The 132,803-nt window shown below is 30.7% G+C and overlaps 15 protein-coding genes, 1 non-coding gene and 1 pseudogene across 22 annotated transcripts; 6 read left to right on the top strand and 11 right to left on the bottom strand.

Annotated features, from left to right (window-relative positions):
* Positions 1-2,112: 2,112 nt before the first annotated feature.
* Positions 2,113-2,219, top strand: LOC115711726 (small nucleolar RNA R71). The gene has a single exon (XR_004010605.2). It is a non-coding gene; the product is annotated as a small nucleolar RNA R71 (small nucleolar RNA).
* Positions 2,220-6,435: 4,216 nt separating this feature from the next.
* On the bottom strand, positions 6,436-11,313 carry LOC115720021 (G-type lectin S-receptor-like serine/threonine-protein kinase At4g27290). 2 transcript variants are annotated; one of them, XM_061109767.1, is made up of 8 exons: positions 10,934-11,313; positions 9,346-10,803; positions 9,075-9,194; positions 8,296-8,441; positions 7,997-8,207; positions 7,641-7,878; positions 7,050-7,200; positions 6,436-6,962 (listed from the first exon to the last, which is right to left on the bottom strand). In XM_061109767.1, the coding sequence occupies exons 2-8, from the start codon at positions 10,685-10,687 to the stop codon at positions 6,657-6,659; spliced, it is 2,514 nt and encodes an 837-aa protein (XP_060965750.1). In that variant the 5' UTR covers positions 10,688-10,803; positions 10,934-11,313; the 3' UTR covers positions 6,436-6,656. The 2 variants fall into 2 exon arrangements, with proteins under 2 accessions (XP_060965750.1, XP_060965751.1); XM_061109768.1 differs by having other exon boundaries at positions 9,346-10,939.
* Positions 11,314-13,913: 2,600 nt separating this feature from the next.
* On the bottom strand, positions 13,914-18,096 carry LOC115718445 (G-type lectin S-receptor-like serine/threonine-protein kinase At4g27290). Its single transcript, XM_061109769.1, is given in 8 exon segments — positions 13,914-14,547; positions 14,638-14,788; positions 14,865-15,102; positions 15,189-15,399; positions 15,483-15,628; positions 16,026-16,163; positions 16,343-17,768; positions 17,959-18,096. Coding segments are annotated over 7 exon segments (2,538 nt in total). The 5' UTR covers positions 17,691-17,768; positions 17,959-18,096; the 3' UTR covers positions 13,914-14,241.
* Positions 18,097-26,320: 8,224 nt separating this feature from the next.
* LOC133034615 (G-type lectin S-receptor-like serine/threonine-protein kinase At4g27290) lies at positions 26,321-31,250 on the bottom strand. 2 transcript variants are annotated; one of them, XM_061109765.1, is made up of 7 exons: positions 29,730-31,240; positions 28,974-29,108; positions 28,448-28,593; positions 28,149-28,359; positions 27,804-28,041; positions 27,574-27,724; positions 26,321-26,757 (listed from the first exon to the last, which is right to left on the bottom strand). In XM_061109765.1, the coding sequence occupies exons 1-7, from the start codon at positions 31,093-31,095 to the stop codon at positions 26,452-26,454; spliced, it is 2,553 nt and encodes an 850-aa protein (XP_060965748.1). In that variant the 5' UTR covers positions 31,096-31,240; the 3' UTR covers positions 26,321-26,451. The 2 variants fall into 2 exon arrangements, with proteins under 2 accessions (XP_060965748.1, XP_060965749.1); XM_061109766.1 differs by lacking the exon at positions 28,974-29,108 and having other exon boundaries at positions 29,730-31,250.
* Positions 31,251-33,645: 2,395 nt separating this feature from the next.
* Positions 33,646-41,805, bottom strand: LOC133033964 (protein ACCELERATED CELL DEATH 6-like). The gene is made up of 4 exons (XM_061109007.1): positions 41,181-41,805; positions 37,546-37,707; positions 36,420-36,958; positions 33,646-34,383 (listed from the first exon to the last, which is right to left on the bottom strand). The coding sequence occupies exons 1-4, from the start codon at positions 41,803-41,805 to the stop codon at positions 33,646-33,648; spliced, it is 2,064 nt and encodes a 687-aa protein (XP_060964990.1).
* Positions 41,806-46,233: 4,428 nt separating this feature from the next.
* On the bottom strand, positions 46,234-55,379 carry LOC115719149 (uncharacterized). Its single transcript, XM_061109006.1, has 14 exons — positions 53,868-55,379; positions 53,638-53,790; positions 53,422-53,549; positions 53,125-53,335; positions 52,790-53,027; positions 52,560-52,710; positions 52,173-52,475; positions 48,358-49,690; positions 48,122-48,256; positions 47,680-47,807; positions 47,378-47,588; positions 47,044-47,281; positions 46,812-46,962; positions 46,234-46,731 (listed from the first exon to the last, which is right to left on the bottom strand). Exons 1-14 carry the CDS (start codon positions 55,243-55,245, stop codon positions 46,426-46,428), a joined length of 5,064 nt encoding a protein of 1,687 aa, XP_060964989.1. The 5' UTR covers positions 55,246-55,379; the 3' UTR covers positions 46,234-46,425.
* A 3,764-nt stretch (positions 55,380-59,143) lies between these two features.
* On the bottom strand, positions 59,144-63,474 carry LOC115720878 (pentatricopeptide repeat-containing protein At1g63330). 5 transcript variants are annotated; one of them, XM_030650078.2, is made up of 3 exons: positions 60,387-63,474; positions 60,067-60,299; positions 59,144-59,749 (listed from the first exon to the last, which is right to left on the bottom strand). In XM_030650078.2, exon 1 carries the CDS (start codon positions 63,324-63,326, stop codon positions 60,747-60,749), a length of 2,580 nt encoding a protein of 859 aa, XP_030505938.2. In that variant the 5' UTR covers positions 63,327-63,474; the 3' UTR covers positions 59,144-59,749; positions 60,067-60,299; positions 60,387-60,746. The 5 variants fall into 5 exon arrangements, with proteins under 5 accessions (XP_030505938.2, XP_060965745.1, XP_030505939.2 ...); XM_061109762.1 differs by having other exon boundaries at positions 59,144-59,653; XM_030650079.2 differs by having other exon boundaries at positions 59,144-59,635.
* A 2,137-nt stretch (positions 63,475-65,611) lies between these two features.
* On the bottom strand, positions 65,612-67,916 carry LOC115721311 (uncharacterized). The gene is made up of 2 exons (XM_030650585.2): positions 67,629-67,916; positions 65,612-66,007 (listed from the first exon to the last, which is right to left on the bottom strand). Exons 1-2 carry the CDS (start codon positions 67,780-67,782, stop codon positions 65,649-65,651), a joined length of 513 nt encoding a protein of 170 aa, XP_030506445.1. The 5' UTR covers positions 67,783-67,916; the 3' UTR covers positions 65,612-65,648.
* Positions 67,917-76,284: 8,368 nt separating this feature from the next.
* LOC115721428 (GTP-binding protein BRASSINAZOLE INSENSITIVE PALE GREEN 2, chloroplastic-like) lies at positions 76,285-84,111 on the top strand (annotated as a pseudogene).
* Positions 83,993-86,731, bottom strand: LOC115719136 (peroxidase 60-like). The gene is made up of 4 exons (XM_030648065.2): positions 86,367-86,731; positions 85,387-85,572; positions 85,091-85,250; positions 83,993-84,629 (listed from the first exon to the last, which is right to left on the bottom strand). The coding sequence occupies exons 1-4, from the start codon at positions 86,661-86,663 to the stop codon at positions 84,211-84,213; spliced, it is 1,062 nt and encodes a 353-aa protein (XP_030503925.2). The 5' UTR covers positions 86,664-86,731; the 3' UTR covers positions 83,993-84,210.
* A 3,438-nt stretch (positions 86,732-90,169) lies between these two features.
* Positions 90,170-94,050, bottom strand: LOC115719144 (peroxidase 60-like). The gene is made up of 4 exons (XM_030648075.2): positions 93,692-94,050; positions 92,918-93,115; positions 91,915-92,074; positions 90,170-90,802 (listed from the first exon to the last, which is right to left on the bottom strand). Exons 1-4 carry the CDS (start codon positions 93,983-93,985, stop codon positions 90,381-90,383), a joined length of 1,074 nt encoding a protein of 357 aa, XP_030503935.2. The 5' UTR covers positions 93,986-94,050; the 3' UTR covers positions 90,170-90,380.
* A 926-nt stretch (positions 94,051-94,976) lies between these two features.
* LOC115721167 (uncharacterized) lies at positions 94,977-98,281 on the bottom strand. The gene is made up of 6 exons (XM_030650420.2): positions 97,898-98,281; positions 97,177-97,294; positions 96,867-97,078; positions 96,747-96,774; positions 96,046-96,154; positions 94,977-95,355 (listed from the first exon to the last, which is right to left on the bottom strand). The coding sequence occupies exons 1-6, from the start codon at positions 98,156-98,158 to the stop codon at positions 95,274-95,276; spliced, it is 810 nt and encodes a 269-aa protein (XP_030506280.2). The 5' UTR covers positions 98,159-98,281; the 3' UTR covers positions 94,977-95,273.
* A 1,176-nt stretch (positions 98,282-99,457) lies between these two features.
* On the top strand, positions 99,458-100,730 carry LOC115718780 (uncharacterized). The gene has a single exon (XM_030647604.2). It carries the CDS (start codon positions 99,537-99,539, stop codon positions 100,587-100,589), a length of 1,053 nt encoding a protein of 350 aa, XP_030503464.2. The 5' UTR covers positions 99,458-99,536; the 3' UTR covers positions 100,590-100,730.
* A 788-nt stretch (positions 100,731-101,518) lies between these two features.
* On the bottom strand, positions 101,519-104,791 carry LOC115720614 (gamma-glutamylcyclotransferase 2-3). The gene is made up of 8 exons (XM_030649775.2): positions 104,587-104,791; positions 104,402-104,481; positions 103,392-103,445; positions 102,676-102,732; positions 102,548-102,588; positions 102,382-102,453; positions 101,904-101,983; positions 101,519-101,820 (listed from the first exon to the last, which is right to left on the bottom strand). The coding sequence occupies exons 1-8, from the start codon at positions 104,693-104,695 to the stop codon at positions 101,735-101,737; spliced, it is 579 nt and encodes a 192-aa protein (XP_030505635.2). The 5' UTR covers positions 104,696-104,791; the 3' UTR covers positions 101,519-101,734.
* Positions 104,792-113,294: 8,503 nt separating this feature from the next.
* LOC115718721 (uncharacterized) lies at positions 113,295-114,436 on the top strand. The gene has a single exon (XM_030647542.2). It carries the CDS (start codon positions 113,800-113,802, stop codon positions 114,346-114,348), a length of 549 nt encoding a protein of 182 aa, XP_030503402.1. The 5' UTR covers positions 113,295-113,799; the 3' UTR covers positions 114,349-114,436.
* A 4,940-nt stretch (positions 114,437-119,376) lies between these two features.
* On the top strand, positions 119,377-123,206 carry LOC115719443 (rho GTPase-activating protein 5). Its single transcript, XM_030648495.2, has 6 exons — positions 119,377-119,716; positions 119,823-120,237; positions 121,332-121,452; positions 121,556-121,675; positions 122,205-122,435; positions 122,528-123,206. The coding sequence occupies exons 2-6, from the start codon at positions 119,831-119,833 to the stop codon at positions 123,029-123,031; spliced, it is 1,383 nt and encodes a 460-aa protein (XP_030504355.2). The 5' UTR covers positions 119,377-119,716; positions 119,823-119,830; the 3' UTR covers positions 123,032-123,206.
* A 6,175-nt stretch (positions 123,207-129,381) lies between these two features.
* Positions 129,382-130,811, top strand: LOC115719444 (protein FAF-like, chloroplastic). Its single transcript, XM_030648496.2, has one exon. It carries the CDS (start codon positions 129,694-129,696, stop codon positions 130,672-130,674), a length of 981 nt encoding a protein of 326 aa, XP_030504356.2. The 5' UTR covers positions 129,382-129,693; the 3' UTR covers positions 130,675-130,811.
* Positions 130,812-132,803: the final 1,992 nt, after the last annotated feature.

The following is a 132,803-nucleotide window of genomic DNA, read 5'->3' as shown; positions in this document are numbered from 1 at the left end:
CTTTACCACCGTCATCCCTCCTTTCTTTGGAACAACTTGGACTGGGCTCACCCATTTCTTGTACGAAATAGGATATGCTACCCCGGCATCTAACCACTTCAAGACTTCTTTTCTGACAACCTCCTTCATTGGTGGATTTAATCTACGTTGTGCATCAATGGTTGGCTTCACTCCTTCCTCCATTAAGATTCTATGCATTACAGTTGAAGGGCTGATCCCTTTAATATCTGCTAAAGTCCATCCAATGGCTTTTGAATGCTTCCTTAGAACCCGTAATAGCTTATCTGTCTCTACAGAAGATAGGGAAGAAGCCACAATAACAGGAAGTGTCTTATTTTCTCCCAAATATTCATACACGAGATGCTGCGGTAGGACTTTTAACTCTAGTTGAGGAGGCTTTTCAGTAGATGGGGTAGGCTTTGTTGGTATGACTCCTAACTCTTCATAATATTTTCTATTCAGCGGTCCATAAGAATCGAGCCACAAAGCATACTCATAAGCTTCCTTACCGTCTTGTTCCACCACCTCTTCTTGTACCAAACTCAGATTAAGAGGATCTTCAGCATGTGTCTTTGTCTCCATTAACTGGTCCACCACATCAATTGCAAAACAGTTGTCACTAGCCGTAGGATAGGTCATTGCTTTGAGCACATTAAATACAACTTCATCTCCTTGTACCCTTAGCTTTAACTCTCCTTTCTGAACATCAATTAGTGCTTTCCACTGTTGCCAAGAAAGGTCTACCCGTGATGATAGGAACATTACTATCTTCTTCCATATCCAGAACAATGAAATCGAGTGGAAAGATGAACTTGTCCACCTTTACTAACACATCCTCAATGACTCCTCTAGGGTGAGCTAGCGATCGATACGCCAATTGAAGAGTTACGGTAGTTGGCTTTGCTTCACCTAGCTGCAATCTTTTAAACACTGACAAAGGCATTAAGTGTATACTGGCTCCCAAATCACATAGTGCATTTATTCCTTCAATTTTACCAATAGTACAAGGAATAGTGAAACTCCTGGATCTACGAGTTTTGGAGGGAGTTTCTTACGTAGAATAGCGCTACACTCTTCGAGTTAGAGCCACCGTCTCATAGTCTTCCATCTTCCTCTTCTTTGACAAAATTTCCTTCATAAACTTCACATAGCTTGGCATCTGCTCTAGAGCTTCAGCAAAAGGAATGTTAATGTGAAGTCTTTTGAAGACTTCTAGAAACTTGGTGAACTGCTTGTCTAAGCTTGACTTTCTAAGCCTCTGAGGATAGGGTATTTTTACATGATGATCAATACTAATTGGTGGAGACTGTGGTGGTGCTGCTGGGCTGTCAGTAGCCTTCTCTGCTGTTGGTGTTGGTGTTTGCACTGGTTGAGCATTTATTTCTTCGTCTTCCTCAATTGGTTGTGGTAACTCGGGCCCATCATACTTCTTACCGCTCCTCGTGGGTAATTGCCTTGCAATTTTCTTTGGGATTAACTTCGGTTGTGCTAGGCAAATTCCGAGGGCGGGTTGCTACCGAGTTGCTACCGGCCCATCCGAGTACGAAGGTCTTTAATTGAAGATCTAGTTTCAGTCATGAATTGGAGCAAGAAATCTGTACGCAAACTAGAACTTCCACCGAGGCTTGTTGCTTTGATTAAGCTTGTTGGTTACGATTTCTTTGTTGATAGAACCCACTATTTCTTCGGTTGTTATTCTGGTTGAACCCATAATTGTTGTTGTTGTTGTTCTGTGAAAAATTCCCAATGGCTTTAGCTTCATCCATTGGCAAATCATCCACATCTGCTTGACACTCCGAAAAGTGATGACTTCCTCCACATAACTCACAAACAATTTGGGCTTGCTTAGCTTGCCCTGCAATGATTTTAGTCAATGCCTCAACCTGAGCTGTTAACTTTGTGATAGCATCAACTTCTAACACACCAGCTACCTTCTTAGATTGACTCCTTTCAGTTGGCCACTGCTGATTGTTTAGAGCCATCTCCTCCAATAGATCATACGCTTCATTAGCACTTTTTCTCATAAAAGCTCCGCCCGCTGCTGCATCTATTAGAGTTCTAGTATTACCAACCAGCCCGTTATAAAAGTTGTGAACCAGCATCCACTTCTCTATACCATGATGAGGACACCTCCTGATCAGATCTTTAAACCTCTCCCAAGCCTCATGGAGAGATTCATTATCTTGTTGGCAGAAATTATTGATCTCTCCTCTTAGCTTTGCAGACTTAGCTGGAGGAAAGAACTTTGACAAGAATTTTGTTGCCAGATCATTCCATGTAGCAATAGAATTAGGTGGCAAAGAATTCAACCAACTCTTGGCTCGTTCTCTGAGCGAGAATGGAAACAACCTCAGTCGAATGGCATCATCGCTAACTCCATTAACCTTAAAAGTTTCACAAAGTTCCATGAAGTTAGAGAGATGCAAATTAGGATCTTCAGAAGGGAGACCACCAACCGAACCGAAGATCGCACCATTTGAAGGATGGCAGGCTTAATCTCGAAATTGTTTGCATCCACTGCCGGTGGCCTGATACATGACTGCACTCCCGTCAGAGTAGGGAGAATGTAATCTCTCAAGCTACGGCCATTAGCTTGATCTTCCACGGCACCTCCATTATTACCGTTATTACCACCATTGTTTCCAGCATTATTGTTCACATTCGCAGCCATGATCTCTGATGTTTCAGCAGTTGCTGAAACTCTTTCTTGCCTCTTGTTCTTTCGATTCCTCCTGCAAGTTTTCTCAATTTCAGGATCAACTGGTAATATGACTGTTTGTCCTTGACGGCGCATGCACTTAGGATTCCTGAAATAAATCAAGAAAAGATTGCAAGAAAAAGGTTAGAAAAATCAGCAAGAGAAAAAATATACCAAATTAGAAGTTAGTATAATTTTATGTAATATTAATCTTTAACAATTCCCCGGCAACGGCGCCAAAAACTTGTTGCTATAATTTTAAACACTACGCAAGTATACGCAATCAAGTAGTAAATCTCACATAGGTGAGGTCGATCCCACAGGGAATTGGATTAAGTACCACTAAATTATACTTATGATTCTATTCGGTAAATCGAAAGCAATTATGATTTAAAAACAGTGAAATATGAAAGAAATTCAGAAAACTTAATAACACAATTTAAAGTTGAGCAAGATGAGACAATAGGGAGGAGAATCCTGTTGTTGTTTACCCAAATCGTTAATGATTAATTACTATCCTATTCTCGCAGTGAATGACAGATTATGAAATAACCTAGCTCCTTTCAGATCTTCTAGATTCTAAATCACATGTTATCTAATTAATTCCTTAACTAAACTAACATGAAATCAGCATTAAGCAATAATCTACTCGTCACATAAGTCATGCAAATACTTTCGTTTCACATAGAACATTGATTATCTTAATTTTAGCATTCTCAATTCTCACTTTTCAGATTTTGAATTGAGATCATAAAGCATGCACAAGGTGATCAATCTTAAACATGAAATTAAACACAAATTAAGATAATTTCACACACAAGAATTGAGGAATGGTAATTAAACATTAACTAGGCAAAACATTAAACAACAATCATCATCCTCCCTAAATGGGAAATTTAGTTCAGAAATAAATCCATAACCATTCCTATAGCAATATTCAACATAAATAAATTAAAGAGGAATAAAGAAAAGAACTGTTGGTGGATGAATTCTGGATCTTCACTTGAATCTCTATGCTCTTCCTGCCGCTCTTAGCTGTGTTTTAGGGTTCCCAATCGCTCTCTCAGACTTCCAATCGCAGTTTTCTATTTATAATTGAAATTTAGGGTTCGATGGACGAAAATGCCCCTGGTCCGTACGGGATCTCGCCGCGGCCAAGCTTCCTCTCGCCGCGGCTAGAAATCGCCAAATTTGGGTGCTCTCTGTATCTCGTAACTCGCCGCGGCTAGCCTCTTCATCGCCGCGGCGACTGACGCCTTGCTAAACTTCGAGATCTAGCCGCGGCCAAGTTGTGTTTAGCCGCGGCCAGATATGCACAATTGCTCAAAAATTGAGTTTTCTTCGGCTCAGCACGTCTTTTAACGAATTTCTGCACCCGAGACCTCTTTTATTCCAAAGAACCTGAAAACATAGAAAACAAGCGTAATTCCGTCCCAACACAGCTAAAAACGCACATAAATTGGATCCAAAACATAGGCTAAAAATAGCCTAACAAATAACAAGAAAAGAAAGGAACTCCATTATTAATTTTCTAGTTCATAATGATGGTGCCAAGAATATGATCAAACTTAGGAATGATATAAGTCAAGAGAGATAGTAATGGAGTTAATGCTATTGGGGTAGCTAGGTAAGTGTTGTGATCAAAGTGTGTGGAAAAAAATACAATTGGGAGTGAACTCTCTTAATCATAACCCCACATTTGACTGACTCAATGATAAATATGCAGACACCATTGACTCAATAATAATTAAATGGTAAGAAAAAATGGTATCAATTATAGCAAAAGTTGTTCTAAATAGAAAAAAATTCTTATGAAAATAAAAGATAAACAAGATATAATTAATACCACATTCATTTTTCTAGTTCATGATGGTACTGGCCAAAATTTGAAGATAGGCGGATTTGATGTTGATTGGCATGTAATAAATGATCCAAAATTATATATACATTTAACATTTTTTTCTAGATGTATTTTTTTTTTTGAATTTATTATTTGTTATTTAGTTTATTTTCATTTTTTGTTGGAGATATAAAACAACAATAATTTGTTTCATTTGTTGTTAGTTATGTGAAAAAATAATATTTTTTAATAAATATTAAATAATTTAATATTAAAAAGTAATTAATTCAAAATTACCGAATATCAAACAGATCACCGAACCAGAGGAAGCATCTCGGGTCTCCTACATCAATAGAAAAAGCCATACAAGTACAACTGCTCAAGCATTTATCCCTACATTCCTCTAAATTCATACTCTCATTCACCCAAGAATATTGAGCAATGCCAGGAAATTTTGAATGAGAAAAGTCAAGGAACACATCATTCTCTTTGTCATCACAGCTCAGAGGACTTTTTCTCACACACCCTTCTGACCTGTTTTCATTATGCTTTGGCTTAAACCCTTTTAAACATTGGCATATTGTACCAACACATTCTGAATTAGCTCCACAAATTCCATAGTAGGCACAATGATCATTGATTTATTTTTCACACTGTATATGTAGTAAACTTCTTCAGCATATAAGTGTCTGTACACAAATTTGACAAGCTCAATCCCATAAGTAAAATCTCCATGACAGGGGTCAAATTGAGGCCATTTGAGACCTCTCCTCAAGTCCCATCTCATCTCTCAAAACCAAGTTACCATTATCCAACAGCTGAACTAGTGGTTCCCGAGCTTGTTTCGACGAGTTTGTAGACCAAACAAGCACTCTCTTATTGTAATCATTCTGTCCTGAAAACAACACAAGATTTCCTGTGTCGTCTATAGTCAAAGATCGAGATAAATCGGTGATAGGTTCACAACGGTTTCCCACCCAAACAACAGTTTGAACTGAGATTTTCTTATACAAAATTCCCAAATAACGATTCTTTGATGAACTACCTGTTGGAGAAAAGAATCCCAGTTCGAAAACTCCTTCTCTAGACACCAAAGTTGTAATGGTGTCAAACACAGCAAAAGTTGTTCCCTTAATTTTCTAGCTCATTATGGTGCCAACAATATGTTCCATTTAATCAAACTAAGCTATGGAGTTAATTATACAAATACTGTTGGTAATGGAAATTTGTTACAACAAAAAGCAATGGAGTAAGCAAATGTGAATGTTGAACAAATCTGCAGAAGCTAAATTTGCAGACCATTGATACAAACAACATCATAATGCTGTTATATATAACTACACAAAGATAAACCAAGCTTATCAAAAATTGGAGTTTACAAACACTATTCCATATGGGAGATATATATCACATAACATTCAGACCACTATTTCTACAATCTTGTACAAAAGTTTCTAAGTTCCCCAATTTATTTGAAGATAATTTGGCCAATTTCATAAGTATATATATGTTCATACTAATTAAAAACTTAGCTCAAAGATACAATACTCCATTTCCACTTACCATTATTAGCAACTGCAGTAATAGGAAACTCATCTAAACATAAGAAAAGATACTAAATTTATGAACCAAAAGCTAAGTGAAAATTAAACCATTCCTAATTTTTAAACATGCAACTTCTAATAGTTGGTCATTAGTTCAATAAATATATATATATATATATATATATATTTATATATAAAGTAAATGGATTAAGCAATTAGACACAAAAACCATTCACAAAGCAATAGATATGAAATCTACAAGGGTGGGTGAATGCCACTAGCTACTGATGAATCCTGAGCTCTGAAAAATAAAAATAAAAATGATGAAAATGTGAAGATTGAAAAGACCAGACTGAGTAGAATGGTGAGTGAATAGATAGTATAAAATACAATACAACTCAACACAATACTATACAACGTATACCAAATGGACCCTTATTGTCATAATTAGCATATTCTAGGGATCCAATAAGGAACCATACTCATCTAGGTTTAAACCAAATACACAACAAATAAAATGATGCTAAAGCTTTCAAAATTTACATGAATATTTATGATTTGTTGTATGAATTCTCTATCGCCCCTCGATAGCTGTCATGCTTACATTACATGATTGGGGCCGATTAGAGGAGGAATAATCTGCATCCGAAGAGTATGTGCTATTGAAATAGGCTGGTGGTTTGGGATGAGGCAACGCTTTCTCACCACTCAACATCAAAACAACAGAAGACATATCAGGTCTATCAGTAGGCATTTGTTGCACACACAAGAGACCAATGTGTATGCAACGCAAAGCTTCTTCCATGTTGTCATTTGGATCTTTTAGTAAACACTTCTCAATAAGCTTAATTTCACTGCCTTCCTTCATCAAAGTCCATGCCTAACAAATATTAAATAGAACATAAATAAATAGATAACATTCGTTATTGATGTAACATTCATTAAGTATTTTTGTATGTGCACTTACATATCCAACGAGATTGAGAGGACTATTTTCTTCATAAAGGGATCTACTTTTTCTCCCACTTACAATTTCTAGGATCAATATGCCAAAACTGAATACATCGGACTTTATTGAGAATATGCCATCAGAGGCATATTCTGGAGCCATATAACCACTACATTTGCATCATAATATTTATTAGTATACAATAAACATATATTAGAAGAAAAAAAGAGTAATTTGGGGCGAAACGCTCTTATGTTTTAATTTTTATATATTTAACCCTCTTATCTTTATTTTTTTGCGGCAAAATCCCCTTAAGTTTATTTTTCTTTGCAAATTTAACACACTAGTTAAATATTACTGTTAAATATCAACTGGATGACCACTGTATACACTATATGTAACAGTAAAACCTCAAAGTTGATACAGTAGTAATCCAGTTAATATTTAACGGTAATATTTAATTGACACCTTAAATTTGCAAAGAAAAATAAACTTAAAGGGGTTTCGCTGCCGAAAAGAGATAAGCGGCTTAAGTGTATAAAAATTAAAACATAAGAGGGTTTCGCTGCAAATTCTTCAAAAGAAAAAGGAGTTTTGAAGATGACTTACTAGGTTCCTACTACTCTGTGTGTGTTTCCTTCTATTTGGTCACCACCAAAAGTTCTAGCCAAGCCAAAGTCCGAAATTTTGGGATTCATGTCATCATCAAGTAACACATTACTAGCTTTGAGATCTCGATGTACAATTCTCAATCTTGAATCATGATGAAGATAGAGAATGCCCTTAGCAATTCCGCATATAATCTGGAAGCGCTTAGGCCATTCTAATAGTATGCTTCGACTTTCATCTGCAAATGTTAGTGTTTACTTTTATTTGAACAAAATTGGCAAATTTTACACAATAGAACATTAAATGTGTTAAAAGAATGGTGAAAGAGTGTTAAAAGAATGGTGAAAGAGTGTTACCAAAAATGAAATAGTCAAGGCTTTTGTTCGACATGTACTCATAAATTAATAGCTTCATTTCTCTATGAGTACAATAACCAAATATCTTTACAAGATTTCGATGTTGAAGCTTAGCAATTAGTTCAATTTCATTTTTGAACTCATTGACTCCTTGTCCAGAATTCATTGATAGACTCTTCACAGCAATTTCTGTACCTCCTTCCAAGGTACCCTATTACATCACAATGACAATATCCATAATTGGTAAAAAAAAAAGAAAAAAGAATGTTCTGAAATAGGTAAATGAGAGAGAATCTTACTTTGTATACAGGTCCAAAACCACCCTGGCCCAACTTATTATCATCTGAAAAATTATTAGTGGCAGTCCTAATTGTATTTATGTAGAATAATGGAAGCTCCATTTCATCATTTTGGCTTTCATTTCTCTCATAGAAAATATTTGGGGCTGTGAAGATTAAAACCTTGAAGTAATAAGAAAACACTCCTTGTACAAACAATGTCAAAATCTATCTCTTTACCATGTTCACAATCAATATGTAGTTTTAGTATTTTCAATACATGAATTAGTTGTAACAATATTCTTATTTAAATGACAGTGTATAATGTAATTACAAGAATCTCCAACTGTATAATATTGAAACAAGTAGGAGTGCAATGCACTATTTTGTATATAAAAAATGCAGAAAAATTTTTATATAAAAGAAGATAGAAAACATGGAAGGAACAATTATAAGCAAACTCATTAATCTGCATTAATCCTATTATTAACTAACATAACCATCCTTAACGACAGGGCCGACCCAATGTATAGACAGGTTAGGTCCGTGCCTAGGGCCCATATTTTTCGGGGGCCCAAAATTAACAATTAAAAATCTCCATTAAGCTTTTATTTAAGTAAAATTAAATGTATTGTAAACAACAAATATTCATAACTTAGTTAGTTAGGGTGTATGACATATTATACAATGTCACGGGTTTGAATCTCATGACCCTTAGGCTTATATATTTCCAGGGCCGACCCTACTTAACAGTCAGTTATCGTTAATGACAAAATGAAGTAAAGGGTTGAGACTGTTACCGTTAATGTATCTCCTTCTGCAAATGTAATAGCCAATCAAAACTAATCCAATGAAGACAATGACAGCTACAATTATCACTGCTATCTTCACCTTGGACACATTATTTGTTCCTTTAAGATCTGAGAAAAGCAAAATAAAGGGAAATAGAAATCCATAATTTACTCAATTCGATCCCAAAATCCTAGGACAAAATTAAGACTTGGTAGCTGTTAAGTGTAATATAAACCCCACAAATAAAATGCAACATTTTAAATCTACACTAGTATGTACCTGATGTCGAAAATGGTATTCGAAGATACACATTTTGTTCTCTTCCATAAATATCTTTGTTATTTCGAGTATCGAACAAATCTCCAAACAAGAGGACACACTCAGTGCCAATACCTAAATCAGAATTATTCCCATCCAAATTGGAATTGTAACCATAAGCAGTACAAGAGCAGTTACTTAAGCATTTAGCATTGCATTCACCAAGGTTCATACTTTTATTAGCCCAAGCATATTTAGTTTCGGGTACTTTCAACTCGGAAGTTAAATGGAACACATCTTTCTCTGGATCTTGACAATTCACAACACTGTTCCTCACACATCCTTCAAACAAATTCTTTCGTTTTTTCGGTTCATAACCTTCTAAACATTGACATACTGGTTTGTTATCAACCATGATACATTTAGCATTAGCTTTACATGTTCCATAATTGTCACATTGGTCAAGTGGAATTTTGTAATAAGATTCCCAAATTTCTTGTGCTTCTGTCCATTTCATGTAATCAATTGCTTGGCTAAGAAAAATTCTTGAGATCAATGACTTAATTTGAGTATTGTAAGTGAAGTAAATTTCATCATCATTTTCCACAAATATGTAATCAGACATTTGCCAAGCAACTTTTACAAAATTAGCTGGTCCACTGAAACTTACACCTCTCCATGGCCCTTCGCGATACAAAATCGAAGAACCATTACGAATAATTAGTTGAGGAAATGTATTGTTTGGTTCACCAAGCTCAATCCCATAAGTGTAATTTCCATGACAAGGATCATCAGAGCTCTTCCACGACGATAATCGCCTATTTAGACCTCTCCTCAAGTCCCATCCCAATTTTATTCCAGGTAACATTGTATCAGTTGGATAATCAAAGCTTTCCCATAAATATTTTGTTGTGTTTGCATCTTTCTCATCTCTCAAAACCAAGTTACCATTATCCAAGAGCTGAACTAGTGGTTCCTTGGCTTGTTTCGACGAGTTTGAAGACCAAACAAGCACTCTGTTATTACTCTGTCCAGAAAAAAGCACAAGATCTCCTTTGTCGTTTATACTCAACGAGCCAGATGAATCCTTGATCGGTTCACATCGGTTTGCAACCCAAACAACAGTTTGGTTACCTGTAATGTTGTTGTACCAAATTCCCAAATAACGATTCTTTGATGAATTAGCTGTTGGAGTAAAGAATCCCAATCCAAACATTCCTTCTTTGGATACCAATAAAGCTGTGTTGTTACTATCTCTCATGATTTCGGGTGGTCTAAGGGTATCAACCACAGCTAAAGTTGTTGTAAATTGAGAAAAAACTCTCAAAACAACTAAGGTAACCAGAAAAGAAAGAAACTCCATAATTATATGATTAATCTTTCTAGTTTATGATGATATGAACCATTTATTTTCTCTGCTTCATTCAAGTGATCATAATGCCTAAAAACATCATACCAGAGAAAGGGAATAACTTCAATCTGAGTAAGAACAAGAACATGAATTTCAATAGCCAAAACAGAAATATAGAAAGATTCAATATATATAGAAAGAAAGTGCAGAAGTGTTATGTTTACAACAACTTATGCAAACACAATATTAAGAATATACCTTGTTAATGCAGGGTGTGTGTGTTGTGGATTTATGTTTGTATGAATGTTGTTAATGATGCTATTAATTAAAGTCAACAAAGAAACAGATCTTTGTTGTGTGAATTCTAAAAGAAAAGGAAATATTAACACTGGAAAAATGCAAGTGGTTGGTACTAAGTAGGTAGTAGACAGTGAAAGCTTATATTTATATGTACAACGGTTGTTAAACATTCAACCATAATTTAAAACAAATAGCCATATACACATAATGCTAATAATGAAATTTCTTAACGTACATGTAGTATAAGAGTATTGCTATGAGCAGGGCCGGCGGCCCAAGACCCCTATATTAAAAGGCCTCATTTTTTATATAATGTAGTGTGGTCGTTTGGTACGCCGTATTGTATTGTGTTAGATTGTGTTGTGTTGTGTTGTATTGTATTAGTATTATTTAATACAATTCCATGTTTGGTATTCACTTGTATTGATTTGATCGTGTAAAGTTATAATATATTTTCAATACACTCGACCTTAACACCAACTACGGGTTCGGGTCCCGAGTCCTGGGTTTGGGTTCGGGTCAGGGTCCCAGGTCAGGGTCGGGGTCGGGGTTGGGGTCTGAGTTCGGGTCGGAGTCCGAGTCTCGGGTCCCAGGTCCGAGTATGGGTCCAGGTCTCGGTCCGGTTCGGGTTCTTGTCCGGGTTCGGGTCCGGGTCCAGGTCTTGGTCTGGGTCCCAATTCCCAAGTCATAGGTCTCAAGTCTAGGTCCCGAGTCCCAAGTCCCAGATTCGGGTCTTGGTCTGGGTCCGGGTTCGGGTCCAGGTCAAGTTCCGAGTTTGGGTTCGGGTCCGAGTTCAGGGTCTAGGTCTGGGGTCCGGGTCCAGGTTCGGGTCCGAGATCTGGGTCTGAGTCTGGGTCTGGGGTCCGGGTCCGAGTCCGGGTTCGGGTCCCTGTCCGAGTTCGGGTCTGGGTCTCGGGTCCCGAATTCGGGTTCGGGTCGGAGATTGGTGTTGACTCCAAATCTTTTATAAATATTATAATATAATCTAATACAGACTATTTGTTATGTATTAAATAATACAACATACATTGTATTAAAAATTTTGATCGTAATAATTAATATAATAAACTACTTTATCTAAACATAATGATAAGGTGGTGTTTTGTGAATGTATAACAATTTTTTTTTTGTAATAATTATTAAATTAAAATATACGTCGATATTTAATAACTTGGGATTCCTAAGTGAGCAGAACACGAACATAAAACAAAAAGAACTCGAATAACAGACAAAAAAAATGTTCAAAACAAATTAAATAGCTCTATATAATCTAAGACTTTCTCAAAGTTGACTTCCTTGCCATTTCCTTTTTTTTATTATTAATTTTTTTTACTAATTAATCTTTGTTTGTGTTAAGTATTTCTAATAGTTTTGAAGTTTATCATCTTTGTCTGATGTTGCCATTATTCATTTCAATAATAAATAAATTAGATAGTCTTTGAAAAAGACTCAATTTTATTCTACTTGTTCCTTATCCTTGGAACTGGTCAACTGGGGCTTCCTTCTTATTAATTAAAAATTTTGTGCTGTTTCATATAAATGATTAAACAATTTAATGCAATGGGAAGCTTTTAATTTTTTACTATGCAAGTGTGAATAGATTTATAACATTAAAATATTACCTCAAAGTAATGAATGGGCAAGAATCCAACCATAAGAAAGGACCAAGAAAGTGTGTCCTTACCCAACAATAAGACATAACTCAACATTATTTCAATATTCACAATGCATATTAATATAATGTTTAGTTTTACTAGTAGTTTGTTAAGTGTAATTTTTTTTCCAAATTTAATTGGTGACCATTAGCAATATTAATTCTTAAATATTCACCACCTCTCTCTATCCTTCCAGATTTATTTTCACTATAGATGTAAAGTCGGTTAATCATGAGATCCAATCTTAGTTCTCAAAGATAATGATAGAGAATAATGGATAGAGTTGAGGTCTAAACACTATTACTTTTTCTTTATTTTATTATATTTAAATTATAAAAATTATTAAAATAATCAATCTTAATTAAAGTAGAGTGATTCGCTTTGTTCTCATTTGCACACGCTTAACTGTGGAGTTCTTTCGTGATGGATTACAGAAAAACAAGATGCACCTCGTTGATATAAGGAGTATCAATCAATCCATTTAAACCATTTTCAATTGTGTAATTCCTTACCTACACAATCTCAGAATCATTTCACTTGACCTTTCTCAGACGATGTGAAATTGTACAACTTACTCGATATTTCTCCTTACGGATCACTACTGACTGTCACAATAATAAATAAAAAGCTCTCAATTTAACTTTTTAACTATTTTAGCTCAAATTTGGCTAAACAAATACCATTGGATATGCTCTAAGAATGTATGTTCGAAAGTGTGTTCAGAAAGTGTCTTAAAGAGTAGTCCAAGTGTGTTCTAAGAGTTCAAATTGTGTTTCAAAGCATGTATGAGCAATGAAGAATTGTAAGTGTGAGTGCTTTGGTGTGTATTGTAATTACATTTGCACGTAGTGTTCGATTCAACAATCTTCTTTACTAAATAGAGCTATTTTAACTATACTGTTTGTTGTTTGTTTTTGTGTTGGTTGTGATTAAACTTTTGTAACCACGGTTTTCCTCTGCCAAAAGTGATGATTCTCGATACATAATGGGGAGGGGCTAGTTTAAGACAAGTGGTCCCTTTCTCTTTTTCAATGTTGACATCAAACCAAAAATAGAGAAGCCATTTATGCATTCACATCTAGCTCTAACAATGGTTACCAAAGTAGACATTCAAAGTTGTAGTATTTCACCTGGCTGATAGGCTTTGGCACTCAATACTTTGCAAGTGTCGATCTCATTCCCTATTAAAACCAAAAGATACAAAGAAAATGGATCAAAAGAGGTTAATCATCACAACACTACCAACAATTGAGCTTAACGAAAAAAAAAACAAAGTATCCTAATTTCCTACAAATAGTTTTCTTTATTCTCATCTCTCAAAACAAAGTTACCATCATCCAACAACTCAACCAACGCTTCTCGGGTTCGTTTCGATGAGTTTGTAGACCAAACAACAAGGAGCCAGATGAGCCCTTGATCAAGTTACATTGGTTTGTGACTCAAACAAGAGTGTGAACTGGAATGTTGTTGTACCAAATTCATAGATAACAATAGTAGGCAATAAATCTAATAATGGATCATTATAATTAAGGAAAGCTCCAACTATACAATTGAAATGATGCTAAAGCCTGAAAATTTACATAAAAATTTGTGATTTGTTGTATGAATTCTCTATCGCGCCTCGACAACTGTCATGCTTACATTGCCTGATTGGGGCCGCTTAGAGGACGAATAATCTGCATCCGAAGAATATGTGCTATTCCAATAGGCTGGCGGTTTGGGTTGAGGCAACAACCTCTCACCACTCAACATTAGAACGACAGAAGACATATCAGGCCTATCAATAGGCATTTGTTGCACACACAAAAGGCCAATGTGGATGCAACGCAACGCTTCTTCCATGTTTTCATTCGGATCTTTTAGTAAGCACTTCTCAATAAGCTTAAATTCATTGCCTTCCCTCATCAAATTCCATGCCTAACAAAATGTTAAATAAAACATAAATATAAATACAAATTTCGCTATTAATGTGACATTAATTAAGTATTTTTCGTATGTAAAACTTACCAATCCAATGAGATTGAGACTACTATATTCATCATAAAAGGATCTACTTTTTCTCCCACTTACAATTTCTAGGATCAACGCGCCAAAACTAAATACATCAGATTTTATTGAGAATAGGCCATTAAAGGCATATTCTGGCGCCATATAACCACTGCATTTACATAATATTTTTTTTTTTAGATTATGAATATTAAAGAAACTGTGTTTGTTTTTTAAAGATGACTTACTAGGTTCCTACTACTATGCGTGTCTTTCCTTCTATTTGGTCTCCACCAAAAGTTCTAGCCAAGCCAAAGTCTGCAATTTTCGGATTCATATCTTTATCAAGTAACACATTACTTGCTTTGAGATCCCGATGTATAATTCTCAATCTTGAATCGTGATGAAGATAGAGAAGCCCCTTAGCAATTCCACATACAATCTGGAAGCGCTTAGGCCAATCTAATAGTATGCTTCGACTTTCATCTGCAAATGTTAATGTTTTTCTTTTATTAGAACAAAATTGACAAATTTTACAAAATTTAACATCACAATTGTTATAAGAGTGTTACCAAAAATAAAATAGTCAAGACTTTTGTTGGACATGTACTCATAAATTAATAGCTTCATTTCTTTATGAGTACAATAACCAAATATCTTGACAAGATTCCGATGTTGAAGCTTAGCAATTAGTTTAATTTCATTTTTGAACTCATTGACTCCTTGTCCAGAGTTCATTGATAGACTCTTCACAGCAAATTCTGTACCTCCTTCCAAGGTACCCTATTACACCACAATGAAAATATCCATAATTTGTAAAAAGAAAAGAGAATGTTATGAAGCAAGTAAATCAGAGATAATCTTACTTTGTATACAGGTCCAAAACCACCCTCTCCAAGCTTATTAGCCTCTGAAAAATTATTAGTGGCAGTACTAATTGTGTTTATGTTGAATAATGGAAGCTCCATATCATCATCTTCACTTTGCTTCCTCTCACAAAAATTATTAGTGGCTGTGAAGATTAAAACGTTGGAAATAATAAAAAAACCCTCTTTATAAAATCTTGTAAAAATAGTGTTCACAATGTTATAAGATACTTTGTACTTATTTGTTACTTTAAACTTAAATTTGATCAATAAAAATCAACACAACCAAACTGTCATCAATTATATAATTGTATGTTGTGTAATAATGTAGTTCATGGGGTGTCCAACAATTTTTCAAGAAATTTTAAATAATTTATGAGTGTCAAAATCAAAATATTAATGTTATCTCAGTAGTGAAAATTTAGTAACTATGCACTTAAACTTTACAAAACCAAATGCTCTGTTCTGTTCAAATCAAAACAATTTCAAGCCAAAAGTGTTGTATGACAAAAATGAAGTAAAGGGTAGAGTAGAAACTCTTACCATTAATGTATCTCCTTCTGTAAATGTAATAGCCAATCAAAACTAATCCAACAAAGAGAATGACAGCTACAATTATCACTACTTTCTTCACCTTGGAATTACCATTACCATTATCACCAACACTTGTTTCTTTTGGAGCTGAGAAAGGCGAAAACAAAACAGAACACATATGTTAACTTAATATGGGTATAGACAGGGCCGACCCTAGGTATAAGCGGGCTAAGCCCGCTTTTAGGGCCCACCCATTTTAGGGGCCCATTTCAACTCAGGGCCGGCCCTGGATATAGATAGCATTTTAAATCTGTACTAATCTGTACCTGTTGTCGAAAATGGTATTCGAAGATAAACATTTTGTTGTCGGCCATAAGTACCCTTGCTATTTCGAGTATCAAATAAATCCCCGAACCATAATACACACTCAGTTCCAATAGCTAATTCGGATTTACTACCATCTAAATTGGAATTATAACCATAAGCTGTACAAGAGCAATTGCTTAAGCATTAAGCATTGCATTCATCATGCTTCATACTTTTACTTGCCCAAGTATACTTAGTTTCAGGCACTTTCAACTCAGAATTTAAGTAAAACATATCTTTTTCTTTATCATTACAGCTCACAAAACTGTTCCTCATACATCCTTGTGACAAATTATTTTTATTCTTTGGCTCGAAACCTTCTAAACATTGGCAAATTGGATGATCATCCACTATGATACATTTAGAATTAGCTCCACAAGTACCATAATTGTCACATATGTCTCCTGGAATTCTGTAATAAGATTCCCATACTTCTTGTTCTTCTACCCATCTCATGTAATCAATTGCTTGGCTCAAAAAAATTCTTGAGATCAACGAGTACTCATTTTCAACATTGTAAGTGAAGTAAATTTCATCCTCATTGTGCTCAAATTCATAATTAGAGCTTTCCCAAGAAACTGATACATGATTCGAAGTTCCCCCAAAACTAACTCCTCTCCATGGCCCTTCGCGATACAAAATCGAAGAACCATTACGAATAAATAGTTGAGGAAATGTATGGTTTGGTTCATCAAGCTCAATCCCATAAGTGAAATCTCCATGACAAGGATCATCAGAGCTCTTCCACGACGATAATCGCCTATTTAAACCTCTTCTCAAGTCCCATCCCAATTTCATTCCTGGTAACATTGTATCAGTAGGATAATCAAAGCTTTCCCATAAAAAATTTGTTGTGTTTGCATCTTTCTCATCTCTCAAAACCAAGTTACCATTATCCAAGAGCTGAACAAGTGGTTCCCGAGCTTGTTTCGACGAGTTTGTAGACCAAACAACCACTCTGTTATTACTCTGTCCAGAAAAAAGCACAAGATCTCCTTTGTCATTTATACTCAACGAGCCAGATGAATCCTTGATCGGTTCACATCGGTTTGCAACCCAAACAACAGTTTGGTTACCAGTAATGTTGTTGTACCAAATTCCCAGGTAACGATTCTTTGATGAACTAGTTGATGGAGTAAAGAATCCCAATCCAAACATTCCTTCTTTGGATACCAATAAAGCTGTGTTGTTATTATCTCTCATAATATCAGATTCTCTAATGGTATCAACCACAGCAAAAGTTGTTCTAGACAGAGAAAAAAGACTCAAAACAACTAATAAGGTAACCATAAAAGAAACCAACTCCATATATATTATTAGTTTTCTCTGCTTCAAGTGATTATAATGGCTAAAATCATCATATAAGAGAAGGGGAATAACTGCAATCTGAATAAGAACAAGAACATGAATTTCAAAATCCAAAATAAAAATATAGAAAGATTTAATAACTAGTGAAAAAAATATATTAATTTTGAGTGAATTTAATGGAAACAGAGCCACAAAATGATCAAGGTCAAACCAGATCAATATATATTATATATATATGTAAATACTCAAGAGAAATTAGTGAACGTACCTTATTAATGCAAGTTTTATATTTACATAACTAGCATTAATAGATCAACTTTGATCTGAAAATTTTTGATATATCATTGTAATAACATTGTTAATGATGATATTTATTAAAGTAAACCTTAGCAACAGATGTTTGACTTGTGAATTCATATTATATATATATATATATATATATATATGTTTGTGTATATACACACTAGCACATGAAAGTGGTAGGTAGGTAGTTAGATAGTGAAAGCTCTTACACGTAAGTATTTGACAATATCCATATACATATATATTTATTAGCGTTTGTGTGTACCTATCTAAATAAAATTTAAGGAAAATATATTATATATTAGGTGTGTTTGAAAAGAAAAATACCACAAGAGGTGTTATATTGATCGCTATTGGTGTAATTTAATATAAAATCCCATATATTTTAATTTAATAAATAATATAAAAAACTGCTAACTATAAATTGGTGTGAAAAGCCTCATTTTTCTTCTACTTCTTCCTTATCCTTTGAGAAGTCAGAGGGTCTTCTTCTTCTTTTCTTCTTTTCTCTCTCAATGTTTGATTAATTTACTTTTTTTTTTTTTTTTTTTATTTTTCATATGTTTAAATGTTTTCTCTCTTTTAATTTTATTGGGTATGTGTGCTATATTGAAATTCATATACTATAACTTTTGTTTTTAATTATTATTATTTATAACACCCTAAAATGAAAGCATGTATTAAAATAATGGTAGACTTATTTTATTTTTAGTAGTTGAAAAAATTAATTAGGCATTTTCTTATATAACAATATATGTTAGTAAATATTAAAGTAATGAATTGCACCTTTGCCTAATCCACCATGATGAAAAAGGGTCAAGAAAGTGACCATTATTAGGAGTTATACATACATCTGAGTATGATAATAACAGAACCATAGAACAGATGTTATGTTAATACCACATTTATAATTTAACATAATCAAAGTTCAAAATTCAAGCACAAACACCAGAGAGTCAAACCAAGGGGTTTCCTTTGGTTATTGAGTCTATTAATTACTATTATATTATAGTGATTAAAGAGGTGAAAATAAAAAGTACTTATTGTTATTAAATTATTTCGTTGCAGGTTTTTATTCAGTTTTTTAGGTAGAAGCAGTTGCTTTACTAGGAGGTTTGCAGTGAGCACGAGATGTGGGACTACGAGTTGAAAGGTTTTTCCAAATTCACTATCTCTGGTCTCAGCTTTGGAGAGTCAGACACTGTAGAATGAATTAGGGGTTATTTTTTCTGATATTAAAATTTTATTGTCCAGCTTTCTTGGAGCATCTCTCTCATGTCAGCCGCAACTTTAATGTTGAGGCTTATAGATTGGCTAAGCATGCTCTTAAGATAAACAATGAATTTTCTTGGATGGAAAAAACCCACCTCTTGTGTAACTTTCGTTACCTTTGTTATATTAACTTTTATCGATTACAAAAAAAAAAATTATACTGCCAAAACCAAGAGAAATTAGCGTACCTAAATTCAGGTTCTACATAGCATAGAAAAAAAATTTATACAGTAAGAGCTCATTTGGTACGTTGTATTAGGTCGTATTGTATTGTATTGTATTATATTAAATTGGATTATATATCATATTTTTATATAATACTATGTTAAACTTTAATTTATACTAAAATATTATATTTTTAGGTACCTCTAAAAGTTAATAACACATATAATTTTAAATAAATATATTGCATGAAATACAATTTGATGTAGTGCTATACGGTATAATACAACATACCAAACGAACTAACAGTTGTTTGATGTGAATTTAAAAATCTTTTATGTGGAAATATCTTAATAAATGGAAAAATGCACATTTGACAATGTTTAACATGAAAAAAATGCATTGATTGATAACCGATCAAGGCTTACTAAGTGTGCTAGCCGTGCAAAGTTGACTCTCCATAATATAAAATGAGAAATGTCAATGTGTGTCGTTTAGTGGTAAGGATTGTCTATACTGACATCTTTCTTGTTTAGGTTAAGGGTTCGAAATCTACCACAGGCCTTGTTGAAGGGATTAAAAAGGCTTAACTCTCTGAAGGGTAGCTGTTGTAGTTGGTGTCATCTGTGTCATGAAAATGTTTGAGGTGATTAATAATGATTCAATTAAGATAGATTGAGGTATAAAACTCTTATAACTGATACATAATCTCTGATATTGTCAAAATGACCGAAAAAGTAGAGAAAGGATCTATCTACGTGATTCCCTTATTGAATTATAAATAAAATGAGAAATGTTAAAAGACAACATACGTAATTAATGCCACAAATATGTAACAAATCCTTATTCATCTAATTCAACATAGGGTCTCACATTAATTTAATAAATAACATATATATATAAATATAGATATGTATATAAAAACCACTAACAAATGTGCTAAAAACACCTAAGGGCTTCTCTGTGGGCGTTGTTCAAGGTTGTAAAAAGAAAGGTGGACCAAGTGTGAAGTGACTAGGAAAGAGAGAAGAGATATGGAAGAATATATTTATGTATATAATGTGTTCATATTGCTCACTAAAACAAAAATATATATATATCTTTATATATTAAAAGTGCCTATCTAACGGCATTTCTTGGTTTAACATTCTTAGTTTAACAGAATATACTTAAAAATAAAAGAATATTCTGTTAAATTTAACGATTAGGTTTGATCTCCCGTTAAAAAATAAACCCAATAATTAAACCAAAAAATTAAACAATCTTTTAAATAAACAATCTTTTAAATATTAATAATCTCTTTTTAAATTAAAAAAATCATGTTAGCCACATATCTCTCTAACAAACCTATCTTGGGAGAATATTAATAACTTTTTTATTTATTTTTTAAAAAAGAAAAATATAGATAAAATATCTAGAAAAGATAATATAAAAGAAGATTGATTGTGTTGGCTTAGAGATTTTTGGGCTTGGGCTTAAAAAAATAATAAAAAAAAAAAAGATGAAATGGGCTGTAATTAGGGGTGTTCACAAAGTATCCGATCCAATCCAATCCGCACGATCCAATCCAATCCAATCCGCAAAATGCGGATATCCGCACGTGTGCGGATTGGATTGGATTGAAAAATCTAAAATCCGCACTTGTGCGGATTGGATGTTGTTTGACATCAAAAAGTAACCGATCCAATCCAATCCGCACTTAATTATATATATTTTAAAAAAAATTATAATATGTAATATATATTAATTAAAAAAAGACACAAACTTCTAATTTCTTAATCTTTTTTAGTAATATATTGAGTTGATGCATTTTATTTATTTTGTAATAAAAAACACAAGAAAAATAATTCTTATTCATATAGACACATACACATAAAGTTTAAATATATATATACTAGCTTATTTATTTTAGTAATTAGATACATATATATTTGAGTGTAAATCTAAAGATAAGTATATATATTGATATATATGTATATTGGTTTAATTTGTATATAAATAGAGATGGAAATAGATTAGTATTGGAGATTAAGAAACAATAGTCTTTTTTTTTAATTTTTTTTTATGAAATATTAAATAATTTATTATTAAAAAAGTAACCGATCCAAAATAACCGATCCAATCCGCACTATTGCGGATTGGATTGGATTGGATTTAAACTCTTATGCGGATCGGATTGGATCCAAAATATGAAATCCGCACTTAGTGCGGATTGGATGTTGTTTGACCAAAAATGTGCGGATTGGATCGGATGAACACCCCTAGCTGTAATTAGTATTTACCTTATATGTTTGTGCTTATTTTTAGTTTTATTTTTAATTTTACCACCAAGAGGAGAAGGTTGAAAAATATTAGAATATGAAAATATTATTGGTGCTTATTAGTAATTTGCAAAGAATGTGTGAAAGTCTATAAATATATAGTTGTGTAGCTATTATTAGATATGAAATGAGATAATAGAACTTTTTTCAATTAGAAGATTAATGTATATTTTACTATTAATAACATATATTATTATAACACAATTATGTTTTACTTACTAAATATACTGACACATATTTTATTTTTATAAAACAAATCGTTCAAATAATTATACTATTTTAATTATTAATTAAAATAAAAAACTAAAATATTAAATAAAACTAATACTACGTGGCTTGGCACGTAACAATCACCTAGTATATATATAAATATATATATATATATATATATATAAGGAACACTTCTTAATGGGTAATACCCATTGACGGGAACTAAAAAAAATTAATAAGGTAATAATCCAATAACCTTTTTATGACAAGTTTCTAAAAATTATTTTTTTAAAAAATAATATATTTATTTTTTATAAAATTGGAAATAATAATTACAACTAATAATTTGAAAAAAAAAAATTATAAATTATTTTATAAAATTAATTAAAATTACTACTTTATTATTTTATGAAATTATGAGTTTATTAATAATTTATTATTGTAAAACTAAAAATCATTTACATGTATATTAATGTGTTTTTTTTATTAGAAGAATAGGAGTTTGATTGTGTAATCCAATTGTCTTAATATTATTCATATTCTTAAAAATAAAACGCTACAATACTTCTTAGTTCTTACTTAGGCTATCATTGTTAGAAAAAAATTATTACCATCCAATGATTTTTTTGATATTACCATGAATCATTCTCCTAGAATAACTAATGAGGTGTTGTTCATTATTTATATTTTTAGGATTGGAATATGATAATCTTGTCTAGGGGTCAAATATAATTTTTTGTGCTGAAATTCTTGTGTTGGCAATTGCCATTATTCAATAATGTTTATGACACTTTTTTCTTCCTTTATTTTTTTTTTTGTTAAAATTTTCTTCATTGGTTTTGTTCTTATAGATTTGGTAAGCTCAAGTATTTAAAAAAAATATATATATATATAAATAATTGTTAATTATTATAAAATTAAAGATTTTAGGTTTAAAAGAAAATCTTACACATTTTATGTGTATTACCGTTTAAAGCTTAAAATTATTATTTTTTTATTTTCAGTAATGTAATTTAGAATTCTAGTATGAAGAAATTTTATAAAAAGATAAATATACACTTTTTTTCTTTTTAATCTTTAAAATGATTTTTAGTAAAAAAAAAAATAGTTTGTTAATTTTTTTAGTGTGTTTTATTTTTTTAAATAACAATTCCATTTATAAACTTTTTTATTTCTATTAATAGTTTTATCTATTTTAGGAATATAGAGAATAACAAAATAGGAAATATTAATTTTTTAATATTTAATTAATGATTATAAATATCAACCATTAGATATTTGATCCAATGGTCAAAAATAAAATACCCATACATGGGTAATACCCATTAAAAGCATACCCATATATATAAATATATATATATATATATATATATATATATATAATTAGTTAAATTTTAGAAGTGCATTAGGTGGGCAACTATTTTTGTTGAACACCACTGCAATGCCCTAAGGAGCACATCTTGGCATAGTTGTAATGGTCAACCAAGTCAAAGGAAATTTTATGCCAATTAGCAACTTTTCATTAATAAATAATAATGGGTATGACTACATTATAGGCAGGTTCCAACCTGGAAAGAATACAACTATAGTCTATTAATAAATAGTGTTTTTTTTTTCTTTTTCTTTTTTTGTCTTCCATTTATCTTTTATGTGCATATACTAAAGTGTTGTTTTGTTTATTTGTGCTGCTACATATATTATTAAATAAAAATTTCATGAAAGTTGATACCTCTATCTATACTATATGCAAGTGTGAATGGATTCATAACATTATAAAATATTACCTTAAAGTAATCTATGGGCAAGAATCCAACCATGAGAAAGGACCATGAAAGTGACCAATGTTTAGAATCCCCACACCACCCAACAATAATGATACAACTCAATATCATTTGAATATTCACAATGGATATCAATATAATGGAATCTGGTTTTTATTAGTACTTTGTTAAGTGTAAATAGGCATGTTGAAAAACTCCATTTAGTTGGATTGAATTGGAATTTCAATCCGATGGATTATATTTTATTTTGAAACATTCGGAGATTTATTAGATCTTGGATCAGATTTGCTCTGTCCCGCTTGATTGTTTTTCAGATCAAATCTAATTCGATCTGGTATCAATATATTAAAAAAAAACTTAACTCAAGACCCGGATCCAGACTTCGACAGGGATCGGGACTCGGACCCGAACTAGAACCAAACCCGAACCTAGGAATAGGGACCTGGGACCCGAAACCCAGACCCAAACTGAGATTGGGACCCAGGACCCAAAATCGGACCCCGAACCCGAACCGGGATCGAGACCCAGAATTTGAATCCGAACCCAGGACTTGAGACCCGGGACCTAAGATCCGAGACCTAGACCTTGACCCGGACCCAGACCTTGACACCAGACCCGAACCCTAACCTAGACCTAGACTCGGGACCTAGACTCGAACTCGGAATCGACCTGTAGTTAGTGTTGGGGTCAAGTTTATTGAAAATATATTATAATTTTACACAATCTATTAATACAAGTCAACACCAAATATAGTATTTCATTAAATAATACTAATACAAAATTAAATAGTGTTTCTTTTTCTTTTTTTGTCTTCCATTTTTCTTTTATGTGCATATACTAAAGTGTTGTTCTGTTTATTTGTGCTGCTACATATATTATTAAATAAAAATTTCATGAAAGTTGATACCTCTATCTATACTATATGCAAGTGTGAATGGATTCATAACATTATAAAATATTACCTTAAAGTAATCTATGGGCAAGAATCCAACCATGAGAAAGGACCATGAAAGTGACCAATGTTTAGAATCCCCACACCACCCAACAATAATGATACAACTCAATATCATTTGAATATTCACAATGGATATCAATATATTGGAATCTGGTTTTTATTAGTACTTTGTTAAGTGTAAATAGGCATGTTGAAAGAATTCATTTAGTTGGATTGAATTGGAACTTCGATCCGATAGATTATTTCTTATTTTGAAACATTCGGAGATTTATTAGATCTTGGATCAGATTCGCTCTGTCCCGCTTGATTGTTTTTTAGATCAGATCTAATTCAATCCGGTATCAATATATTAAAAAAAAAAACTTAACTCAAAACCCGGATCCAGACTTCGACAGGGATCGGGACTCGGACCCAAACTGGAACCCAAACCCGAACCTAGGAATGGGGACCCAAGACCCAAAATCGGACCCCGAACCCGAAGCAGGATCGAGACCCAAAACCTAAATCCGAACCTAGGACTTGAGACCTGGGACCCAAGATCCGGGACCTAGACCTTGACCTGGACCCAGACCTGGATACCGGACCCAAACCCTAACCTAGACTCGGGACCTAGACTCGAACTCGGACTCGACCTGTAATTAGTATTGGGGTCGAGTTTATTGAAAATATATTATAATTTTATACAATCTATTGATACAAGTCAATACCAAATGTAGTATTTTATTAAATAAAACTAACATAAAATTAAAATAGAAATAAAATTATAAATTTAGATATAAAATTAAAATTCTTAAAAATATATATGTGTGGGACTGATATTTAATTAGATGTGATTTAAGAGGTATGCAATATGATGAACAGTATGATTTTGGTGATAAAGTGTTTGGAATTTTATGTCAAATGTGAATATATATCAACTTTTTGTATGTATGGTCAATGAGAAGAGAAATACGAATAAAAATGTGTGTTTTTTTTTCACTATATATGAGATTATTGCCATTTACTTTTAGAATAAGGATAATAAAATGGGTATTTCTTTCAATTTTCCTATTTAATTAATGAGCATCTCATTTTATATGATGAGTTTTGAAGGTGATTAAATCGGTAAGAATTTTGTGTACTTGGTTTTAGGTAATAAATGAAGGGATAATTAAAAAAACACAAAAATAATTTAAAAAAAAATTACAAAAATACGTATACGAAATTTTTAATATTTTTACGATTTTTATATTTTATTTATGTAAAATACAGTATTTATATGTATTTTTATGTGGTACTCTTATTATTTTGTTGTTGATTTTTTGTTATTTGTATATTTTTTTTATGTTATTTTGATGTTATTTTTTATTACTTTTATGTATTTTTTTTTTTTTTGTGTTTTTATAGAATACTGTAAAAATATATATAAAAAAATTGAACCTAAAAATATAAAATTTTTATAAAAATTAGTGTTTTATATAATTATCCAATAAATTAAAAGGATATGCATTATAATTAAAATTAAGGTGAATTTATTTTAATTATAAGAAATCAAAGTATTTAGTAAATCAACAAGTGTAACCAGTACTTATAAAAGCTACTAAAAGTAACACGTAACTAAAAAAAGAACAAACCAACACAAACACAAACTCAAACAACCACAAGCTTTCAAGTTGAAAAATATAAAACACTAGTAACTAACACAAGCAATTAGTTTGATAATTGCTTGTGTTATATTGTATGATCAGTAACAAACTCGGGTATATTGTATGAGTATCCTATCGCCCCTCGACAACTGTTATGCTTGTATTGCATGACGGGGGTATAGTAGAGGAAGAACGATCTCCATCCCACAAATCTGAGATAGTGAAATAGGCTGGTGGTTTGGGGTGAGGCAACACTTTCTCACCACTCAACATTAGAATAACAGAAGACATATTAGGCCTATCAACTGGCTTTTGTTGAACACATAAGAGACCAATATGGATGCAACGCAATGCTTCTTCCATGTTGTCAAATGGATCTTTTAATAAGTATTTGTCGATAAGCTTAAATTCGTTGCCTTCCTTCATCAAAGTCCATGCCTAACAAATAAAAAAATATATATATAAATTAAAGAGTTTGTTTCGGCTAAAATATCTCAACTATATATTATTTCACTTGCATTTAACCCTCTAAGATGTGGTAAAACTCTCTAAATTATTGAACTGTTAGCAAATTTAAGGTGTTATCTATTTTTCACAGTTAACTGTCAACATAAACTGCTTATGTGTACACTCTTGTACATGTGTCACGCAGGACCGGCCTTGAGTTAATTTGGGTCCTAGAAAGAACAATTTTTTGGGCTATTTTTATAACAATAAGTGATATTTTTAAAAATTATTAAAAAGTATGTATATTTATTATAAGTTTTTTTTTTCATCTGGCCCCCTAATAGGAGTAGATCCTAGGTGTTGGCTTAGCCCGCCTTAGCCTAGGGTCGGCCTTGGTGTCACGTTTATATTGGTACATCTAATATTACTATTTAAAAATTATAAAAAATTATTTCAAAATTTATAATGTTTTTTATTTTTTAAATATTTATTTTTTATTTTTATAATTTTATTTAATTTTAAAATAAATTTTAAAATAATAATATTAGATATACTAATATAAACGTGTCACGTGTATAAGAGTGTACACATGACAGTTAATCGAATGACAACTTAAATTTGTTAAAGGCCAAATTTGAAAGGTTTTGTCACCAAAATTTAAGCTAGAGTTAAGTGCAAGTGAAATAATAGTTATGAGGGTTTAGCCGCTAAAAACTCTAATTTAAAACTAAAAAGAAAAAAAAATAGATAGTTTCACTAATAATGTGACTTTAATAAAAAGTTTTTTTTTTTGGTGTGTACACTTACCAATCCAATGAGGTTAAGTCCGTTATTTTCATCATAAAAGCCTCTGCTTCTCTTTCCACTTACAATTTCAAGCATCAATGTTCCAAAGCTAAACACGTCCGATTTTATTGAGAATAGGCCATCAGAGGCATATTCTGGCGCCATATAACCACTACATTTGCATAACATTATTAATAAGTATGTAATAGATTTCTATTAAAGAAACTAAACTGTTTTTTTAGATGACTTACTAAGTTCCAACTACTTTCTTTGTGTTTTCTTCTATTTGGTCACCACCAAAAGTTCTAGCCAAACCAAAGTCCGAAATTTTGGGATTCATGTCTTCATCAAGTAACACATTACTAGCCTTGAGATCTCGATGTATGATTCTCAATCTCGAATCATGATGAAGATAGAGAAGCCCCTTAGCAATTCCACATACAATTTGAAAGCGCTTAGGCCACTCTAACAATCTCCTGTGTATTTCATCTGCAAGTGTAGGCTTCTAATTTTAATATTGGAACAAAATTGAAAAATTATATTTACAAAACATCTCATGTATGTAATACTTTTAAAAGAGGTGAAAAGAGTGTTACCAAAAATGAAATAGTCAAGACTTTTATTGGACATGTATTCATAAATCAATAGTTTCATTTCTCTATGAATACAATAACCAAATATCTTGACAAGATTTCGATGTTGAAGCTTAGCAATTAGTTTAATTTCATTTTTGAACTCATTGGCTCCTTGTCCAGAATACATTGATAGCCTCTTCACAGCAATTTCTTGACCTCCTTCAAGTGTACCCTATTATGTCACAATGAAGATAATTGCTTACTTATGTCAACTTGAAAAAAAAGAAGAAAAAATGCACGTTTTCGAATACGAAGCTTACTTTGTATACAGGTCCAAAACCACCCTCACCGAGCTTATTATTCTCCGAAAAATTATCAGTGGCAATACTCAGTGTATGTTGGTCGAATGATGGAAACTCCAAGTCTTCGTCTTCGCTTTTGTTTCTCTTCGGTAAAGTATCACCGGCTGTCAAGAATCGGAAGATATAATAATAGTTGATGTAATTTTTTTCTATTGAACCGTTTATATATACATTACATTACACAACTTAAGATCGATCTCAGGACCCCACACACATTTACTTGAGCTAACCTCAAGTGGTTATAATAGTTGATGCAATTAGTAAACAAAAAATTTTGTTTTCAAAAGATAACACAACACATATCAAGAATGTTAAGAACACACTTAAATGTTCATCTATATAATTCATAAATTTCTTATTGGCAAAAACAATACTCTGTTCTGTTCTGTTCTATTCAACTATGTAGGGACATTTGTTAGTCAAAATATTACATTAAAAATACAAAAAATTGGAAAGAATGAAGTGAAAGGGTAGAGAGTGTTACCATTAAAATATCTCTTCCTTCTACGAATGTAAAAGCCAATTAAAATAATTCCACAACTTAATCCAATCAAGAGGAAGATAGCTGAAATTATCACTGCTCTCTCCACCTTAAACTTACCATTACCACCACTTCTTGCTTTTTCACAATGAAAGAAAGTCCATTGTAAGAAACATACTAATTATTATTTATTATAACCAAAACATAACAGTTTTTTCAGATGAGTTGTTGTACTATTTTACAAATATATGTAAAAATAGTCAAATATGAAAATTTTATTAGCGAAATAACTTTCCAAAAATTACACTGTACGACCATAAAACGATCATAAATTTACACTGTGTATAGTATATATAACATATAAGAATATAACATTTCATATCACTGTGTGTAATGTTAAAAGTGGTTACTAAATCTAAATATATTTTAGAGTGTTCGAAAATATTTTTAAGAAATTTCTAAAACGTAGAAGACTCTAAAAAGTTTTTAAAAGAACATAGAAAATTATTTAAATGAATAGTAGAAACTAGATTAAGGAGTTAGAAAATTAGAAAATTTTAGTGAAATTAAGATATCAAGTTTGAGAAAAATAGTCCAAAGTGTGTAAGAGTACAAGATTGTGAAAATTTTAGAAAATTAAGACATTAGTACTTCCTCAATAATAATAAAAGTGTTGTAATTTTCTTACTCGACATGTAATTATTATTCGAATATATAACATATAAGAACATAACATTTTCAATCTATGTAAGTATGTACCTATAGTTGGAAAGGGCATTCGAATGTAGATATGTTGTCCGCCGTAATAAGGTTGTCGAATATCAAACAGATCGCCGAACCAGAGGACACAATCAGTGCCATTAGGCCCTTCACTAAGACCTGAGTATGTAAAGCTATAAGCCATACAAGAACAATTGGTCAAGCATTTAGCCTTACATTCCTCAAGATTTACACTCTTACTTGCCCAAGTATATTGACTATCAGGAACTTTCAAGTTAACAAATCCAAGGAACAAATCTTTCTCTTTATTATGATCATCATCATCATCATCATCACAACTCGCGAAACTAGTACTATTTCGCACACACCCTTCTGACCAATTCATTGCGTTCCAATTTTCTTGATTCTTTGGCTTAAAACCTTCCAAACATTTGCAAAACATAGTATGTACTTCATTTAAGAGACATTGTGAATTAGCTCCACATGTACCATAGTAGTCACATTGGTCACCTGGAAGAGTGTAATAAGAATTCCATACTTGTTTTTCTTCTAACCATTCTTTGTATTCAAGTACTCTTTCACCCAACACAATTCTTGATATGTTTGAGTTTTTTTTGACATTGTAAGAGAAGTAAACTTCATCATTGTTGTGCACAAATTGGTAATCAGAATCATGCCAAGAAATTGATTTGTTATTAGAAGTTCCACTGAAACTTATCGCATTCCATGGCCCTTCTCGAAAGAATTTTGTTGTTCCATAACGGATAAATAGTTGAGGATATGTATGGTTTGGTTCATCAAGCTCAATCCCATAAGTGAAATCTCCATGACAAGGATCATCAGAGCTCTTCCACGACGATAATCGCCTATTTAGACCTCTCCTTAAGTCCCATCCTAATTTCATCCCGGGTAGGATTGTCTCAGTGGGATAATCAAAGCTTTCCCATAAATATTTTGTTGTGTTTGCATCTTTCTCATCTCTCAAAACCAAGTTACCATTATCCAAGAGTTGAACAAATGGTTTTTGGGCTTGTTTCGACGAGTTTGTTGACCAAACTAGTTTCCTCCTATTATTCTGTCTTGTAAAAAGTACAAGATTGCCTGTGCTGTCTATAGTCAATGAGCCAGATGAATCTTTGATCGGTTCACATCGGTTTGCAAGCCAAACAACAGTTTGATCGCCTCGAATGTTGTTATACCGAATTCCAAGATAACGATTCTTTGATGAACTGGTTGTTGGAGTAAAGAATCCTAACTCAAACCTTCCTTCTTTTGATACCAATAAAGCTGTGTTGTTATCTCTCATGAATTCGGATGGTCTAATGGTATCAACCACTGCAAAAGTTGTTCTAAATAGAAGAAGGTTTAAAACAACAAAGGTAACTAGAAAAGAAAGAAATTCCATTACTAATTTTCTAGTTCATTATGGTGCCAATATGATCCATTTCCATTTTATGTGATGATATAAGTCAAGAGGCACAACCTTATGGGAGTTAATGCTATTGGTGTAAGTAATTTTCAGACATATTTTGAAAAATCTTAGTCACTTTATGTGGTACTGAATACTCTTTTAATCCCCTCCAATACGCAAATAATGTGATGCACCTTAATTATGACAATTAAGCTTTCGCGGTGCATATAATAAGTACGAGAGAGATGAAGTCTTATGAATGGCTAACAATTTCTTATATTGAATTGTACCAATAGCGATATATATCACTTAATTATGGTGTTGGACAGCTTAACTTAAGTGAGACGAAAAAATGGCGCTTGAATGGTATATGGGTAGTTTTCATACATCTTATTTGTTGAAAAGTCTTAGACAAGAGACAACTTGAATGTTTGTGGAAAAATCCATAGTACATGGAAGGAATGGATGTGGTAGTGAATGCTCTTACCACCACATTTGACTCAATAGTTATCTTCAACATCAACTCAATTCAAAACAATGTACACTATAAGCAGAGCTATTTCAACTAAACTAATTGCATAACCAAATGCATCAAGTAAACAAACAAGTTAAATAGGCATAAAATAAAATATGGATCTGCATACTAAACAGAAATTTTCAGTATTAGAGTAAGAACAAATAAAATATGTTTACCAAGAAAAAATATTCCCAATTCAACTATGAGAGTAAAGTTTCATTCTAATTTTTTTAATAGATTTAATTTTATCCAATTACAAAATTTCTTTTATGGGGTTAAGGCTTGGTAATGGTAGCTATAGGTAATTTCATTGTAATTTGAGTCCTTTAAAATAGGTATAAGCCAATTGCCAAACATTTCCAATTAATCAACAAAACCCCATGAAACTTTAGATTTGAACTTAATGTTTCAAACACACTTCTATCAAAATCAATCAATAATTAAATAAATAGAGATTATATTTGTATTTTAGACATAATACTTGTATATATCTCATATTGTCAAGTCATATTGTTCATTCTAATATATGACAATAATAATAAAAAATAAAAAATTGAGTACATCAAAAATTGATTCTAGAAGGCATCTTTGTGAAGAAACAAACATTCAAAACATGTAAAATTGATTCAAAGCATTCCTCCCCCACTATTTGGGTCTTAGGTTAGTAACAAAATTATTGGATCCCTTTTCAAATGAAAAAGTGGTATTTTCAAAAATCACTTAAAAAAATATGTATTTTTAAAATGAGTTTTTTTTGTTGTTATAGGCGCAAACGTATTGTAGTTTAAGTCTGCCCCTGTATATAAGTATGTTACAAATGAGAGTGTCAAAGAAAGAAAGAAACAGACCCATGAAAAAATTTTCGAGGAAATTACACTCTATACCCTTTTTATATTGTCCTCTTTTATTTTTATCCTCTTTTTTAAAGTCCATCATTTTTATCTCTTTTTTTAAACATTGTACCAATTTTGCCCCTGTCACTTCAAGATTCTCTCCATGTGACTCTCTTATGTCAGGGTATTTTGGGTACAATACATATAAAAAGAGGTATGTTTCAATTAAATATAAAATTAGAAGTAAATTTGATCAATTAATTAATAAAAATGGTATTTTTCAACTTACACTTTCTTGTGATTCAATGAAAATATTAAGAAGCATATAGGGAAACTTACAAAAATACTGGAATTTGGGTTAACTTTTACAAAAATACTGTCACACGGAAAAAATTTCAAAAATACCGTGTTTTTATAAAACACCAGTAAAACACAAAGCAGAACAACTCAAAACAGCAGTAGAACAACTAAAAAACACTAGTAGAACACCAGTGAAAACTTAACACAGTATACTGCAGTATGAAACTTATAAAAAAACACAGTAAAAAAGTAAAAAGTACCACCTGGCAGTATTTTTGTAAAAAAAATAACAAAAGTTAGTATACTATGTAAATTTCTCAGTATTTATAACTACTAAAAGTAACAAAACAGGTTCTATTAACAGAACTAACTACATGTAAGTGTAACCAATACAAAGAGAGAATTAGTTAATTGCCAAACCAACACTACATATCATGTTGAATTAAGGAATATTTCTTTTTTGTATCTATTAATCAAAAATACTCTCATATTATGTTTTATTAAAATGTACTCATTTTTGTGAATAAATTGCCCAATATATTATCACCCTCTACTTAATTTTAGCATATAATTTATATTAACTTAAGAAGTATAATAGAGACATCATTTATAAAAGTGAGTATATTTTAAAGAAAATGAAAATAACAATAAAATTTAAAACCAGTAATATAAAGTGGGTATACAATATAATTTCCTCAACTGAAAAATCATAGTAACTAAAAGACAAAGCTGGCCCTGAGATTAGGTGGGCCTTAGGAAAATAGAAATTATTGACCCCTTGGTTGGATAGGCTCTAGGCACAGACCTAGTTCGCCTTAACTCAGACCCGATCATGCTGAAAGAACATACCAAACTTAGATTTGTTGTATGAATTCTCATCGATCCTCTCATATATTACATATTGATGATTCTTGTTAAGGATGCCTTTATGTAGATTCTTGTGGACATAACATAGTAGTTGTAGCGATAACATCTAAAAATGAAAGAAAGGATGTACATAATGACTGGGAGGATAAAAGAGAAGCCGGCGGCGCAGATAGCAGGACGAGACACAGATGTTATTTCGTCGGTTAGTTCGAGGACTGATGCAATGGCTGTAAGAAATGCCAATACTGTGTAGGCAATGCAAAGATATGTTAATGCCATTATGGTCTTAAAAGGATAGTGTACACTTCTCCCAAAAAACTTTGAAGCTGATACAAGTAAAAAGTGGATAATCATTGAGGCAACTGCTGAACCAAAAGCCACAGAATCAAACAACAAAAAGAATTTGAAACTTGTTTTTTCTCTCAAGTTTGGCATCCCCTTATATTGCTCGTTGTCATCATCGTATCCACCGGGCATTGAAACAACTGCGGCGAATGTGATGCTTGCTATGATTGTGGCCACTAATAAGTTCACTTCCAACATGTTCTTATCCCATGATTTGGAAATCATCTTGTCAATGTTATTATTATGTTTTTCCTCATCTTCTTCACCACTTATTATCTCATCATCATTAATCCTCAATGATTGTAGTTTTGGAGTTTGACACTTACGCAGTATTAAGCTTGTCTTTGTGATTTGAATGTCTAGTATTTTTTCCAGCCTCTGTCTTTCTCCTAATGTTTCTAAATAATGTAACAAAGAATGCTGCACATATACATAGTGACATTAGTTAGATATAAAGTCACATATCACAAATTATATATAAAGTCATTTTCATTAGTGCTATTAAACATAAATAAATAATCATTTGATGGAAATGTTAACGGTTTCTTATATTATTTATTAAATTAAATTAAGTGGCACCTGATATTAATTTGCACTAATAACAGTGCTCATGATTGATTTGATATAGGGGACTAAACCAAAATTAAATTTTGGGCCCTATATAAATAGTTTAATTATTATCAAAATAATATTTCTAGTATTTTGGTATAGTCGTAAATTTTTTTTAAAATTATTAAGAGTTCTAAAGTTTAATCTTTCATAACCACACATTAAATATTTTAAAAAATAATAATAAAAAAGTAGATGTTGAGAATTAGCTCTAAGTTTAAAATAATACTCTATATTACTACACTAAATACTATTTGTTATATTTTTTTATTATTTAATAATTTATATCTAGATTTTGATAATCTTTTTTCCACAATTTTGGGGCCTGAACGTTCGGGGTCCAAGGCGTACGTCTGACTCGCTTACCATCAGATACCATAAGGTACTCCTTAGCATTTCTTATTCTCATGTAACCTTCAATCGTGTTTGGTAAGTTGAAAAGTCAATGTGCGTTTTATGTGTTAATTAAATGGGAATTTAACTTCACATATTGAAATTTTCAACTTTTTTCTTTTTTACTTGAGGTGGAATTTTTTTCAAAAATATTGTGTTTGTTTTTTAAAAAATACTGTGTACTGTGTTAAGTTTCATATGTTGTTCTACTGTTATTTTTAATTGTTATGTTTAGTGTTGTACGGTTGTTTTATAAAAAGAGTATTTTTGTAAAAAAATTCGTGTGACAGTAAAATTATAAACTTTTGCCTAAAATCTAGTATTTTTGTAAAAATCCCTAATTAATTCGTGTAGATTGGTTCCTCATGATGTCAATACAGGACATACTGCTAAGTATGGATAATTAAGATTTTTTTTTTATTCTGGCTTATGCTCAAATCAAGCAACCGAAGCAAGAAAGTGCATTTTTCAGGGGTATCGAGAAGGAGTATTGAGCCAGGGAATCACCAAAAATATTTTGTCAAGTACAGAAGATGCAAGTGCCAAGTCTGACAGTGGCTTGCGATCAAGGCTGACCTTGAAATTTAGTGGGACATAAGAAAAAAATTTATTTTTGGGTTCTTATTTAGAAAAAATGTTATACTTTTTAAAATCAGTAAAAAAAATATGTATAACTTTAAAAGAAAAAAATACTTTATATTGGGCCCTGGGCTCCTAGCCCCCCTATACTACTCAAGGCCGGGCCTACTTACGATTTGAGGTGGAGATGCAAGACGAAGACAAGCAAGTACAAGAACAAGTTGACACAAAAACAATTTTGAATGATGAAGAGAAACAATAGAAGATGGTGTTGAATTCGAAGATGACACTAGTTAGCTCTATATTAAGAGTTATTTCTAGTTTCCCAAGTGTAATTATATATGTGCACAACATTTCAATGAAAATTAACTTAATTTTGTGTGTTTTGTGAAGCTTTAGGTGACATTTGGTATGAGGTCTAGACTTGATAGGAATGAGAATGTCAAACTAAATTAAATTTTAATAACTAAGGAGTCGTAAGTGAATCCTATTTTTTAAATTAAAATTGTGTAATGTTAGTTTCCTTCAACACTTGGATTTTATATTCCCTCCAAGTCTACTCCTTCCAAGTCTACTCTCTTCAACTCAAACTCACATAATAAACACTCCATCAGGTGGCGTTTGGTTGGAAAGAATGAAAACACAGCTAGAATAAAAATAATATTCTAAAACTAAACTGAATAAAAGTTGTTTCTTTTCCATTCTATTCCATTTCATTACCTCAAACCAAACGCCACCTTAAAGTTGTGTTCTTAGGTGTTCTTGAGGATGTTCTCTTGTGTGTTAGATAAACAAGGAAGCTTAGTCAACTCAAAGAGAAAAGTGGTTCCTAAGGTGGAAGTGTAATATTATCTATATTCTTTATTAATGATTACCTTGTCATTGATAGGTAGATGTGTACTTGATCTTATAATGTCTACAACAGTCATCCCCATGCAATTGATAACTTTTTTCTCAACCCTAGGGTCTTTAGCTAGCATCACTAGAATCTCAAGGTGTCCACTAAGAGCAGCTACATGCAATGGAGTATTTCCTTCCTTGTCTTGCTGATTAGGCATAATACCATCAAATTCCCTCTTATGAAGAAAATGCCATACCGAATATGCCCTTCCGCATTTGACGGCCACGTGTAATGCCGTTTGATTGTTATCGTCCAATAACTCGCAAACATCTGGACAATACTTAATCAGTGTGGTAATTACATCATTATGCCCTTCCATTGCACAAATGTGTAGTGCTGACATGCCTCCTTTGTTCTCCTTAATGTAAGCAAGGCTTGTGTTTTTCTCTAAAAAGAGTTGCACAATTTTAGCATTTCCAACATATGCAGCATAGTGAAGAGCTGTCCTTCCAAATATGTCTTTTTCTTCTAACATTTTACCATCAAATTTATCTATTAACTTGCTCGCAAGCTCTGCAATTGTATAACAATTTAAGGTAAATAATGGTATAAGTACTTAATATTTTATGTTTGTAAGTAGCATAAATTTAATGTTTATTTTCAGCGGCATAAGTACTCAATATTTATAAAACTATAATTTTTTTTCCAATTTCGTCAGTACATGTTTTGTTTTGAATTTATTAAAAGAACATTTGGAAGTAACTGATACTACATGTTTTTGTCTATGATCTAAAATTTGGGCTTATATGTATCATATTTAAAACAATAACTGATTCTGTACTGATGAAATTAGAAAAAAAAAAATACAGTTTTACAGACATTGAGTACTTATGCCGCTAAAAATAAGCATTTAGTTTCTACTACTTACAAACTTAAAATTTTAGATATTTATATTGCTATGTACCCAATAAATTAATTAGTGAAATCTGATCTATTTAAGAATACTCTGTATAAAATAATTTCTAATTTATTAAAAAAGAAATTAAGTCCCATAGTAAAAATCACATTTAAATTGTAAGTAATTATACATTTAAAGTGCATATTAACAAAGTTACCTCAATATAAGAATGATTATATCTTAATAAAAATATATATTATACCTTTGGGAGTGATGATATTTTTACGTGTAATTTTAAACTTCAAACTGCGTAATAACCTCCGTATTAAGCTGATTAACATCCTCAATGGTAATAAAATGAGGAAGTGTATAATGATGACGGGAACTTTCATTTCCGGGATGACCCAAAAGTCGATGTCCCAATCTATTAAAAAAAACAAAAAATATTAGATAGAAAAATATATATATATATCTAAGGATATGATTTTGTCCTGTTATTGTACTTTCACGGATTGTAATCTGTGATGTACTACAGTCGTCAGATGAGAGAATTATTTGATCTGACGGCTGAGATTGATCTAGAGGTAATTACGGTTAAAAAGTAGAAACGTACTCTGACACTCATTTAATGTACCATGAGACTCATCTAATGTACCACGGAATACATTCCGTGAAAGTACATCACGGGACAAAATCATATACCTATATATATATACAATGTTATATTTATTTTAGTTGTTAATATTATTGTTAAATAATTGTGATTAATTAAGAAATTAAACAAAAATAATTAATAAATAGATTTTTTTCATAAATATACAATAAAAATAATATAATTATAAAAAATATATAAAAAAAATTATTTTAAAAACATGTTACATTAAATTATATATTTTAATCATCAAATAATATAAAACATTAACAACTAAACAAATAACTATAAATAAATTTTGTGAATAGATATAATATTATCCTTTGTAGTATACCTTTTGTATAATTATAAATAACTTAATAAATGATGAAATTAATATTAAATACGGAAAAGAATTTAAAACGAGCTTACAATGGGTAATTTCCCTATTATAAGATATGTAAATATAATTGTAATCGTAATAAATGAATATTTAAATTGATTTTTTATATAATTATTAATTTTTTAGCTAAATAATATTATTATTGTTTATTATATATTAATATAATTAATGTTTGTAATACTATTTTGTAAATATAGTACATTTGTTGTATCAATGTTTTAAAAATTATTAATAATATAATATGTTTATTAAAACAAAAAATAAATAATTTTATAAAATTAATTAAATAAATAATAAACATTTTTTATAAAAATAAATAATTAAAATACTTTTTAGGGGAATTATCCCATGTACTATTTTTTAATTTTTTTTTTTTTCAAATTTACGGTTTGCGTTTCTAAAGTGGTTGCAGCGCTAGTTGCAATAGGGGTTTCCATACGATTTTTTGTTGCAATTTAGGTTGCAGCGCTAGTTGCAATAGGAGTTTCTATGTAGAATTTTGTAAAAATACAAAAAAAATATTTTGTAGTGTAAAAATGAAAAAACCCCTAATTTTTATTAAAGAGTAAATATTTATTATCTATTTTAATATGAATTATTATAATTTAAGAATTTTTTTTAATAAAATACAATGCCTTAAAATTATAAATATTAATGTATATTAATATTGAATGTGTGTTTATTTAAAATTAAAAATATAAAAATAAATAAAATTCAAATGTGTATTTATTATGTTATTATAATTAATATTTATTTTTAAGGCCCAAATCAACTTAGGGTCAACCCAAATTGCAGTTACTAATAAAAAAATATCTTTTTACTATTATTTTTTTTTAAAAAAAAATAAATAGAAAAAGTGTATAATACTTTTAAAAAATGAAAGTATGTTATAAAATTAAAAGTATATATTAAAGTTAAACTAATCATAATTATCAATTTTTTTTAAAAAAATATTATTATGATTTCGTTAGATATAGCACTTAAATTAAAAATCTTTTAATTAAAACTGATGCTATTTTATTGAATAACAATACAAAAAAAAATTAATTATACAAATGAAAAATATATATAACTAAAATAAAAATTAACAATACAACTAAGAATACATTGAAAACCATTATTAACCTAGCATATATATAAACCAAAAAGTGAAAATCTTCAACCAGACTAGGATTTAAATTAAAAGGAGACCTATTTTATTTTTTAATGATATAACTAACTTATAGATACAATTTTACATTTTTACACTATTAAAAATACTTTAAAAGATGTGTCAAAAAATACTTTAATGAGTATTATTAATTTATTAGGAAAAGTTTTTATCCTTAATTTTTTTTTTTATTATTTTATTAAGATAAATTTATCATTTTTACATATAAGTTGTGGTTGTTTCTTTGACTGATAAAATAAAAATAAAAAAAAAAATCAGTAAAAAAAATTAAAAAAACATTGACTATGACATATTATTTTATTTTTAATAGTGTGAAAAAAATATTTGTTTGTATGTTTTTTAATTAAGTAGTTAAATAAAGAATAAAAACTTAAATTTCTCTTTAATTTATTATTGACTATTTAGAATTTTTGTCCTTGGATTATGACTTATGTATTATTATGCCCATGCTCATCAAAAATTGATATCGATTAATTATTCACAATGTTGTAAAGTGTAGTTCTTCAGTTAGGTTTTGTCACATGTGACAAATAAAATGATAACGTGGATATTTAGACAATTACAATGTCAATACCACGTGTATAATTTAAAATTAAAAAAATGTTAAAAATTTGTATTTTTGAAAGATAATCAAAATAAAAATCAATTAATATTTAAAAGAAATTATATAAAACCAAATTAAAAAAATTTAAATTATATTTTTCAAATTAATTATACACGTGGTGCTGACACGACGCTTACGTGATAATTGTCTAAACAGCTACATCATCATGTTGTTTCCACGTATGACCAATTTGACAGAAGAACTAATTTACAACATAGTGAATGAGTGAGGGACCATTTTAATTGGGCTTAAATATCTAGGAGCACAATAACCCTTAGATCATAGTTTGGAGGGCCAAAGTCCTTAATAGCTTTTATTATTGTTTGCCACTAAATGTTCAATATTTTTGAAATTGATATTTATAGTTAAATTTTTTTTAATAACTGTTAAATGGATAAAAAGTTTTGACTTTAATTATTAAAAAAAAAAGGCTTTTATTAGCTAAATGCTTTGTGAAACTAATTTTTTCATTAGTCTAGACAAGACAAACTTGCGAAATGCTAGTATGGATCTCTCAAATAAATTAAAGTTTTATTTCCTCATTCCATTTACTATTCATTTGTAAAAATGACTTTTACAAATTTATATTAGGCAATATTAACAATTTACTAAGGGTGCGTTTGGAAAGCCACAATGTAATTGAATTTGTGTGTAATTGGAGGTAATTACACAATTTGACATGTTTGTCTGACCATGTAATTACACTGTAACTGTGTATTGGAAGTAATTGAGGGGTTCTAATTACACTCCAATTCTCATGGGGGGCCATGAAAATTGAATGTAATTACACTGTGTAATTACTAAAAATTTTCCATATTAAACATTAACTACTAAAAAATATTATTTTCCCATGTAATTACTAACTATTTTGACCAACAAGATATTAGGAATTCATATGTAATTATCACCTCATATCCAAACATACCTTGCATTTTAAAATATAGTGTAATTACCACACTGTGAAATTATAGTAATTACCCTACCTAGTAATTACACAGTTACTTCTAAACGCACCCTAAGTTGTTTGCATATTCATTAAATTTTCACACGCTATCAATATATAAAAGATCATCTTAAATAAATCTTACATGGATAAGATATAACTTGAAAAGCGGCTGCATGCATGACAGTCATCTGATCCCTCCCCGATCTGCATCGTGGATCGGGGGGTGAAATAGAGATGGACACTAAGATGGAGAGAGCGATTGTGTAAAATCCTTTATCGACAGCTATGAAGAGAGGCGATTCACCTGCATCATTGCAAATATCAATCAAACCTGGATCTTCCATGATGAGTAAATCAACCACGTCGCAGTGGCGATTTTTGACAGCGTCATGCAACGCAGTATCTTTCTTCTCATTCAAAGCCCGAAATAATGAAACATTTCCTCCTCCTCCTCCTCCTCCTCCTCGACGATAATTATTAAGAGCGATAGCAATGAGCTTCACAAGCTCGGAGTGGCCTAACCTTGCAGCCACGTGAAGAGGAGTGTCTCCGCTTTCGTTGATCTCGAGCACTAGCCATGGATACAGATTAAGAATATGTTGAGTTGTTGCTCTATTCCCATATTTGACAGCTACATGAAGAATAGTATCTTTTCGGGCTGTCAATAGTTCTTGATCATCACCATATGGATTCATGTCTTGGAAAGTGATCCCAGAACAAGAATCCTTATTTCCATTCTTGACAGCTTTAAAGATAGTTGGATTCATTATTGGCATAAGAATTATATGAACTTAGAATAATTACTAGATATATATATAAGAGTTTCAAGTAATGAAAGTAAACGCCAAATAGGAAGTGTTGCATTTGTGTACCTTAATTTGTTATTGTTAATGAATATGTCTAACCAATAGTAATAAAGTCTAACTAATACTATATTAATTTAAAATTATACTATTTTATTAGTACAATTAATAAATATATTTATATATTCCATTATTGACAAAGATGCATCAACAGTACAGTACCTTAAAATATATCCAAGTCTCTTAGAGCATCTTTGTTCTCCAAACATATTTTTTTAACTAAAATATACGACGAGCTCCCATGCACTATTAAAAAAAATGATTACCCATAATAAAGAATAAATAAGGACTTTAACTACTATGTTTTTGCTAAATTTTTTTAATATTATTTAATCAAAAATACTATTTTTTTTTTTTTTTTATAAATTTTAATTTATAAATATATATTAGTATTTCACTATATGGTAAAGAGCTTGGACACTACAAAAAACTGTTATTTTTTTTATAACCTTTTAATCACAACATAAATTTTTTGTGACTTTTAGTCACAACAAAAAGTTACTTGTGATTAAAACTTAGTATTTAGCTACAAGTTGTCACTAATTTAGTTTTAGTCACAAAAAATATTGTGACTAAAAACACATTTAGTCACAATTGTAATTTTTGTGACTAATACTTTTAGCCACGGACCTTTTAGTCACAACACAATAATGAAAATTTATAATTAGCTACAATTTTTTTATCTTTAGTCACGAATTTTGTTGTGACTAAAAGTAAAATTTTTTGTAGTGGGAGCTTCTTCAATGGTAGAATAATGAGATTGAGAATTACCCGTCATTAAACTTTGCAAGTCAAGCAATTCTTAACCACTTAAAACTAGTTCAATTGACCATAGTGTTAGGTTGTTTGTAGTATTATTTTTAAATTAATTTTAGTGTGAGTTTAATTTAGTTTTACTCCTGTTTGGAGCAGTTTTACACTTGTTATCTTTTTTTTGTACAACTTTAAAATAGAAAAAAATTTGAAAAATATCAAAGGAAAATAAGATAAAAAAAAAAAGAAGATAAAAGATCGCATAAAAGTTAGCTGTGTAAAATTGAGATCCGGCCTAGAAAAAAAGATTACACGCCTTGAAAATGTGGAAAATTACACACGGCCGCAACCCAGGAAAAGCATGCCGCGACCCGTATCTTGAAAGGCAGGCATACAGGTGTGAAGAATGCACACGGGTCGTGGCCCAGGAAGGAGCATGTCGCGGCCCGCCCCTATTCCGAAGCAGATGAAGACTTTTTGCTCAACATGGGCTTAGTGTGATTACCTAATTTAAGGCTTAATAGAATTTTTAGCATGTGCGATTTTTTCTATCTTTTTAGTCCCTCAATGGCTATATAAGGAGTGGACTTCAGTTGATTTCGGTAAGCAGTTCAAAAGGAAATAAAAGGCAGAAAAAAGAGTACGAATTTCAGAGATTGAATTCAATACTGGAGGCATTCTTCAGAGGGTTTTCAACATTCTCTTCTTCTCTATTTTCTTCTCTTTTCTTAAGTTAATATGTGTAATTTTGCTATAATGAACATGAGTAGCTGTTGCGCTATTTTTGCACACGCAAGTGTACGTATCGTTTAAAGTAGTAGACTCACACAGGTGAGGTCAAACCACAGGGAATTGGATTAAATACCACTAAACTATACTTATAATTCTATTTGGCAAATCAAAAACAATTATGAATGAAGAGAATTAAAGTAATTCAAAAAACGTAAAACACAGTTAAAGTTTAAGCAAGATGAGATGATAGGGAGGAGAATCTTGTTGTTGTTTACCTAAATCGTTAATGCTTAATTACTTATCCTATTCTTGAATGACAGATTATAAAGTAACCTAGCTCTTTTCAGATCTTCTAGATTCTAAATCACATGTTATCTAAAGTGGAAAGAGAAAGAGAAAGAGAGAGAGAGAGAGAGAGAGAGAGAGAGAGAGAGAGAGAGAGAGAGTGGGCAGATTGGGCGTGTTTTGGGTGTTTTTATTTTTTAAAATGGGCCAATCTCGGCGGTTACACACGGAACCGCCGAGATAGTCTAAAGTGGATTTGTCTCTATATTCTGTTTATGCCTTTTTTAGCTTCAAAAGAAACAATTGTTGGTAGTAATGGTAATTCCAAGGTGAAGAGAGCAGTGATAATTGTAGCTATTACATTCACAGAAGGAGATATATACATTAATGGTAATAGTCTCTACTCTACCACATGGGCCAAATGGACTTTGTTTGTATTAAAAACCATAATCCAAAAAATGTCATTTTGGCATAGTGAAAGAGAAAAACAGCAACAATTCAATTATGTTTGATTTCTTTGAGACACAGAGAAGTATTAAAATTCTGAAGAAAATTTATATTTTAAACTTCTTCTAGTAGGTATTTCATATATTATTGATAAATTTATATAAATATCAAGAGAAACAATGAAATCTGTATGACAAGTTAATTTAGTATTTCAGTTCAAACATGTTAATGTTTTGAGGGATTGTCTTGTGTTTCATGTTAATATTTTTGCTCCTGGTGTTTGGGGTAAGAGTTTTATGTGGCTTAAAGTTGAGACGGGATAGAGAAGAGTTTAAGATTACCCGAAAAATAAACTCAAAGATGGGACTCACACAAACATGAACCCTCCACAAAAATCATACTAAACATAGGTGTGGATTTATATTCCTTTTCACATTCCCAAGAATCTAAACCCCCATAACAAACACCCCTTCATAGTTGGTTTGAGGAGCTATTGTTCAGTGGGAGTCTATGGAGAGAGTTGGTTGAGTTGCTATGGTGTGTTGGTCTATTTGGCAGATTATAGAGTTGCTCAGACGAAGTCTGTTTATGATGTCAATAAGATTAAGGTCAATGCAGATGCATCTGTTTTCACAGAGATTGGATTTTTCGGTTTTGGTTGGCTTGCTTGCAAGGGAACATAGACAAACTCTGATTATGCTGCTTCGAAGACTCATACTGGTGTAGAGTGCTGCTGCTTGTTTATGAAGCAATGGGAGTAAGAGAAGCACTTAGTTCGCTCAAACAACAGCGGTACACCTACAAGGTGGTGATGGAGACTGGATTGTAAGGTGTTGGTGCATGCTATGTTCATAGTCCTACTGATATGATCAGCTCGCCTTTTGGTTTGCTTGTTTCTGACTGTAAATGGGTATTGCACGATTTAGATAATGTAAGCAACTAATTTTTGTTAAGCAATCTGCGAATAAGGTGACCAATTTTTTGATTCGTACTGTTTGTTCTAATGCTGATCTTATCTTTAGGGGAAGGGATGTTTCACTGATTTTCTTGCCCTTTTGATGGCAGATAACTTTCAATAAATTCTGCATTTTTGTTCAAAATTAAGATATCTAATTAAACATATATCAGAATGAACTTAATAACTGGACTATATGTGATACCATAAATAATTAGATGAATTAGACAAATTATAAAACCATAAAATTTTGATTGCATTGTATTAGAGCATATTGTATTGTACCAATAGCGATATTACACCTCACAAGGGTGCTAAGCACCATTGGTTCCCTTTAGCATTTCTCATTGTGTTAGGCACTTGTAACTTGGTTTGTTTTTTTTTTTTCTCATTTTAATTTTTTTAGGCCTTTGGTATTGGTGTAAGTAGTTTTCAGACATACTTTGAAAATCTTGGTCAGTCAATGTGGTATTGAATACTCTTTTAATCCCCAGCAATACGCAAATCCAGTGAATAACAATGCTGTACACCATAACTTAAGGGACATGAAAATGGAGTTAATGGTATATGGATGGTTCTTATTGTTTGTGGAAAAATCTTAGTAATTATATGGAAAGACAGAGTGGTAGGTTTCAGAAAAGAGACAACTTAATTATATTTGTGGAAAAACCTTAGTAGGGAAGGGATTGCATGTGGTAGTGAATGCTCTTATCTTATCCCCACATTTGACTCAATACTCATCTTCAACTTCAATATTAAATCAATTCAAAGATGATTGCTTGGGTTAGCCTTGCAATAAGCAGAAGCTAATTCAACTAAACCAATTGCAGAAACAAATACATCAGATAGACAAACAAGCTAAATAGGCAGAAAATAAAACTTGGATATATAATTAAGGCTTTTTCTATGTACACTACTTATTACTAATCCAGTGAGGTTAATAAAATATCACCTAGGCAGTGCTTGCTTTGCCATATGTATTTTTATTTTCGGAGCATGGGGTAGACATTGACACATATTGGTCAAAAAGATAAATAATTCTGTTTGCAGAAAAAATCATAGGCCAAATCTACAGAAGTTATTTCATCTCTAAAGAAGGTGCAGAACCAAATACATCAATAGTTAATTGGTTAACATGTGTCATGACCATCTACACATGATTGGTTAAGAGAGAAAAAAAAGTTGAATATTCACTTTTATCATCAAGATTAGCACAATCTAGGAGAACCATTATGAATTTTCGGCATATAGATCCAATCATCATTGCAATTTAAACAAAATAAACAGAAATTATCATGATCTAAGTTCTCAAAATTCAAATGGGGAAATCCATCATTTTGTTGTATGAATTCTCATCGCCCTTCGACAGTTGTTATGCTTGTATTGCATGATGGGGGCTTAAGAATAGAGGAATGAGCTCCTTCCCACAAATCTGTGTTAGAGAAATAGGCTGGTGGTTTGGGTTGAGGCAATATGCTCTTGTCACTCAACATTTGAACGACGGAAGACATATTAGGCCTATCGTTACGTTTTTGTTGCACACACAAGAGACCAATGTGGATGCAACGCAAGGCTTCTTCGATGTTCATATACGGATTACTTAACAAGCACTTTTCAATAAGCTTAAAAGCATTGCCTTCTTTCATCAAAGTCCATGCCTAATAAACATTATAAAAATATAAATAAAAAAGAAAGAGCCATTGTAACATTTAAGAAAGTTTTTTATATGAACACTTACCAATCCATTGAGGTTAAGAAGGCTATCTTCGTCGTAAAGGCTTCTACTTTTCTTTCCACTTACTATTTCTAACACCAACGTGCCAAAACTGAATACGTCAGATTTTATTGAGAACAGACCATTGGAAACATATTCAGGTGCCATATAACCACTGCATTTGTATAATACTATTTATTAGTATGCAATATATTTATAACAAAGCAACTAAAATATTTTCAAGGTTATGACTTACTAAGTTCCTACAACTTTCTTTGTGGTTCCTTCCATTTGGTCTCCACCAAAAGTTCTAGCCAAACCAAAATCTGAAATCTTCGGGTTCATGTCTTCGTCAAGTAGCACATTACTGGCTTTGAGATCTCGATGTACAATTCTCAATCTCGAATCATGATGAAGATAGAGAAGTCCCTTAGCAATTCCACATACAATTTTGTAACGCTTAGGCCATTCTAGTAGTATGCTTTGCCTTTCATCTGCAAATGTTGGCATCTACTTTTATTAGAACAAAATTGGCAACTTATATATTTATAGAACATCACATGTACTAAAAGAGGTGAAAAGAGTCTTGCCAAAAATGAAATAGTCAAGACTTTTGTTGGACATGTACTCATAAACCAATAGCTTCTTTTCTTTATGAATGCAATAACCAAAAATCTTGACAAGATTCCGATGTTGAAGCTTAGCAATGAGTTTAATTTCATTTTTGAACTCACTGGCTCCTTGTCCAGAACACATTGATAAGCTTTTCACAGCAATTTCTTGACCTCCTTCCAATGTACCCTTTTACATGACAATAACAATAATTATTTACCATATTAAGAAAGAAAAGAAAAAGAGAATTTTCGAAAGCAGATTCAAGAGAAAAGTTTACTTTGTATACAGGTCCAAAACCACCCTCTCCAAGCTTATTATTCTCTGAAAAATTATTAGTGGCAAGACTAATTGTATGTAGATGGAAAAATGGAAGCTCCAATTCATCATCTTTGTTTTCGTTTCTCTCTGGAAAATTACAAGTGGTTTAAGGATTAAAGCCTCAAAACAAATAGAAAACAAAACAACCTTTTGACCATCTAAGATTTCCTAGAGATTATATGATAACTTGATGTTTTTTGTATTTTAGGCCAAGCTAATTGTAATATTAGTTATATACTATAAATGGTAAAGCTTTATAGTAGCTTTAAGAATGTGTTAGTTACACAATTAGCTAGAATTTTTTTGCAAATAAAATAACTAAAAAACCATATCTAAAATGTATTATAAATTAGTATCTTATGTGATATTTAAGTAAAATGCAGAGAAGAAAGTTATGTTACCAAAAATGTGTGTCTTCCTGCAAATGCAAAAGGCAATCAAAAGAATCCCACCACCTAATCCCATCACAATACTTATAATCATAACTACCCTCTTCACTTTCACCTTCTCCTCTCGTTTAGGATCAGTCCTTGATTCTTCAAATACAATAATTTTTTGAAGCAGATAAACAAACAAAAGCAAACATTATTATTAGTCAAACATAACAAACCAAAACAAGAACACATGTAAAACGAACCTATTTTCGAATTTGGTATTCGAATGTGTGTAGTTTGTCCTCCACCACCACCAGAAGGAAGTTGTCTAATATCAAAAAGATCTCCAAACCAGAGGACACAAACAGTGTCTGCTACAAAGACATTAGACTCAGAGTATGTAAAGCTATAAGCCATACAAGAGCAATTGGTCAAGCATTTACTCTCACATTCACTTGCATTGTTACTCTTACTCACCAAACTATTTTTAGTATCAGGCACTCTCATGCCTAAATATTCCCGAAATTCTTCTTTCTCTTCATCATGGCAACTCGCGGGACTGTATAATCTTTCACACCCTTCTGACCATTGTTCTTGATTCTTTTGCTTAAACCCTTTTAAGCAATAACATATTCCATAATCCTGTGTTATATCTGTGACATTACATTGTGAATTAGCTCCACAAAATCCATAGGAATCACATTGGTCTCCTGGCCAGATTAAGCTATACAAGTTTTCTCTCCAATCCTGGTGTTCAATACTTCCATCATCTTTCATGACAATTCTTGAGATCATTGACTTGTTATTTTGTATGTAAAAAACTTCATCATCATTGTAAACAAATTCATAGCCAGAATTTTGGCTTGAACTTATGCTATCCCACATCCCTTGACGATAGAATATTGCAGTTCCATTACGGCCAATTAATTGAGGATATGTATGGAGTTCTTCATCAAACTCAATCCCATAAGTGAAATTTCCATAACAAGGATCATCAGAGCTCTTCCACGACGATAATCGCCTATTGAGACCTCTCCTCAAGTCCCATCCCAATTTCATTCCTGGCAACAATGAATCAGTAGGATAATCAAAACTTTCCCACAAGTAATTTGTTGTGTTATCATCTTTCTCATCTCTCAAAACCAAGTTACCATTATCCAAAAGCTGAACCAATGGTTTCGCGGCTTGTTTAGATGAGTTTGTAGACCAAACAATTTCTCTCTTATTATCATTTTCTTCTGAAGAAAGCACAAGATTTCCTCTGTTGTCTATACTCAACAAACCAGATGTTACAATGATTGGTTCACATCGGTTTGCAACCCAAACTACATCTGAATAGCTTGTAATGTTGTTATACCAAATTCCAAGATAACGGTGGTTGAAGAAACCACCTGTTGGATTAAAGAATCCCAATGCAAACCTTCCTTCTTTGGATACCAATAAAGTTTTGGATACCAATAAAGCATTAATGCTGTTATGATCTCCAAGAACATCTGTAGATCTAATGGTATCATTATGAACCACAGCAAAAGTTGTTGTAGTTACACAGAAAAGTCTCAAAACAACTAATAATAAGGTAACAAGAAAAGAAACCAACTCCATTTATATTAATAATTTTCTAGTTCATCATTGTGCATATTAATATGCTTTAGTAGTTTATTAAGTTATTAGTTTTTTTGGATAGTTTGTGGAAAAGTCTTTGGTCATTGTGGAAAAATGCATATGGGAATGAAAGCTCAGTATATAAACTCACTTGATCTAAGAGAAACTTTATTGTTTGTTGGGTATTATTCATCCATGGGTAAAATTAAGAAGATATTTTTATACTTATTTTTTATCTAATTAGAAAAATTTCTCATTTTTATATCATCATCGGTTCGGTTGAAAAAAAATTATAAAAAAAATTAAATTTGACTTAATTAATTTCAACATTAGTATTTACTACTAAATATCAACATTACATTTACACTAACTTTAAATATAAAATTTTGGAACTATGAATTAATAATTAATGATTTCTTTTGTGAGAAATTTTATATATAAAACAAATTTAAATAATATCGTAATATTTTTTTTAATAATTATATTTATTTTATTATGATCATTTTATGACTGTAAATGAATTAAAGTTTATTTAAGGAGAAATAAAAACAGTCATAGTGTGATAATTATTAATAAAACATGTGAATAAATTAATATAAAAAATAAAAAATTAAATGATAAGAATTTAATTAATTAATGTAATTATTAAATCTTTATAAAATTAATAATTTTGTTCTCTCATACCCAAATACAACAAATAATAATGATATAACACTCTAACTAAAATAATTTAACCATATGACACCTACTTGTGATGTTGGACATTTTAAGTAAAGAAAATGTCTCATTTAATAAAAAAACTACCACACTTGCCTTTTCTTTTTTGAGGCAATAATATATGGAAAGGAATGCATGTGGTAGTGAATGCTTTTATCCCCACATTTGACTCAGTAGTCATCTTCAACATTAAATCACTTCAAACATGACTGATTGCTTCTTCATTGGGTCAGCCTTAGTAAGCTAAATAGAAAGAAAATAATAAATGGATTCAATTAGCAAGGCTTGAATCTTCTTTTTTTAGGAACTTGTAGACTAACAAATACTTTTTTATTATTTTGTCATATATAATAATAATAAAAAAAAGTAATGGGAAATTCTACAATGCATCCCCTTAAAATGGATATATTGATGCACCCGAAATAATTTTTTAGTCAAATCTTTTCTCATGGTCATGTACGTTATAGTTATTTAAGACATCCTACAAAATTTAAGAAATTTGGAAAAGTTTAACACGCCGAAAATTACGTTCAAACAGTGTGTTGCACGCGTGACTATTTTATTTTATACGCGTGTAAAATAGACTGTTCGAACATTGTTTTCTATATTGTAAATTATTCGGAATTGTTCAAAATTTTGTAAGTTATCTTAAATAGCTATAACATACATAAATATGAAAAAAAAAAATAGACTAAAAAATTTTTCTGGATGCCGAAACAAGTCAAGTGTGTATCAGTACATCCCTTTTAAGGGGGTGCATTGTAGAATCACCCAAAAGTAATTTGTGCAAAAAACAAAAATTAGTTTTTATTTTTATGTACTTAATTTATTATTTTATTTTTTTGGCAAAGCCCTTTTAGATTTTGTTAGGGGCTAATTTTTAAAATTAGAATAAAGTCTTCAAAATATTTAAAACGGCATTGGCTAGATATAATTGTCAAATATCAACTAAATAGCTATTGTATATACTTCTGTATATAACTCTAGAACCTCGAAATCAATACAATAATAATTTAATTAATATTTAACAGTAATATTTAACTAGCGTCTCAAATTTATAGAAAAAAAAGGTAAACATTAATAGGTTTTGCCAACAAAAAAATAAATAAAAAAGTTAAATGTATAAAAATTAAAACATAATGAAATTTCGCCAAAAATTACCCTAAAGAAAACACAAGATTTTCTGTGTCATTTATAGTCAATGAGCCAAATGAATGTTTGGGTTTGCAGCCCAAACTACATTTATACCCAATTCCCAGATAACCATTATTTGATGGAATAGTTTTGGAGTAAAGAATCTCAGTGCAAACCTTCCTTCTTCAAATACCAATAAAGCTGTGTTGTCTCATAGAACATTTGAAGGTCTAATGGTATAAACCACGGCAGAAGTTGTTCTAGATTAGTTCATGATGTTGAATTAGTTTTTACACTTGTTTGTGGAAAGGTCTTGGTCCTTGTGGAAAAATACAATGTGGTAGTGAAGTTTCAAACTTGACAAGAGCAACATTATTGTTTTGTCTTATCTTAGCTTGTTTTGTTATATTAGATAGTGTGTCAAATATGACATAGTAATAGCTAAGAAGAAAGGAACAACACATTATCATCATCTCTTTATTGATCACCAACTGGTTTACAAAGAAATTACAAAGAAAGTTCTCTTAGGAACACAAACGAGTTACAAGACTTTAGGAACAAAGCTTCTCTCTAAGTTCTCAAAGTTCTTGTCGGAAACTACATTGATCTTTTGTGTGAATTCTCATCGCCCCTCGACAGTTGTTATGCTTGTATTGCATGATGGGGGCCTAAGAGCGGGGGAATGAGCTCCTTCCCATAAATCTGTGTTAGTGAAATAGGCTGGTGGTTTGGGCTGAGGCAATATGCTCTTATCACCCAACATTAGAACGACAGAAGACATATTAGGCCTATCAAACGGTTTTTGTTGCACGCACAAAAGGCCAATGTGGATGCAACGCAATGCTTCTTCCATGTTGATGTGTGGATCACTTAACAAGAACTTTTCAATAAGCTTAAATGCATTGCCTTCTTTCATTAAAGTCCACGCCTAATAAACATTATAAAAATATAAATGAAAACGAGCTAAGAACCAATGTAAAATTTAATAAAGTTTTTTTCTATGTACACTTACCAATCCAGTGAGGTTAAGAATGTTATCTTCGTCGTAAAGGCCTCTACTTTTCTTTCCACTTACTATTTCTAGCACCAATATGCCAAAACTAAACACATCAGATTTTATTGAGAATCGGCCATGGGAAGCATATTCTGGTGCCATATAACCACTACAGTTGCATAATACTATTTGTTAGGGTGCAATATATTTATATTAAAGAAACTAAAAGAATTTTCAAGATGACTTACTAAGTTCCTACAACTTTGTTTGTGTTTCCTTCAATTTGGTCTCCACCAAAAGTTCTAGCCAAGCCAAAGTCTGAAATTTTGGGATTCATTTCTTCATCAAGTAACACATTACTAGCTTTGAGATCTCGATGTATAATTCTCAATCTTGAATCATGATGAAGATAGAGAAGCCCCTTAGCAATCCCACATACAATTTTGTAACGCTTAGACCAGTTTAGTAGTATGCTTTGCCTTTCATCTGCAAATATTTGTCATCTACTTTTATTAGAACAAAATTGGCAACTTATATATTTATAGAACATCACATGTATTAAAAGAGGTGAAAAGAGTCTTGCCAAAAATGAAATAGTCAAGACTTTTGTTGGACATGTACTCATAAATCAGTAGTTTCATTTCTCTATGAATGCAATAACCAAATATCTTGACAAGATTCCGATGTTGAAGCTTAGCAATCAGTTTAATTTCATTTTTGAACTCATTGGCTCCTTGTCCAGAACACATTGATAGCCTCTTCACAGCAATTTCTTGACCTCCTTCCATTGTACCCTATTATGTCACAATGACAATAATTTTTTACCATATTAAGAAAGAAAAAAAAAAAGAGAATGATATATTGAGTGAGAAAAGCTTACTTTGTATACAGGTCCAAAACCACCCTCTCCAAGCTTATTAGCCTCTGAAAAATTATCAGTGGCAGTACTAATTGTATGTAGTTCGAAAAATGGAAGCTCCAAGTCGTCGTCTTGGCTTTTGTTTCTCTCTGAAAAATTACAAGTTGAAGAATCAAAGACACCGAACGAAGCATGGGATAGTTTCACATCAAAATGTAGAGAAGAGAATCATGTTACCAAAAATGTGTGTCTTCCTGCAAATGTAAAAGGCAATCAAAAGAATCCCACCACCTAATCCCATGATGATACTTATAATCATAACTACCCTCTTCACTTTCACCTTCGCCTTCTCCTTCGCCTTCTCCTCTCGATTAGGATCAGTTCTTGATTCTTCAAATATAAACAAAAGCAAACAATATTAATAGTCAGATTTAACCAACCAAAACAACAACACATGTGAAACCAACCTATTTTCGAACTTGGTATTCGAATGTGTGTATTTTGTCCTCCACCATCACCAGAAGGAAGTTGTCTAATATCAAACAGATCTCCAAACCAGAGGACACAATTAGTGTTTTCTAATACAACACTAACATTAGACTCAGAGTATATAAAGCTATAAGCCATACAAGAGCAATTGCTTGAGCATTTACTCTTGCATTCACTTCCATTATTAGTCTTACTCAACCAACTATTTTTAGTATCTGGCACTCTCAAGCCTACATACTCACGAAATTCTTCTTTCTCTTCCTCATGGCAACTTGCAAGACTGTATAAACTTTCACACCCTTCTGACCAAGACTCGGGGTTCCATTCTTGTGGATTATCGGGGTTCCATTCTTCTTGATTCTTTGGCTTAAAACCTTCCAAACATTGACACATTGGGCCATGCTTTATACTTAAAACACATTGTGAATTAGCTCCACAGAAGCCATAAGAGTCACACTGGTCTACTGGTGTTGTAGCAGAAATAGACCATTGTTCGCGGTCTTCAGTACTCCCTTCCCAACGAGAAACACTTCCATCATCTTGTAAGACAAGTATTGAGACCATGGACTTGTTTTTTAGGCTGTAGTAAACTTCATCATCGTTTTGTACAAATTCATAACTAGAATTTTGGTTGGAACTTATGGCATCCCACATTCCTTGACGATACAATATTGCAGACCCAACACGCACAATTAGTTGAGGATATGTATGGTGTTGTTCATCAAACTCAATCCCATAAGTGATTAGATCACCATCACATGAGTCAAAAGAGTTATTCCATGATGATAAACGCCTATTGAGACCTCTCTTCAAGTCCCATCCCAATTTCATTCCTGGCAACAATGAATCAGTAGGATAATCAAAGCTTTCCCACAAGTAGTTTGTTGTGTTTGCATCTTTCTCATCTCTCAAAACCAAGTTACCATTATCCAAAAGCTGAAACAATGGTTTCGCGGCTTGTTTAGACGAGTTTGTAGACCAAACAACTACTCTCTTATCATCATTGTGTCGAGAATAAAGCACAAGATTTCCTCTCTTGTCTATACTCAAGGACCCAGATGATGAATCTTGTATCGGATTACATCGGTTTGCCACCCAAGCTATAGGTCCATAAGCTGTAAAAATTCCCAGGTAACGATTGTTTGATGATGAATTAGTTGTTCGAGTGAAGAATCCCAGTCCAAATACTTTTTGTTTGGATACCAATAAAACAGTGTAGTCAGTACTGATATTATCTCTCAGAACATCTGAAGGTGTAATGGTATCATTCTGAACCTCAGCAAAAGTTGTTGTAGACACAGAAAAGAGTCTCAAAACAAGTAATAATAAGGTAACAAGAGAAGAAAAGAACTCCATTTGCTATTAGTATTTGGTTTAGTAGTTTGCTCTATATTGCACCATAGTGCACTGCATATTAATATTTGGCTTGTTTGTGGAAAAGTCTTGGTCATTGTGTTGTGGAAAAACAGCATATACACTTGCTCATGTAGTAGGATATACTTTAATGTAAAATTGTTCAGATTCAAATTGAGTAAATAAGTAGTTTCAACTGTACACTAATTAATTTTTGTTTCTTTTAAAAAAAAAAATAAAGGTTTGATCGGGTCATACCCGACCCGCTTATTCCGAGTTGGTTATACCCGACCCGCTAATTCCAGGTTGGGTTATACCCTCCCCGGTATATTAGTGTTAACAGGTCAGGTCAGAACAGGACTAATCCGACCCACTAATTCCAGGTTGGGTTATACCCGCCTGCTAATTCCAGGTTGGGTTATACCCGACCCGCTAATTCCAGGTTGGGTTATACCCGCCCCGGTATATTAGTGTTAACGGGTCAGGTCAGAACAGGACTAATCCGACCCGTTTGCTATTCCTAGTTGATATATGCTTGAAGTCTTGCAAGTTAGGTCCACAATTTCTTGCTTGGCTAAAAAAAAGTTGAATCGGGTCAGACCCGAGTCGCTTATTCCGGGTTGGATGGTATGTTAATGTTAACAGGTCGGGGCGGGCCAAGGCGTTGACGGGTCGGGACGGATCAACCTGTTTGCCATTCCTAGTTGATATATGGCTGAGGTCTTGCAAGTTAGGTCCACAATTTCCTACTTGGTTCAAAACTTAAATAAATATCTTTAGTCTTGATATTTCACATTCTGAATTTCTTGCTAATTGGCTTTTGAGCTGTCCTTTGAAATTTCTAAATCTATCTTTGTATCAATTTGGTGGTCCTATTCCACCTCATAACTCAAAAATCTAATGTAAAGAGGCTTCTAAAAAAAAAGTGGTCGTAAGGAAGGAGGGAAGATGCACCCCCTCAGCGCGCAGGAGGGTCTCGAGGACCAAGAACAATAACCAGCAACCCTAACCAGCAACCCCGACAAGATCGAACGATATACATAATAATCACATAGGGTTTAAAGTGAAAAAACATAGAAGATTAAGATTGCGTTTGGTTGGAGGTAATGAAATGAAATGAAAAGAATCGGAATGTCATTACAATAGAACTACATTTTCACTATTTTAAATAGTGGAATGACTATTCCATTTTGAAACGAAAGAAAATAATCATTCATAGTAAAAGAAATTATTTTCTTTTCATGCATTTTAAATTAAATTTCTGTCATGTACTCATTCTCATTTTTGTGTTTTAACTACCCTAATATCTTAACAAATTTTTAGTAATATCTGTGATAATATTTTATCAGCTCCAAAGAAGTCCATTATCAATTTTGAGTTCATGATGTTGCTAATAAGATTCAAGAGGCACAGCAACGTGAATTAATGGTATTGGTGTAAGTAGTTTTAAGACATACTTTGAAAATCTTGGTCAGTCAATGTGGTATTGAATACACTTTTAATCCCCAACAATACAATGATATACATCTTAATTATAACAATTTAGCTATATGACACCTACTTGTGATGATTAAGACATGAAAATGGAGTTAATAGCATATGGATGGTAGGTTTCAGAAAAGAGACAACTTAATTATATATTTGTGGAAAAACCTTAGTAGGGAAGGGATGCATCATGCATGTGGTAGTGAATGCTCTTATCTTATTATCCCCACATTTGACTCAATACTAATCTTCAACTTCAACTTCAACATTAAATCAATTCAAAGATGACTGAGTCAGCCTTGCAATAAGCAGAAGATAATTCAGTGAGGTTAATATTAGGAAAGTGTTTGGATGTAGCTCACCCTGAAAAAATTGACTTGCATTACCTTATTAATGAAGTGCATTGAGTATATACCAAAGTGAACTGTGCAAACCAAAGTGAGTTGTACAATTATCATTTTTATGACATAATGTAAAACTACATGAGTTGTTGTCAGCTGTAGATTTCAGCGGCTCTCTGCAGTTGTTATTAAGCTCAAGCTAAAGGTTGGCCACATGCCTCACTTCCTCATCGCTTATAATATCGAAAAGAAGCAACTTTTGAACTGAAACCATATTTGGGAGTATCTGGTTTGTTACCCTTTCATGAAGAGCACACCCTTCTGACCAACAGATTGTATTCCAATTTTCTTTAATCTTTGGTTCAAAGCCTAATAAACAATGGCAGATTGGATTAGTTGTTATGTCACATTTTGAATTAGCTCCACTCACAGTAGCCATAGTTGTCTCACACAGCTACTGCAACTGAGAAATGAAAAGCCATAGTTGACTCATGAAAACTCTTTAGATTACAGAGTGATCTTTGAGATTGTACACAAACTTGTACTCATGGATGAATAGTTCAAGTATGGTGTTGTTGTTCATCAAGATCAATCCTTAAAGAAAAATTCTCATTACAAGGGTCATCGAAACTCTTCCATATTGATAAACATCGAAAATATATTAGATTACATTATCAAAATATTTTAATGTATATCAAACCAGAAGAGAAAGCTCTCATCTCATAAATCAAATTTAATGTCATCATCATAAAATATCACCTTGGCAGTGCTTGCTTTGCCATATTTATTTTTATTTTCGGAGCATGTGGTAGACATTTAACACATATTGGTCAAAAAGATAAGCTTCATTAATTTCTTTTCTGTTTGCAGGGAAATTCATAAGCCAAATCTGCAGAAATTATTTCATCTCTAAAGAAGATGCAGAACTGAATGCATGAATAGTTAATTAATTAACACATATCATGATCATCTACACTTCATTGGTTATGCATCTAAATTGAAATGCACAATCCTCAGTTTAATATTGACAAAAACTAAAATTCCAATTCACAACATAAAAAAAAAGACAATAATTGCTAATTATAATCAAGATAATTCAATATTCACTTTTATCATGATCTAAGTTCTCAAAATTTATATGGGAAACTCCATCAGTTTGTTGTATGAATTCTCATCGCCCCTCAACAGTTGTTATGCTTGTATTGCATGATGGGGGCTTAAGAACGGAGGAATGAGCTCCTTCCCACGAATCTGTGTTAGTAAAATAGGCTGGTGGTTTGGGCTGAGGCAACATTTTCTCACCACTCAACATTAGAACAACGGAAGACATATTAGGCCTATCATTAGGATTTTGTTGCACACATAAGAGACCAATGTGGATGCAACGCAATGCTTCTTCCATGTTGATGTATGGATCACTTAACAAGCACTTTTCAACAAGCTTAAATCCATTGCCTTCATTCATCAAAGTCCACGCCTAATAAACATTATAAAAATATAAATAAAAAAGACAGAGCCACGGTAATATTTCGTAAAGTTTTTGGTATGTGCACTTACCAATCCAGTGAGATTAAGAATGCTATCTTCGTCATAAAGGTCTCTACTTTTCTTTTCACTTACTATTTCTAGCACCAATGTGCCGAAACCAAATACGTCAGATTTTATGTTTGGAGAGAAGTAGCCAAGATCATCTAGCTAAAATAGGTGATTTATTAGTTGTTTTTGAAAAATTATTTGAACATTTATCTTTCTTAGACTTAATTAGAGATTGGAGATCCCTGATGTAATTCTTGCTTTTTTTCAATAAGCTGAGTATTTTATTTAAGCACATAATAAACTAAAAGTTGCTTTTTTGACAAGTTTTATCTGACAAAGCCTTAATTAAATGTTGTTTTTCCCTTTTTTTTCTTTTTTTTTTTTTTTTTGGATAGAAAGAACAGTAATTTGTATATGCAACTTAAGAAGTCAAGTGTTATATAGTATAGTATAGCTTACACTACCATCAAAATAACCAAATGCCCATTTCTGACCTTGAGCCAAAGGCCTAAAAAGAAAATTAAAAGGGAAAATAAAAGTTCAAGTTACAAGTGCCTCATACAATGCTATCAAAATTTCATAGTTTGGTAATTTGCCTAATTCATCTAATTATTAAGTTCATGATATCTTAATTTTGAATAAAAATGGAGACATTATCAATGAAAGTTCTGCCATCAAAACGGCAAGAAAATCAGGAGAAACATTCCTTCCCCTAAAGATACGATCAGCACTAGAACAAACAGTAGGAACCAAAAAACTGGTCGCCTTATTCACAAATCGCTTTACACTAAGAATAAAAACATTATCTAAATTGTGCAATACCCGTTTACAGTAACAACAAGCAAACCAAAAGGTGAGCTCATATCAGTAGCACTACGAATAGCAAACCCGTGTACCTGCTGTTGTTTGAGCCAACCGAGTGCTTCCCTTACTCCCGTAGCTTCATCAACAGGTGGCTGCACTCTACAGCAGTATGAGTATTCGAAGCAGCATAATTCAGAGTTCGTCTAGCTAGCAGGTGAAATCAGTCCCTGCAAAAATAGATGCATCTACATTGATCTTAATCTCGTTGACATCAAAAACAGAATTCTTCTGTGCATCTCTATATTGAGTAAGGTATGGTGATGCAGAAAAAACCACATAATCTGCCACACCAGAAGTAAATATACAAAAAGCTGAAATTGATTATAGAAGGCATGTAATGTGTTACACAAACTAATTAGAAGTTTAAAATTGTGTTTTATAAATATGAATGTACATCCTAAATTAAAAGATGATCATCCTCACAAAGTTCACTCAAAAGTAATATATTAATAATGTTAGCAAGTATACATACTGATCAAATCTATGGCCATATATTGTCCATTATTCTTACAAAAGAACAGATGATCAGGTACATTTATGCTGATAATCCATGTTTTCTAATAAACTGAATAACCTTATAACATAACAACAAACTAACCAGTGAACCAGTGTACTACATTTGATGCAGATCGACCTTCTGTGTGCATTGGCCTGGCTAGGGGGCGGAAATTGATCATCTCAAGCTTTTTCTTGTGTACGAGATGCTTCTGTATAATCCAGAATTTGGTTGAATGATGTTCAGCAACAATGGCTATAGAAGAGACATCATATGTTACTGATACAAATTTTTGTACCAGCATGCTTGGCTGCTAAAACTTTAACTTTGCCATCCTGTAAATATCAAATAAGTGGACATAGTAAGGCCACCTAAACCACAAAAATTTCTATTAAGTGAGGAAAAAAGAGATACAGCACTACCTTGAAGGATCAAGATTTCGAAGTCAAGTTTAATGTCTTGAGGGAAATCGTATACTGTTAAGACTCTGTTTTCTAACTTCTTTGCGTTTCTGAGTCACACAAAAGTACACTGTGTGGATCAACTCAGACCAGATCGATCATCTCAATGTGCTTGAGGCTACAAAGATATCCCATCAAAGAAACATATGCAAAACAACTTGCTGAACCATCACATATTTTTCTCATTGCTTTAATTTTCCCACTCCTATCTTCATTTGGTACTTTTTAATTTCTCTGGTGCTCCATAGCTACTGACTGAATGTCATGGACTGAGGATGCTCAAAATTTGAGAATGGAAAGACAAGTCGAAGATGCCAACTTTCAAGACCCCTTAAACCTACATTCAGTTAGTGTAAGAGGATTTGGGCTTACTTCCTCCTGAGAGGGTCTATTTCTACAAAAATAGTCATATGTAATGTACATAAGGGAATCCAAGAAAAACCCTTTTGCAGATGTTTCTCTTACATCGACATTAGCATCTTTTTCTATGCTATGATAGGCTCTTCCCATTATTTTATATGTAATTTCATCAAAATCAAAGGAGATCTCACTCAACTTCTGACCCCACATTAGGGCCCTCTCGGGCATCCCCTGCTTGCAAAAGTGAGTCAGCAATACATTGGTCGTGACAACATTCGGAACGAAAGCCATCTTGAGCAGTTTTCCAGTCAAAATCAGAGCTTTGTCCAATATGTCACCGCATGCACCATTCAACAAGGTGTTATATGTTACTGTATCTGGAACTATACCTGCCAAAACCAATTCATCGAGCATCTTCACTGCTCGATTTATTTTCCTACTGCGACAGAAACCATGGGCGTAGATATTATGTGTTACAATATCCGGGTCAACCCCACTAGCATACATTCTATGCACAAACTCTTCAGCAGAAACTATGTCAAATGCTTTACAATAACCCCCAATTAATGTGTTAAAAGTAACGATATTCGGTCTCAGTCCACTCAGATGCATCTCCATAAATTTTTCCATAGCTAAATCCGTTCTTCGCTGCTTACAAAACCCATTAATAATTATATTGACCATAACGATATCTGGAACGAAACCCTTTTGCCTCATCTCTTTCTCTAGCTTCAATGCTTCATTCAGCATGCCACAGTTCAAAAACCCATGAACTAAAGAACTGTATACAAAATTATTAGGCACCAATCCTATCCTTGACATCTCTAACAATAACTCATAAGCCTCCTCCATCAATCCTGCTTTAGAAAGTCCATTAATAAAGGCTGAAAAGGCAACAGCATCAGGAAATATCCCTCTCTCTTGCATCTCGTTCCACAAGTTTTGGGCGCCATTCAAGTCTGCCACCCTCAAGTAACCATCTAACAGCACTGTGAAGGCCACTTTATTAATAGGAAGTTGTCTTTCTAACATTTTACACAAAAGTTCCCTTGCTTCATTTAGCTTCCCCTTCTTGGACAAGCCCATAATCAAAGAACTACATGTGGAAGATGATGGACTTAAACTATATCTAATCATAATCTTATAAGCATTGTAAGCTTTTTCTTCCAATCCTTCCCAGCTATAAGCTGCAATGATTGAGTTAAAAGCAACCACACTAAGAGGTATTCCTTTCTCAAGCATACTCTCTAACAATGCCATGGCCTCATCCAATTGACCTGCCCAGCACAAAGCACCAATCGAAATATCGTACGATGAACTATCGGAAAACACTCCTGATAAAGCTAATTCCCTTAACAACCTATTTCCTTCCTCTTTCTTTCCATACTTGTAATGCCCTGAAATCAATATATTAAAGGTTATGCCATCAGGAGATATACCTTTGTTCTTCATTTCGTCATACAATATGTTCGCCTCACCAATTTCCCCCGACTTAACATATCCATCGATAATGGTATTGTATATTATGGTATTTGGAGAAACACCAGCCTCATGAATTGCATCAAAAAGCCTCCTTGCTTCCACAAAATTTCCTTCCTTACACAAAGCATTTACAACTGTATTGAACGTCACAATACTCGGTTTACAGCCAGTTTCAATCATGAAACGCATCCATTTAAGAGCAACTTTAGTCTGCCCCCTAACACAATTAGCATTGATCACAATGTTGTAAGTAAAAACATCTGGTTCACATCGAAATTTTCGCATCACATGTAATAAACTCTCTCCAATGTTGAGTAACCCTTTTCGACAAAACCCGAGAATCAACATGTTAAAAGTATAATTACTTGGAAATGGCTCCTTACAAACCATGTCCCGAAAAAGCTTCCAAACACTACCATAATCACCAATTCTAAGCAACAACTTGAACAGAACATTAATCGCCGAAGCGCTAGGCCTCACTTTCACCTCCCACATCTTATTCAAAACCTCTAATGCCTCATTTGCCATTCCTACATTCAAATAACTCCTCATAAGGGTATCAAGAACCGATGAATCTGTCTCGAACTCTCGGTGACCTTTCCACATAAACACTCTAACTTCTCTACTTCTACTGACACCAATTCTAGCAATAACACAAGAAATCACATCTTGGGCATAGAATCTTAGATTCCTTGCAGCTAAATTATGAGCAACAACACAGCAAGATCTCACATTTTTCTCAGAATAGTCTCTAAATGCAAGTTTAAAGAATGCAAATGCAGTTTCTCGACAACCCAAAAGCTCCATTAATCGAACAAGTACCAATGGGGAAAACTCTCTAGAAAAAGCTTTTAATAGATGACTTTTACGGACTTTAACTATCTTAGATAACCCAACAGCTATTTTACGCCGTTCTTTAGCGTTGAGCGAGCTCGAAGAATTGGAATCGGACGATGAGAAAGGTAAAAACTGATCCAAAAAATTGAGGCTTTCAGAGGTTATGATTTGGGGAGAGTGTACCTGGAAATTCTTCTCGATTCGGCGGACATTAGCGGACATTGGATAGCTCCCAGAGACTCGTCGGAGAGAGTTTGATTTCAATGGTTGGAAAGTTCGAATCTTTCTTGGGTTTATCTTAGGGTTTAGAGAAGTGAGTGAACTGAGTTTTTCAGGTTCTCTCACGGAGAAGAAAGTAATATTTTCGTAAATATGGATAAATTAGAGGGGTTTTCAGCAAAATGATTGCAACTTTTATTTAATTAGAGGGGTTTTGACCCCAAACATTCACACATATGTTTCTCAAGTTGTTAAAAAAAATTAAATTATTAAAATTGTTGAATTTAAAAATTTTAATTCAACCTCGTTTTAATTTTACTCTACGAGTAAAGATGCAAATTAGTAATTTATTGCTAAAATATAGTTGATTTTGTAAAAAGTTTATTTGAATAATGTGTCAAAGATTAATATAGACTGAAAATTTTCTGTTGCTTCAACTAGAATGAAAGCCAAACATTAGAACATTGTAATTGAAATTAAGAGGAAATAAATTATGACTAAAAATAGCTTTTGGTAAAGTCAAGCACACCAACTCCATTCCAATTTATAAATAATAAATCATTTTGGTGTTGTCACCTTTATTATTATTATTAAAATGGTGTTAGGTATTTCTTTTGAAAAATCAAACAAATTATTGACAGCTTTCTGAAAAACAAAACTAAAATAGCTTTATTTAATAATTATGAGATGTAAAAAATAAAAAATTCAAACAAAAAGCTAAAACAATAGGAAAATTCAATTTCTTCTTGATAAGTCAAATGTGAGTTTATTATGGCACTTGTCACTTATGCTATGTTTGTTTACTCTATGAACAATATTTTGATGGTCAATTTTTCTGAAAAAAAAAAAAACATGATAGTGGAACCTGCCATTCTCATGCATTTCCCTTGAAACCACTATAGTTTTACACTTGAAAGTAGCTACCAATCTCTTACAAACTTTCTCTTGAGAAAGATCCCCCGTGAGACAGTGTTACTGACACATAAGGCTTTAGCGTGTTTTTTGCTAGTTGCTTTTATTTTCGTTGTTATGATGTTCTATTTTCAAATAGCATGAGCATTGAAAGAGAAATTCTTATAGATTAGAGCGTTTTTTTTTTTTTGTTCACTTCTTCCAAATGTAGTTTTTTTTTAAAAAAAAAAAAGTTATCAATTGTATTTTTATTTTATAGATCTTTAATTTGTGTGAGAAGTGATTAATTTTTCTTGTGTTATTAAGAGTAAAGTGAAATGAAAGTTTAGTAGAATACTTATATTATAAAAATGTTTATATAAAGATTATTGCAAAACTCAATTTGTTTTTTAGTTTTATTATGAGTTAAAGTGGTTAAAGTATAGATGAATGATTTCACAGGGTGTTCCTATAATTTATTTAATCCTTTTTTATTATTATTATTTGAAAAAATTATTTAGCAACAAAAAAATTAAGATATTATGATAAATTCTTCTTAATAGTAATTTTCCTTTGAGGTAAAGTTTTGAGGAGTATAAAAATACAAAAACAAAAGTGTGTCATTTATAAAATTGATAAAAAAGAAAATGGTGTTCTTTTGTTAAAAACAATTGAAAGCAATATTATTACTTTTTAATAAAAGAAAAATACCAAGAAACTATTGAGCACCCACAAACACAATGGCTAATATAAAGTAGGCTAAATACCATTTTAAATGTTGTGTTTTACAAAAATTACCAATTAGATTTTTTATTTCGTTAAATGATAAAATAAATTTTATACTTTTCAAAATGGTAAAAATAAAACTATGAGCTCAGTTTTTGACAATTTTATTTTTTAATAAAGCTAACTTTAAGACAATTTATAACACGAACACGAACAAATACAAAAATGTAATTAATTTTCTTATAACATCTTTAGATCGAATTATTATAAAATTTTATTGTGATAAAAAATCAGTTTAAAATCCTATTTATACAATTTTAAAAAATACAAGATTCATTATGTCATTTAACAAAACAGAAAGTCCAATTAATAATTTTTGCAAACACAGGATTCAAAATAATATTTACTCTATAAATAGATACAACTTCAAATATAAAGAAAAATGATTTTTTTTAAAAAAAAAAAATTACTCATCACCACATTAATCATTAATGTTTGTATGCTTAATCCAAATGAATACAGAACAACATACTAATCTGGTCCCAATAAACAAGTCTAATTTGATCAATAAAAAGTCAAAGTCAAAAATGAACTTCTTAATTAATACCAATAATAATAATAATAATGCCTTAGCCTCAAAATGTTTGTATAAAAAAAATGACACCATCTGAGAAAGATTGCCCAAGCAACAAAAAAAGAGACTTAAAATTAGTTCTTGGGTTGAGTTTGGGTACCGATATGTTTGGTAAGAACATAGCAATCTGGTGGTGTGATGTTGGTATAGTAGTTGTGAATAGTTTCAGTGATTTCGAACCCGAATTTCTTGTAGAAATTTATGGCGTCTTCGTTATTTGTCTGCACATGTAAATAAACTTTAGAAATGTTTTGGTTTGAGCTGAGATCAAGAACATGGTTTAGGAGTTTTGAACCGATTCCTATTCCTCGATACGGTGCTAAAACACCTAAAGTCATTATGTAAACGGCAGCGGCAGGAGCACCGCCACTCTCTTTCTTCTCAATCTCGAGCCGGCAGGCGATAGAACCGGCACATATGTCGCTGTAATATGCTGAAAATAAGAGAAGGCATGTAACTGTGAGCTGAGGGGAAACAACACATTGTTCGAATTGGAAATGGGATTTTGTTGGATTTGAAAAGAGTTATGGCAAAAAGAAAATCGGAGAAAATATTTTTGTAAGAATACAACTCAACCTAATTGAAAATAAATTTGGATATGAGTATGGAAAGCTCAGACAAGCAGAGGAAGATTATTCAAAATGTAAGTATACCAATTTTTGAATGCTTATTCACACTTAAATAAAACTCAAATTAGTATACAAATACTTATTCAAAATATTCAACAGCAAGCATGGATAAGATTTACACTACAAACTACTTACTACGCGGATGAAAGTTAAACAACAAAACTTATTAGCAAAGGCTGATAATTCATGCTATTGTGTTGTGTTCGTATCGATACAAACAATTATTTCATCGTGTTAAAATCTCAAACACAAACATAGCACTATTATTTTGATGAAGCAATGTCTTGATATGATATGGTAGCTTTATAAGAATAAAAATAAATTTGGGCAAGAGTATGGAAAGCTCACAAAAACAGAGGAAGATTATTCAAAATGTTAGTAAGTTTGGTTGGTACATTGTTATAAATACCAATTTTTGAATGCTTAATACGACTAAAATAAAACTCGAACTAAGTATACCAATTTCTCTTTCAGAATGTTCACAGCAAGCATGGATAAGATTTTGACATATACCAAAAGAAGAAAAACATAGCAGTTGTACTACCAATTACCAAACTGATTGTCAAATTTACATAACAAACTACTAACTACCCGGGACTCGATTACTCAAAAGGGAAGCTCAAATGGTAAGGCATGTGGTTTGCCTTGCCTTTACATTACAACTACTAACTACCCGGGACTCAATTACCCAAGAGAGGTAGCTGAAAATGAAATGGTTAGGCACATGGTTTGCTCCCACAAGGTCTGAAGTTCGAGTACTCGAATTTTCCTGGTTCCCAAATATTGTATGATTAGGCGGGGATCCTAGTTTTAAAAAGAAAAAACTACCTGGAACTCAATTAGAACATGAAAATTAAACAAAGCTTATTTGCAAAGGCTGACAATTCATGTTATCATCGTAGTTATCAACACAATTATTCCACTTATTGAAATCTTAACAACAAACACGATACAATTACTAAACATGTTGAAATCTCAAACACTAACACCACACGATTATTTGCATTTTTAGTAGGTTTATACAACACGATTAAACATGTCAAAAAGTGAAACATGAACACTACTCAACTTGATTATTAAACGTGTTACCCAAACTTAATTATTGTCAAAAATTCACATCCCTATCAAATAATCAGATATATTGTGGTAAGAAGAATCTTAAGCCACCTAACTTTCACTGTATGAATAATCAACCAAACATTATAACATAAAGCAAAAGAACAGTAGATTTTGTAAAAACTAGTCAATATTTTAACAAAAATCATCCATAACAACAACGAACAAATGAGCATTAGAATCAAAAAGTCAGATAGTAAAGCAGTAAAGAACAAAAACAAACACAAAGGCCAAATGAAAAACATCAGATCAGATAAGAGATTATATATATGAAACGAAAAGGTCGATGGGAATGAAATGGAATCGAACCTAGCTTGGTGAATTCGCCGGAAGAGAGAGCATCGACGTAGTACTTGTCGTTGTAGCGAACGGGAAAAAGAGCAGTGTTGAGCTTCTTTAGCTGCATAAGATTCTTTTCCCTTAATCCATCCAACGAGATTTGGAGCTCGCGCCCAGCTCCCATGGCCGATTTCTAGAGAGAGAGAGAGAGAAAGAGAAGTAGCAGAGTGTGTCTTTGAGGGTTTTGCAGAAAATGAGAGAGAGAGAGAGAGAGAGAGAGAAAGAGGTCCATTTTTCCTTCCTTTCTTACAAATTTATATTTTCATTTTTTTTAAACACATAAATAAATAAGTTTTAACTTAAACTATAAAATAAATAGTTAATTTTAATTTTTAACCGTAATAATATTCTACTTATATTTTTATAACTTTATAGGTATTTAATATTTAAATGTTAAGTTATTGTACTTACAAAAATTTCAGAATTATAATAAGAATAATTATCTTTTTTACCCCCTGTACTTATGACACTATATTATTATGCCCCTTAATCTATTCAGCTTGTTATAAATAGTCCTTGTATAATTTTATATGCATACATTTAGTCCTTCTGTTTATTTTGTTTAAAAATACTGTTTGTATTGATGATGTGGTATTATAACAAAGGATAGAGTAGTAATTTCATCTAATTTAGAGGGAAAATTGACTATGAGGTGGCATAATAACTGACAATGAAAGATGATTAAAAAATGATTTCATAACCTTTTAAAAAAATTTAATAAAAATAATTTTATTAAAATAATTCCAATCGTTTTTTAGCAGTTCAAATTAGAAAAAGGTGTAAAATTAGGATTCTACAGTATTTGAAGAGATGGATATCACTAGAAAGAACATGGGATTTTTGGAAAATTAATGTAATGATATTCTATTTTTTGGGATGTTATTTTTCATTTTTTTTTTCCTGTGATTGTAATTTTTATGACTTGTAATTTATTTTCCTAATGGTATATAATTTTTCAACTACTATCTATGTATAATGCTACATTATTAATTTAACAGTCAACTTTAGTCAATTTTAACAAAATTAGATAGAAGGATTATACTATTCCAACTGATATATTTTAGGGGGTATTTTTAACTACACTTATAAATTAAGGGGCATCATAGTATAGTGTCATAAGTACAGGGACTAAAAAAGCTAATTATTCTTATAATAATGCTAGAAATTAAACTTAAGTATTTATTTACAACGGGAAGTTAAACTTACGTATTTATGTTGCAATTTTTTTTTTAAATAATAATAATAAATAAAAATAATTTTTTTTAATAATTTGCGACATAAATATTTAAATTTATTTTTTAGTTATAGATAAATATTTAAATTTAATTTTTTATCGTAATTATAATTAAAGTTATATTTTTAAAATTTTAGTAGGTACGTGATTGGTCCAAATCATTAATTTTTTTATTTTTATTTAAAAGAATATATAAAAAAATGACATGTGGATAATAACTTAACTAGAAGTGGAGCGAGGACTAGATGTTTAGGGGCAAATTATATTAAAATTTAAGTGATAAATACATTTAAATTGATAATTAAAATTAAAATATTGAAGATCTCTCTTACATATAACAAAAAACATTTATAAGTGAATCTATGCTAAATTTTTAAGAATTTTTCTTTTAATATATACTAACAAATAATCAGTTAAAAATACATTTTGCATCTTGTTACAAAGTGTAGTCTTCACACTATATTTATAGTTAAAAAAGAATGTTACCTGGTAGCTATATAAACTGAAATTGTAAGAATATAAGTTACCACTTTAAATACAATTGGGAAAATCTTATTTTTAAAGTTTTTACCAACACATAAATACATATATAATTGTCTACCATATACCTTAACATTTTTATTTACATTTGCTCGTTACACTTTAATGTTGGTTGATCTTCAATTTATTTACATAAAATTACTATCACTAATTAATTAATTTCGTAAATTAATTTTTGATTGTAAATAAATATTTAAAATTTTACAAATAAATATTTAAGTTTAATTTTTTACGATAATAATATTTAAATTATATTTTTTTGAAACTTCTGTAGGTACCTAATGCTAAGTCAATATCGTCGTGTTATTTTCTTATTAGTATATTTAAATTAAAATAAAAATTTAATAACCCGAACCAATCAAAAACTAGCATGCGACAATTAACTTGACACTTAATAGCTGGGTACCTATAGTTCTATAATATAACTTAGGTATTATTACTATCAAAAATTAAATTTATGTATTTATCTACAAGTGAGAGCTAAACTTAAGTATTTACACCACAAATTACTCTTAATTTTTGGCATGTTTGAACATTATTTTCGGCATGTTAAATTTTTTCAAAAGTCTCAAAATTTACAAGATATCTTAAATAATTACAATCTACACGATTATATATATATATAAAAAAAAGACTAATTTTTTTTTTCAAATACCGAAATAGATATGAATGCATCGATATATCCTTTTTATTTTAAGAAAGAGTAAATGGTAGAATTTGCCCAAACTTTATATATGTAATGCTCATAAGAATATTAACAAGATAATAATAATAATAAAAAACTATTAAAATTATAATGAACTTTCATATGTTGCTGCCCAGGATCGAACTGGGGACCTTTAGTGTGTAAGACTAACGTGATAACCACTATTTGAACTTTCATATGTACTATTGGATTTGCCCTTGGAACCTTAAACCCTATTTTTATATGAGTAATTTGCGGCAAAACCCCCTCAACTATCAATTTACTTGCAAAAAACCATCTAACCTCATATTTTGGTGGGAAAACCCTCCAAAGTACTGTTTCGTTTACATTTTTAAGGTGTCGTCTATTCAGCCTCCTTAAGTCTTAATTTTGCCCACGTGGCAATGACAGGTCAATAAAAAATTATCCTACGTGGCCATATTTTACAAAATAAAAATTAAAATAAAAACAAAAAATTTAAGAGTAATTTGCGGCAAAACTCCCTCAACTATCAATTTACTTGCAAAAAACCATCCAACCTTAAAGTTTTTTGGATGGTTTTTTGCAAGTAAATTGATAGTTGAGGGAGTTTTGCCGCAAATTACTCTTAAAGTTTTATTTTTATTTTGTAAAATATGGCCACATAGGATAATTTTTTAGTGACTTGTCATTGCCACGTGGGCAAAATTAGGAGCTGGACAGACGGCATCTTAAAATGTAAACAGAATAGTACTTTGGAGGGTTTTCCCACCAAAATATGAGGTTGGATGGTTTTTTGCAAGTAAATTGATAGTTAAGGGGGTTTTACCGCAAATTACTCTTTTTATATTAAAAAAAAAAACCTTAAACCCTATTTTCATATTAAAAAAAAAAAAAAAAACCTTAAACCCTATTTTCAGACATAATTAAGCACATCCTCTTCAATACCTTCTTCCTGCTCCGTTCAAGAACCCCTGAACTGAAACCTTCTCATCCTTCTCTTCACGCTGTCATCTGATTCTGAGAACCATTTAATTGAAGTCAGGTATAGTTTCTTCTTCCAACTCAAAATTCATGCTTTAATGGTATTATGTCTTGTACTCATCACCATATACTGCCTCTGAATCTTTCAGAAAGAAATTGAGACCTAATCTAGCTTCAATGTTGTATACCTTCTTCTCTAGTTCACTGTTTGGAATTGATTAATGAATTGAAACAAGCAACAAATGCCAAGGTCTATAATAGAATCTTTTATAAAAACAAGTGAGAATGTAAATCTCATTTGTTATTGATTCTTAGTTCAAAATGAACTTCTTAGCAATGAATATTCTTTTATATCTTTATGTTTCTCAATGTTGCCTAATGAATATTATTGGTGAAAAAACCTATGCTTAATTAATGTTCTCCACCCCATTAGACAACTTTACTAAAGATAAACTTTATTGCTATTTAAGATATTCATTTCTTCATTCATGGCATATTGTACTACAACTTCAATTCTTTATCATTCTATAATTTAATTTGTGTCTCAAATTAATATTGTAGTTGAACTCTTATTGTACAAAATGTAATCACTAGAAAACATTGATCTTACTGTTCTAATAAGTCATCTTAAGGATGGACCAACAAACTCTTAAAAGAGCAAATGGTTCAATAGCATGTTATTTTAGAAATTGTAAGCAATTACTAAATAACATAACTTATTAGAATTTTACCAATGACTTGTATATTATTAATGATTAGTTATGAATTCTCAATAACCATTAATCTTAAGGGTTGTTGTGAATCATAATTAATCTAACACTTGAGGTGGAAGTTTGAGAAAATATGAATGATCTTTCTCGGAAACTAGGTTCCTAGATTGATCACTCCCACTGATCAAGTCAATTCTTAATTCCACAATTCTAGTGTTGTGAGATGGATAATAAAATATGTAACCCTTAAACCTTATAGCTTTTCAAATGAAATATGCTCATTTATTGTTTAGGGCCCAGATCTTTTCTTTGACAATTGTACTCTAACTGTATATGGCTATTTATAAAAATGTGTACATGTCATCAAGTCGGTTTTCAACCTTATCACAACTCAAAATATGTTTGAGAAACAACTTTGGTTAGAACACGATTCGATATGTACACCCCCATTGAAGAGTATCAATAGACAAAGATTTAGGAAAGATTGGAGTTTGCTATGTAGGCTCCACCCCATGTCTAAAAAATGCTTAGTTTCTTAAATCTGTTACACACTATAATTTGGGTGTACCAAGCATATGTATCGGGCAATAAACCCATGCTTTTAAAGAAACTTTACAAATACACTAGGAGTTTATCCATACTCACGAATTTCGATGTAGTATTCTCCATTTTATATTTGATCTCACTATCTTAATATGCAAAATGCACCATTTCTCTACTTAAGATTTAAATGTCTTTGAAACATATAAATCCATACTTTTGTAGAAAAATTATTTATGTGAGTAATCGTTAAAAAAAATATGCAAAATTTGAGTCCATGTCTTCAAAATTAATTGACTTGTATGATTTCTAATATGATAGAATTCTAGTATGCACCGATTTTGACTTGTTGGAATACATATTCTTAATGAAATTCACACAAGTTCTAAATAAAGTTAGTAAAATCTAGTGTAATGAAGATCCCCACCATTTACTAACATTTATTCTATTTATGGAGATATGTTCCATAATTTTTGGTGCTATAATGTAGAAGAATTCTTATTAATAACACATTTCTTATTGTCAGATTGAACTTGCATATCTTTATGAGTGACATCATTTGTAGTAAAGACCTCTAAATGTGTCTAAATCAAGTTTCAATAGAATCTTGAAACATAAAGGTCTTTGCCAATTTTAAAACAAAGCCACTACTATATTGCTTGTTCCTTAAACTTCTAAATGTGAGAACTTATCTTGTCTGTGGATAAGATTTGCTCACAGTTACTGACTTTCTTAGGTTTATTTGTAAACCTTGCAAGAAATTATGAATGTGGAATAACAATCTAAAATAATCCACTATGTGTTAATAATCACATTAACTATATTAGAATGAATTCATACACAATGAATTAAAATTTATTGGTGATAATAAAGTGTGATTTATTTTTCTTAATTATACGGTAAAAACTGTACATTTTAGATTAAGTTATCAGAATAAATTTTTGGAAATTTCTACTAGTATGGAAGAAATTTATGAATAGCGATGTAATAAAATTACATATATAGTTTTGAGGTTTAAATGAATCATGTTTTTACCAATGAATAAACATGCTTAAATATGAAATCTTATTAAACAAAAATTACCTGTGGGCTAAATTTTTAATTTAATAAGATTAGATTTAGATGTAGATTATGATAGATTTACACAATTTATGAAAAACTTAAAGTTTAATATTTCTATCTTAATGAAAGGTATGAAACACTTAATTATTTATAAATGTTTCAAAATTTTATACTTTATGATAAAATTATTAAATTAAATCTACATAATTTCCTGTGGGATAAATTAAGAGAATTTAATTTAACATATTAATCATGTGAATATAATAAAATCCCTGTAGGGTAAGATTATTATGTTCACATAATTCATGTCCATTATGTGATCTTAATCCACTTAATATATATAATTTTATATAATTAAGGATGCTGTGGCTACTCCCTAATTATTTAAAATTATGTGGTTCACTAGACACCAAAGTATAAACTGAAGATTAAAATTTTACTAAATCCAAAATTGCCTGTGGGCTAAATTTTAAATTTAATAAAATTAGATGAACTTTATGATAGATTTAATTAAACAATTAGTTTTGGAAAATGAAGGTTTATAATATATCTTTAATTAAATTTGTGATAACACTATTAAATTAAATCCCCATAACTCCCTGTGGGGTAAATTAAGAGAATTTAATTTAACATATTATCCTAATTAATTATACAAATATAATAAAATCCCTGTGGGGTAAAATTATTATACCTATATAATTAATTACAAGTTATGTCCATTAAGGTGAATTTTAATTTATATATAATTTTATATAATTAAGGATGCTGTGGCTACTCCCTAATTATTTAAAATTATATTTTCACTTAGACATTAGGTATTGGGCTCTACCTAAAAGTAATTTCGTTATTAACATAATAGACAATCACTGAGATTAGTGCTCCTAGTGTGGTCGTCCGAAGATCATTAAAAACCGTTCTAGATATGAGCATTTGTCCCAAATTCATGTTTTCTTATGTCAAACCACAAAATTACTTACATTTTATTCATATTTTATTCATATTAGGAAGTTTTATGAATATTTTATGAAGTTTTATGAAACTTAATGTGCTATATAAAATATTCAACCTATCTTAATGTTTGAATATTTCTAAATATATCTAGCACTATAAAAGGAATTTATGTATAGCATTTAAATCATACAAATCTAAATTAATTGCATTAAACATAAATTTGCCAAATAAATACAAATTAATACAATTATTGTATGATAATAAATTAAATGCTTAATTCCATAATATATAATTAATTATGCATTTATGACCATATAATATCTTAAATATTTATACTAATAATTAATTTGTATAAATAAGGTAATTATACAAATTAGTACAATTAATTATATGGAATGAATTAAATGCAAAATTAAAGACTATACTTAATGGCAGATTTTTCAAATTTTATTAATTTAAACAATAAATTACATAAATTTGGTAATAAATAATTAAATGCACAATTATACAAATTGCACAATTATTACATGCCTAAATAAATCATGTAATTAATTACCATATTAAAACAAATTTCCATTTTCAGTTTATACTAAATAACATATTAATTCTAAATATATGTATTAAATTAAAAATGGAAATTAATGAATGTAATTTATTGACTAAATTAACAATAGGAGAATAATTTATATTTCCAAATAAATAAAAAATATATATAAAAAAAAATCGAAATTTTTTCCCTTTTTTTTTTTTTTTTTGAAAAATACACTGCCATAAACGACATGATAAAATTTCCTTAAACTTCCAAAAATCATGAAATCAATTCCAAATGAATCTAAATGCAAAAATTAAGACATTCATATAGATTTTATGCATCGAAAATACATAAAACAAAGACTTTAAAAATCACCAAAATTTTCTGAAAAATAATTTTGAGATTTCTTTGTTTTTTCAAAGTGGATTTTCATGCTTAGAACAATCTATATTAATATATGAATGTATTAATACATATACAATATATATATATAAATATATATACATATATATACAGAAAAATAAAAATACTGTATGTATATATATAAACATGAAATGTATATATGTATATATTTGTATATAGCATTTAGATATATAAATAATATATATATATATACAACATATATACGTAATGAAATGAAGAAAAAATATATATATATATGTATATGAATATATATATATATATGAACTGAATGAATAAACAAGTATATATGTATGAAAATATATATGTATATATATAATTGGGATTGAATGAATATGAATATATAAATATATACACAAACGAAAATAAATATATATATCAACACTGAATTAAATATATATATATAAACACTGTATATACGAGTATATATATATATATATGAAACTCAAACTAAAATCAAGGCAGAGATAAAAACCGCTCTGATACCAACTGTTAGACATTTATATATATAAACTGAAATGTATATGTTTAAGTATTAAGTGCGGAATTAATCAAACATATATACACTATGAATAAGGATCGAAATACCTCCAGCCATTGATTCTTGAGCTTCAAACCCACATAAGCTTTGATCTGCAAAGGAAACTGGTTGATGTGGGTAATCGGGCTTCCTCGCTCTCTCAACTCTCTTTAGATGGATTTTGCTGTTATGAACAGAATGAGTGAGGAGCTCGGGGACCGAGACCCTATATTTATAGGTGAGATACTCCATCAGTATCTGTGCCACATTAATTGTCAGAATATTTTGACAATTAATTCAGAAAATCAAATCAGGTAATGAATATAGAAATCTGACCATATATAGAATATTACGTAATTGATTCTGTCCAGATTCAATGAATATAAAATATTCATTTCAATGAATATAAAATATTCATTTATCAGAATCAATAATATTATTTTATTTCCTTAATTAGAAATATTCTAATATGTAGAGCCCCAGAAGCAAAGTCTGAAACTTTGGACAAGAAAAGCTTCAAGTAAGCTTTTTTGTTGCTTGGTTGATTCAATTGGTGTGATGTTGTTTCTGCTTTTTGGTTTTTTTTTGGCCCAATTTGATGTTTTTTAATTCTTGTACAATGCTAAATCTTTGTAATTAGAAAAATAAAGGTGAAAGAAAGAAGTTTGGTTCTAGCTAGAAGTTACTCTCTCATAAAGCTTAGGCGGCATTGTTAAATCTCAGTCTTCATTTTGAATGTTCTAAAAGTTCTTATGGATTACTAATGTGTTCTTTACCTTAAAATATTTATAACTAATCTTAATGGGTATGTCTTGTACTCATTATATGCAGCCTCTAATATTTCAGAAATTGAAACACAAAAGGAATATGAGCAAGAGCTAGCTTGCAAAACTTGGACAAGAAAAGGAGTGATTATGAATGGTTTATGCCAATTAATGAAGACATTACAAGCATAAAAGTAAGCTTTCTTGCTAATATTTTTGTTGCTTGATTCAATTGGTGTGGTTGTTTCTGCTTTTGGTTTTTTCCCATTTGATGTTTTTATTCTTTTACAATGCAGATCTTTACTCAATTAGATTCCATTCTACCCTATAGGCATAGTAATAAGAAAATAAAGGTGAAAGAAGTCTGCTTTAAGTTAAATTAGAATTGGTAGAAATGCTTCTAGCTAGAAGTCACTCTCTCATAAAGCTTAGGCGCCATTGTTCTATCTCAGTCTTCATTCGATCCTTAACAGTTTGTTCTTCATCATTGTTAAATAACCCTTCTACCTCAAAACCTTATTTTCAAAACACAGCAGAATGTCCACAATTCCATTTCATGTTTCCCCGATACTTCTCTTCGAAGACTGCAAGTTCTTCTTCAAAACAATCTTTACCTCTTACCCGTGATGAAAAATTACAACGAAGCTAGTCCTGAGAATCTTGTTGTCTGCCCTGGTTGCGGGGTTCATATGCAAGATGCTGACCCTAAACACCCTGGCTTTTTTGTTAAACCTTCGCAGAAAGACCCCAGGACTTATCGGTTGCATGCCCATCTTCAACCTGTTTGTCAAGAGTCTGAAGTCTCAGATTTCCTTAAAAGGGGTACTGTCATTGAGCCCGAAACCAATGACAGTGACGTTGGTGTGGCTGAAGTTAAGCACGAAAGGCCGGTTGTATGCGCACGGTGCCATTCTTTGAGGCATTATGGGAAGGTGAAAGATTCTACAGTGGAGAACTTATTGCCTAATTTTGACTTTGATCATACCATTGGAAGGAAGCTGGTATCCACATCGGGGACTCGGTCGGTTGTGCTAATGGTCGTGGATGCATCAGACTTTGATGGTTCATTCCCTAAAAAGGTTGCGAATTTGGTGTCAGATACAATCGAAGAGCATTCAACAGCTTGGAAATTGGGAAAGTCAGGGAATGTGCCTAGAGTAGTGCTTGTGGTGACAAAGATTGATTTATTACCGAGCTCTATATCACCGACAAGATTCGAGCACTGGGTTAGGCAACGAGCAAGGGAGGGCGGATCTAACAAGTTAACAAGTGTGCATTTGGTCAGTGCTGTGAGGGATTGGGGGTTGAAGAATCTTGTTGATGATGTCATCGCTTTAGCCGGGCAAAGAGGGAATGTTTGGGCAATTGGGGCACAAAATGCTGGGAAAAGTACTCTGATAAATTCATTAGGAAAGCATGTTGGAGGGAAGGTTTCTCATTTGACAAAAGCACCTGTTCCCGGTACAACATTGGGGATTGTTAGAGTAGAAGGTGTTCTTCCTCGTCAGGCAAAGTTATTCGATACTCCAGGGCTTTTGCATCCCCATCAAATTGCAACAAGGCTAACAAGAGAAGAACAGAAACTTGTCTACATTAGCAAAGAGCTGAAGCCAAGGACTTACAGGATCAAGGTTAGTTTAGTTGAATTGCTTTTTCCTTATGCCTTTTTAATTTTCAGTTATTCTCATCTGTGATACACTTTTCGCCACCTTGTTTGCTATATTTCTTGCACTGTTGCACAATCAAAGCCTAGAAGTAACTATTATTGTATTGTGTTTTGCTTTGTATGTGCCATGACTCATGTTTCATGATGGTATTCTGATAGGTTGGTCATTCAGTTCATATTGCTGGTCTTATGAGGCTAGACGGTATGGGCATATTGGAATATCAGAAGCTACACAGGAGTCCAGTGAAAATGAAGCAATTACTTAATCTGTTATGTCACGTGATTGTATTGTAAAGCAGTTAGTTTGTTAATTAATCAGTTGTAAATTCTGTTACAGTTAGTTAATCTCAACTAACTCCTTGTACTGCTTTCTTTGTGTGAATATATAAAAAGGACTCCTACTGCCTCAAGATTTACATTGAGCAGTATCAAATTCTCTTTCACTCCATTCAGTTCATCTTCCCTGTTTTACTCTGTTCTTTGCTCTTTTTCATTCTCCTTCATGGTATCAGAGCTTCATGGCCAACAATGGCAATCAAGATCCTGCTGCAACACAAACTCCAGCAACTGCTCAACATCAAGAAGCTGCATTCCCGAACAACAATCTTCTACCACTCAATCCAAGACTTGATCGAAACAACTACACGCTATGGAGGTCACTGGTTCTTGCAGCAACTCGAGCATACAATCTTGATGGATACATTCTGGGGACACTTCCACAACCTCAGCGTTCTCTAACTGGTAATGTCCCTAACCCTGCCTTTTCCTCTTGGTTACGCCTTGACCAATTTCTAATGCATTGGTTGATGAACTCCATAACCGAGGCCATGCTTGGTCATGTTATCAATGCTCAAACTTCATCTGAAATCTGGAACATCTTTGAGCAACTATTTGCCACAAGATCAAGAGCTAGGATACTTCAAATTAGAGGATTACTCCAGTCAACCAAGAAAGGTTCTCTATCTGTTGATGATTACATCTTAAAAATGAAGCAATACAGTGACTCTCTTGCTGCAGCTGGTCAATCGTTAACAGATGAGGATCTCATACTGTATGTTCTTGGTGGTCTTGGTGCTGAATACGAGGCTGTTGTTGTGAATCTTACTTCAAGATCGGAAAAACTCACCCTCCAAGAAGTCCAATTCATGCTACAAAGCCAAGAAATGAGGATAAATCAACACACCACTGAGTCCCTCACTAATGTTCAAGCAAATCTTGCTAATGCCTCCTACAACAACAACAATCGAAACAATCAAAACTACAATGGCCGTGGCTACAGGGGTTCAAATCGTGGAGGCAGAACCAACAACACAAACTATGGAGGCAGGGGTAGAGGTTCCAACAGACCTACATGCCAACTTTGTGGGAGAATTGGACACACAGTAATAAAGTGCTACCACAGATTTGACATTAATTTCACAGGTCCTACACATGATCAAGGAACTTCAAACTCCTCCACCCCATCCGAAACCCCACAAGCTCATCTAACTCAAGCCAATACTACACCAGAATTTTCAACAGATTGGTACATTGACAGTGGGGCCACTCATCACATGACCAACAATGCAGACAACCTAACCACCTCCACAGATTACAAGGGCAAGGCTAAAGTCATAGTTGGTAATGGTTCCACTATCCCTATCTTAAAAATCGGTTCCAATTCTATTCATACACAGTCACATAATCCTTTAATCTTGCAAGATATTCTACATGTCCCAAATGTTTCTAAAAATCTTTTGAGTATTTCCCAATTTACCAAAGATAACAATGTTACCCTTGAATTTGATGATGTGTGTTGTCTTATCAAGGACAAGAACACCAAGCAAGTTCTTCTTCGGGGTAAAGTTCACCAAGGCCTTTACCAGCTCAAAGTCCTCAACTCAAAGTCACCCCAATCTTCCTCTGTCACTACAGAAGTCTCTCCCACTAATCCGAGTGCCTTCAACTTCACCACCACAAGTAACCCTGTGTATGACAAAACAAAAGTCTCTGATGTTTGGCACTGTAGGCTAGGACATCCTTCCTTTAATGTTCTAGCTAAAGTTCTTGCCACGGTTTCACCTCAAATCAAATGTAATAAAAATACTTTTTGTGATGCTTGTCAAATTGGCAAACAACACCATTTCAGTTTTAAAAGCACTCCTAATAAAACTACTATGCCTTTTGAATTAATTTTGTCTGATGTTTGGGGACCCTCTTTTCATGTTTCCAATGATGGATACAAATACTATCTTAGCTTTGTTGATGATTACACTAAATATGTTTGGCTTTTCCCAATGCAAACTAAATCTGAAGTGAATAGTTTATTCATCCAATTCAATAACTATGTTGAAAGGTTCTTTCAAACCAAAATCAAGAGTGTACAAACTGATTTAGGCAAAGAATTTGAACCTCTCTATAAACTATTTCACTCTTTGGGAATTGTCCAAAGAAATTCATGCCCCCACACTCATCAACAACAAGGCAAAGTAGAAAGGAAACACAGACATGTGGTTGATATAGGTCTAACCCTTCTTGCACAAGCCCAAATGCCTCTCACTTTCTGGTGGGAAGCATACACTTCTGCTGCCTACATTATAAATAGACTACCTAATCAAACCATAGATTTTCTTTCCCCATATGAAAAGCTTTATCACCAAAAACCTGATTATAACATGTTTAAGATTTTTGGCTGCTCTTGCTTTCCTATGCTCAGACCATATGAGTCACACAAAGTGTCTTTTCGATCTGCAAAATGCCTTTTTATAGGCTACTGTTTAAACTCAAAAGGATTTAGATGTTTGCATCCAAGTGGTAGGATCTATGTAGCTAGGAGTGTCACCTTTAATGAGTCTGAATTTCCATACAATGAACTGTTTGCCCCACCTGTTCCTACACAACATAAGTCACCCATCTACATAGACTCTAACCAATACACCATACCTCCCATTACACCAGCAGATATACCACCAACTCCCCCACCCGATCCTCCAAGTGAATCTTTCAGTACCAACTCTGACAGCAATACACCCACTCCCATCTCACCAACTTCCTTCACTTCAAACACCTCTTCCCAACACAGTAACACCAACAATCAACCAACAACAAATGCTCATCCCATGCTCACTCGAGCCAAAATGGGAATCTTTAAGCCTAAAACCTATCTGTCAACATCTGAACCAGAAGTGGAACCAACATCAGTTAAAGAAGCCCTTGCTAATCCTAAATGGAGAAATGCAATGGACAAAGAGAACACAGCCTTGGTCAAAAATAACACATGGATATTAGTTCCCAAACCAGAAGATGCTCAAATAATCAGCAACAAGTGGCTGTTTCGTATCAAATATAATGCTGACAGCACCATAGCCACTTACAAAGCTAGACTCGTGGCAAAAGGATTTCAACAAGTCCCAGGTATCGACTTTTTTGAAACATATAGCCCTGTGGTTAAACCATGCACTATCCGTGTCATTTTCACTCTTGCAGTCACCTACAAATGGGAAATTCAGCAAATTGACATCAATAATGCTTTCTTGAATGGTGAACTTCAAGAAACGGTTTACATGGCTCAACCACAAGGTTTCATTGACCCTCACTATCCTAATCACGTGTGCAAGCTAAACAAGGCCATCTATGGGTTAAAACAAGCCCCACGGGCTTGGTATGATCAACTCAAGCATTTCTTGCTGTCATTGGATTTTCAGCAATCAAAATCAGATACCAGTCTGTTTTATAGCAACAAAAGAGGCAAACTTTTATTATTACTCATCTATGTTGATGATATTTTAGTTACAGGTGCTGATAATGATCAAGTACAACATATCATTCAAGTTCTACACAACAAATTTGCTCTTAAACAACTCGGGCCAGTCAATTACTTTCTGGGTTTTGAAGTGCAAAAAGACAACAACACAGTCCATCTTACACAGCAGAAATACATAAAAGATCTCTTGACAAGAACTAATATGCTGACAGCCAAGCCCCAATCCACTCCAATGTGTTCAAATGCCAAACTCACTCATGACTCGGGTGCTCCTTTGCAAAATGTGACAGAGTACAGAAGTATAATCGGGGCATTACAGTACCTATGCCATACTCGACCTGACATTGCATTTGCTGTAAATCGTCTAAGCCAATTTATGTCTCAACCAACAACTGAACACTGGGGAGCTTGCAAACGTGTTCTCAGGTACTTAGTTGGCACTCAACACCTTGGACTTACCTTCAAACCAGCTCAAGTTCTTGACCTTCAGGGCTTCACAGATGCTGATTGGGCTGGCTGCTCTATTGATCGAAAGTCCACATCAGGGTATAGCATCTTTTTGGGTGGTAATCTCATCAGTTGGTGCTCTAAAAAGCAACAAGTTGTTGCTCGTTCCAGTACTGAATCTGAATACCGGGCTTTAGCTTTGGCAACCTCTGAAATAATTTGGCTACAATCTCTCCTCGCTGAGTCATCTATCACCACATTTCAGACCCCTATTCTATGGTGTGACAACATGGGCGCTGGATCCCTTGCCTCAAATCCAGTCTTCCATGCTAGAACCAAACATATCGAAGTAGATCTCCACTTCATCAGAGATAGAGTTCTTGCCAACAAACTTGATGTGCGTTATGTTGATACCAGCAATCAGATTGCTGACATCTTCACTAAACCGCTTCCAACATCTTCATTCCACTTCTTTCGATACAAGTTGACACTTGGTGTTCACCCGTGCAACTTGAGGGGGGATATTGGAATATCAGAAGCTACACAGGAGTCCAGTGAAAATGAAGCAATTACTTAATCTGTTATGTCACGTGATTGTATTGTAAAGCAGTTAGTTTGTTAATTAATCAGTTGTAAATTCTGTTACAGTTAGTTAATCTCAACTAACTCCTTGTACTGCTTTCTTTGTGTGAATATATAAAAAGGACTCCTACTGCCTCAAGATTTACATTGAGCAGTATCAAATTCTCTTTCACTCCATTCAGTTCATCTTCCCTGTTTTACTCTGTTCTTTGCTCTTTTTCATTCTCCTTCAGGGCATCCGTTTATCTTCCATTACACGTGGGTAAAACCGAAAATGCATGTGAAATGGTAGAAGAACATTTCGGTCATCAGTTGCAGGTACAACTTATCAACATACTCACACACTTTGTTATCATTTGAAAGTTCATTTCAAATGTTTATTCATAATTTGACACCCTTTTGTTCGGTTATGTTCTTTAACTTCAGCCACCAATTGGAAAAGATAGAGTTAAAGAGCTCGGGCAGTGGGTGAGAAAGGAGTTTCATGTGTGTGGCAATAGTTGGGATTCTAGCTCTGTGGATATCTCAGCTGCTGGTCTCGGTTGGTTTGCTATTGGACTCAAAGGAGAAGCTCAATTAGGCGTTTGGACTTATGATGGAATTGATGTTGTTCTTCGCAATTCATTGATTCCTCAAAGATCACAGTATTTTGAAGTTTCGGGTTTTACTGTGTCCAAAATCGTTTCCAAAGCTGACCAATCTTCAAATAAAGCGTTGCGCCAGAGTGAGAAGAAGAAACCAAGCAACCGCAAGGAAACTACACCAGCTAATGCAGAGCCTGTTTCTTAACAACATTGGCCCGAAAACAAGTCAGTAGAAACGCCAATTACCGATTTATAGGAAGACTTAATGCTGAATGTTTGGAAGATTTTGTCAAGTTGCCAAACCTTAATTGGAATGTTTTGTACATAATATCTCTAGTTTTCATTGGTATGTTAACAAAAGTTGGAATAGTTAAAAATAAAAACAGTAAAATATGCACAATATGTACTATGACAAGATGATTTTATTATTAATTTTAGTTGAATAGTAAATTATTACACCCAACTTACAATTTGAAATAAAAAAGCAACAAAATCTTCTAAAAGAAGAAAATCGAATAATAAATGAGAAGTAAATATAACAATCATTGAAACACAATCATCATCATCATCAATTATTGAAATTAAGAAAGGGTTCTTAATTATCTTTTAATTAATTTGTTACTCTGCATGATCTTCTAATTTCACCTTTAGTTTTATCAGTGATGACCTCAACTCTTCCCAACTTAACCATAGCTTGTCCAAATTTTTGGGCAAAGTTATAGGCATCGCCATTAGCCAATTGTGTTACAACATTTTTGGTTTGTTTGTCAATGGCCAAATCTTGGTCGATCTTTAGAACTCCTCTCTTCTTCACAAGTTGGTTGAAGAATGCCTTGTCCACAACCATGGAACTCCCCGGAGTTTGGTCCAAGAAAACCGTGTTGGCGGGGTTTGGTTTCTGAGGACACTTTGACTTCAAAGATTTGACCAACAGTGAGTCCATTGTTGGGTCAGCTTTCTTCGTGCCGTTAAAGTTGTATAGACGATCTTGGAAAATAGTGCAATGTGCCACCCCAACAGTGTGACCACCTATATAAATTATAATAGTATTAGAATTTTATAATGAAAATTAAGATAAGTTTTTAATGATGATATTAACTTAAAATTAATTAGTGATGAGTAGATTGTCACGGTATAATTATAGTATTTTCTTTAAATTTAGAGAAATTTTGAATAAAAAGATGTATGTGATTTTAAAGGGGAATTTTTATTTTTATGGTTTTTAAAATATAAGTTTGTAAAAATATAATTTTTTTCTCAAAAAAATTAATTTTATTGGAAAATTTTAGAAAAAAGTTAAAAAAAATTAAATAAAAAACAGCATAAGGTATCTGGTTACCCAATGGTAAGTGACATTGTTGTTTGGGCCTTAAAAAAATAAATTTTGGACCCTTGTTCAAAGAAAATATAATAATTTTGAAAAATACCAAAAAATTATATACATTTTTGCAAATATACACATATATATATATTTATAGTTATATACATACCAAGAAGGTAAACCATGTCATTGACACCAAGTCCTTTCTTTTGAAATGCTTTAATGGAATTAGAGACTGATATTGAAGGAGGTGGCAAATCAACATTGCTAGCTTTAGATACTTTTCCATCCAACCTTCCTCCTTCTACACCATAATTCACTTTTCCTCCCTGCACACACACATATATATATATGATATTATTATAATGGTGATTGTACTTTTTGGTATTTTCGATATATAGTAATTCTATTTTTTTAATTATTCGTAATATCTTGGAATAATTAAGTAATAATTTAATTACGTACACTGGCTAAGCTGACAGCGTCTCGGGTAGCAATGGCGATAATATCAGCACAAGACACAACTTGGCGACACTTACTCTCCAAACTTTTCTTAATAGTGTCAATAAGATCATAACCTCTTACGCTTAGATTTGGTCCAGCATTCTTCTCACTTTGCTTACCATCAAGTAGAAGTGAAGCATCGCATCCCTACAATAATATTCAATAGTTTTATTTAATTATTATACAAATATATTTTAAGAAAAAAAATAAAAAAAATAATGTAGTGCTAAGGACGTTAGAGAGTCCCACAATAATAAGAACATTATTATTATTAGATACCAGTTGTATTCAGCACCACTACGAGTTGTCGCCTTTGTGAATGAATGGCTAGCTTATATAATTGATATTTTATATATTTATTAAATTAAAATATGTAGAATCTAATACTTAAGTGTACCCATAACAATATGACATCTCGTGGTGGTATTAAACACCACTGGTTACTTTTAATATTTCTCTATATATTAATAATGTACGGGAACTTAATGAGGTGTCATAGTATTATTAGTGTAAAATATTGAGTCTTAATGAATATTGTTATTAGACATTACTGGTTAACGATAGTTCATAATAATTATTAAATTAAAATATATAAAATTCGATATTATACACTGATAATAACATAACACTTCGGTGGTGCTATGCCCTATTGATGCTATTTAGGATTTCTGGAACTTAAATACCATATAAGTGTATAGACTACTCATTCACTTATTAAGATAATGATATTGAGCTAGGCTCGGCCCTAGGTTAAGGCGGTGCTTAGGGCCACCCAATCCAAGGGCCAAATGAATAAACAATCATTTTAAAAATATATATTTATAATAAGGGTCCAAAAATTTTACTTTTTCAAAGACCGAATACAATTCAAGGCAGATTCTATATTAAGCATCTTAAGGTGTCAAACAACAATATTCTAAATGATAATTGGAAAAACTAACCTTAACAAAGCAATCGTGAAACTGCAGACGAAGAAGTGCAGCAACAATAGTAGGATCTTTAGTGAAAGCAGCTTTAACAACAGTTTTGACGGTTGCCTCAACATTCACTTGTGTTGTTTGAGATTTAAAAAGTGGCCAAAAACCAGGGGTTGTGATGGTGCATTTTTTGTTGTAGTAGCTATTTGCAGGTTGCAACACCACACCACCATAACATTGCCCACTCAAACTCAACAAAAAGAGACCCATGGTCACCATAGCCAAAACCCTATTGTTCATCATATTACTCACCATTTTCATATATATATATATATAACACTCTTTTAGTTATATATTAGGCTTTTATGATGATGAGTAGTTTGAAGTGTGATTAGCTATGGGCTTAAAGCCCCTTTTATAGTGAATTAAGATTAGTTGGAATGATTAATTAATTAATGTTTATATTTATGGTATAATTTCATGGTTAGCACGACATAATTATGTTACAAATAAATACATTACAAATTTTGATATAGATTAGTTGGCTAGCTCAATATAGACGTGCTATACAATCTACAATCGTGCCTGTGACATATATATGTATATATATTTATATTTGTGTATATAACATTATTATATATAATTAGTGTAGTTTTGTGTTTAGAGGTTCTATAAACGAAAATATAACATACAGATATCTTCTTTTGATTGAAGATTTCAAAGTCCAATATTTCATAATTGATCACATTATATATACACATTGTTGAAATAAAATACAAGATTAAGATTAAGACTACACAAAAACAAATGAGAAGTATACAAACTCAATATATCTAAGATTATCAATTAAAAAAAATATATTGAAAATTGATTGATTTACATGCAGATGCAAGTAAAATTATAATCATTTCAAGAAAAAAAATGTAAGAAATATACAAATATTTAGCAACAACAATAAAAAAATATATTACAGCAAGATTGCGAAAGTGCGATTTAATTTTCTAGTTTGACATAGAAAATAAGTTTAGGTTATATTTGGCTTGTTACTTACAATTGTATTTCAATGTACAAAAAAGTTATTTAATATTTTATTAAAAATATATAAAAAATATTATTTTTATTTTTATTATTTAAGTAAGAGTATTATAGCAATTAAAGAAGGTACAATTTTGTAAAAGTAAATGAATTATAATAATTAGTGGTACAATATTAAATAAAAAATGGTATTTATTAAATTTTATTTTGACAAAAAATTAGTTCAAAATCCTATTTGTACAATTTTAGAAAATATAGGATCTATTTTGTCAGTTAACAAAATAGATGGTCCAATTGGTAACTTATACAAAATACAGGATCTAAAATAATATTTATCCTATTATAATTATTAATCTGAAATTACAACACTAATATTTTTTTACAAAATTTAAAATAAATCTGAAAATTAAAATAATATGTTTGTTCAATTTTTTTAGTTAGATTAATAGACTATATTTATAAATGGTTTTTTATAAGCTAGTTATCTTAGTAATTATATTTATATTTTTATCAAATCTAAAATTAATATATTAATGTATAATAATTTTTTCTTATAAATTTTGCAGGCATTAATTTGATTTTTAAGGACGTGGAATTAGTGAGGAGCATTGAAAATTAATGTAAGATATATGCTTCTTCTTCTTCTTCTTTTTTTAATGTTAAAAAAATAAAAAGCAATTTTACTATCTTATATATTCATATAGTGAAGTAATTCTAATATTATAATTATATTTGACGATAATAATAGTATGTTGAACATAAGTTATATTTTGAAAATTTTGTGTGATGTGATGATATATGAGAAAATTTGTGTGTTGTTTGAATTTTTTATATTAATATATGGTTATGTTACTAATATAGAAAAATTGATTTATAATTTCTTATATCATCATCACCTTATAGTTAAATTGTGTATGTAATAGGTTATGTTATTTAAATAGGGAAAATAATTAGAGGACTCAAATTTATTGTCTAAAATTAATTATTTGTCTAATTTAGGGATGTGTATAAATCATCCAATCCAATGACAATCAATCGATCCAATTATAATTGACCACCAAATATTGAATATCCAATTGTGATCGGATCAGATTTGATGTTATTTTTTAATATCCAATTGGATCGGATCGGATATTGGATGGAGTGTCTAAAAATCCAATACATCTAACATCCAATCAAACTAATTAGTATTTTTATTTATTTTGGATGAGTAATTGGATTTTATATTGTTATACGTAAAATATATATGTATATATAAAAATTAACATTAAAATTTTATTCTTTTTTTTTGTTGGATTGGATATATCCAATTCAATCCAATACATACTGAACCTAAAATATTAGATTGATTCAATACGATCCAAAAAATACTAAATATTGAATAAACTCAAATTAAACCAATAAATATATATAATACATTCAACGGATAGAACCGATCCAATCCAACATCCAATAAATATTGGATTAAATGGATGACTGAAATTAATTGGATCGGATCAGATGGTAAAATCTAACATCTAATATATAATCGGATCAGATCTGGATAGTTAGATATAGTCCAATGAACACCCCAAGCAAGTCTAACTTATTAGAGGTTGGCACTTGTAATATAAATTAATGCTTTAACTTTCACAACTACCAATATTTTTTCTCTCTAATATGGGTCAGTTTGGCACAGCTGTGCTGTAGGAAGCAGTTGGAGCTGTGTTGTGGGAAAAAACAGTTGTAGCAGAAATGTGAAAAAAAGCTGAGCAGAGTGTTTAGTAAATTATAAATTTTAAATGCTGTGAGTGGTTAAGATTCTATTATAATGATAATGATGATATCATAATCTAGTTCATTATAATTACAAATATATAAAAATTTATGTTATATGAAAATATTATTTTTTTTATATAGTTTTAATAATTTTCTTCCAAAAGTATAAATTTATATGCATTTAATAAAAATAAATTATAGTATTTTATAATTATGTTTTTGCTGTAAAAAAAAGATATCAGAAACTCAAATATTTAAGAAACTCTAAATTGATGTGGAATGTTAATATTAAAAATATAAAATATAAATATTTTTAAGAAAAAAAAATAAGATTGTTAAATATTATTTATTTCAAATATTTTTCTTAAGATATAATAAATAAGTAAATATATTTTTAGTACAAATAAATTTATTATAGAGTCTTTTAATCAAAATAATTTTTTCTAAAAGTTAGCTTGTACTAACTTTAGCTTTTAGCTGTAGTATCTCCATAAATTCTTCAATAAGCTGATTTTACACTGTTTACCAAACATTTTTTTATCAAATCTTTTTCAAAAAGTAACTTTTAACTTTTTTAAAAGCTGTGCCAAACAGACCCTATAACTTTCACGCATGGCCGACCATTAACCTGTGCAAACAGTGCTAATGCACAGGGCCTAAAATTTAAAAAGGCCCAATATAATTTTTCAGATTTTTTTTTAACCCAACATTCTATCAATGTGTCATGCCAAATAAAAAAAAAGATTTTTTTTATGATTTTTTCCCTTATTTAATGCTTTTTAATTTTTTTATCCATAATATTTGATATTAGTTTGAAGTTGTATTAAAAATAATAACAATTTTAATAAAATTGTTTGAGCTTTTAGGTGTTTAATTATGTAAAATATATTTTTGTAATATAATAATATTTAAAAATATTATTTACAAATTATAATTTTTTTTGTTAGGGCCTATTTTTTAATATTAGAACAGGGCCTCTAAAATATTTGAGACGACCCTACTCTTAAAAAAAAAAAGTCAAGAATAATAATTCTTACATAAAACAATGATTTCATATTATTGAATATTCTTTGATAAAACTTGCAAAATATCAAGTTATACAATTTAATTACTACCAACAAATTAAATAGAGAAAAGAAACATAAAGCAAACAATAATAATATCAATAAATAAAACAAATAACAATTAAGGGATTAAAACATTAATCTTCCCCCAACATATGAATTAACACTAATAATATTATAATTAATTTAATTCTCTGCATGATGTTCTAATCTCACCCTTAGATTTATCAGTGATGACCTCAACTCTTCCCAATTTGACCATAGCTTGTCCAAATTTTTGGGCAAATAAGTCATTATTCCCAAAGGCTAGTTGTTTCACAACATCTTTAGTTTTTTCATCATTGGCTAAATCTTGATCAATCTTGAGAATTCCTCTCTTCATTACTAATTGGTTGTAGAATGATTTATCTACAACCAAGGAACTATCTTCATTAGTTTGGTCCAACGGGACGATGTTGTTGAAACTCGATTTTGAAGGACACTTTGATTTCAAAGAGTTCACCAATGTCGAGTTCATTGTTGGGTCAGGCTTCCCACTGCCATTGAAGTTGTAAACTCGATCTTGGAACAGACTGCAGTGTGCTGTTCCAACAGTATGACCACCTACACGTACGCATGCATGCATATCGAATTCTAGGTTAACGGGAGTAAAATGTAAAAGAAAAAAAAAAGAAGGGCCGACATATAATTATTTTTTGTAACAAATAGTATACCAAAAAGATTGTGTCACTACCGAAACAAAAGCTATCCTTTTGTAATAAATTTTTACTCATAACATAGATTTTTTGTAACTAAGTGTTACTTTTAAACGTCACAACAAAAAGTTATTTATTATTAAAAAAATAATATATTTAAATACAAATTGTTACGAAAAACACAATTCAATCATAATAAATTGTGATTTTTATGAATAATTATTATAGGTTTAATTAACGCAAAATTTTATTACTAAAAAAAAAAGAATTGTAATTGCAACTCAAATTAATTAGAAAAAAACTTTGTTAGTGCCTCCTATATCCGTACTTATTATTTATGTCCCTATATACATTAGAACCTCTATCCAAGAATACACTTGGGACCAAGTAAATTATATTCTAATTGGGAGGTTATAACTAAATAGAGTTACACTAAAAAAAAAAAATTAGAAAACCAAAAAATATCAATGTAACAATAATAACAATAAATAATCATTTATACTATATCATAATAGAAATATTTTAAAGTAAATATAATTTCATATATGTATTATAATTTAAAATAAAATTATTAATTTTACATAAATAAATTTACAAAATACATGTATATATTTTTATTAAGATATAATTATTCTTACATAGAGGTATATTTTGTTAATACGGGACTTAAAAAATGTATAACTACTTACAATTTAGAGGTTATTCTTATTTATAACTGGCCCAAATTGAGACTTGATTTTTTTATAACAAATTAGAGGTTATTCTTAAATAGAGTATTCTTAAATAGAAGTTCTACTGTATAAGTAATATTTTTCAATTAATCCCAATTTATTATAAGTCTATATCTTTTGTAATGACTGAAAGGTATAATTTTTGAATTTATATATGAACACGTTTAGTTATAAAACAAAACTGCATATATAATTTAGAGAAATTCTATAATTTATGTATATTAAGAAGCATATACTTATATAAAGTAATTTAATATGAAATTCTAACTCAAAACTAATTGATAATTACCGAGAAGATAAACCATGTCGGCGATGTCAAGTCCTTTTTGGCGAAATGCACTAATGGAATTAGCCACTGAAATTGTTGGAGGTGGAAGATTAACATTAGTAAGCTTAGATTCTTTTCCATCCAATCTTCCAGTTTCCACAACATAATTCACTCTTCCTTCCTGAAATTTCAAATTTATATAAATATATATTTATTTTTCAAAAAAAATTAATGCATTATATATATTTATCGCATAAATACTTAATGTTTTTAAGTTAATACACTTTTATATTTATTGCTTTTTTCTTTTACGGTATAAATTTATACAACATTTTATTCATTTTCGTTACTATTAGTGTTTAGTACTAACTCGACTCGCTAAAGTGACAAATGTCAAAATTAATTATATAAAATAAAAAAGATATTTATTATTTAAATTATATATATACTAGGTATTAGTAACATGCAATGCACATTTGTTTATAGTTGCATTAGAGTTATTATTACCTAATTATTAATTTAAATAATAATAATACAATTAAATTTAATACAGTTCAATTATATTTTTTTTAAATATATAAAGTTTAATTTTAAATTTGTCTATAAAAAATATATTTAACTAATTTTATTAAACAATAAAATAAGTAAATAAGTTTATATATTTTATATTAATATAACTTAGAAATTTATTATAAAATATAATTAATTAATTGAATTAACTTCTAATTCAAATTTAAATTTAAATTCATATAAAAAACTATCTATTTTTGTTGATACTTTTAAATTAAATTTAAACATTTAAAATTAATTAATTTTTTTTTGAAAAAAAGATAATTAATTGATTGATTTATCGGTATTAGTTTTTATCGTTAACTTTAACGGAAAAATAAAAAAATTGTTAAGCCAATAATTTTTGTTAAATAATTACATTTAATATAGAGATAGAGATAGAGATATAAATTATTTGAATTATATAAAATGAAAAGATATATTATTTGAATTATATATATATTTATTTACTTACACTTGCTAAGTTGACAGCATCTCTTGTAGCAATAGCAATGATATCAGCACAAGACACAACTTGATGACATTTGCTCTCTAAATCTTTCTTAATATCATCTATAACATCATAACCTCTCACACTTCTATTTGGGCCAGCGTTCTTCTCAGTTAGGCTTCCATCTTTATTTTTCTCAATTAGAATAGAAGCATCACATCCCTATACATATACATATATAATTAAAAAATAATCATAATAATATATACTAATTAAAACTCATAATGAAAGTATGTGTTAGATATGTAGAATATTGGAAGTTAGTTTAAAGTTTTTTTTTTTTGACTTTTGAAGCTCCAAAAACACTTTTGTTGTTGGTTGGGTAATTAATAAATTTTTACCTTCAACTCTATTTTTTTTTTTTAACAAAAGCGAATAACTTCCTGAGAAGCTAAAAAAAAAAAGCAAAAGCTAGAATTCGGTATGGTGCTTAATTTTGTTGAGGGATATTTTTGCTGGTATATATTGATCGAGATTTGGATGCTCAAGTAGAATAACTCGTCATGCTCTTATGTTATTGAGCATTGTACTATTAGGTATTAAATTATGTGAGATCCAATATTAAATTATAAGTATTATTGGTGCCCTTTATTGATTCATGCAGTGTCCACCCTATGCATGTAAAATGGTCGGTGTTGAATAATTACCAGTGTCGCTTAATAATACTCATGACAACATATTATAATAATTATATATTAACGCGCTATTTATATGGGATACTCTAACAGTAACGTATACCTTAACAAAGCAATCGTGGAACTGCATACGAAGAAGTGCGGCCACAAGAGTCCGGTCTTTTCCAAAAGCTAATTTCACGGCATCTTTGATTGTGGCCTCAACATTCACTTCCGTTGTTGTTGTTTGAGATTTCGAGTTGAATGGCCAGAAGCCGGTGGTGGTGGTGGTGGTAATGTTGCATTTTTTGTTGTAGTAACCACTTTGCAATGCTCCATAACATTGCCCAATACTCAAACTCAAAATTATAAAGATACCTATAATAGGAGCCATCTCCAAAACCCTATTATTCTTCATTTTTCAAATATGTATAATGTATGTATGATTATTATTATTACTAGGATTTGTGAATATTGAGTTGTGGTTTTAATGTTTTTTTGTGTCTATTTATAGGGAATGAGAATGTACTTGTAGACCTTAATTATATATATATATATGCTTGGCACGTATATATGATATTGTTGGTGATCAATTTTGATTTTTTTTGTAAGCTGGACAAGACGTGCTATATAGTCGTGTGTGTATATATATAGATATTATATATATATATTTGTGGATTAATTATTATAATATTTTGGGTATATATTTATAAGATTAGTGTGTTAATCATGTGTTTAATTAAGGGTGTGATATTCTAAGACAGATATGTGATCATTTTTTTGCCAATTTTTGAGTCAAATCCGACAGAAGATTTATATATTTTATTTTTTTTGACGTGAAAGATTTATAATATTGATCACACTACAATTTATATATATATAATTAGCATCAATTGGTTGGTAATTTATAAATGAAAATATCATTATTTATGCTTGCATTTTTATTTTTGAAAAAGTGATTTAAATCATATTTAAAAATTACTACAATATCTATAAAAAATGGACATTTTCATATTTGTTCAAGTTTTATGTGTTCGATTTCATGTATCTTAGAGCATCTTCAATGGTAGTGCTTAGAAAAAGTACTTAATAATATAGCTGAAAGAAACTAACAATTAGAGATGTTTTGTTGCCAAATTAAAAAGTAATATTGATGCCAAAATTTGATATTAATTGCTGAACTCATTTTTAAATAAAATTAAAATAAATATTATATTAAATAATAATAATGATGTATTAAAATTGAAGTACTTACTATTTGTGAGTAATTTTTCTTAAAAGAGAAAGGATTACATGTCAACAAGACTTGTGTAACAGACAATTTGATAAATTCAATTTACCAAATTATCATTGTTAAAAAATATGTCAAATTTGAGGTACAACAAATAAGATTAGAATACAACTATTACTAGGAAAACAAATCAATTCAAATCTATTTTTCATAATATTTTAGAACAGCACCAAAAGATTTAAGATGATAGACCCTTAATATGCACTCATATGGTGAATGTCATCATTATCAACCACTTTCACAAGAGTTACATAAAAAGTTGAGTTCATAAAACACATTTATTTACAAATATTTACATCACTTGGAAGAAGAAGATATTAAGTTGGAGTTTGATCAATTTGAAACCCCAATTTGCATAAACTGAAAATACAACACAATTTACAAATAGTTCACAGATGAGGAACAACCATCTTCTTCATAGAGCCCTCATCACAACTTTGCTTGTTGTATGAACACCCATTGCCACGATTTTCAACACAGCACGAGTCTGGTATAATCTGCAATTCAAGAGTGTGTCAATTCAAATCTGTTTTATCTAGTCGCAACCATAAATATTAAGGTCAATAATGGAGTCAAAATAGTAAAAATATGACCCTGAACTCAATTTTTTAAAATGTAACTAACAATTACTAGCAGAAACAGATGCAGAAAATATAACAAGTTATGTTATAACATTTCTAAATTGGGTCATTATTAAATTTTATTTTGACAAAAAAATCAATTCAAGATCTTGGTCCATTTTTTCATTTAACAAAACAAAAAATTCAATCAATAACTTTTGCAAAATACAAGTCCAAAAAGGTATTTACCCTTGAATAATTTATGATCTAAGGAGATAAAATAATATAAAAGTTGTCCCAACAAAGATTTCAAACAAAAGCAGAAGACATTCGAAATAATATGTGGGCCTACATATATGGCTAAATAATGGGCTAAAAGCATATCTATACATCAAAAGTATGCTTCTGCTCTTATAGTGTTTCTCATTATTCTTTTATGTTCTTGCCATGGACAGTATTAGGATTAATTATGTACAGGTTAAAATTCATTAAGATATTGATGCATTCAAAAGGCTCATCGATGAATTGAGAGTTTTAAGATATCAAAAATCTGTTTCTGTCAATTTACTTGGTAAGGGAAGCAGTTGAAAATTCATAACATTGTAGCAACTGAAAGAAAAAACTTACCCGGTCAGAGCAAGTCCCCAGGTCGCCAAGGCATAAAACAATTTCCCGGCATGCCAAATTTCGAACATCTGGGTCAGTTTACTCACGCTAGCTAATGCTTTTGTCATGGCTGCATATTTTCAGCAAAAAGATAGGTAAGAAAAATATCAATTCTCTGCTATCCAAAAAGATATAAGTGTATGAATAAAGGAACCCCAAACCGAGCTGCTAACTAGAAGAGACACCGCCCACTTACATCATCGAATGATACAAGGAAGTTGCCCAACTTTATAATACTAACCGATAACAAATCTTTGCTATAAAATCTACCAATAGGGAAGAATGAACTTATATCTCCTAAATTATCTAACCACAAGAAAAAGCATCAAAAGCTAGAAGAAACACTACAAAGTAAATTCCATGATTCCATCCTATTCATCTGTAGTTAAGACTTCTTCCAGGCATAAAAGAAAAATCAAACCAATATAAAAACCCGAATGTGCTATTATAACCAGAAAGGATAGTGAAAATCTGTTCATGACCCCAACTATTATCGGTGTATGTAAGTATTGAATTTTGAATTTGAAAGACAGCCTGCATCATTCATGTAACTTTTGCTAGAGCAATTATTATTAAAAATTATCCCATTAGATTAGCAAAACAATAGGGGCATAATGTTAAATCTAAATGTTCTAATTTAAAATTTTCAAGTGGTAACTTACTCTTTTGTAATTCTTCTGGTGTCATTTTCTGCAAATTACAATAAAGGCAAGCACATGAGATGTATCAAAACATAGAAAATAACAGGAAGAAAACAAAAGATAATTTGATAAGAAATTAACCTGAGCCTTTGGGTTCGAGACAATGCATTTCGCAATGAAGTTTGCAACACCATCCACCACGTGCTCCTCGCTAACAACTACATAACTGTCGTCATCGATTCCACTCCGTTCCTCAACATTGCTTGAAACCATGTCCTCTGTCACCCAAACCCACCAACTTGGTTCTTTCTGGTCAACATTCACAAGAATTTCAGCTGCCTGCAAATCATTTTCTATCGAAAAAGAAAACCCAACACACAACAGTTACTAAATTTCATAGAATAAGTAAATGACACCAAAAAAATAGAATCATCAGTTAAATCTAAACAACCTGTGGCAACCTTGAAAGGAAATTCATATCCATCTCCTTTGGCTGAAGCGAGCTGGAGGGTTTTGATACGAGCCAAGAACTTCTCAGAATCCACAGTAGCAACTAAACGAGCATACAACTACATTGCAAAAACACAACACCCCATTTAGCCCAACGGAAAATTTGCCAAGCTAACAACATGAAAATGTTAAATTAGCAAAATAACCACATTGAAAATACACTGTGCCACCATTAAACAACCATGATGGTCTTTTTATGGTAGCGTTGTGTAATTTTTGATCATTTGTGCAATCAAACATAGTTATTTCTGATAGCTATTTTTCCAAATCACTCACATTTTTTCAAGTCACTTCTACTAATTTAAGATTAAAAAAAAGAACCTTTGTTAAATAGTAATATGATTCTATAGAAAAATGTATCATAGTAACTTTCATCTGAGACATGAGAAATTTGCCAAACTAACCACATTAAATTTACACTGCCACCACCATAATGATTGTTTTATGGTCAAATAGTATAATTTTATGATTATTTTGCTAATAAAAATTTTCATATGGTTATTTTTACAAAACACTGTTCAATTATTGGGGTTTCAACCAAATTCTCATCCACATTAAAATAGTAATATAAGCTCAATTTTGGAGAACTTTTAACCGAATTCTCATCCATAAAGTTTCCAAATTAAATTCAAAAAACTTTCAATATAGACAAAAAGACATACATCTGGAGGGCAATCGTTCAACAAAGAAGGAGAATCAGAAAGATTCTGAAGAAGCTTGATATTCTGGTGAAGCAAGTCCCTCAATCGATGATTCTCGGATCTGAGATATTCCAATTCTTCCTCGGGAGAAGCGTGTTGAATGGGCTCATCGGAAGAGTCGTTGTGGTGGCGGTGTTTGTGGCAGGTTTCCATGGCGGTCCAGGCAACGTCGGCGACCTCCATGACTGTCTTGGCTACCTCGATAGCTCCGTGGCCACCCATGGCGATCGTTAATTCGGTTATGTGAAAGAAGAAAGAGAGAATTTTGAGAAGAATGAAAGGAATGGAAGAATGACCGCTTGGGTTTGGGTTTGGTGTTATTGCGTGTAGCAAAAGGAGATGAGGAAGACGAAGGGTAAATTTGGTATTTTGCTAACTATATTGACACGTGTAACTACAAATTGTAAGCATTTTCGATGGTAGGGTGTTCATAAAATAGCCGATCTAATAATCTAATCTAATCCAATTCAAAATTTTAAGATTTTATACTATTGGAAAATTTTATAATGCACTCCCTTAAGAGGGGTGTATAGATGACTCTTATCTTTTTTCGGCATCCGAAAGATTTTTTATAGTCTAATTTTTTTCATGGTCGGTCACATTAAAGTTATTTAAGACATCTTGCAAAATTTTGAAAAATTTGGAAAAATTTAACATGCTGAAAACAAGGTTCAAACTGTTTGTTACACACGTGACTCTTTTATTATAAACGCGTGTAAAATAGACTGTTTGAATATTATTTTTTATATTGTAAAATATTCTGAATTTTTCAAAATTTTGTAAGATTTTAAATAACTAAAACTTATACGACTATGAAAAAAATTGGACTAATTTTTTTTCTTAATACCGAAATATATAACGGTGCATCGGTGCACCTATTTTAGGAGTGCATTGTAGAAGCACCCCTATTCTACAAAATATAAAAATATAGTTTTTTTTGTGCTTCTACAATGCACTCTCTTAAAATAAAATTTTTGAGAAATTCAGAATAATTTATAATATAGGTAGCAATGTTCAAACAATCTATGTTATATGTATAAAATAATAATAAAAAAATCACGCATATAAGTTTATAACATATTGTTTGAACTCTATTTTTGGCGTGTTAAATTTTTTTAAATTTTTCAAAATTTTGCAAGATGTTTTAAATAACTATATAGTATATAATTATGAGAAAAAATTTGACAAAAAATTATTTTGGATACTTAAATATATCAATATATTTATTTTAAAGGGGTCCACTGTAAAATTTTAAATTTTTTCTTTTCAAAAAAATTATTGAATCTATATACCAAAATATAACAGATAGAGATGGATATGTATAATTAGATGATAAATAATAGTTCGATAAGACAAATCTTTTAAAATACACTCTAAATTAATATTAAATTCTAATTAAACTAAAGTTTTATTTTTTATTTTTCTTCGACATCAATAATAACTACACAATTATATATTTATAGTGTTTCATCGTATTTACAAAGGGATTAGTAATAAGCCCACTATTTCATAGTGTAACATTAAATATTGAATCTTGTACGTATTGTATCCATAATCATAACTTCACCACTGAACTTATCTTCTTTCCATTCCTTCTTCAATGAACTCCATGGCCATAAATCTTGTTATTCTTCCCAATCTGACTCTCAGATGCTCTTATTCTTCATCCAAAACCAAAACCCAACAAATCCCAGCTAGGGACAGACCCATCGACTTCGGAAAACACAAGGGAAAATTACTGGGAACACTCCCTTCGAATTACCTCAAATGGGTCTCCAAGAATCTAAGAGCTCGTGATTTTGAACACTGGGCTAACCTTGCTGATCAAGTCCTCCAAGACCCACTTTACCAAGATCGAATCCAATGGGAATTTGCCCAGAATATCTTGGAAGGTAATCATAGGTCGTCGTCGATTTCGAAACCAGTTTCGGAGTTGTTATTAGAGATGAGTGAGAGGTTTGGTTGGGATAATGAAGATAAGGTTGGTTGGAGCAGAGTGGATTTTGAGCTTCTTGGGACTTCTAAGGGTGGACGGATTCCCAGGGTGGGTGGAGGGAAAAGTGGAGGGAAAAGGGAGGATTTGAGAGTGGATGGAAAAGAAGAAAGGAGGAAGGAAAGGGTGAGGGTGAGGGGTAGTTTGGGAAATTCAGATATTGATAGTATTGGGAATGAAGTGATGATTATGAGATTAGATGAAAGGAGGAAAGAAGGGAAAATTGGAGGGAAAAGGGAGGGTTTGAGAGTGGAAAAGGATGGGGATGGAAAAGAAGAAGGGGAAGGAAGGAAGATGAAGAAAGAAGAGAAGGGTAGGGGTAGTTTGGGAAATTCAGATATGATGATGATGATGATGAGATTAGAACAAAGGAAGAAAGAAGGGAAAAGGGAGGATTTGAGAGTGGAAAAGGGAGGGGGTGGAAAAGAAGAAGGGGAAGAGAGGAGTAGGAGAGAAATGAGGAGGGAAAGGGTAATGAGGTTGAGTAAGAAAGAAGAGAAGGGAAAGGGTAGTTTGGGAAATTCAGATGTTGGGAATGAAGTGATGATGATGAGATTAGAAGAAAGGAAGAAAGAAAGTGAAGTAGAAGTTTACAATCCATTCCCTGGAAGAGAATCACTCTTGAAAAAGGTACTCCAAAGGAGAAAATTTTCATTGTAATAATTTAGCTTGAATTTTGTAGACATTTATGAGAGTATTATTAACTACATTTATGTACTCCAATATGACATAGTTTAGTGAAATAGAGTAGATTTGATTTGATTTTGAACACAATAATACAAGTTGCAATATTGTTTTAAATCAATTACTCAAATTGTTGATAAATGAAAACATTAAATGTTTATTACACCGTATTTAAAATTGGAATAAAAATAAATGAAAAATAATCAAAATTAATATTTGCAATATATTGTTTAATTATAACAAGTTTATTACACAGTATTCATAATTAGAATAAATTAATAAAAAAATGTAACAAAATAAATGAAAAATAATCGGAATCAATATTTATAATATATTATTTACTAAAATTGTGTTAGAATTTGGAATGAAAGTGAATGAGGTGCATGGAGTTCAATCTCAAAACAATTAACAATGAAATGAGTAACTCATTCATTTTATATATGACAATTTATTTTTACACATTAGTAATGTGTGAGACTAACTCTAATAAATTATTTAAAAATACAATAATAATGATTTATCTTGTTTACTAAATTAAAAAAATATAACTGAAATGTTTAAATTAACTAAATTGTTTTTATGAATTAAATTATGGTATATAATAATTACTTTGTAAGACATATTTTAAAGTTAAAATTGTAATTATATATTTAATATTAAAAAATAAAATAAATAATAAATAAAAGTCATTACCATTAATATTCTTTAAAAAATCATTAGGAGAAGTATTCTCGAAATCCTACCTTTCCTAATAAATACTTTTTTTAAGCTTTTAAGGGTGTCAAAATTTTGAAGTGATGTTAGGGAATAATAATATGATGCTACTATGCAAAGTGTATCAAGATTTTTAGCATAAACATATTTTTAGCTATTATGTGGTATAATATCATATTTTAAATTGAATAGGATCCAAAACATGAGAGGAGAAATCATTACTAGAATTCCAATCTACAAATTAGTTTTGTATAAGCCAAAATGACACTTATACTAAAGAAAAGATTTGAATGTTGGAACAATTTCAATTTGCCCCTTTTCTATAAATCTCAATTCTACACTGCTAAATCAAAGTTTTCTTTTATTTATTTGTATGAGACTGAAATTGCATGATCAAATCAATAGGATCATGAATTGTGCGAAATTGATTCCGATTCTGAGAGGATTCGCCTCACTTCATTCGCGAGACCAATTACATGTTCATCTTCACATCCTAATCAAAAAATTTAGACCATAAATAAGTTTAACTCAAAAACAATTTATGGAAAGAAGATTGTTTTAATTGAAAGAACTTACCAATTTGAAGAAGAGCCTTTTCAAGCTGAAATAGGTAGTCTCTGTTGGGTCCCGAGGGGCCTTCGGCTTGAACAATTTGCCTACGAAATAGAAGATGTAAAACATGTTAAGATTAAGTTTTTTTTCTGAAATATTTATTAGTAAAAATCAACTTCAAAAGTATTTGAAACTAGTATCCCCACTAATATTTGAGAATGGAGAAACAATAATCATTGCTATGTAGGTACCTAAAAAAAAGGACATTACATATTTCACATGCCTGAACAAGCTAAACATTTTCATTGTTGTTCAGTTTACCAAAAAAATCATCATCTCTGAAATTGGTTATTTTAGGAGATTCATTTTTTTTCCTATAACATAACTGTTAAGATTACATAAACAGCAAAGCAATGGATTATCATTCAGCCCAGAAAAAGTAACCTAACATAACATTTCAAGAAATCAAAAAATTGGCAATGCAGAGATTAAAGATACATACTTGGCAATATCTTGAATGGAAGCTGGGCCCAAGTAGTTCACATTGGCTTTCTTGTCTGGAGAAGCAATATATCTAAATAGAGAAACTGTCAGTTTTCAACTGTTTTTTTTTTCTTTTTTGGTTCAACCCAAACCCAACATGAGTGAAAAATCTACTGAGTTCTTACACCATTACTCCTGAAACAGTTGGAGTAGTAGCCAAAGGCTCCTGAAGATTGAATAATGAGAAAATATTAAGTAACATAACAAAACATACATACCTATGAATATGTTAAAATATCTCATGATAACTTACAGTGAAAAAATCAACATAGGCCTTCTTGTCATACTGTTTCTCTCTCACTTCTAAATGCTGTGTATAATAATAATTAATAATTACAAAAAAAAAAAAGAAAGAGAGAGAGAGAGAGAGAGAGAGAGAGAGAGAGAGAGAGAGAGAGAGAGAGAGAGAGAGAGAATTTTGTTAAGATAACATTACTACAATAAGTAGTGATTAGAATAATTAGGAAGCATCAATATGGTTTAAGTCAAGGTCAAGTAAACAGTGATGACTGATGAGAAGTGTGAAAGATTTTTCAAACTGCATGAAATGAAACAATGCACACAAAAGTTAAATTGTATAAATAAAAAATCATTCAAATGCATTATATATATATATATATATATATATATACACTCATAACACTGTTTCTCAAAACATGTAAAACTTGACAAAATTAAAAACTACAACAACTTCATAGTTGATTATATATTTATTTGAAAATTCTTAATGTTATTATGGTATTTTCATCTTAACTAGGGAAATATTTTATTCATTATTTCTAAATACTCACTAAAAAATCCAAGCACATCATTGAAAAATATATATAACTCTTTTGAAATGGTGTTAAACAAACTAAGGATATTTATAGCCTTTAGGCAAGGTAAAAAGCTCTTCAAAAACAATGTGGAATATATAAAACACAAACAAAATTCATTCATACTTTTCTATATATGATTTAAAAGTCTTACCGTTAATGCAATTTCTTGGTCTTCCTTCTTGGTAATCTTATAAGCAGCACCCCACTATTAACCTCAAAAAATCAAACATAAATATTGTCACTTTCATTAATTTCAAAACTTACTATAAAGTTAGTGAGCTAATGAACTCAAAATCTAGTGACACTACACACATTCATGTGGTAACTTCTTCTAATCAATCAAAATTCATTTTAAGATAGGTAGTAGTTAAAGTGAAGGAGCATTGTGATGGTCATTGAGTGAAGAATAGAATAGTATAAATAGGTAAGTAATAGAATAGAATGAGAATGGGTATGTAGTGTATTGAGTAAAATCTTTGGGGGTTAAGGTCTCCCATCAATTGTAATTGGTTTACTCATATATTCAATATACATTTTTTTACTGTTTGGCTACTATTTTATTAGTTCTTGTTACTATTGTGCTATCACATTGCTATTAAGCACATAAGGTGTTCAATACCAAAAAAACAGCGCGTTATTTAAATTAAATTATGTTTTTCAATATTAAATTGTACTAATAATACTGAAGGATATGAAAAGTGTTCAACATTACAATAAAATATTATCGTGTAATTAAATATCGAGTCCAACATAATTTAAATTTATAATTTTTATTTAATATATATATAAAAAAACTGCTAATTACTCCTAGTGAAATTTGCTATACTAGTGAAATACTAAAATTTTGCAAAATAATCTTACTTAATTTACTTTATATAGTCGTTTTGCAACCACAATGATCGTTTATGATCGAAGATTATAATTCATGATCGTTTTTGAGACTATACAAGATTATTTTAAATTATAAAAAATTTCATATAAGCTATTTTTACAGAACATTCTTATTCCTATACTCACTTTCTAATCCCAAGTGCTCAAATGTCAATATATTTGATTAAAACGCAATAATAATAATAATAATAACTAAGCTAAAATTTTAGATACCAACTGAAAATTTAGCATTGCTATGGCGTTTTAGCAAAAAAAAAAAAAAAAACTTACACAGACTTCGTGGGGATCGGCAGGCTCTAAAGTCACCGTTCTCCCTGGAAACTCCGGTGTCCCTCTATGGTCAGTACTGCCTATACAAAACGACAATCAAATCAAACAAAACGACAGACATCGATAAACGAAGGAAGAACACAGAGAGAGACCCATCCAAAAAAAATAAAAAAAAAATCAAAGACCTTGATAGAATACGCGGCGGTAGCCTTTGATGAAACCGACGAGTCGTTCGTCGAAGTTGAAACCGGCTTTCCATACGAGAGAGCCGTAACCAAAAACCCACATCGCCATTTTTGTCTAAGTGATTCCTTTATTTCTCTTCGATCAGATGAGAGAGAGAGAAAGAAAAAGAGCCAATAAGAAAAGGTCTTGGTGATTTTAGTGTCTTCTCCAATCAGAGGTTGCCACGTCATTTTTTTATAAAAAAAATCATAATTACCACATATTTTATTGAGCACAATGAGATTGGAGGAAATGGAGAGTAAAAGAGGAATTTGCGGTAAAACCCTCTAACTATTAATTTACTTGCAAAAAATTATCTAACTTTAAGGTTGGATGGTTTTTTGCAAGTAAATTGATAGTTGGGGGAATTTTGCCGCAAATTACTCTTAAATTTTTTATTTTAATTTTGTAAAATATTGTCACGTAGGATAATTTTTTAGTGACTTGTCATTGCCACGTGGGCAAAATTAGGACTTAACAAGGCTGGACAGACGACACCTTAAAAATGTAAACGGAACTGAACTTTGAAGGGTTTTCCCACCAAAATATGAGGTTGGATGGGTTTTTGCAAGTAAATTGATAGTTGATGGGGTTTTGCCGCAAATTACTCAAAATAAAATGAAGAAATTTGCAGTATTAAAAGTTTAATTTTCAGTTGTAAATAAATACTTAAGTTTAATTTTTGGCAATAATAATGTCTAAGTTATAATTCTAAAACTTCTGTAGGTATCTCAATGTTAATTGTTAAGTAAATTTTCACGTGAAAATTCTTGGTTGGTCCAAGTCATTAAATTTTTATTTTTTAAAAAAATTTAGTTTAAATATACCAATTAGAAAACGACATGTAGATAATGAGTTGATATTTAAGGGTTAGCTATTTTTGAAGTTCCAGAAATATAACTTATGTATTATTACGGTTAAAAATTAAAATTAGGTACTTATTTGCAACCGAGAGTTAAACTTAGGTATTTATATGCAACCGAAAATTAAACTTAGGTATTTATATCGTAAAAATATATATTATATATATTTGGGTGGTTCTACTGTTTTGATGCACCCTCTACTGTTTTGACATAAAGAAGAATTTTTTAGTCTAATTATTTATATTTGTGTACGTTTTAGTTATAAAAGATTACCTACAAAATTTTGAAAAATTCAGAATAATTTACACTATAGAAAATAGTGTTCAAACAGACTATTTCACATTCGTATAAAATAAAATACTCACGAGAGCAACACATTGTTTGAACCATGTTTTTAAAAAGTTAATTTTTTTTCTGAATTTCTTCAAATTTTACAAAATGTCTCAAATAACTATAACGTACATAACCATGAGAGAAAATATGACTAAAAAATTATTTTGGATACCAAAACGAATAGGAGTGCGTCTGTATATTTCTTTAAGAGAGTGCATTATAGAATTTTTCTATATAATTATATAAAAAAAATTCAAATTAAATAATTTTACATTTTTCAAATTACTTACCATTCTTTCTAATTTATCAAACAACATAAAGGAAAAGGAAAGGAGTACTCATTTCCTTTCCATTCCTATACTTTTTCTATCTTTCCTACCCTATCAATCATTCTTCCTTTCCATCATTCCTACCCTATCTTTCCTACCCTAGATAAAATAGATTTTGTAAGTCATTATTATTTGAAGACATAAATTTATAGATACTTTTTTTTTCTTTTATAGTTGCCTTTCGAAATTACAATTTTTAGGTTACATTGTTGCAACCCTACTCACACACTCCAATACCCTTTATATGGCCACTCTTAAACTAGTCCCAAATGATTTAAATTTACAACTAAATTTAACTCCAACTATTGTAAATATATATTATGTTTTACTTTTATGCAATTAGTGGTTTAAAATAGACCAAACTCCAACTAAATTTCTTAGTTCTTCTTCTTCCAAGCGATGTTGTTTTTAAGGTACTTATTATGAACATATTAAGGGTCTAGCTAAGATCTTAAATCTTTTTGTGCTGTTCTAAAATATCATCAAAAACATATTTGAATTGATTTGTTTTCCTAATAGTGTATTCTAATCTTATTTGTACATCTTTTAGCAATCGTAAATAAAAATTGTTATTATATTGTTACAAGTCTTTTAGATTATTGATTTGTACACTTAGTAGTAGATGCATGTAATCAATTAAATCAACTATATCAACAGATGAAAAATATTCAATAATGGATAAAATTAATAACAAAATAACATCTCTCATCTTTGAACATCATTCAACTACTTTAATCAATCAAATAAATAAATAAAAATCATACACTATCGATGTCTAGATTTGATAATCTAAAACATGGTTGGGGACTTTTGGTATAGAGAGGAGGAATTCTAGTAGGCCAACCATGAACAAGCACAGGCAAAATACGAAGGCTGAGAGTTTTCTCGGCGAATGGACAGTAACAAACATGTTCATAACATTTGCTCCCAAATCTGTACCGGAAGATCTCAACATTATCATTATGATTGAGTAGTACTCTTTTGAAGAAAATAACATCTTCATCTTCGGGATGGAATGCAATGGGACACAATGACATATTTTCATATGCTCCCCATTTCAATCTAACATCTTTAACCATAACCCACGGTGATGATGGCGATGAATAAGACTGAACTAAATCCCATGCTCTGAGAACATAGTGACCACCCGCCTCTTTATCCAAAAACAGCTGCGCCAAAAATTGGTGTCGAACTCTGCTGGCATGACAACCGAACAACAATGAGTAGTACTGGTGTCAAATGCAATTATTCCATCAAAACAGTATCGCCCGAATGGCCAGTAAATGATGTCGTTGCTGCATCCAATAGGTGTGAGATGCCACTCGTACAACCTGACTGGACATAGGAATTTAAAGCAACAACTCCATTCTTTGGTCTCCGAACAGAAGATAGATCTGCGAAACTGCTCGCCTTTATAAGCATCATTTGAAGTGATTAACACAACCTAAGTTATTCTAAATTAATTAAAGTTTTATAAGGAAATAAATTATAAGGTTATTTTCAGGTTACAGGTTATTTTTTATTTATTTTTATTTAATTTCTTAATTAATCACAACCATTTAATAGTGATCTAATGGCTAACAAAATGTAACTATAATGGTTACAATAAAAATGTAATCATTGAAACTTCCTCCGTATATGTATATATTTATATGAAGATTTATATGAAAAAGTTATTTGAGGTCTTGCTTTATTCAATTTTGTGTGTGTCAACTTGCATATTTTTTTCTCTAGAGCCCTTGAATATTTCTCTCGATCTCCCATTAATGAATATAGAGAATGAAGTGGTGGAGACACACCCTCTAATCCATTTCCTCCATCGATCCCTAAAACCTTTTTTCCTCAAAACCAAGTCTAGAAAGTCTCTTTCGACTCGATCATATGCTTTCTCAAAATCAATCTTGAATACAAATTATATATATATTGAGGTTGGTTAATTAAATGTTGTCTCACTTTTTATTATTTATTTTGCTTGTATTTTGTAGGAAATAATATTACAATGGCGGCGAATGAAATTGTGAATGAGTTCACAATTACTCTTACACATTCGAGTCTTAGTGAGGCTGTGGATTTGCCTGATAATGCTTCAACAATTTTTCGCAAAAATCTTCTTGGAAAATTCAAGCCTGTTTTTTTATACGATGGTGAGAAACTTACTGAAATGACGATGAGTTTGAGGGAGCCTTCTATCAGAAACCGATTTCTTCCACCAGCTTTTTTTTTGGAAGAAAACATGGCATCCCTTTGTTGAAGAGCATGATATATATATTCAAAATGTTTGCGCCATCAAATTCATCCGGATGGAGCAGCTGCCTGCCCATCTACTCGGGTAAGTTTTTTGTTTTATTGTTATTATTTGTATATTTTTAATACATCTTTGAATTATAATTAGTAATTTTTTGAATTCAAAAATCACATGAATTGATTAACGATGAGTTGGTATATCGTGTGGAGGCTTATGACCACGATTGGCAAAAATTACCCATGTTTCAGCTCATAAAAATTGAGATATTGTTATATTAATATATATCCTCTGCATACTGAGTTTATACTTTAGAGAGAATCTCTGTTTGTTTTTATTTTTTGTTTTTTGTTTTACTAAGTTTATTCACTTCACTTTTACAGAGTAAGGACAAGCTCGAATCTCCTACACGGAGATTGTATGTCGAAAATCTTCCTCAGGAGCACGGAGATTGTATGTCGAAAATCTTCCTCAGGAGGTAGAAAATGAAGGCGTGGAGAGATTGTTTAGTCAGTATGGACTTCGGGTATTCATATTAAATAGTATTATGTATTTACACTTATTTTGTTTTGATTAAAAGAAGTATGAGCATTAGTATACACATATAAGAGAATTTATATATTACTCATAACCCAACAAACATAATCATTAGCAATGTGGGAGTTTAGCCCTCCCAAAAGGCTGCATTCAAAGGGTTTGGGAATAATTTTCTTCTTTTTTTATCCACATTAATTGAAAAGAATTAAATCAGGTAAGAAGTTCTTCTTCTTCTTTCTTTTCTTTTTTTTTTTTCTATTGATTTATTAGAAATTAGATTTAATTTTAAATCTTTATTCCAATCATTTTAATTATATGATAAGTATCACATATTTGTTGAGTTGAACCTAATTAAGGGATTATAGTAGGAGAATTTGAGAATAATATTGAATTGATTTGAGTCTGATTTATATATATTGAATTGAATTGATTTATATATATTTTTGTTGTAATTTTTTCGATACATTTAACACTTTGTAGCCTAGAAAAAGAAGCAAAAGTAGCCCACTAAGAAAAAAAATAATTGATTTACAAAAAATATAGAGCTTAATACATTTACTTAATTTATCAAATTTTTTAGATGTATATATTTTTATTATAATTTTCTTTGATACATCAAACACCTTATGATTTTTGTTTTGAATTGATTTGAGTCTAATCAATATATTGAATTGATCATTAACAACATCAATACATTCAGGTGAGCAAAAGACTTTGTTAGCCATTACAAAGTTTGGAAACTCGAGAGTCACCATCAAGTCCAAGTACCTACTAAAGATCTGAATCTTTAGGATTAGTCCATATGGACTTAAAATCGACTTCACACCATCTAACTTCTATTTCTTTGGAAAAGTTATCAATATAGGTAGTATTCGGTAACCATTAAAAAATCAGTTTTCTGTTTAATTAATCAGAAACTAAGAACAAATTATAAAATTTTGTTAAGGTGAATAAAGAAAAACAAAAAACAAAATAGTTACCGAACAAGCCTATAGTTTTTTCGCGTAAAAGAATCGAGATCTTCATGACTATAAAACAGATGGATGATAATGACCTTACTTGTTATCTACGACAACAAAGCCTTTTAGTCGTCAAGGGTGTCGGTTTGAACAGGGTTAGGGGAAGGGGATGGGCAAAAGGGATGTATCATTCTGCTGGAATGTTTTATTCTGTTTGAAATTTTTGACATATGTTATAATTTATTTTGATAATTTTCAAATAGTAAATTAATAATATTAATTTTTCAGCTCACTAACAACATTGATACATTTATTTAATTTATGTAATTTTTTAATTGTATATATTTTTATTATAATTTTCTTCAATAGATAGAACAACTTATTCTTTCGATTTTAAATTGATTTGAGTCCAATTAATCTATTGAAATGATTACAAACAACTAGGGGTGTTCAATAAAATTTACAAACCGCCCAACCCGAATAAACCGCTCAAACCAAACCGAATAAATCGACAAAAAATACAACCTGAAATAATACAATGAAAATCTAAACCTCTCAATGAATATATTGGGTGGTTAACAAATTATTTTAAACCGCCCAATTAACTCGAATAATCTGAGTTAAACTAATTTATATATTTTTTAATAAAAGTGTACATATATTATATTACATAAATTACATTTATTAGTTAAACTATTTTGTATTTAAAGTTTGGACATTTTAGTTTATAACTTAAAACTTAGATTTTATAGTTAATAATTTTTAGATTTGGATATTGAAATTAAAGTTTAAAAATCTATACCATATTATCATTTTTTTTATTATTATTTTATTCAATTATTTTATGTTTACTCAATTATATTTATCTTATATTAAAGTTCTTAAAATTAATTTAAACTATAGTATTTTTTAGCTTGAAACATAAATAATATATTTTTATTTTTTTAACTTTAATTACTTGAATTCTAGAAACTAACAATAATAATTATAAAAAAAAAATGAAGAACGGTTTGGACGGGTTAACCCGACCAAACCGACAAAATCATTGGGCGGGTTGAACTTTTTCTAAATTTTCATTGGGCGGGTTACGATTAAATTTTTGCAACCCGATATTTATATGGGGTTAATAAAAATATGTTGTAACCCGACCAAACCGACCAACGTACACCTCTACAAACAACATCATTACATTTACCTAATTTGTCTAATTTTTTAGATGTAAATATTTTTATTATAATTAGAGAGTGTAATATAAACATACCATATTATTCAGGTGAGCAAAAGGCTTCATTAACCCTTACAAAGGTTGAAAACTCGAGAGTCTCCATCGAGTCCAAGCACCTATAGAAGATCTGAATCTTCAAAATTAGTCCATATCGACTAAAAATTGACTTCACGACTTCTAGCTTCCACCTCCATGGGAAGCTTATCAATATAGATTTTTTCGCGTAAGAGAATCGAGAACCTCGTGTCTCTGTAAAAAGTATGGATGATAATGAGCTTACTTGTTATCTCTTGCAACAAAACCTTCTAGTTGTCAAGGGTGCCAGTGTGAAGAGTGTGAAGAGGGTTAGGGGAGGGGAAACTAATGCCTTGTCCAACCTCTCTTCAATCAAGTTGTCCAGACTACAACCCTTTTCCCACGTAAAAGGATACCCATGCAGCTCAAACGTCAACAAGACCATAGTTATTTAACACTTCCTTGAAACTATCAATTAGCACTGTCTCCCACCTCGCTTCTCCTCGTGACTCCCTAAGTTATTCATGTCACCTACCAAACACCAAGTCAGCTCAAATTGGGTCTTTAAAGCATGCAACAAACACTACGTCTCCCTTCTCAACTCATGTTGAGGCTCACCGTAAATGACATTAAGGCGCCATGGATGCACTCACTCACCAAAACATCAATATTATTCTTGCAGAATCCTTGAACAACAATCTCATTCTCATTCCTCCACAACATAGCCAACTCGCCACTATGCCCATGGGCATCCATGCAAGAACACCCTTCAAACCCCATAAGAACCTTCACTCTCTCGACAACTTCTTTTCCACTTAAAGTTTCACACAAAAAAATATTGGGCTTCTTTGTAGACATTAAGTCCATACGTGTTGAGAATCATGGGGTTCCATCTCAAAACCAATTGGCAATGAGTGGAGTAGCCCATGTTCTTATATATGGCTCAATTCTCTACCATTTATTCCATGTGGGACAATGTCCACAATATGAATTAATTATTTTGCCCGTTGGTTCCAAAGCCCACGACAATTTTAAAATAAAAGATTCATAATGTCTAGTGGGTTTCGACACCAATACCTGCCATTAAATCATTTTTTGAAGCCTCTACATTGCCATGGTCCATCTCATCCACTAACAACCCCTCCTCATGCACCAAGCCCACGTGAGTAATACCAACCCAACCCATCCCCACTTCCTCAATCCAACCTGCCTCTTCACTAGATTGACCCAACCCAATCAACTCTTCCCTTTGACGTTTAGACTTTAGATTCCAAAATGGAAACACAATCCGAAATTAATTGCTTACCTAAATCATTGACTTTCACTCCATTCCCACCATTATTCTCTTCCTCAAACACACTACTATTATATCTCCCTGAATCATGGCCACTATCAACCATAACTGCCTTCCCATGATTGTTGCCTTGTTATCCCTCAATCAAAGGAACTGAATTGGAAATCATAGTAGTTTCATTTTCATTTCGCCGCCTTCGAACTTTCGTTGACCCCCCAAACTGGGACCCCTAAACCAAGGAGTCCCAATATTGTGGAATTTCTTAGGCTGATCGGCCTTCAACTCCAAGTCATATGGCTTAACGATTAAGTGTGTCAAAGTATCAAACAATCTACGGCAAAAGCATTCTGAATGTCCCATAATGCTACATATGAAATAGAAAGGAAAATTTGAATTTATATGCATATATTTGGTGTATATTAAATTTTTGAACACAACCTTACTAAAATTAAAAAAATAGGCATATTTTATATTCATATACATTATACTCTTCTCTCTTATCTTCTCTTCTAACTTCACCATCCATACTCCCTATTCCCGTCTATATTGATGGTGGTCCGATAAGAGTCTGATGGTGGCCCAATGCTACCTTTTTTTTTTTTATATATTTTTGTACATAAAAAAAAGTAACTTCAGACCATCATCGGATCACAATCGAACCATATTCTATATTCAGACCATCAAATTTTCCTTTAAAATCCACTACACTATTAGTATTTACAACAGGTCTCCCACTGTCCACTCCACCCAAATTACCACACTACCCCCACACTATAAATTCAATACAATTAACCCCAGAGAGCATTATAGTAAATTCACTCCAAAATGGCCAACTCAAAAACCCACCTCCGACTCTTCCCAACACCACACTATTTACAATATGTCTCCCACCGTCCAATCCACCATGACACAACACCCAAACTACCAAACTATCCTCACACCACAACTTCAATGCTCTTATTCTCAAGGGCATTATAGTAATTTCACCCACAAATCCCAACTCAAAAACCCACCTCCGACTCTTCTTTTCCCAACACCATTACTCAACACTCAAATTACCACACTACCCCCCACACTACCCCCCACACTACAACTTCAATATACACTTACCCAAAAGGGCATTATAGCAATTTCACCCCAAAATCCCCAAATCAAAAACCCACCTCCGACTCTTCCCAACAACCACAGTACACCACCGTCCACTCCACCCAAATTACCACACTACCCCCATTCTACAACTTCAATACACTCAAAAACACCAAAGGGCATTACAGTAATTTCACCCCCAAAATCCCCAACTCAAAAACCCCACCTCCGATTCTTCTTCTCTTCACCACTTTACTTCCTTACCTCTGCAACTCAACTCCCAAATTTCCATGGGCAAAAAGGTAAAATGGAGCTGGACCTCAGCGGCTCTCGGCGCGGCGTCGGCAGTGGCGGCTACAGCCATATTAGCAGCCAAGCCAAAAGACCCACACTTCGACCTCATCTCAATCAACTTCACCTCATTTAAACTCAATCTTCCAGTTCTCGACGCCGAGTTAATCCTGACCGTTCATATCACAAACCCTAACATCACACCCATCCATTACTCCTCAACAACCATGTCCATCTTCTACCAAGGCTCTCTCCTCGGCTCGGCTGATATCGAGGCCGGCTCACAATCTGCTAAGTCATGTAAGATGCTTCGGCTTCCGGCTCGGCTCGACGGGCTTCAGCTAGCTCAACACGCTTCTAAGTTCTTGTCTGACGTGGCAAAACGTGAGATGTTGTTGGATGCCAGCGTGGATATTGGTGGAACGGCTAAGGTTTTGTGGTGGGACCATAGATTTAAGGTACACGTGGATAGTCGGGTTACCGTTGATCCGGTTTTTCTTGATGTTATTGATCAGGAAAATAGGTCTGAGCTTGATGTTTTTGCTTAATTAATTAATGGAAAATAAATGTTTGTATTAATGGAAATGATTTGAGTGAGTTAATGGAAATTTATAATTAATTACAACAATTTTATAATGCTTTTTCTTACGTTTATGTTTATTTATTTATTTATTTATTATTTTTTTAAGAGATTATTTATTATATTTTAGTATTATGGGATGAAACAAAAGAATCCAATTAGTGGTGAACAAAAGTGAGTCCAAATTAATTATTTATTTTTATTTGTAAAAATAGTTTGTAAAATAATTTTTAAATAAATAAATAAATAGTTTATGCTGCCATTTTTTAATTATTTTTTTACCGCAAGTATTTTTAAAAAAATAATAATAAAAAAGAACTCATCATCTATATATATTGTATGATGAAAATGCAAAGAAGTTCCAATAAAATTAGACTTCATCTTTATATTTTTCACAATAATACTGGGAGACTTTTAATTCTACTTCTTCATAAGTATAATAATCTCTTGAAATAAATGAAAAAGGTAATAAGACACGTTTTTAATACCTTCTAATTCTACTTCTTATACAAGGTTGAATGTTCTCCTCCCCTCACTTCTATTTATACTCCTTTTTGGTACTTAGGTGTCAACTTCTCAAGGTATTCTTGAATATTTGTCTATTATTATTTATGAGGTGTCATTGAGTTATAAGTCTAAGGTGTGTGGATCATCCTGTCCGATATATTGAGTCATCCCGTGTGAGATATATAAGTCATCTTGTTTGGGATATGCGAGTCATCCCATGATGTGTGAGCCATCCCGTCCGAGATAAGAGAGTTATCCCGTCCGAGATAAGTGAGTTATCCCGTCCGAAATAAGTAAGTTTGAACTGACCGAGGTAGGCCATATCTCGGAACGATCGTGCAAGGGCGGCCCTGAGTTGAAATGGGCTATAGGCAAAAAAAATTGTTTAAGTCCTTATTATAAAGATAAATAATATTTTTAAAAATTATTAAAAAAATATATATATATATTTTAAAAGATAATTTTTTGATTTGGGCCTCTAAAATGAGTGTGCCCTAGGCGTGAGCCTAGCCCGCCTATGACTAGGGCCGCCCTTGCGACCGTGATAGGTCATATCTCAGACCAGTCCGAGATAAAACATTTTTGAAACTGATTCATGATAAGAGGAGTCCAAGACTGAACTGAGATAGACACCTTCCGATTCGAGATAATATTTTTCTCAGCACGATCTGAGATGGGAATTATGTAAGATCGATTCAACTTAGATATTACTTCGATTCGTCCAATGGAATTACCCTCTTAAGTATATTCTCGTATCTCAGATCCTAATTTAAATTAGTATGGAACAGTGATATTGAGTTTACACCTCAAATTTATAAAAAAAGTTAATATAATAAAATTTTTGCCAAAAAATTAAATGTAAAAAAATTTTGCCAACAAATAATTAAAAAAAAATAATCTAAAAGAAAAGAAACCATTGTGTAGGTTGTTGGGCTTATCAGTAAAGCATAATCCACCAATACCCAGAAAGATCTAGTATATGGGCCTTAATCTCTAAGTTTGGGCCCACAGTTGTATACTATATTGTAAAGAATATAACCTTTTTTTTTTTTAATGAAATAAAAGTATTAAAATACCATTTAATTATGGTGGAATTAGTTGGGTTGAATTACATGTTTATGTTGTTTTGATTATGTTTAAGGACTAATTAGAGGTCAATGGTTTATTGGATGAGAATGGCCGTACAAATATTAATATTTTAAGGGAAAGATTTTGTCACCAAAATTATATAAAAAAGAAATATATAATGACTAATATTTATTTGGAAAATTTGTGGTAAGGGAATGCATTTTGGCTCCATCCAAAAATTTAAGATTATACTTGGTAAAGAAATTCATATAATTACTAATATATTTGGAAAATTTTAGTGGTGTTTCTGTGGTTTAGCACATGAGAAAATTATAGTCTAAATTTTAATATAATTATGTTTATCACACTTATTTAGAATTTATTATAATCTTTTATATAATTTTAAATAATTCACTATACTAAAAATATACAATCCTAATTTTTTATATGACAATGAATAATATAGTTATTTAAAATCTCGTACAATTTTTTTTAAAGAAAATTTAAATAATTCGTGTCATCAAAAATATAAAACAAAAAACAGGTTGTTTTAAAGTTAATTGTATACAATGTGAAATAAGTTATATTGAAATTTATTTTTGATATTATAAATTATTTAAAATTTTATAAAAATAATTAAAAAAAATCTTAAATAATTATAATATATACTAACATATATAGAAAAAATTATAATTTATCCACTGTCATAGTATATATAAAGCAACTCCCTATATCTAAAGCAATAATAATAATATTTTGTTTTTGAAAAAGAATAATAATTATTATTATTATTTTTATTAAATTATGTCTTTATATATACTAAAATAATAATAAATTATTAAGCTTTGACAATGAACAATGATTTTATTATTTTATACTAAAGCATGTACATTGAATATTTGCAATTTGACTTAATAGTCCAATGGATACCATAAGAAAATAAATAATAAAATTTTAAACATTAGTATTTTTATTTTATATATAGGGTGAATCATACTTTTTGTTCTTTTTAATTTAAGAATAGAAGTTGGGTATACAATTAAAAATGTTTTTAATTTACAAGAATATAATGTGAAATACAAGAAATAAACTATTCTTATTCCAATATAATTTTATCTTAATATATATGGAGAATTAATTTAAAAATGGTAATTATAGAATATTCACTTTTTAAAAAATGCATAACATAATTTTCTTGAAATTATGAGAAATAAAATATTCTAATTATTACAACATAATTTGATCTTAATATGATATATAAGGCAATAAAATGAAATCCTTGAGAACTTTATATATAATTAATTAAAAAATGGTAATTATAGAATATTCACTTTTTGATATATATTGTATTTTTGGGTGACATATTGAAGAAATTTCACACACATATATATAAAAAATATATAATGATACAATTAAAGTGTCATTGTCAATATGATTTGTTCATTGATTCTTTACATATATAATTGTGTGTAATGAAAAAAGTAAGGATTAGAATGACACATCACCTTTATAAATTTATTAGTGAAGACTTTCAAATATTTAAAATAAATTAATAAATAAAATACTTAAATTGGATCAAATATAGACAATTATTTTAAAGTATATTTGGCAATTTCTCATAATTTATAATCATAAAAATTTTGCATTTGGAATGTTTTGATTTAAAAATTCACTAAAGGAAACTATATTAAAAATACAAATAAAGAAAACTAAATAAAACTATATTAAAAATTCACTAAAGAAAACAATATTAAAAATACAAATAAGTTAACAAATTTGTCTTTTTTTCTTTTTTTAACCAAAGTTGTCTCTTTAGAGAAAAATCAGGAAATTGTCTAAATTGGCTTTAAACTAGGGTATATTATTAACCCTCCACAATTTTATAAATGAAATTTATTTTATAAAAAATATATTTTCTAACCTATACTTACATATTTTTTTTTTTCATATCTAAAATAAAAATACACATTTTTTAAATAAATATATTTTATTATTTAGACCAGAAAAGGGTTTTTTAATACATTATGAAAACAAGATTATTATTTTTTTTAAAAAAAAAAATAAAACTAACACAATAGAACAAAAAAAGAAAAAAGTGTTAAAATGAATCATTTTGAAAAAATTAATCATAAGATTATTAGTGCATTCCTCATCACTACAAGACAAAATTGCAAAATGACAATTTAGTACAATTTTTTTTTTTAAAATGGAATTTAGTACAATTATTTTAAGAGAAAAATAAACACAAAAAATGGTGAGACCCACGTTGTTGTTAAGTTAGATTATTAGTGCATTCCTCATCACTTTAATGTATTTTTATGAAATTGAAATCACAAAATTTACTAAAACACAACTAAAAAACTTTGCCCAAAAATTAATAAATAAATTTAAAAAGCCAAATATCCAAACCAACATTAAATGCTCCTCTTCATAAAAATAAAATAAAAGAAATAAATAAAACCCAAATCTCAAGTTTTTTTCAACTCATCCATATTACAAACCAACATTAAATGCTCCTCTTCATAAAAATAAAAGAAATAAATACCTCTACTTGAAGTTGCTCACATTTTGATAATAGTTAACCATTTTTAATAGACAAACACTAAAAGATATCAATAGTGTTTAACATCTTCTAACGTGTGCTAATGGTATTAGTTTAATCAAATATTAAATTTCATATAATTTAATATAATATTTTTTATAAAATATTGTTAACTAATCGCTAGAAGCTACCTCTAACGTGTGCTAACGGTATTAGTTTAATTAAATATTAAATTTTATATAATTTAATATAATAATTTTTATAGAATATTGTTAACTAATCGCTAGAAGCTACCTCTAAGTAGTGACTAATATCAATTTTTTTTTACTATAATTATTAAATCAAAATATATATAGTATTACACATATAATATTTTGTAGTAATAATGGACAGTACTCATTAGGGGAAAGTATAATCCAATCCAATTAAACTTCAAAATTCAATATAATGAATTAGTTCAGTTTTCTTATTTAGATTTTATTTGATAAATTAATTTTTAATATTAACTTAAACATACATAGGTAATAACATAAAATTTACCAATCATTTAAGTTAAATGTTTCATAAAATCATTAACTTAACAATTTTAATACAATTAAAATCTTAGTGTACCTAATAAAATACTATAAAATAAAGATTAAAATACCTCAAAATATTTAACGCAACAACTAATAATAATATGTATTTTTTTTAAAAAAAAATAGTATAAGAATAGAATATTAATTATATATAAAGAAATATAATTTTATTTTTTTGTAGTAAAATATAATTTTATTTTAATATATAATACATAATTAAATTTAATTAAATTTCGATATGGATCATCAACTTAATCCAATTCAATTAAATTAAAATCGAATAAATTAAATTGATTGGATGTAATTGGATTAATCTAAGAATATTAAATTCATAATATAAGTATATTGACCACTCACTTTTTTTTCTTAAATTTCCTAAAGAACTTCAATTGATTGAATCCCACCAAATCAATTTTTATTTGTTAATTTTTTCACTTTATTTGTATATATATGTTTGTTGATATAGTTTGCTTCTTCAACCCTCCAAAACAATAAAAAAATGGTTTTTTTTTTCTTTAATTATTTTCCTTAAAGAAAAGAGAGTTAATGATTCTCACGACCATTAAAAAAAAACCAAGCTTTGAAGAAAAAGACTCATTCTTTGATTTGATCCAATCCAAACCTTCTTTCTCCTTCAAAGGGTTTGTTAATCTTCCACTGTTTAACAATAAAAATCATTTCTTTTTTCAATTTCTTTCAATAAAATACTAATCTTTTTTCATTTTTTAATTTGTTAAAAAAATAAAGGTAAAGCCATGACTGAGGTTCTTCATTCTTCTCCTTCACATTTCCCTTCTTCTTCCATTGAGGAGAGAGAAAGAGAAAGAGAGAGAAATTCTTCTGGGGTGACTGACTGTGACCCAAATGGTGAGGAAGTGAATGACACCGCCGGTAACGGTGACGGTGAAGGTGGAGGTGAAGGTGGTGGTCAACATTTGACTCTGTTGGCATTGTTAGTGGCTCTTATAAGAAAATCTTTGTTTGGTTTTAAGTTTGGAGATAAAAAAGGAGAGCAGCAACAACAGCAAATTTGCTCAATGGAAATTGGTTTGCCTACTAACGTGCGCCATGTTGCGCATGTTACCTTTGATAGGTTTAATGGTTTCTTGGGTTTGCCTGTTGAATTTCAGCCTTTGGTTCCTAGTAGAGCCCCTAGTGCAAGGTACATTATCATCATCATCATCACCATCATGAACAAAAAATTTTCTTTTTTTTTTCTGTTGTTGTTGTTGTTGTTGTTGTTTGTTCTTGATGATAATTGTTGATATTTTGATTCAAGAAATGCCAATGTGAGTTTTGGGGTTTCTTGAAAATTTAGAAATTTTTTGTTGATTTTGGTAAATTTTGTTTTTTGATTGGTTTATTCATGTTTTTATGGATTTCAATTATGTCTATTATGTTAGTACTTCCTTTCCTAATTGCACACCATTATTCACTTTCTTTGTTTTTTTATGGCTTTTTAGTTGTTGATAATAATTGTTGAGATTTTGATTCAAAAATTGCTATAAAAAAATTGATTCAAAAAATGCAAATGGGGGGTTTTTGATGTTCTTGAAAATCAGAAAATTTTTTGTTGATTTTGATAAATTTTGTTTGTTTTTTTTTGATTGGTGGGTTTTGTTGCTTGTTTTGATTGGTTTATTCATGTTTTTTTTATGGATTTCAATTATGTCAGATGTGTTAATGCTTCATTTCCTAATTGCACACCATTTTTCATTTTCTCTGTTTTTATGGCTTTTTTTATTGTTGATAATAATTCTTGAGATTTTGATTCAAAAAACACAAATGTGGGTTTTTGAGGTTCTTGAAATTCAGAAATTTTTTGGTTGGTTTTAATAAATTTTGATTTTTGATTGGTGGGTTTTCGTTCTTGTTTTGATTCTTAATGTTCAATTTGGTTTATTCATGTTTTTATGGAATTCAATTATGTTAATCTTCATTTCCTAATTAGGTGACTTTGATGACATTTTTCCAGCTTTTCAAAATATTAGTGGATTTAGTGATTTTAATTACAATTATTCAATGGCTTTTGTTTGTTGTTGATAATAATTGTTGAGATTTTGATTCAAAATGCAAATGTGAGTTGTTTCTGTTGATTCAGAAATTTTTGGTTGATTTTGATTTGATTCTTAATGTTCAATTGACTTAATTACAATTATTATGTCAATGCTTTATTTTCTAAATGGTGATTTTGTTGTGTTTAATTACACAAATTTTTACTGGTTTTTTTTCTAATTTGATGTTCCTTAAATGTAGCATAACTGTGTTTGGAGTTTCAACGGAATCTATGCAGCTATCATATGATTCTAGAGGGAATAGTGTACCGACGATTCTCTTGCTCATACAACGTCGATTATATGCTCAAGGAGGCCTAACGGTATGATACACTGACTTCTCTGTTTAAAACTAAGTAGAAGGCATTCGATAATGTTGATTTTGATTTCGGTTGGGACTTGTTCTTTGTTTTTCTGATGTTTTAGACAGAAGGGATCTTTAGAATTAGTGGTGGAAATATCGAAGAGGAGATCGTTCGGGATCAATTAAACAGAGGAGTTGTACCTGAAGACATTGATGTACACAGTTTGGCAGGGCTTATTAAGGTAAAAAGAAAATGTTTAAAAACCGAAACTGGTTTGTCTCGGGTATTAATTGGAAGGAGGACTTAGATCACCTTTGCCATTTTTGAAATTCACTCCCTTTTTCGGTTTTTCAAACCAGCTTCTTTAACATTGTGTTTGTTCTGATTGCCCATCTAGCTTGGTAAATAGTATTGATCACTTTGTTAGAATTAGTTCCCTTTTCGGTTTTCCAAACCAGCTTCTTCAACATTGTGTTTGTTCTGATTGCCCATCTAGCTTTGGTAAATAGTGTTGATCACTTTGTTAGAATTAGTTCCTTTTTCGGTTTTCCAAACCAGCTTCTTCAATTCAACATTGTGTTTGTTCTTGTTTATTATTATTACTATTTAAAACCGAAAGAGAAGTTTTTTCGCTTTAATTTTCTTCTTCTTGATTTGTATTTCGGTAGTACATTACATATTTAAATTGCAGCATATGGTGCACTTGACAATCGAAATTTATTTTATTCTGTCATAGTTTTGAGATAATTTGTGTTTTTTGAACAACTCAGGCTTGGTTTAGAGAACTCCCAACTGGGATTCTAGATTCTTTATCACCCGAGAAAGTAATTCAATGCGAGACAGAAGATGATTGTGCAGAAGTTGTTAAGCTTCTTCCCCCGATCGAGGCTGCTCTACTAGATTGGGCCATCAACTTGATGGCCGATGTTGTCCAATTCGAAGATGTAAACAGGATGAATGCAAGGAATATCGCCACCATTTTTGCACCGAACATGACTCATGTTAGTTTACAAAAGGTTTCTTTTTTTAAATTCACACGACATGACATGACATGACTCGAGGATTGATTTCGTGTTTCATTTTGTTCTTGCAGATGCTTGATCCTTTGACTGCACTTATGTATGCAGTCAAAGTCATGAATTTCCTCAAAATGCTCATCACTCTAAAGCTAAGAGAAAGAAAAGAATCGATAGTTGATCCCTCTCCCGTTCGTGATTTAGAACCTTTCGATGAGAATGGACACGAGAGCTCATCACAAATTTGCATCCAAGATACTTCTCAAGAAGAGGAAGAAGAGACAGAGCTCGAGTTGAAAACCTATCTCGAACCTAATCAAACTAGTCACTCGAAGAACAAAGAGGTTTCGAGTTTAACAACAAGCTCAGATGACACCTTGGTCAACGAAACAAATGATGGCAAAGCTCAAGAAAGCCCGAGAAAGAGCAAGAACACCGGTGGTCAATCGAGCAATTCGAGTCTCAAAAAGGGATTGTCAAGAAAAGTAATTGTGGAAGCAAGTGTTAATGAGAAAAGGAAAGAGATTAGAAAACTGAGTCGGATGAATTCGAGGATGGAGCTCATCGAAGCATGGCTTTAAACCCGAAAAAAAGAAGATTTAACATGAATAATAATAATTCAAGGTTGAACCTTTAACTGTTTTTCATGACATTGTTGGCATTTTAAGTTTGATATAAGTTTGTGAATTTGTTTTTCTTTTTTTGATTTGATCTCATGGATGGCATTATTCTCTTAATATTTTTCTTGTGTTTTGACTTAATGTGTCTTTTTATCTTTCATATCATAAATAAACTTTGCTCAAAAATGTTTTAAAACTTGTGTTTTGGTAAGAAGATAACAAGGAAAAGAGGTATTTCTTTAGTGAATTTTAACAATAGTATATTTTTAATACAAATGGGAAAAAAAAAATGATTTAAAACTTGTGTTTTGGTAAGATAACAAGGAAATGAGTATTTTTTTTAGTTAATTTTAATAATAGTAAATATATATATTTTGAGAATAGTATATTTTAACAAAAGTATATTTTTAATTATGTAATTTCTAGTACATATGGACAAAAAAATGTTTTAAAACTTGTGTTGGTAAGATGACAAGGATAAGAGGTATTTTTTTTTAGTGAATTTCCATAATAGTATATTTTTAATAATGTAATTTATGAACAAAAAGATATTTTTTTTTGTAGCAATGAACAAAAAGATATTTTAAAACTTGTATTTTGGTAAGATAATAAGGAAATGAGGTATTTTTTTTAGTGAATTTTAACTAAAGTATATTCTTAATAATCTAATTTCCATTATAGATGGACAAATATTTATTATAGGAATTGGGCTAATAAATAAAGTAAAGATTTGTTGTTGTTGTTTATATATTTAATAAAATAAATAAATTATAGCTTTTTGATGATTTGGAAGTGTGTGATTTGATGGTTTAATATATACAAACAATTGAATGTTGTAAAGCTATGAAGAAAGAATGGTCATTGTCACTTAAAAAATATCTTTGTCATCACTACATATGCTTAATGTGATCAAAAAGGAATATTTAAAGAACAAAAAATCTTAAATATTTTGTTCTTTTAAAACAAATAATAAATGGGGTTTTAATTGAAAAAGTGAAATAATGTCTAAGAAAAATAGAAGATTTTTTATACATATTATGTCGGTTAAATAAAGGAAAGATATTACTATTTTTTAAAAAAAACTACAAAAGGAATAGTGAATATTTATAAGGAAAACACACACAAAAAGAAAAAAGAAAAATATTTCCTTTAAGATTTGGTACTCATTAGGGGAATTTGGAAGAATAATAATTAATTTTCTCAAAAAGAGAATCAAACATAAAATGAGAAGTTAATTATTCTTAATTTTGTGATGGAAATCAATTTAATTATTAATTGGGTCAATTCAATTTGATGAGTAAAGTGGATCCTATAATTTAACAATTTTAATTACATCCTTTCAAAAATAAAAAATAAAAAAAATTCCCACAAAAATAAATAATATTGTGTGAAAATTATTTAATAATTTTTTTTCATTTCTATTTCTTTTCTCTTTCAATTTGAAGGGAACATAAGAATATGCCTTTTGAATCTTTCTTCTTTCTCCATTTTCTCTCCTACCAAACAACAATTTTTTCCCTTATATAAACATAATAATTTAATAAGCAATAATACCAAGTTTGGCAACTTAAACATCTTATATAAGATTAGATATTTTAAAGTAAATTTAATGGATGATAGCAATGCTTATAAAGTAGGCTATATAAATATATATATATATATATATATATATCATTTATGTCTATATAGGATGAGTTGTACATGATCCCTTGTTGAAAATGATAACATGAATTTCTCTATCAAATCTATGATGATTTTTAAGTCATATTTGTCTAAATTGTTATCACAATTATTATTTTTTTTTCTACTTTGAGGAAAAAAAAATTGAAACTTCTATGGTTGAAAATGTTTATTGATAATTTGTATAGTGTCCATGATGTCTAACCCAATCAAATTAAAAGGTGTGTTATTTATTAAATTATAACACTAATAAAAGTTACAAATAATTCTCTCTCAAAAAAAAAAGTTACAAATAATTTTTTTATTACCTTAATTAGTTGATTTGCCCCATGTGTTAGTGAGTTGACCAAACTTTAATTTTCATTTTTTGAGATATATTTTTTACAATAATTAAATGAAATCAAATTATTATTAGAATATGTTTTTACATAACTAGAGCTTAAATCCATTTCAATAATTATTGGGTCTAAATTCTTGAAGAAAAAAATGAGATATAAGAAAAATTAAAAATTAAATGCTTATCTAATGACATATATTTTGTTCATTCCAAATCTTTTACTTTGGCTAGAAAATTATATCATTTTACATAGTTTTAATTTAAATCGTCATTCATTATTCTAAAAATATTTTTTCTATCTTATAATTCTGACTTCAGAAGTAATCTTACTCCTGAATCAGTCTCATTGCATACTATAAGTAATTCTTTAAAATCTCAAATCCCAAAACTTAAAAAAAATCATAAGTGTCATAGCATATAATGTAAATAAATAAACCAAAGAAAACATTGCAAAGAAGAATAAAAGAATGGAATGGGTTTCAAAATAGAGAGAATGACATTGATCAATACCTAACCAAATATGTTGACAATTAGTGAACTTAGGGATTAAGGCACACCCTTTATTTTAATATGATGTAAAATTCCTCAAGTGTCCTAATAATAAGAATAAAAGTAAGCATTTTCTTGCTTACACTTTATAAATGCACAAAATTTTGAAAGCTTTGGCCAATTGTTATGAACAAAAAAGCCAAAACTCAATTTTCTAATTTGATTCTAATCCAAAACAAAGCCATGATCTCAAAGGGAGCGGATAAGAAGGAAAAGAAGTATTAAGGGTTGATGTGAAAGATGAAGAGTTGAAGATTAAAATTGTAGGTTCATATTTTCTTGCAAATCACATCCACCTATATAAATATATATTTATATATATTATGCCTTCTCTCCCATGAACACCACCCATATAGTGGACATGTGGCACCATGTGATTGGTAATGGGGCAATGGAGTGCTTTCATATTTATTGTATATTTTGTATTGAGGCATAGAGCCAGAATTGGCTTTTAGAGGCTGAAAAGAATAATTTTGTTCAAAAGGGCAAAATTGTAATTTTAGAAGAAAATTGAAAAATAAAATATTTCTCAACAATTTTAAATACTTGCTATAATAATATATAAAAGATTTTGTAATGTGTAAGATTTGAAAACATTGAATATTGTTTGGGTAAAAATATATGAATATGGTAAATGTTTTTTAATGTTATGCTATTTATAGATTTTTATCTTATATTTGTTTCATGTCATCATGTGGATCCATAGTAATATATATGATTAATCCAACAGTTAAAAGTTTTAAAAAAGGATATAAATCCTACCATGACAATTTTTTTTTGGTTTGGAAAGTCACTTTATAATTGAAGTGGATTGTAATTTGAAGTAATTACTAGAATTCTTTGGTTAATTAGATAATTACATAGAAATTATATAGTTAGAAATAATTGATGGGTCGCAATTATTCTCTAATTTTCATAAGTCCTCATGAAAACTGAGAGATTACACTGCATAATTATGAAATACTAATATTTTTAGACAAACTTTTTTGGTAAGAGTAACTGTTATAGGTTAGAGAAAAAAACGTCAAAAAGGCAAAAGTGAAGAGATTCATTTTATCTAAAAAAACTTATTCTCTGTTCTAAGGGCATGCTAAACCAATCCATGAGATGCAATATTAATGTTGTGACTTACATACAAAAGAGGTGCTCTCAAAAAATTAGACAATAAAACGCTCTCAAAAAATTAGACAATAAAACTTTAATATCAGATAAAAAATCTCTAAAATGTGTTTCTATCCCCACCATATCTACAAAAGAAAAGATATAGATTAGTATCAAATCAAGTAAATATAGTAAAAAATTAAGAAAGATAATTATAATAAAACTTATCTTTTTAAAATACTTGTATCTTAGAATGACCAAGTGAGTAAAAAAATTTACATAAATATATGAAATTAATTAACACACTTCCTAATAGTAATATCAAATTAAAATGAGAAATTTTATTTAAATGTTAAAAATTAGTTTAAATATTATTTTATGAAGAAAACTTATCTTTGATATTTATGGAGCAAATCGACTGTCACTTCTATCTCACGTCATTCTTAAGATAAATCCAAAATAAACTACTATGTACCAAACAAGTTACACTCAGTACATAAACATACTACCATACAAGTCATAAAACTACACACAAACAAATCACTAAATTCAAGTTACAAAAAAATCTTCAACATGCATCATAATAAAACTAAAATTAAATAATCAATTAAAAACTTCTTTAATACACCAATAAGAAGAAATTCAAAGAAAATTCCTAAGAATTTATGAATATGGTAAATTAATTCAATGTGATTTTTTCTTCTTGAAATTATGAATATGGTAAATTATCATGTTCATAAAAAAGTACTATACATCCCACACGAAACATGGAAGATAATCTAGCCTTGTTTGGAGTTCATTTTAGTGAGCAAAAGAAAAGAAAATCAAGTGTTTTAATTCATAGAAAATAAGATCATGTGGTTTAAGTTATTTTGATTTTAGAGTGCTAGGAACTCTCACAAATAATATACATAAAATGAAAATAAAATAAAGTTACAAGAAATATGTTAATATAAAGTGTCTTTGGAATAATTGCATATAAGTTTTATGAACATGGGATGTATAATATTTTTTAGCTTGTATCACTTTATTATTTTTCTTCAATAAAGTTGTTCATACAAGGCCCAAAACGAAGTTGAACGAATGGTCTTAAAAAAAGAGAGAGCAAACATAAAAAAATATGAAAAAAAAATTGTAACACAAATACAATCTAACTAACCTCCCTATAACAACATTTTCCTAAAATTGTATAATTAATAAGATATATTATAGGCTTAATAATTAATAGGCTATTTAAGATTTTATCACTCTGAACTTTGACATATAACTATTGTGGTCCTAGAACTTTACAGGTCGTTAAAAGTTCTTTCTAACTATTAAGATTGTTGGATTTAAAAACTTTTGTCCAATTTCATTAATTATACTAACACGTGTCTGACGTCGAGGAAAGTTCATGGAACATAATTTAATACATGTGAAAATTCGAAAGGTACGATTTGGTACTTGGACAATAGGCAATCACCACGTTAAACGCATGTTACTAAAATTGAATGGAATTAGACGAAATTCCTTAAATTTAACAATATCGATAGTTCAAAAGAAATTTTTAACTGTCTAAAAAATTTAAGGATATGGTTTAATACATCTCAAGGTGTATGAGATAAAAATCCTAATTGATCTAACTAATGTCATAGTTAACAATCAATATGTTTAATTAAAAGATACATGTAAATTTTGCATTATTGATTTGGGTTTTCAAGGAGAAATATAACTAGCCTCTTGATTACCATAGTGAAAGTGAAACATATACTTCTATTTTGGAAGGAAAAATGAGCCCACTTATAAGACAAAAGTACATTATGTCGAGTAGCACCACACTAGGTTTCTTTTTTTGTTTTTGCCTTATGTCAAGTAGCACACTAGGCTTTATTTATTTATTTATTATTACTATTTTAATAATATTTAAAATTATTATTATTATTATTTATGCAATTCACATAATTAAATTTGTCCATCCACTTTGGTAGGGGTCCAAAAAATTCCTACCTTAAGATATGATGTAGTTTTCATTTTTTGGGTTTACTTTTAAGCTCTTTTAAGTTGTCTCCTACTATTATAGAGTAATTTATAGTATTACCAAAATAATTTTAAAATAATATTACATTAACAATGTTTTATATTACTCCAAGATGGAACACTACCGGTTTAGGATGTAATAATATTTGCCCTCAAAATATCCTACTAACAAAATTATAAAAAGTGACATAATAATCTTTTTAACAAGTATTGTTACTGGGCATCAGTGTTGCTTAATAATATGACAAACAAATAAGGTACTAAGCACCACCCTTTTAGCATCTCTTTTTTAACTAATCATATAATCTAACCTGCAAATCTGTCAAGTTATAATATTTTGGTGCACATATCATCATATACATAACAAAAAAAAAAAAAAACCTCATAGATAAAATCTAAAAAAATAAACTCTTCTAGAAATCTTTATATAAAAGTAACAAAAATTACACAATAATCTAACAAATTTTCAAACTTATCGTTATAATATTTTGTTGCACATATCATCACTCATACATATAAATCGTTATAATATTTAACCAAAAAAAACTAAGAAAAAAATTTGTTAGATGAAATAGCAACCACCAAATCTAGACCTATAGCTCAAAACCACCCACATATATAAATCCCATCATTATTAGAGTTCACCCACATATATAATATTTATATATTTATATATATACACCCAAAATAACAGCAACTCATCCCCATTTATTAGCAACAACCATATTGATTTTTTCAAACCCATGCTCTTCTCGTGCCTCTTTCTCTACAACTCCATGAACTAGTCAATCTCTTTTGTAATCATCATTATTATAACTTTCTTGTACATATAATAAATATATATATATATATATATACATACAGTGATATATACTTTAGCTTAGCTCTAGCTATACACAAAACAGAATTTTTTAAGAAAAACTTACAGAGAGGTCCTTTCATGGCTGCCTGTGGAAGTTTACAACACATCTTTGAAAACCCATTACCCGAAAATCCAACACTTCTTGAATCACTTTCTCCATGGAACCAAATCAAACCTGTAAATAAACCAAATATTGATCAATCTTCTTTCACTGAAATCTTTGGTGAGCTTCATTTCAAAGAAAGCACCTCTCTTTTTTCATCATCATCATCATCTTCTTCTATGATAGATTTCGATTCGAAATCTAAGAAAACATCAGCATTTGAAAACTCTTTCTCGAGTTCATCATCAAAGTACACAAACACACACAAAAAGAGTGAGAGTTTCTCTTTGAAAAGCTTTGAAAGTTTGCAACTTTGTACTGAGGGACTCGGTTTTGAGAGCTCTGGTGAGGTTGATGATTTGATGTTGAAGAACAATACTAATTCTATAAAGGAAGATGATGATGATGAAGATGGTGATCATAACAAGGATGTTCGAGAAAACTCGGTGGAGAAAGAATCAAGTGTTGTTGGAAAGAGTAGTAGTACTAATTTCTCTAACTTTTGCAGTGAAATTGTTCGAAGATCAAGGAGGGGAACGGCGATGAACACCACCACCGCGGGAGGAGGAGGAGTAGTAGGAGGAGGAGGAGGAAGATTCCCACCACCGATATCTAGTTTGAGCAAGAGTAATGGAAAGCCTTGGGTGTGTTTCAAGTCTTATAGACAAGATGGGAGGTTTGTATTGAAAGAGGTTAGAGTTCAAAGCCAGGAATTTCTCCATGCTTGTAGGGAAGATGGCCGGTTGAAGCTCCACTTTGTTCAACCAAATGTCGACGATGAAGATGGCGAAAATGATGAGGAGGATGATGAAGATGATCATGATGATGATGATGATGATGAACATGAGCAGAATGGTGAGGATGATGCTGCTGCTGCTGTTAATGAAGATTGTGATAATGTAAGGTCTGAATTAGGCCATACCATAAATGAATTAAGGAAAAAAGAAGATAATTGAGTACAAAAGAATGATTATAAGTGAAGTATAGATTTTCATGTAAGGTTTGTTTTCTTCTTCTCTGTGATTAATTCCTAAAAAAAATCCTGAAAATACAAGGAAATAAATGTGAAAATCCCTTCTTCTTTTCTGTTTAATTAGTTATTTTCTTATTATGAAACCTAGAGATTATTATGGTTTAATTTTTTTAAAATTTTATTTTTAAAGACTAATACTTTATAAAAGGCTAAAATGAAAAAAGGGAAATCCGTGTAATATAATAAAGTTGTGTTCTTGAATTAGTACACAACACACTAATAATAATAATATATATAAATGTGGAAGAGAAATGAAATCTTCAATAATTTTTTTGGTTTAGAAAAATGAAAGGTTTAATCTAAGATAAAGATAATGTTTTTAAGATGGTGACACAAGTTCATACAATATAATCTAATTTAATAAATAAATAGAAAAAATATTAATAGTAATAAGACAATATTGAAAAAGTGTGACACGTGAACCAACAATTGCCTCTGCTATTAATAAATAATGATTCCACCACATGTAATGTTCTGGAATCACAACTTTTTATGGCACTAAAAATCACTACTCAGAAAAAGACAGTTCAAAATCTGATTTAGGAAACTATAAGTGGCATATATTAGAGCAATGTAAAGAAAACTACTATTAGAGGGTTCTGAGATAAATAATAATTCATAAAGGGAAAGTTCATGTCAATCAAAGTTATGAAGTTATAACAGAATCTTATGTATAAGTTTTTCCTATTTTTTTTTTTTGAAAAAGAGAAAGAGGCCAAAGTCTAAGCTTGACCCCTCCCCCGACATATATAGAAAGCCTCACTTGTGGCGGAGGAATACCATGATTACAAGTGTTCTATCACAAACATATAAAACATTTAAAACAAATTATGTACTGTTATACCACATTACACAACAGTCTCCAGTCGCTACTCAAATCTAAGAACGAAAACTGCTCAAAACTTTTAGTTTTATAAACCCAAACAGTTGTCCAAAATCTGACTTTTTCCCACAAGTCTTCAACTGAGGCTTCAATCCCTTCAAAAATTCTGTTATTTCTTTCGAGCCAAATAACCCAAATAACCCACATAATAACCCACATAATTCTGTTATTAATAAGTTTTTCCTATTAATAAGAAAGAAAAGGTAAAAAAGTTTCTAGCTTGAAACCATTTCTTTATAAAGAGATGAAATGAAAGTAACTATCATTGTCTTTGGTGCTAATGACAATAACAGCCACTAAGAAAGTATAAGGATTTATTAGATTGATGCCCTTGTTAAAGTAAGAAAGAATGATGCAATTATGTATGGAGTGGCTTTTTGGAGTTTGAAAAAGAGAAATGCTAAAGGGCGCTTGTAGTGGCTACTAGTGTAATTCATTATTAGGTCCCGTTTATTTTACTTTGATAATGATAATTGAAAATTGAACTATTTAGAGGACGCAATCTTATAAGGGTGCTAGACACTATACCCATGGTGTCTAGCACTCTTACGAGGTGTCATATTGCTATTGGTGCAATTCAATATCGAGTCCTACTTATTTTACTTTGATAATAATTATGGAAAACTACTAAACATTAGAGGACGCCACCTCATAACGGTGTTAGACACCACAGTACCTCATAGAAATGCTCAAAAAGAGAAATACTAAAAGATACTCATGGTGCCTAGCACCCTTATGAGATGTCATATATCTGGTGTAATTTAATATTGGGTCCCACTTATTTCACTTTGATAATGATTATGGAATATTGCTAACCATTTAGAGGACGTCACCTCATAAAGGTACTAGACACTATAGTGCCTCATAGAAATGAGAAATGCTAAAGGGCACTCATGGTGCCTAGCACCCTTACGAGGTGTCATGTCGCTACTGGTTCAATTTAATATCGAGTCTCACTTATTTTATTTCGATAATGGTTATGGAAAACTGCTAACTATTTAGAGGATGCCATCTTAGTGGTGCCTTGTAACAATGATCTTTGAAAACGAGTGCTTGAAAAAAAAAGCTAAAAATAAAATAAAGATAAAAAGGGAGAGAATTATAATGATGGTCCTTAAAGACCAATGAAGAAAGCAAAATCATAATCTTAAAGATGCTTTGTAAATGAA

The sequence above is a fragment of the Cannabis sativa genome, chromosome 2, assembly GCF_029168945.1.
Source record: "Cannabis sativa cultivar Pink pepper isolate KNU-18-1 chromosome 2, ASM2916894v1, whole genome shotgun sequence".
Lineage (NCBI taxonomy): Eukaryota > Viridiplantae > Streptophyta > Magnoliopsida > Rosales > Cannabaceae > Cannabis > Cannabis sativa.
Note: the sequence above shows the minus strand (reverse complement) of the source record. Positions and strands in the feature narration are given on the sequence as shown.

What these genes read in the sequence shown, in the direction of transcription:
- LOC115720021 (XM_061109767.1), bottom strand. Translation starts at nt 10,687, where the DNA reads ATGGAGTTTCTTTCTTTTCTGGTTACCTTAGTTGTTTTGAGAGTTTTT. An exon ending in GTTTTGGACCTGTATACAAA is followed by an intron (nt 8,208 to 8,295) that starts GTAAGATTCTCT and finishes GTGATGTAATAG; the next exon opens with GGTACCTTGGAAGGAGGTAC. An exon ending in CTCTCAATCTCGTTGGATAT is followed by an intron (nt 6,963 to 7,049) that starts GTAAGTGCACAT and finishes AATATTTGTTAG; the next exon opens with GCATGGACTTTGATGAAGGA.
- LOC115721311 (XM_030650585.2), bottom strand. Translation starts at nt 67,782, where the DNA reads ATGGGAGCTGGGCGCGAGCTCCAAATCTCGTTGGATGGATTAAGGGAA. An exon ending in CGGCGAATTCACCAAGCTAG is followed by an intron (nt 66,008 to 67,628) that starts GTTCGATTCCAT and finishes TCTTATTTTCAG; the next exon opens with CATATTACAGCGACATATGT.
- LOC115719444 (XM_030648496.2), top strand. Translation starts at nt 129,694, where the DNA reads ATGGCTGCCTGTGGAAGTTTACAACACATCTTTGAAAACCCATTACCC.
- LOC115719144 (XM_030648075.2), bottom strand. Translation starts at nt 93,985, where the DNA reads ATGAAGAATAATAGGGTTTTGGAGATGGCTCCTATTATAGGTATCTTT. An exon ending in ATGCTGTCAACTTAGCAAGT is followed by an intron (nt 92,075 to 92,917) that starts GTAAGTAAATAA and finishes TTGAAATTTCAG; the next exon opens with GAAGGAAGAGTGAATTATGT. An exon ending in CGACATGGTTTATCTTCTCG is followed by an intron (nt 90,803 to 91,914) that starts GTAATTATCAAT and finishes GCGTACGTGTAG; the next exon opens with GTGGTCATACTGTTGGAACA.
- LOC115718721 (XM_030647542.2), top strand. Translation starts at nt 113,800, where the DNA reads ATGGGCAAAAAGGTAAAATGGAGCTGGACCTCAGCGGCTCTCGGCGCG.
- LOC133033964 (XM_061109007.1), bottom strand. Translation starts at nt 41,805, where the DNA reads ATGAATCCAACTATCTTTAAAGCTGTCAAGAATGGAAATAAGGATTCT. An exon ending in TCAAGTTATATCTTATCCAT is followed by an intron (nt 37,708 to 41,180) that starts GTAAGATTTATT and finishes TTTTTTTAATAG; the next exon opens with ATTGGGACATCGACTTTTGG. An exon ending in AAATATCATCACTCCCAAAG is followed by an intron (nt 36,959 to 37,545) that starts GTATAATATATA and finishes ATACAATTGCAG; the next exon opens with AGCTTGCGAGCAAGTTAATA.
- LOC115720614 (XM_030649775.2), bottom strand. Translation starts at nt 104,695, where the DNA reads ATGGCGATGTGGGTTTTTGGTTACGGCTCTCTCGTATGGAAAGCCGGT. An exon ending in CCGATCCCCACGAAGTCTGT is followed by an intron (nt 103,446 to 104,401) that starts GTAAGTTTTTTT and finishes TGAGGTTAATAG; the next exon opens with TGGGGTGCTGCTTATAAGAT. An exon ending in ACCAAGAAATTGCATTAACG is followed by an intron (nt 102,733 to 103,391) that starts GTAAGACTTTTA and finishes TATTATACACAG; the next exon opens with CATTTAGAAGTGAGAGAGAA.
- LOC115719149 (XM_061109006.1), bottom strand. Translation starts at nt 55,245, where the DNA reads ATGGAGTTCTTTTCTTCTCTTGTTACCTTATTATTACTTGTTTTGAGA. An exon ending in AATACCAAGTTCGAAAATAG is followed by an intron (nt 53,791 to 53,867) that starts GTTGGTTTCACA and finishes TTATATTTGAAG; the next exon opens with AATCAAGAACTGATCCTAAT. An exon ending in TTCTTAACCTCAATGGATTG is followed by an intron (nt 46,732 to 46,811) that starts GTAAGTGTTCAT and finishes AATGTTTATTAG; the next exon opens with GCATGGACTTTGATGAAAGA.
- LOC115721167 (XM_030650420.2), bottom strand. Translation starts at nt 98,158, where the DNA reads ATGGGTGGCCACGGAGCTATCGAGGTAGCCAAGACAGTCATGGAGGTC. An exon ending in TCCTTTCAAGGTTGCCACAG is followed by an intron (nt 97,079 to 97,176) that starts GTTGTTTAGATT and finishes CTTTTTCGATAG; the next exon opens with AAAATGATTTGCAGGCAGCT. An exon ending in ACCAGAAGAATTACAAAAGA is followed by an intron (nt 96,155 to 96,746) that starts GTAAGTTACCAC and finishes GAAAATATGCAG; the next exon opens with CCATGACAAAAGCATTAGCT.
- LOC115719443 (XM_030648495.2), top strand. Translation starts at nt 119,831, where the DNA reads ATGACTGAGGTTCTTCATTCTTCTCCTTCACATTTCCCTTCTTCTTCC. An exon ending in AGTAGAGCCCCTAGTGCAAG is followed by an intron (nt 120,238 to 121,331) that starts GTACATTATCAT and finishes CCTTAAATGTAG; the next exon opens with CATAACTGTGTTTGGAGTTT. An exon ending in TTGCACCGAACATGACTCAT is followed by an intron (nt 122,436 to 122,527) that starts GTTAGTTTACAA and finishes TTGTTCTTGCAG; the next exon opens with ATGCTTGATCCTTTGACTGC.
- LOC115718780 (XM_030647604.2), top strand. Translation starts at nt 99,537, where the DNA reads ATGAACTCCATGGCCATAAATCTTGTTATTCTTCCCAATCTGACTCTC.
- LOC133034615 (XM_061109765.1), bottom strand. Translation starts at nt 31,095, where the DNA reads ATGGAATTTCTTTCTTTTCTAGTTACCTTTGTTGTTTTAAACCTTCTT. An exon ending in AATGCCCTTTCCAACTATAG is followed by an intron (nt 29,109 to 29,729) that starts GTACATACTTAC and finishes ATTGTGAAAAAG; the next exon opens with CAAGAAGTGGTGGTAATGGT. An exon ending in TCTTGACTATTTCATTTTTG is followed by an intron (nt 28,042 to 28,148) that starts GTAACACTCTTT and finishes CTACACTTGCAG; the next exon opens with ATGAAATACACAGGAGATTG.
- LOC115719136 (XM_030648065.2), bottom strand. Translation starts at nt 86,663, where the DNA reads ATGAAAATGGTGAGTAATATGATGAACAATAGGGTTTTGGCTATGGTG. An exon ending in TTCACGATTGCTTTGTTAAG is followed by an intron (nt 85,573 to 86,366) that starts GTTAGTTTTTCC and finishes ATATTATTGTAG; the next exon opens with GGATGCGATGCTTCACTTCT. An exon ending in ACGCTGTCAGCTTAGCCAGT is followed by an intron (nt 85,251 to 85,386) that starts GTACGTAATTAA and finishes GTGTGTGTGCAG; the next exon opens with GGAGGAAAAGTGAATTATGG.
- LOC115720878 (XM_030650078.2), bottom strand. Translation starts at nt 63,326, where the DNA reads ATGTCCGCTAATGTCCGCCGAATCGAGAAGAATTTCCAGGTACACTCT.